The sequence below is a fragment of the Aythya marila genome (assembly GCF_965140915.1).
Source record: "Aythya marila genome assembly, chromosome: 24".
NCBI classification, from domain to species: Eukaryota; Metazoa; Chordata; class Aves; order Anseriformes; family Anatidae; genus Aythya; species Aythya marila.
Window position 1 is genome coordinate 5317269 of NC_139065.1, and position 135047 is coordinate 5452315.

Here is a 135047-nt window from a genome sequence, read left to right on the forward strand (position 1 = left end):
CATCTCCCATTTCTACTGGGAAGCACTGGTCAGAGCCCATTGCCTTTGCTGGCCCTGGGGATGCTCCCCAAAAGCAGGTTTACCTTGAATCCCCCTGTGGGCTCCTCAAGGCTTTGCCCGGTCGGTCGGCACACCCCAAAACAGCTGCTCCCCCCTCCCGCAGCCCCCAGGACCCCAACCACGTGCATGACACAGGGATTCCCCCAACCCCACACCACCAGCCCCCTGCTCCCTGGGCCCTTTCCCAGCTAATCCCAAAGGCAGCCCCTTCCCCGCAGGATGCTGCATGCTCAGGACCGAGCCCCAGTCCTGCAGCACCCCAAAGCCTCAGGGTCGGGGTACCCCTACCTGGGGCTGCTGGGGATGTGGCTGGGTCTGGGGGGGATGAGAAGGGCTCGGGGGCTCACCCCAGGTTTGGGGTTTGGGGTCTGTAACCCCCAGAGTTTTGGGGTTTGGGGTCTGTAACCCCCAGAGTTGCCTCCGGATCGGCGCATGCAAACGAGGACCCAGACCCGGAGCACGCTTACAGAGCTCGGTTATTTTCTCTTGCTGCTTTAGTTGTTGTATCCACGGTAATACGATCACAATATATATATATATTATATATATACCTCTTAAATTACACAAATAATGTACAAAAAACCGGGGTGCATTGCTGAGACAGGTGGTCGGTTAGGTTTTTTTCTGACTTTTTTTTTTTTTTTTCTTGTTTCCCATTCGTGTACCTGGCAAGGGCTGGCGCTGCCCGGCGCTGCGCTCCCTGCTCCTGGGGGAGCGCCTGGTCCCTGGGGCCAAAAAATTCGCCAGCCGATGGAACGGGCAGGCGAGGAGAGGGGGAAATACGCAGGGAAAGCATCGGCATCGATGCTGCTGAGGGTGGTGGGTGGAAAAAATCAAATGATCGGAGAAGAGGGGAGGGGTGAGAGTGCTGTGCGGGGGCACCCATGGGTGCTGAGGGGGCTCTGGCCCATGCTGATGCTGCTCCCAGAGCCCAGGTGCAGGAATGGGGTAAGCCTGGAGGGTGTCCCCCTGCACCTGCTCCCATCCCTCCTGTGCAAGACCTCAAAAAGGGGTCAGAGGGGATGGTCCCCAGCGGGTCCCCGCGACCCCGGGCTGGCTGCGGGGTGCTGGCGGCAGCGTGGGGCTGCGGAGCGGTCCTGGGGAAGCAGCAGCGCTTTTAGGATCTGGTTGGCCCGGGATAAACACCCTTGTGGAGGCCGCTGCTGCTCCCTGCAGCACAGGCAGGGCATTGGCTTGGAGTGTGGTGGCAGCACCCGGCCACGAGGAGGAGGAGGAGGAGGAGGAAGCTGGAGAGATGCCACCAAGCTCCATGCTGGGGCTGGTCCCACCTCACTCGGTGACACTGGATGGGGACAGGCGGCTGCGGGGCAGGAGGGGACGTTGGTCCCCTTCCTTCAGGGATGGAGGAGGACTCGGGGAGAACACGGAACGGCCAAAAAATAAATGGAGCAAAACCCCATTCCCTCTCATTTTCAGGGGGGCGAATTAGGTTGGTCCCAGGAGCTTCAGCGCCGTGCATTTCGGAGCGCTTGCAGCCGGTCGGGAGGCGGCTCAGGATGTCAGTGTCTGTAAAAGCCACCAGCCAGGGGCTGTCACCGGCTGGGCTTGGAGATCTTGAGGTATCGGCTTTTCGCTCGGCAAATCAGCTAACGCAGCACGGACAACGTCATCTTTCGCTTCACGTTATCTTAGAAGAAGAAGAAAAGCGGCTATGCAAAATACTCTTCGGAGACAACTCTTAAAAAAATAAAAGCTTGGTCGGAAAATATGTCTGAATCTCTAACTGTGAGGGGCGACGGACCGGACGGCGAGATGGCTGGCTGGCTGGCGGAGAGATGAGACAACGGAGGGTGGATTTATCTGCGGACAGCGACGAGGAGCACACCACAAGACTTAGATTGCCTCCACGTAGTTGGCGGGGTAGAGACCTAGCTGCCCGTTGTCCAAGCGCCCCTTGCACCAGCCTTGCTCGTCTTCTTCTCCCAGCTTGGTCAGCTCGTCGCCTGAAGCGGGAGGCAGAGAGGTGAGAGCTCGTGGCAGGTGTTGGGGCCTCTCCTTCCCCAAATTTCTCCCCTGGGTGGGGCTGCTGGGGGTTCTGGGACTGATCCTGAGCAGGTTTGCAGGGCAGAAAGGTGCCCCATGAGACCTCATGTGCCCTGTCCCACCTCCCCTCCAGCCTTCCCCTCTCTGCCACCCCCACGTTTTGAAGAGCCGGGATAACCCCAACACATTTTGGGGTTGTCCTGGTTTCAGTTAGAACAGAATTAATTTTCTTCCTAGTAGCTGGTGAAATGCTGTGTTTTGGCTTAGGATGAGAAGAGTGCTGATAACACCCCGATGTTTTAATTGTTGCAGAGCAGTGCTTATACCAAGCCAAGGACACCTCAGACTCTTGCTCTGTCCTGCCAACAGGCAGGCTGGGGGTGCAGTAAGAGCTGGGAGGGGACAGACCCAGGACAGGTGACCCGAACTAGCCAAAGGGATATTCCATAGCATCTGGGGTCATGCTAAACAATACATAGGGGTGGCTAGCCGGGGGGAGGGGGCCGGACTGCTCGGGGTTAGGCTGGGCATCGGTCAGCGGGTGGTGAGCAATTGCATTGTGCATCACTTGTTTGTACATATTATTATTAGTAGTACTATTATCATCATTGTATTATTATTATTATTATTATTATTATTATTTTCCTGTCTTATTAAACTGTCTTTATCTCAACTCACAGGCTTCACTTTCCATTTCTCTCCCCCGTCCCAGAGAGGGAGGGGGGAGGGTGAGCGAACGGCTGCGTGGTGTTTAGCTGCCGGCCGGGTTAAACCACGACAGTCACTTTACACCAAAAAGCACAGCCGGGAGACCTGCATCTCGGGCAGACGCCCCGCGGGACAGCCCAGCACCCGTGAGGATCCTCACCTGCTTTGAAGCTGAGCTCGTCCTGCTCCTGCCCGTCGTAGTCGTACAGCGCCCGCACCCGCACGCCCTTCCCCGCCGAGTCCTCGTCGAAGGGGTTGGTGCCACCGTTGGCCTCGCTGGCGTTGAAGGAGTTGCTGCCCTCGTCGTCGGACCACTCGGCGCTGTAGGTCTGCCCGCGGTCGTGGCTGCTGACGCTGGGGGGGAAAGGAGAGGGGTTGGGGGGCGGGCGGGCACTGGGTGACACCGAAATCTGGGTGGGTGCTGCGGATTTCCTGAGCTTTTGGGGAAGGGGGCACGGCCAGCGAGACATGGGGGGGGATGGAGCAGAGCAGTGGCTGTCACCAGGGACACCCCACCTGCCTCGGGCATCCTGTTGGCACCAAGAATATTTGCACAAAGGAGTGCTTGTTGCATTTGTTGCATCCCTCTCCCCGACAGCCCTCACCTCCCGCGCTCGCCCGCCGATGCGCTGGTCTCCCCCGAGGTGATGTTGGTCAGGGTCACCCCCTCGCCCTTCTTCATCTTCTCCTTCCTCGCTATCGTGTGCGTCAGGTCCGGGTTCCACTCCTGGGAGCACAAAGCACTGGCGCTCAGCACCCTGCCGCCACGCGGGGGGCTGCTGGTGCCCATCCCGGGGGGGTTTCCGAGCCTCACCTCAAACTGGGGCCAGTTCATGGGCATGCCGGGGCCACTGGTGCTGCGGAACCACCGGAGGTCCTCCTGCGCGTCCGAGAGGCGGATGGTCTGCTCCAGCTCCCGGTAGACGTTGGCGTAGCTGCGGGGAGAGGCGAGGGGTAGGGGGCTGTGGGATGGACCCCCCTGGGGAGCCCCAGCAGTGGGGACGAGGTGGAGATGTCTGAAGTTGTGGCACCTCCGAGGGGACACCGGGGGACGCCTCTACGGCACCTCTTGGTGCCCACGGTGTTGGCCAGAGCCCCCTGGTGCTGCAGGGGATGGGTTTTCCTGGAAGCACCCAGGGCTTGGTTTGCTTTCTGGCCCTTACACGGGTGTTTTCTGCCCAGACAGCCGGGGGGGCGCCTACCTGCTGCTCTCGGCCAGGTTCAGGTGCCTCTTGATGTCCAGCAGCACTTCCTTGAGGAAGTTGAGCCTCTTCTCCTCGAACTGCTGGCACTGCTCGAAGACCTGCTCCATGCTCTCCATGTACTGCGGGGTGCACTTGTTCAGCTCGTCCAGCACCTTCTCGTACTTCTCCTGAGTCTGCAAGGCGCAGGGGGGTGCCCCGGTTACACCAGCACCCCGAGAGCCTCCGCAGGGCAAAATCAGCCTGGCGGGGGGAGAGATCTCACCCCAGCAAGAGGGGCAAATCTCTGCCCTGCTCGCGCACCCCAGCCACTCCTTGTGCAGATGCACAGGGACAGGAATAAGGGAATAAATGGCCATAAATGGGAATAAATGGGAATAAATGGGGAACAAATGGCCATTTCTGGTGCCTGATGCTGTGTGAGCCCGGAGCTGAGCTGCCCCGCGGCGCTGCTGGCTCGCACCTTCTGCACGTCTTGCTTGCACTTTTCCACTTTGTCCTGGAGCTTCTTCTGCTGCTCGGGGGTGTTGGACTGGTCCGCCTTGCTGTTGGCTTCCCGGGTCATGGCCAGCTTCTCCTCCTTGCAGGCCAGGTGGTAGGCTTTCTTGGCCGTCTCCAGCTGCAGAGAGAAGAGGGGGGGGACGTGAGGACAGCAGGGACCCGGGGGTCCCACGGGCCCCACGCCGTGCTTCTCCTCTCACCTCCTTGAGCTTTTTGGCCCAGGGCTTCTGCGCTTTCCGGAAGCCGTCCTCGGCCTCCTTGGCCTCCTTGAAGCCTCCCATGATCTGCTTGTGGTAGGCGTCCTTCTGCCAGTTCTTGACCTTCTCGAAGTCGTCGTTCAGCAGGCTGTTCTTCACCTCCTGGTGCAGCTCGCTCACCTTGTCCGCCTCCGTCATGATGGCCCCCCAGGCCCTCTCCAGGCTGCCGTACTGCGGGCCTGGGGGGCGGAGGGGACGGGTGAGCACCCCCTGCGGCCCCGACCCCCCTCCCGTGTCCCCCGGGGGTCCCGGCTCCCCGCGGTACCTTTCTCGATCAGCTGCCTCCACCGCTTGGACCAGTCGGTGAGCTGCTGGGCGTAGGACTTCTCGATCTTGGCCCTCTCGTGCACGCAGTTCATGAGGTCGTTGCAGAGCCGGTGCCCGTCATCGATGCGCTTCACCGTGCGCTTGTAGTTCCCCACCTGGCACGGGGACGGGGACGGGGACGGGGATGGGGATGAGGAGAGGGATGGGAATGAGAACAGAGACGGGGATGGGGAGAAGGATGGGGATGAGAACAGATGGGGACACGGAGAGGGACGGGGATGAGGAGAGCGATGGGGGCAGGGATGGGGATGAGAACCGATATGGGGATGGGGACAGGGACAGGCAGACGTGGGAGCAGTGCCCGGGGGTGCCCCAGGGGGTTGCAGTGATGGAGGTTTTGCTCCCAGCCACCTCCTCTCCCTCCCTGAGGGCCGGTGGGGCAGCACCTCCTGCAGCCCCCCCAAGGACACCGCGGCAGGGACGCCTGCGCAGGGCTGGGTTTGGGAAGGGAGGGCACTGCCCATGGAGGTGACGGCTAACGGGGACACCGCGGGGACAAGGGGGGTGGCCGGGGCTCACCTCCCAGAAGCTGTCGGTCGTTTCCTCGGTGGCCGCCGCCGACTCGTCGTAGGAACCCGACATGGCTCCCGGGGCGGCCTCGGCCGTCAGTGCGGGCGCTCGGTGGCTCTCGGGCAAGCAGCAGCCTCATGCACTGGGGGGAGCAGAGGGGTCGGGGGGGGGGCTCACAGCAGCCTCACAGAGCCGAGCAGAGACCCCCAACCCTACCCCATCCCACCCCACTGCATCCCCATCCCATCCCCATCCCCATGCCCTGCGGCACCACGGGGCGAGCACCCAGCTGCAGGGGATGGGGAGGGGGACAGAGCCGTTCCAGCTCCCCTCCTGTGCCCCCCACATCCCCCCCCAAGGTGCCATCCAAAACCCAGACCCGCTGCAGGCATCCGAGCCCTGCTCAAGCCCCAGGGTTTCTTATGCAACGTCTGGGCAGGCAGAGCTGCCGCAGAGCCACCGAAACCCTAAAACCTCTCTGCTGGGATGGAGAAACGAGGGGAGGAATGCAGGGGGGGCCCTTACCCGGTGGGGGCTCTGGCCCGGCCACTGCGCATCCCCGGGGGAGCCGCTGAGTGGGGGGAGTGCAGCCGGGAGAAATTCTCGTCCTGTTATTCCAGCCTAATCCGTCCTGATCTACAGAAAAACGGCATCCCCGTGGCGTCACGTGGGCCTGCTGCATGGCTTAACCCTTTGCCGCTCCACCCGGAGACGCATTTTTGGGGCTGGGGGATGCTGGTGGGGCTGGGGACTTGGCCAGCAAGGTGGCACCGCATGGGGACGGAGAGGGGACCGTGGGAGCCACGGGCATCACTGCGACCCCTCCTGTCCTGGCTCCAGACCCTGCTCCCGTGGGAAGCGCTGGGCTTGTCCCGCCTGGCATCTGCCACCAGGGTGGCCAAAAGCAGCCAAAACCACCCCAGTTTTCCCCTGCCCCATCCCCAAAGGGGCTGTGTGAGGGGGGATATGGCCATGGTGCCACACACCATCACAGCCAGGTCACATCCTGCCCCTGGGAGAGGGCGATGGCCGGGGGGGGCACACAGGGTGCCACCCAAGGGTGGGTGCCCGCTCCCCCCGGCTGCGTGCTGCCGGCCCCCAGCAGCTGTTGGGACGGGGCATGGAGGACGGGGTGCCGAAATGGTTACTGGAGCGCCGCGGCCGGGCTCGCTGTGCTGGAACTAACAGAGCCTCGCAGGGATTTAGTGATATAACCACGAATCCCACCAATCCCCGCGCCGCCCTCCCCAGACGGTTAAAAATAAACGCGTGACTGTCCCTCGCCCCGCCGCGGAGGCGCAGATGGAGGGGACCGCGGTGCCGCCGAGCGCCCCCAGCACCGGCCCCGTGCGCCCGGCGAGGCGCAGCAACACCCACGCAGCACCCGAGCACCCCTGGCACGGCCACCACCTTCCCCAGGGGTCGGGGTCCCCGACCTTCCTGCCCAGCAGCCGTGCCACCGCACCTCCACGGGGCCCCGGGGTGTTCGGGGCTGCTCTGGGTTCGTGTTTCTGCTTCTCCAGCTCTTAATTTTGTCGCAGAGGCTGCGCTGGCAGCGCGAGGGCATCCTCAGGGTGACAGGGGTGAGGGATGCCATGGAGGGAGCACAGCTCCGGCTGGGGGTCCTGTGGGACCCCCGGGCACACGAGGCAGTGGGGCTGAGGGGCACTGCGGGGTTTGGCTGCCGCAGCTCGCTCCTCGCTGTGATCGGGTCCGAGCTGCAGCCTGGGGGTTATTTTTGGCTCTGCATCACTGCTACAGCTCACGCTGCCGCCTTGTTGCCTCTCTCACTGCCACACACGCATGCAGCCATGCACATCCGTGTGCCCCCCACATCCCCAAACCCATACACTCCACACTGGCCCCGTGCCCACCACCCCATGCAGCCTCATGGCCCCCAGCCACCCCAAACCCACATCAAGGCAGCTGGCAGCGATGCCCAGTGGCCGAGCCACACCGTGGCGAGCTGCCAGCCCCAGCTGGGTGCTGCTGCACCCAGGGCGGTGCGGGTCTTCACTTCTCCCCCCCCAGGCAGCTGGAGAGGAGCTACAGAGGGTTCTGCACAGTGCAACGCTGAAATTTGTCTCAGCTCATGCCCACGCAGAGGCTGGCATGTCCTTGGGTTGATCCCACAGCTGCCGGTCCCCCTGCGTGTCTCCATCCTTTTTGGCACCCTGCTCGGTGCCGCAGCTCGCCAAGGGAGCCTGCTGGCATCACGGGGGGTCCCTGCCCCCCTGCGGGCACCGAGCTGGCAGAGAGGGGCCGGGGATGAGGGTGCTGCTCCCGTGCAGGCAGGAGGCTGCTGCAATGCAGAGGGCTGGCGCTGCCGGTGCCACGGGCACGGGATCCGGGCATCCCTGCACCGATGGGTGCTGTGCCCGGCTGGAGCCAGGCTGGACCTGCCCGTCCCGGGGCTGGGCTGGAGGCAGGCTGAGGCTGGAGGCAGGTTGGTTGCTCTGTCTCCAGTGCAGCCTCGCTGGGATGTGGCCCCAGCCCCACTGCAGCCAGAATGGGGCATATTTCGGGGAGGTGGCAACTGTCTGCGGGTGTCCCCATCCTGCCCACTTCTGGGGGGCCAGGAGGGGCTCTGCAGCCTCCTGGGGGTGGTTTTCCTGCTGCAGAGCCCTTTGCTAAAGCAGGATCAGAGTGATGCATGGTGAGGAGGGGAGCAGAGCCCAGCCCGTGTCCCTGTCCCCATCCTGCCCCAGGCTGGGGGTGACCTCGTGATAATGCAGAAGGAGCCGGGGCTGAGCCCTGGTGCGGGGCTGCGAGCGCTGACAGGGCTGGGAGGAGAGGCGGTGACTAATTCCTGGTGAAAATACCCAGGGAAGGGGGGAAGCCGCTCTGGCAGCTGCGCTTGGTCTGCAGGAATCAGAGCGCACGGGGAGGAGGGACGGCCCCCACGGGCAATAAAAGGGCTCGGTGGGGCTCTGACCCCACCTGGGGCTGGGCTGGGTGCAGCCTGGGCTGGGGTGGGACCAGCCCAATGGGGACATGGGAGCTGCTCTCCAGGTTTATTGGAGCTGCTCTCCAGGTTTGCTCGATTTTGGGAGCAGCCGAGGGCTGTGCTGGGCCCCAGAGCAGCGCCTGGTGGCGGGGACAGACCCGATCTCCCCCCCCACAACGTGGGCTCACGATACGGCCGGGTCCCCTTCACCAGCATTTCAGAGGAGCCCAGCAGCACCCGGGGTTCTCCAACACCAACCCCTGAGCCCAAACTGATGCCGTGCAAGGAGCTGCCTTGGTGCAAAACCCTCCTGCAAACCCCACGTCCCAGCTCCAGCGCAGAGCCCCAGCCCCACGGCCACGAGGGCGCGGGGACCCTCGCCTGCAGGAGCGCGTGAGCCGGGGCCGGGATGCGATCTGCTGCGTGCTGCTGCCTTGTGGCTGCTCGGTGGCTCCCAGCAGGGCCATCTCCAGCAGCAGAGAGCTCAGGCAATTGGAAACGAACCAATTGTCTGAGCTGCTTTTATTGCAATTAAACTCCGAGACCTGGCAAGCCCAGCAGCACCCTCCCAAGGAGCCGCAAAGCGAGATGGACGCCGTGTGTCCCCTTCCTTCTGCGAGCGTGCCAGGCCAAGGCTGCGTGCGAGGCTTTATCACCAGGGGCTCCGGCTGTGTTTTAGCAGCCCCAGCTCCGGTGCAGGGCTGCGGGGAGGTTATTTCCCTGCCCTGGTTGCAGCGTGGGGCTGGGCGTTGCTGTTTCAGTGGGTGCAGCACCAGATGCCAGCGCGACGCCTCGCCGCTATGCCTGCATGGGAACTGCTCACGGCGAGGACAAACCAGCACGGAGCAGCTGAGGGAGCACCGAGAGCAGAGTCCAACCACATGCAAACCCGCTGGGAGCCCTGGGAGCCCCATCCTGCCTGGCCCTGCAGCCCTGGGGCTGCTGCATCCACCGCAGGCGGGACCCAGCACCCTCCTGCTGTGCGCACGCGGGCGCCCAGTGCCGTGGCACCAGCACCCTGGTGCTGCTCCTGTGAGAATTTGGGTGTGAGATCCCCCCCGACATGATGTCGGGTCCTCGTGCAAAGCTGGTGCTCAGCCAGAGGAGTGGGTGGATGGTGTGCTGGAGGGTGAAGGGCTGATCGCTGCCCTCCTGGTGTCCCAGCACCACGCAGGGATCGATGCTCCTGTGGCACAAGGGATGGGCTGCTGGGCTCTGCCTGCAGCCAAAAAGGGGGCCGGTGATGGGAGAGGGGAGATGGGATGGGGGGAGCAGGGTACAGGGGGCAGCGGGGAGATGGGGGCTGCGGGATGGGGCCGTGTCCTCCTCCCAGCACTGTTTTGGGGTGCCTGCGGGTCCCCAACCCAGCGGGGCTGCTCCAGGGGCTGGGTGCTGCTGATTCATGCTGGCAGCTGGCTCCACACCCTGAGCAGAGCCCAGGGCTCGGGGCTGAGCAGCCTGGAGAGGCGTGAGCAAGCTGGGGAAGGGCTGGACGCGTGTCCGCCCCGCTAATTATCAAACTGAGCCAAAGCCTGGCAGGGGGGGAGGTGAACCTGGGCCCTTCCCGAGCAGTCGACTCGGTGGGAGCGGGCTGGGCACAGCTCACGGCAGGGCTGCGTCCTGGCAGGACGGCTCTGGGCAGGATTGGAGCCCTGGGGAGAGCAGCCAGGCGGAGGGGATTGGGGTCTCCAAGTGCCAGGGGCTTTTCCCTGGGGTTTTGGGCAGGGCGGTGCCATGGGGCTGGCTCGGCCCTGGCGCACGAGGTGGCTGTGAGGGCAGCACATCCCTGGGGACGAGGGGAAGGCAATGGTGGGAAACCTCCTCGGGGAGAGGCTCTCCCAAGGAACCCAGTGCAGGATGTGCCGGGGGCCGTGCCCTGCCCCAGCTGGAGGGGGGCGAGCACTGGGGGGGGTCCGGCTGCACCAGGGACTCGCTGCACCCAGCTGGGGCAGGGCTCGCAGCTTCCCAAAACCCAGAGGGTTTGCAAAGGAGGTTCCCCGACCCCGGGACGTTACACGAGCCCCGTGTCCCATGGGGGGACGCCCGTCCTGCTGGGCTGGGGGCTGCGCACGGGGGAGATGCTCCAGGGCAGCTTCGCCTTCTGCGTGCTCTGCAGAAACGTTCCCCTGCCTCCTCCTCCCCTCCCCGGAGTTATCCTGCTCGGCACGCAGGGCACCCATCAAAGTCTTCTAGGGATTTTTACGAGCCTCGTGCAGGTTTCTGGAAATATGCGTGGCATTTGCAGATAACGCCGAGTTTCTCCCCAGGGGAGCTCGCAGCCGGGCTCGGGGACCGCGGCTGTGCCAGGAATGTGGCCGGGCTCTGGGGGCTGTGGGGTGAGGGGAGCTGGAGCAGGATTATCAGCCCCACGCATATGCTCGGGCCTGGGGAAGGGAAGCTGCTCTGAGCCTCAGCTTGCGGGGTTTCGACTGCCTTCTGGCTCTGCAGCTTTTCTCAGCCCCCCTTCGTAGCTCGCTGCTGTAAACAAGGATGCTCTGAATCTCGAGGGGGGGATTTTTGCGGTCCCAGGAGCAGGGGTTGGGCAGAAATCCCAAAATGAGGTTTGCAGGTAATCCAAGAAGCAGCGAGCGATGGTGCTGCAGGGTTCGGTGGGTGCTGCTGGCCCCCTGCTTCTGCAGCGGGCAGGGGGGAGCCGGAGCATGGGGCTCGGGGGTCCCATCCCCATCCCCTCGGTGGGACAGGGCCGGGGCTGGCGGTGGCAGGAGGTGACCGGGGCCGAGCCTGGGGCTGTCGGGAGCAGGGCCGGGGGGGGGGGGGGCTGCATTCAGCTGCCTCTGGCGGGGGAAGGAGGCTTGGGGCCAGAGGGGGCTCAGCAAGGGGGAAGGAAATGGGGGGCTGTTGGGGGGAGGCTAAAGGGTTGTTTTTTTAGCAGTGGGGTGAGGCGCTCAGTTGGACAGGGGGGCAGCAGTGCCAGGAACAACCCAAATCCCTGCTGCTGCCTCCCCCCCTCCGTGTGCAGCTGGGGAAACTGAGGCACAAACCTGGCCGTGCCCCTGCCCCAGCACCCCCTGGACGCGCTCTGGGGCTGAAGGTCACCCGCGTGTCCCCCCCAGCTTGCAGAACGGACCAGGGGACACCACATCCCGCCTCGAGAGCAGGACACAACCCAGCCCCATCCCACCTGGTCCCTCGCAGCCCCCCCTCCGCACCCCCAGACCACACAAGGCACCTGGGCACCCCACGCCCCCGTTCCCACGGGACACCCCGCTGCCCCCTCTCCCTTCCCAGGCTCCCCGCAGCCAAACCCCCTCCAGGGGGGGGCTGCCGCTTACCTGGGCCGGGCAGGGGGGGGCTGCGAGGGTCCGGGGGGGTGTTTTTGGGGGGAGCTGGCTGGGACGGGCGCGCTGCGTTGCGCCGTGCCGCGCTCAGCACCAGCCGGGCAGCGGCGGCGTGCGGCCGCGGGAGCGCGCCCAGCCTGCAGCCTCCCGTTGTCAAGACAACCAGGGATGGAGCCGCTGCTTGCAAAGGTTGCCAAAATCATCCCGGGGGGGGGCAGTGGACACCCCCCCAGCATGAAAACACCTTGGGCTGTTGGCCACCCCCTTGCAGCGGGTAGCAGCAGGGTGGGCGCTCGCCGCGCCTTTCTGTGCGCCCCCGGCGTGCTGCAACGCTGCGGGAGCCTCCCGGGGGGCTGGGGGTGCTCAGCACCCGCTTTCTGGGGTGCCCTGCTGAGTGGGGTGGCCCTGGGGTGCTGTGGGAGGCTGTAGGAGGGTGCCACCAGCTTGTGCTGGGTGCTGTCACCGTGGGGCTCCGGTAGGGCCAGAGCCAGGCTCCTTTACCCCCTTAGGCTGCGCTGCGGTTTTGGGGGAGCGGAGTGGGGAGCCCAAGGGCATCCTCGTCCCACTGCCCCTTGGGGTCCTTGTGCCCCGTGCAGAGGGGGCAGGATGGGACGGAGCAGGGCGCTGCCTCCTCTCCTCCCCCTGGCCCTGCAGGGAGGGCTCCAGGGCTGAGCTCCCGCAGAAACAAAACCCCAAAACGCCTTCGGAGAGGCAGCCGGTGCTGCCCCCGCACCAACTGCGCCAGCTGGGAAGGGGCTGGCACCAGAGACAGGAACACGGGACGGGGCGAAGGGGGCTCTGTGCCCCACAGGGTGCTGCTCCGGGGTCCTGCCTCCTCCCAGACCCTACAGCTTGTGCCCGGGCTCTTATCACGGGGTGCCACGTCCCCGGGAGGCTGGGTGCCCACCATGGTTGGGGTGCCGAGGGGCTCTCCAGCTCCCCGCGCCTGCGTTTCCCCCCAGCTCGCGGGTGATGTCAGGGAAATTAAAAGCCAGCAGGAGATGAGCGGGTCGAGCCGAGTAACCGAAGCCGCCCGCAGGAGCTGCAGTAACGAGGCTGGCTGGGGCTGCGTCTGCCCGGATCGGGTTGCCCGCAGAATGCGACCCAGTCCCGTGAGGCTCAGCCCGGCTCAGCTTTCCCCTAACGAGCACTTCCATCCTTAATGAAGCTCCGTGGGGCTCGCCGTGCTCCTGCGTGCCAGCCGAGCGTGTCTCCCTGCCTCACAGCTGGCCAAAAAGGGCCTCAGAGTGTTGTAGGGCTGCAGCACCAGGAGAAGGCAGAGCCAGCCCCAGGAGAGCTGGTGATGGGGGCACCTCGGTGCCTGGGGGGGTTCCCACGTGCGCAGCCCCTCACCCGTTTTGGCTCCTTCACCAAAAACCACAACAAACTCCTCCTGGCGCTCGCCCTCCCGGCGGTTCCTATTTCCCACAACCTCTCCTTTCCCCCTCGATAAAACGAGTTTCCTCGTGGGAAGCGGCGGCCAATATTGGCAGGAAATGAGCCTTGATTTATCGGGCCGTTTGGCACTCTGGAGTTACGATTCTTCGAGCGCCGTGGTGAACCGAGGAGCAAATCATCCCTGGCCGTGCTGCCAGCAGCCTGCCCGGGCAGCCCCGGGGCGAGCGGGGTCCCTGTGGGGCCGGGGATGCCCTGCAGGCAGCACTGCGGCTCTGCAGGGGAGGAGAGAAATGTTTTTTTGGGGCGTGAATGCCAGCCTTTGCAGCACGAAGGGGGGATTTTCGAGCACTGCATCCTCCTGTCTGCCTCCCCTCGCGTCCCGAGCCCTTCCCTGCCCTTCCCACCGGGTGCAGGGGGCAGGAGGTGGTGTGGGTGCCCCCGTGCCCAGGGCTCGCCCCCGCCACAGATGTGCGGCTGGTCCCAGGAGCCCCCCGACTCGCTGGAAGAATGCGAGCGCAGGGCTATTTTGCATCTATAATTAGCGGCGGAGGATAATTGGCCCCTCTGCAGCAATTACACAGAAAAGCGAGCCATTGTGGAGAGCCCCGGCGCGGGGCAGGTGCTGCCAGAAACCCGGCTCGCAGGGACACAATCCCCTTTTTGTCTGCAGATACCCAGCCCCGAAGGCACCCTCCGAGCCCCATCCGGGGCAGGGGCCGTGTCGGGGACATAAAGGCTCCATTTTTCCTGGGAAAATGCCTCGCTGCGCCGAGCTGGGTGCGGGCAGCGGCCGGGGGGAGCTCAGCCATAAAGCCCATGGCGAGGTCGGGGTCGCTGCCTCCTTCCCCTGCTGCTCGGCCCCACGGGGAAGCTCCCTGCTCCAAGGCTCCCCCACAAAAGCACGGCAGGGCTCGCTGTTTGCCCTGCTGTTGCACAAATCCCGGCCCCGGTGGCTGCCCCGCCGGGGACAAAGTCTGTCCGTGGGGCAGAGCTGTCAGCGAGGTGTCCCCGCTCCTGCCGAGCAGCAGGGGAAGAGCCCAGCTCTGTCCCAGCGCCGCTCCCACCCTGGGGTGCCCACGCACCACCCGGCACGGCCGAGGAGGAGCAGCAGCACCGGGGGACGGGGGGGTCCCGGTGAGGTGCGGCCCTCAGGGAGCCAAAATCGGGCTGTGGCTGGCTGCGGCGCGTGACCCTGGTGCCGGCACCTTCCTCCTGTGCTGCTGCTCCCAGCACCATCCCTTCCTCGCCCTGCCTTCATGCACGTGATGAGGCGATGCCTGCTGGCTGCCCAGCCTCGTTTGCCCTGATCCTTTTAGGTAAACGCAGCCTGGCACCACGAGGAGAGGCAAAGCCCCAGGAGGGGATGGGGCCGGGCCTGGGGACACCACTGCAGGCACCCCGGGACGGGCTCAGCGCTGTCACCGGCAGCTGATCGATTCCCTTTGGTGTTTCTAATCTTCCCGAGCCTCTCCTCTCTCTTTTCCAGCTCTTGTCCCCAAGCGAGCGGAGGAGGGCATGGGGACACAGCCCGACGATGCCACCAGCAGGGCCGCTAACCAAAACCACCCCTGGGGTAAGGGCTGATTTCCTGGCTTCTCCTCACGCCTCTGCTGTGCGCTGCTGATCAGCTGCACGCGGCGGTGCGGGGTCACCGTGCCCCCCGAGCTCGGGGACGCCCCGTGCTGCAGCAGCCGCCTTGCCCCGAGTTTTATGGCTGAGGCTGAGGGATGTGGGAGCAGCTCGGGGGGGGCTGCGGGGGGAGGCGCAGCCCTAATCCGTTTAGTGAAGCACTCACTTGGCCATTTCTGAGGCAGGTGGAAGAACGGCGAGGAGGGGACGCAGGCAGCTCGGTGGGGCGAGCTCTCCCCAGTGGGTGCGAGGGGCCGGGAGATCGCTTCTCCCTGGGGGCTGCCGCAGTCACCGCAGCCTCCCCAGCTCTGCCCTGTGAGGTTTGGCCTTCCCCCTCCATCTCCTCGGGGTGTTCCTGTCCCTGCTCCCCCAAAGGGGCAGAAACAAGGAGATAAAATGGGTTCCTTCAAACCCAGCCTGCTCCCAGGGCCGAGGGCAGGAGCCCGCGTTTCTCCCCAGGCGGGTAGGGGGATGCCGAGCGCATACCGAGGAGGCAGGGGGGAGGCGAGCACAAGCGGTCGCTTGCTCAGCACTGACAGCCCTGACAATCGCAGGCTGTTCGGGGCGGCTTTTTGGCTCCCAGCCGTCTTCTGTGCATTCATGGGGAGCCGGAGGGACCCCGCTCCTGGTGCGGGCTGACCCGTGGGCTCCCGGCGGCACAGCGACTGAGCCACCCGCAGTGCCAGCCCCCAGCCTGGTGGGGTGAGCACGGCCATCCCTGGGGCCAGCAGCCCCCCAGGATCCCCCCACAGCCCCAGGATCTCCCCGCAACCCCCAAGATCCCCCCGCAGCCCCCCAGGTTCCCCCGGGGGCCAGCAGGGCCGTGTGGGCTATGGAGGTGATGCAGCTTTTGCGTAACGCACGGAGCAGGGCGTGCGAGGGTGGGGACGTGCAGCAGTGCTGGCCCCATGTCCTCTGAGCCCCAAGATGCTGCAGAGCCTCTGTCCGCCCCCCCAGCGAGACCCCCGCTGCCATTTCCCACCCGTCAGCAGCTCCCCAGGCGGTTCAGGAGGCTGAGCCCAGACCTGAGGCACCCTCATTGTGACCCAAAAAAGCTGGCAAGCCTGGACTTTGGGAGTGAACCCACAACAGAAAGCAAGCCCCTAATCCTAGAGAAGTTTCGAAATTGCTTAAAACAAGGGGCAGCAAGGTGCCATGCCAAAATATATCCCCCTCCCCTGCTTGGGGACCATGCAGGGGCTCCCGGGGTGGCAGCACCATTGCGGCACACAGGGACGTGCCAAACCCCAGCATCCCATCTGCATCCCGGGGCCACCACTGCCACCACCGCCCTCCGCGAGCCCCCTGCCACCGCCGCCAACCTCCCGGGGGCCGGGCGGGCTCCGTACCGCGCTGGGAGCCCCGGGGACGCGTGCCGGTACCTTGGGCGAGCGGCTGCGGGGAGCAGGGGAGGGCGCGGGGCGGCCGCGGGGCCGCGGAGGCCGGGGGGCAGCGGGGGCGGCCGGGGCGCTGGCGGGGAAGCCGTCAGCTCCGTCTCGCTCGGGCTGGATCTGCACATTGGGAGGAAGGTCACGGCAGATGGGGAGGAGGGGGGTAAAGATCAGCGCGGAGATTACCGAGGCATTTTTAGCCAGCCAATCGCCGCCACGGCTCCCGTAATGACTCCTTCGCAGCACAAGGTGACAACGCTACCGCAGGAGCGGCGAGGAATAAGCCCAGGAGGCTGCGGGGGGGTTCCCGGCCTCCCCACGGGCTGTGTCCCCCCACGCTCCTTCCTTCCCCTGAACCCTTTCGCTCTGCAGCCCTTTTTCCCCGCTCTCCTCTCCCTGTGCAGAGAGGGCAGCCCCGAGCCACCACATCTCCCCCTGGGGACCGTGGATATGGGAACCACGGGCAGCCCCCGGGCCACACGGGGTGGATGGGGAGCACCCCGCTGACACCTGGCCGTGGCATTTTTGGGGGCAAACAGGCGGCATTTAGGGCACGGGGCAGGGAGTGCCATGTGCTGGTGCTGCTGGGGAGCTCGCTGGGCTGGAGGAAGATGGAGTGGGAGCGGTGTCTGCAGCGCTGGGTGTGTGTCCTGCAGTCTCCCCACACCTGCACGTCCATCCTGCTCCCCCGGGATCCCAGCCAGGGGTTTACAGCCCGGCTCCAAAGGGCGCTGCCACCTCCTCCTCACCTCCAGCCCTTCCCCAAGGGCAGGGCTGGTGGCAGCAGGGGCTGCAGCCCACGAGAAGCACTGAGCCCCGATCACTGAGCCCCGCCATGAGTGTCCCCACGTAGTGTGTCCCCAAGGAAAGCAGACATGGTGGTGGTGGATCTGCTCCTCCTCACTGGGAGGCTGCCCCCGGGCACCTGCAGAAGGCTGCGGGAGCCTCCTGTGATGAATGTTTCAGCCTCAACAAACAGAGGCCATGCTTGCAGCCCTGCCCAAGCCCCCCCTGCCTGGCTCAGCCCCATGGGCGTCCTCCCGCTGGCCCCTCGTGCCGTGCCCCCACCAGCCTGGGGAGTAGGGGCAGGGGCGAGAGCGAGGCTGGCCTCAAACGCTAATCTGTGGAGGATGATCCCAGGCACCGGCACTGCAAATCCCATTGCTGCTGGGCACGTGTGGGAGCTGCCAGGGCTGCCCTGGTGCTGGCGGGGCTGAGGGCTGAGGGGCTGGGGGGTGAGGGGCTGGGGGGTGAGGGGCTCTGGGATAAGGGGCTGGGGGATGAGGGGCTGAGGGAATAGGGGCTGGGGGACGAGGCGATGAGGGGCGAGGCACTGGGGGACAAGGGGCTGGGGGGGACAAGGGGCTAAGGGGCAAGGGGCTGAGGGGCTGGGGGACGAGGAGATGAGAAATGAGGCGATGAGGGACAATGGGGCAGGTGGACGAGGGGCTGATGGACGAGGGGCTGAACGGTGAGGGGCTGGGGGACCAGGAGATGAGGGACGAGGGGGCTGATGGATGAGGGGCTGGGGGACAAGAGGCTGGGGGACAAGGGCTGAGGCGCTGTGGGGTGAGGCACTGAGGGGTGAGGCGCTGCCATGCACAGGGACAGCTCCTCCATGACGGAGGCAGGTGGCAGAGGAGGTGATGGAGGCCATCTCCGAGCACCTGGCCCGGCCCCAGGCTCTCCCCGTGCTTTTTTACTGTCGCCCCCAAATGTCTGACGGACACCTTGGGGGGGGGGGGACACCGTGCGGGGCAGCGACGCCCCAAGGGACATTTCCAATCAGGCACCGCGCGGGGCACCCCCATTCTGGGGGCCTTCCCATTGCACTCAGGCAGCGCCGCGGACACCTCCGCTCCCCCGGCCCTCGTTCCTCCAGGAGGGGGCCTTCGGGAGGCCGGAAGCGGCCGCTCCGCGCACGCGCCCTCCTCTTCCGGTCCGGGCCCCGCCGCCGCCGCCACGGTGAGGCCGCGCTCCGGACCCGCATCGGGCCCGCATCGGAGCCATCCCGGGGCGGCGCCGTGGGGCAGCCCCCGGGCGGTGCTGGGGGGACGAGGCCCGGCCCCGCCGGGGGGAAATCGCCGGGATGGGGCGCGCCCGGGGCCCGATTTGGCGGGATGGGAGGGCCGGGGGCGGGAGGCCGCGGGTAGGCCCCGGGGACGCGCTCCGGGAGGCCGAGGCGGGCCCCGAGGCCGGGGGTGCCGCGCCCGGGGGTGTTTGGGCCGCTCGGGGCCGCTCCGGTGGGGCCGGGGCGAGGTGGGCAGGCCAGGGCTGAGGGGGAGAGTCCGAGACCGGGAGGGGAACCGGGAACCGGCGGCTGCGGGGCGCGAGGGGGAGCAGCTGCGGTGTGAGGGGGGGCAGCGGCCTGCCAGCACCCCCCGCGGAGCTGGGAGAAGCGCTGCCCTGAGCACCAGCTCTGCCCCACCGGCCCTTGTCTCTCTTTCCCTCTGACAGCAGGTAGTTTACGTGTAGTCCTTAATGTGAAGCTACGTTTTAATGTTAGAAATCCATTTTAGAATTAAAAAGCCCAAGTTCGGGGTGCTGAGGAGCTTGCATGGTGAATTTTAGTTCAAAAAGGCATTTAAGAGACAACCTTTTTCTTTTTAAAAGTGTTAAGCTTTTCATACAAAGCACCACTGTGGTTATTGTATCACTTCTGGTAGACATTTGTCACCTGAACGTGTTTATTTTACACCATCAGTGTTTACTCCCTGCCTGTTTTGTGTTTAGATGTTGATGCCCAAGAAGAACCGGATCGCCATCTACGAGCTCCTTTTTAAGGAGGGCGTGATGGTGGCCAAGAAAGACGTCCACATGCCCAAGCACCCCGAGCTCGTTGACAAGAACGTGCCCAACCTCCACGTCATGAAAGCCATGCAGGTACGGAGGGGAGGGCGCAGCTGGCTGCGGGCACGTGAGGCTGGGGGTCGCTGTCTGTAAGTAAATATTGTCACTTGTTAGCAAATAAACGCTGTCAGACATCGCCTTGTGTTCACTGTGTCTTTCCTAGTGTGGTGGTTGTCCCATTTTCCTGATTATTGTTATTCCCTTTTTACTTACTGTGTTCTCCATGGATAGAGATGTTTTTTGTGATCCCCAGCTTTCTTTTTTTTGAAGCTCCGATGCTTTTATGTGTGGCACCCTTATGTTTTCTCACAGAACAGGAATAATGCCATCAGATTTATTTTTCATGTGTGAACTTTTGTCTGTTACTAGCTTTTTACCCCCAATAACTGGGAAATAACCGAGAACTCTTTCCCTAGTCTCTGAAATCCCGCGGTTATGTGAAAGAGCAGTTTGCGTGGAGGCATTTCTACTGGTACCTGACCAACGAGGGCATCCAGTACCTGCGCGATTACCTCCACCTTCCCCCGGAGATCGTCCCCGCAACCCTGCGCCGCAGCCGCCCGGAGACCGGCAGACCTCGGCCCAAAGGTAAATAAAAGCTGGCGGAGAGGTGGCTGTTAGGGGCAGGAGGGAGCAGGGAATGGGGTGATGGTGTGGGGAAGCAGCTGGGTTTTGCTGTTCTCGGCACAGACTGGTGTGAGTTGCCGTCATTTTGGGGTGTGGAAACATTGGTAGTTGGTTCCTAGGGGTGTAGGTTTTATTGCTTCTGTGTTTGGTGCTGGAGTGATGGGGTAACAACAGACTGGAGAGGGGCAAAGGGGGGTGTGATGGGACCAGGTGCTTGAGCGTGGGACGTGGCCCACTCTGCGAGCACCGGGTGGGATTGCTGAGGGCTCCGGCCGGGGATCCTGGAGGCAGGCAGTGCCCGTAGGTGCCGGAGGGCTGCTCAGGGCTCTGTACTCTGGGAAGAGCCCGCGGCTGGGGGCTGCAGGTCTGCAGCAGGAGCACAGCTCTGTGGTGCTTGTGAGTCCGGTGGGTGCAGAGAATCTGAACTCCGATGAATTGTCCTTCGGAGAGCTGCCTGGGGGCTGCTGGGCTTTTGGGACTGCAGGGGAAGGGACCAGACTTGGGCTCAGCAGTAGCAGGACTCAGTGACAGAAAGCAAAAGCAGCACATCAGTGCTGGGTGTGCTTCAGGTGGGGATTTGCCTGGTGCCTGAGCTCAGGCTGGCTGCCCGCTGCTCTGGCTGTGTGCAGTTCAGGTGCCGTTAGGTGAGCTGGGCTGTTAAAGCTGCCTCTGCTGTAAAAAAAAAAAAAGTTCCACCAGGTAAGTGGGACGTGCTGGTTTCATTCCGATTCTTCTCACGGGGTTTTCCAAATCCCCGAGCGAGGTGCCCACCCAAGCAGATGCGCTGCTCCTGCTGAAGCCCCAGGCCGCCAGCAGCTGCCTGTCGCAGGCTGCTCCCTGCCAAACGTCCGCTGAAGCCGCTTGCAGGTGCCTGAAGTGTGTGTCCAGGTGGTATCCCACTACTCCCAAACAGCAGTGTGACAAAGTTTGGGCTGCGGATCTGCCTGCGTTGCACACAGGACGCAGACGCTGCGCTTTTTCCACATGGAGGCTCTGTGCAGGCCTGAGAACAGCTCGGGAATCGTTCTGTTACCTTCTGGGGAGAGTGAGGCTGTACAGCAGGGCCGTAGGAAGAAACTTGGCTGTGTTGAAGCCGCCGCTCCCCTCGCTGGGTTCGGAGGTTGCTGTGTTCCACGCTCACAGCTGCAGCAGGAAGGATGTGCGCGTTGCTGGGGTGTTTGGCAATGCTCTGTGCAGGGCCTCCTGCGCGGCTTTCCCGGTTTCTCCTCAGGAACACCCCAGTGCAGAACGTGGACTGTAAAAATGCCGGGGGTCTTTGGGGAGGCCAAAACTTCCTGGAAATGTGGAGAAATAAGAGAGAGAAGAGAGAATCACCGCAGCCAGGGCTGGCAGAGCAGTGCCACCGAGTCTAGGGACAAGAAATCCACAGAGGCAGGAGGGAGAGGGGCTTCTGCCTTCCAGCTGTGGAGAGCAGGGTCACGGGGTGCCACGCTGCCCTCAGCTGAGGACTGAAAGGGGAGCCCTGCCCGACAGCACTTCTGGTGTGTGGTAGTTTGTGCTTCCTGCTCCTGAGCCATATCCTAGCCCCGTCAGCAGGGACGGGTGCTGTGCTGTGGGCTTGTGCTAGCAAGGATTTTCACCTGCGACTCTTGAAACTTGGTTTTTAGCCAAACAAAATCGCAGCATCGGCTTCAAAAGGGAGAATTGTGCTCAGACTGGGAGGGTTCCTTTGATCTCTCAGTAGCTTTGGATGTTAACAAATTTATTCTTCAGAAGCTGTGTTTATCCAGAGAGCTCAAGAAGCTGCGTTTCTGGTGTCAGGCTGGGGCTTCTTCAGTTCTAGGCTAAAATTTGCTCCAGGTTTGTACTGTGAGGAAGCTTCATGTTGCAGTGCCAGTGACCTTCAGTGCACACCTGAGCAGGGCTGGCTGGTAGAGCTGAGAATGGTTATGTCAACACTGATTCTCTGTTAATTACTCATTTCTCTGTTAATTACCCATTGTCTGCACAAACTGGGAGTGACCGAGGTGTGCAGGATGCAAGCCCTGCAGAACTCGACTGGCTTCTTGAACTTCTGGGGCCTTTTCTGGTGCTTTTGTGCACTTCTGCCAATTCTCAAGTGAGGCTTGGCACAGACGCTGGAGCGCTGAGTCTGGAGTAGGTTTTAGACTGCTGTCGAGCTGGTATTTGTAACTTGGGTCTGTTCCATGTGCTATTGAACCCTTAGAAATGAGGGATGGACAGATGGAAAGCTGAAAACAAAACCCCACAAGTCATTGGCATGGAGATGGGCATGGAGATATGTGGAAATGTGCTGTAACAGTTTAACACAGAGAAAAGAGGGATGTGGAAGCACTCGTAGGAAAGTTAACCGCTTTGCACACCAGCGGGTAGTGTTTGTGATCAAGTCTCTATTATAAAGAGCTGGTTTTTGTGTGGGATCTGTGGGAAGCTCTGAGACCTTGGCCTGGTGCAGGGGGAGAATGTTTTGTCTCTGCTCTGGGGAGCTCTGAGAGTCACCCAGAAACCAACATTTCCACCCCAGATTTTTCCTGCAAGCGTTCTGTCTGGTGTTAATCTCATGTTACACAGATAATCTGCTTTTAGATTTATTCATCTGCTCCATCGTGGGGGATCTGTGATACCGATAGTGTGGCTGTGTTTTAGCTCGGGATCAGGATGCCAGTTTGTGACTTAGCTGGGAACGAGCTCGTCAGATGTGACAGATCCCCCGTGCCTCTGATTTTTGTATGTAGCTGTGTCGGATGCCGTAATCCAGCTTTTACATCATTTATGAGTTCAGCCCAAGTGCACACTGGTGCCCTCTGGTAGATGTTACCCTTCAAGTGAAGTTTTCCTTGCTCCATTGCTGTTCCGTTTCCGTTTATATGCACTGAGGTGTCTAAGCTGTGAGATGCTGGCAGGTGTGATGCTTAACTGGAGAGATTTTTCCCCCCTTCAGATGATGTGGGGTCACACGTGAAGCGAGCTGTCCGTGCCCTCCCTAAGTGTCTGTTGCTGTTCTCACTCACAGGCCTGGAAGGGGAACGCCCCGCGCGCCTTACTCGGGGAGAAGCCGACAGGGATACGTACAGACGCAGCGCTGTGCCACGTGAGTCTGCTGCTCAGGTCGCTCTCACTCTTCGTGCAGCTTCCCTCTTTGGGAGAATTGTCTCGGGCATAGAGCTCCTTCTGAGAAGAGAAGGGGAAAATTGGACTGCTGGTGGAGCTCAGACATCTACACAGCAGAATTTGTCTGTGTCTGCTCATGGATACGATTAAATTCTGTTGGGATGGGCTGTGGGGTTCCTAGCAGTGGTGCTGTGCCGGGGAGTGGGTTCTGGGGGTTGTCGTTAACTCGTTCTTCTCTCTCTTCAGCTGGTGCTGACAAGAAGGCTGAGGCTGGTGCTGGAGCAGCCACTGAATTCCAGTTTGTAAGTGTGTTCAAGTTGGCTTTCTGTTTTGGGGGTTTTGAGTAGGAGGCACTGGATAGGTCAGATCTGTGTGCTCGTGATCAGGGGGTCAGGTATTGGGCTCTGACCCTCTCAGTGCATGTCAGAGTAAAGCAAGGTTGAGGAAAGCCAGCCGGCTCTGTCATGGTGTTGGTGGGTTTTGCAGAGTGTATTTGCTGCTGTCGCTTGATTAAAGTGGCGACTTCTAATGCACTTGTAACGCTCTTCCTTTTCTGTTGCAGAGAGGTGGATTCGGTCGTGGACGTGGTCAGCCTCCTCAGTAGAAGTTCCTGCTCATGTTTTGTGTATAATAAAATAGGTGAAAATGCCACCTGGCTTCCATCCGCGTGTTTTATTGGAGTGCCTGAGCCCGGAGCTCACATAGCAGGGGGTGACTCAGACACTTGGCGTGCCGTACCCATGCTGCGGTGCCTCCTGGTTAGAAAACAGGTTATGGGAGGGAAGTTCCTAGGTTTGGTGACTACTGAGGGAAGGTTTGCTAGTGTGTAAGGGTGATCCTTAGGGAGGAATGAGGAGCTCTGGCTCAGGGCAGCAGCAGGCAGTTTGTCTGCTCTGCCCAGGAAGAAATTCGTTCCTAGGAAATCCGCAGAGAGACGATTCCGTTTCATAGAGAGAAAATTCACCAAGTTCAGCTGGGTTGGCCCAAGGTCCTCTGTGAACTGAACACCAACAATGCGGGCAGGTCAGCGTTCCCTCTATCCTCGTTCTGAAATCACGGGGTTAATTAACCGAGGCTTAACGAGGGAGTTGTGCCAGCATCTGCTGGCTGGAGCTGAGCGGGGCTGGGACGGGTCCCCTGCAGTATGGGGCCGGCCAGTAGGTGTCAGCCGCAAACTGGTAATGGGATGGGGCTCGTGGGGAATGGTTTTCTGCAGCCTCATGGATAGGATGGTGTAGGGCAGCTTTAATGTCACAGAGGTGTGAGACAGCCCACCGGGAAAGGGATTGATCACAGCCCTAGTTTGGGGGGTGAGGGAAATGGTGGGCGTGTAATTAGCCTTTTATTGGGGGCTCTGAGGAGGTTGGAACTGTACGGGGAGACGAGGTGCTTCGAGTCTTTGTTGTAATTAACTGCTGAAGTTTGTAGGCTGTGATTTAGCGAAAAGATGACTGGATTTAGCCAGGATGCACTTCAGAGACGAATTCTTCATGCATACACATTAAAGGAGCTCCTTCAGCTTGACGGTGATGTCTGTGAGCTTCTAGGTTGTCCAGGTCCACCGGGGCTTTTCCAAGCTCCTGCTTTGTGTTGTGGTAATGTTGATGCGTGCTCCTGTGCATTTACAGTGGTGCTGCAATTTGGGAAGCGGTGTGCTCAGCAAAACGCCCAGCTTTCTGTGAAATTAAGCAACTATTTCAACTCACTTGGAGTACTTGAGCAGGCAGCAGTGGGTACGGAGAGCTGGATCTTTTATTCATTTTTTAAAAAGAGCCTTTGAAGGGAAGATCCATGTGAATGTGTATAATTTTGTTCTGGGGTGAAGAGCATTAGTCTAAAGGCTGTGCCCCAACAGAAATATTGCCTTTTGTGATATCTTCCCCATCTCCTGCCCTGCTTTATCCAGCTGGAGCTCTGACCGGAGCAGGGGGCAAACAGCTCCTGGCCTCACACTCAGAGCATGTCGGTGGTTGGGGGTCTCAGACCCTGCCTGCTGTTGTCTCCCCTCTCCACCCTGCCTCAGTGGGGTGCTGCCTGCCTTCTTTTATCCAAGAAAAACCCCAAATCACAGCAATCCAAACCCCAAACCCCTCTTTTTTTGCTGAGAGCAGCCCCCGACCTGGGGGCACCCCAAAGCACTCCCCTCCCTCCCGGCTCCCCCAAGGAGCCCCTATAGGGCTCCCCAGGGCCTGAGCTGCCGCCCGGGGAGCCGGGGCTGTGCAGCCCCCCCCAGCCCCAGGGGTCTCCTCCCGCCCCCCCCCCCCCCCGGCCCTGCCCTTTGTTCGCGGCCCCCCGCCCGCGCTCCGCCGCTGGCGTAAGCCGCCCTTGCGTAAGTCTGCTATTCACCGCCCGGCGTCTGCGCGCTTTGCGTAGGGCCGCTGTCAAAGCGGAGCCATGTGCGCCGGGGGCCGGCTCCTTGCCTCCGCTTTTTGCGTAACTGCCCGGGCTCCCCCATAGGGTTCAGGAGCCGCCGCCTTATTCTCGAAGGGCCGCGCCGCGCCGCTGGCGTAAAGGGCCGGTGGCGAGGCGGAGGCGTGGTGGCGGTGCCTGCGGAGGGGAGGGGGGAGAAGCGATTCTGGAAGCCGAGCTGCGCCGTCTGCGTAGCGGCCGCGCGGCGAAGCGCCAGGGGGCGGCCTCCGCCGCCCGCCTCCCCCGCCCGGCGGCTTTGCGCCGTTTGCGTAGCGTGCCCCAAGATGGCGTCGCGGTCGTCGTCGGAGGCGGCGGCGGTGGCCGGAGCGTTGGCGGCGGCTTTGGCGGGGCGGCTGCAAGCGACGGGAGGGATGAGGCGGCCGAAAGGCGGCAGCGAGTAGCGGCCGGCTCCCGGCCCGCGGGAGAAAGAGGCAGCGAGAGCGAGAGACTTCGCGGGGAGGCGGGTCCCTGGCCGTACTCGTCCCCCCCCCCCCCCCCATACCCCGGCCTTCCCCGCCCGCCCCTCACGGGAGCCCCGGCGGCTCCTTCCCGGCCCCTTCAGGGCCTCGCCGCGCCCCCGGCCGCCCCCCTCCAGCCCCCGGAGCGGAGGATGATGAAGCTCAAGTCCAACCAGACGCGCACCTACGACGGGGACGGCTACAAGAAGCGGGCGGCCTGCCTGTGCTTCCGCAGCGAGAGCGAGGAGGAGGTGAGGGGGGGGCGGCGGGCAGGGCCCGGGGGGGCTGGGCAGGGCCAAAGGGGGGGGCTGGGGGCACGGGGGGGGCTGGGGGAGAAGGGGCAGGGCAGGGGGAGAGGGGAGGGGGGTAGGGGGGGAGGTAGAGGGGGCAGGGGTATGGGGGCGAGGAGGGGCAGGGGTAAGGGGGTGGGGGGAGGAGGGGTAAGGGGGGAGCGGGCAGGGGTGTGGGGGTAGGGTTAGAGGGAAAAAAGGGATGGGCAGGGGGGGAGAAGGGGCAAGGGGGGGCAGAAGGGGCAGAGGGAGAGGGGTAGGGGCTGTGCATGCCCGAGGCTGGGGATGGGGCTGGGATCCAGCCCGCGAGGTGCAGCTGGATGCCTCGGAGCAGCCTGGAGCAGGACGCTGCCCTGCTGTCTGTCCCCTGTGGAGCAGCAGCAGGGACCTGTTGGAGGCGTTTGCACACCGGTGGGAAAGTTGGGGGTCCGCACGCCCCCTCTCTGCGTTACTAAACACAAGAAAGCTGCTCAGAACGAGAGCCTACACGCCTCGGGGTGGTGGAACAGCCTGGTAAGGAGTGTTGTGGCAAGGGATGGGGTTTGGCAGTTGACTGGACCAACCACGCTGGCAGAACTTCAGTCCAGCACATCACATGAGATAGGAGAGGAAACCTGACCTTGGCTTTATAAAAAGAAACTGGGATAAAAGGGGACTGATGGAGTGCCAGAAGTTGCTGTCCAGAGAGGCTTGGGAGGAAGTGGGAATTAAAGGTAAACTGGTTAGTTTGCGAGCAGCGGCGTTGCTAAGTGCTCCTATTGTCTGTGAACTTACCAAGAGGAACTTTGCTCAGATCTGCGTTTTGCACAATTCTTTTTTAACACGGTTTTGACGTGGGCTCGCAGTGCTGGGGACAAACCAGGCTGCAGGTCTTTTTTGCTTCTTACGGAGTCAGGCGTACCTCGTTTCATTTACTGCCTCCTGAGTGGCAGGACTAAAGGCTTTGTTCTCCTGATTATCCTATTTGTAGCTACAGGAAATCAGACGGGAATGCAGACGGTTCACTGGAGGAAAGTAAATTAGCATAGCGTTCAGTTATTAGTTAACGTGGCGAAGGAGGCTGAGCAGAACCTTTGTAGCTGTGCTGTCATGGTGAAGTGTCAACACTTCGACTCGAAATGATCTGAAATAAATAAATATATCCAGCGTGTTTTGGTGCAGCTTGCGTCGTAGCTGGTCCTTCCCCTGACTTTCAGGGAATTTGTGGTACTTTGAACTGACTCTAAAGAAGAACGTAATCGCATTGTGTAATGATACTGGGGCTTATCAGCACGCGTGGTTGAAGGCATCCGAGTTTTCTGATGCAACTTTACACAATTTGTGAGGCAAATGTGGCAATTCCTCTCAAGGATTAGGTGTTTGGCCATGTTTGATTACGCTCTGGTTAAGAATACAAATGTAATGTTAACAGCTACCTGATGCAATCGGCTGCTGCCTCACCATTGGTCTCTCTTCTACATCTCCTCGATCCGCAGAGTGCCGCGGACTGCAGCTTGCTTCGGGGCTGGGGGCTGCTGTGGGGCTGGCAACACGAAGGTTTGTTAATGGGAAAGTTTCACAATGCTGACCTGAGCTGGGTGAAGAAGTACAAGCAAACTCGTTCAGAGGCACGCTGACTTGGGACAGTTTCTCGCGGTGTAGTTTAAGCTGCTGTTTGTTTAAGGTTGAGATTTTTAAGGCTGTCTCTGTGTCAAAGTTGTGGCTGGCAACAGCATGCAGTGGATTCCGAGTCTCGTTTAAGCTGATGCAACCTCAGTCTTTAGTTTGTAGGACCTAGGGCAGAAAAATCCCTTTCCAGCAGAAGTCAGGAGCTGGCTGTCTCCCTGATCGTGCCTTGTCGTTTCCACAGGTCTGTTGTGGAGGCTGCAAACGCAGCCCTGGAAAACTTCCTACGTACCAGGGCCGCGTGGGCTCTCCCCGAGCGCCGTTCTCCAGCTTTAGGTTTGGCCACCCCGGGTGTTTGGCCCTTCCCGTGAGCGTGTTGGTGAGCTCAGGTAGCTGCTGCTCCCTGCGGTGACATGAAGGAGCACTGAGTGCCTCGTGAGTGGTGCTGTGCGGGGTGTCCTTAGTTGGAGCTGGAGTTGGCCTCCCGAGGACATCACGCGGTTGCTCAGCGCTGCTTTTGTTTTATTTATGGTGTCTGTGTATTTAACAGAGGGCTGAAGGTGCGTCGGGCGCTCTCGGCTCTGTGCCTGCTTCCATCGCTGGTCGCCAAGTGGAATTGTTCAAGAAATTCATTTAGGAAAGCTATTACCAACCCAATAGGTACCAGGGTGGCTCCTTGTGCAGATCTGCACTTCATCGTAGGCCAGGAGCAATGTAAATCATGCTTGTATCGATAATTTAAATCAGCAGGGAAGAAACCTTGATTTTATCATTTTTTCCTAATTATTTTTGGTGTAGTTCCCATTTGCTGATGTTTATTTAAAGTTCAATTAATTTGAGATAAGCGTGCTGCTCTGATCTCATTGCTGCTTGTGCTTTTTCAATAACTGGAAATGTGTCATCAGTCCACGTTCAATTACATACTTCAACTCTGAAAATATGCTTTTGCTCAGAAAGATTTCTTGTTTTTCATTTTCTCTTGGAAAATAATACTTTGGTGCTAGTGCTGTTATTCAGTATTGATTGCTTCTATTTAAATGGAAATTGAGATCCATTTGAAGGGTTTCTCCAGGCAGGGGGAAAAAAAAACAGAACCAAAATATGTTAGTTAAAGATCTCTTAAACGGATTTTAAATAAATAAATAAAGGCCCAAGGCCTTTTGATAAATAATTCAAACTTGCAGTGCTGAAGTGTGATTTGCTTGTAGGCTGGGCTGCTTCTGGTTACTGCTGCTTTTAAGAGCTTAAGAAACGGTAGCTCTTATCTCTTGCTTTTCTCCTTCCCTCCCCACTATGAATTTAAAACAAAAAAAAGTTTTTCTCTTTTTTATTTTTTGATCCCCTAATTAGTTCCTGAATTCAACAGTCTTGTCAATGAACAAGAAGAAATTAGAGAAATTCTGTTTACGCTTACAGAGGAGACTGCTTGTTTTTAGGTGTTTACCCCTTGGCTCTTCAGTTCACAGGCTTAATTTTCTGTAAAGCCTTGGCAATAAATGGAGGTTGTTAGAACAGCACGTCTTTCGTTAGGCATTATATTTGCAAAAAATAAAAGAGGCTTAGCATAAAAATTCCTTGCTTCTTTTTTAGTTAAGTGATTTATTTTTTCCGCACGCTGCTTGAGGATGCATGTTTTCTCTGTACTGGGTTGGGAAGCTTCCACTTCTGGACATGAAAGCAGCTCTGGAACATTTCTGGAAGACCAAACGTTGGGTGAAAAGCTGCCTTTGTTACATAGGCCTTTAAAAAGCAGCAAAGGGAGAATTTAAGAATGAAGCTCAAATGGGGTAAAAAAAAAAAACAACAAACAACAAACATTTCTTAATTGGGCTGCATGGAAAATCCGTATCTGTGGTGCTTGTTAAGCACTGAGGCATGGCAGAGGGGTCTCTGGGCAGGACAGGGAATCACCAGGATTGACTGAAAGGTGTGAGCAGGCTTCAGAGAAGCTGGCGGCAGCAGAGCCCCAGGACTTTCAGCTGTTCAGATGGGGAAACCTCCCCGCGTATCTGCTGCTTCTGGGAGAGCAGAGAAGGGGAGCGTGCAGCTCAGGAGCTCCCAAGGCCTCTGTTCCCTCTGGAATCACCTTTTATTGCTTGTGAGGTCAGCGCCTCCCAGTCCTGCTGTGAGGGTGTTATTTTTAAATAATACAAGCATCTTTCTGTGTAGACCAGCTGTTTCACTGAGGAAGGGTTCCAGCAAATTTCCTAATGCCGTACTATTACGAGGCAGATGGAAGCCTGCTTAGCGGCAGCATCTCTGGGTTACGTTTGAGCAGAACTGAAAGGAGCTGCTTGGCCTGAAGTCCTGCGCTGGTGGAGCTACAGGTTGCAGCACGCCTGCATTGTATCTGCTGAAAGGACAAGCCGCTCGTTAACAACTGGCATTTTTCAAAGACTTCTGGAGGAAATGCTTCAAGAAGAATAGCATCCAGGGCTGCTTGTCCTTTTTTTCACTCGTGAATGGAGTCTAATTTAAGATGAGAACTCCGCACTTTCACACGCCGTCTGCTCAGCGCTCTGGCTCTGCGGTTTTCCACGTGTGCCACACCAAAAGATACGGTTTGCAGCCCCGCACCGACCCGGACTGGGGGAAGTACTTGGCATGCAGACGAACCTTTCTTTCTTTTTGCTTCTCTTGGGTCAGCTTTAAACCCAGCTGGTGTGGCACAGCACTTCTCCAGCCTTAATGGCAGGCTGTGGTGCTGACCACGCGGTGCTCCTCTGCCATCCTTGGTGCGTTTGCTTCGATATAAAAATATTATTAGCTGCAGCCACTTGGAGTACTTTGCTGCCTGGAAGTAAAGGGAGCTCAGCATCATATGATCATCGAGTGCCAGTGCAGTACGGTCTCGGAGTCCCCGTTCCAATGGCTCAGCTTGACTCTTTACCTTCCCTTCAGCTACACAAAAGGTTTGTGGTTGAAACCAAATAAAGGTCTCCCTGTCTGTTGCTAACACATTGCCACATCCCCAGTAGGATATAGGCCAGTTTAGAAATAGTTCTCTTGTTTGTGCTTCTCCTGCCCCTCTCTGCTCTGCTGGTAGCTGGTTTTCTCCAAGGCCAAGAGTTTAAACTTCTGCAAAACCGAGCTTTCATCTAAAAAGGGGTTTCTGGCTTTTCACCAGGGAAGCCTCCACGAGCAGTCTGACGGGCAGCTCCGTGCTCTCTTGTACTTTACCAAAGTACAAAAGGATGAAAGTTGTTAAATTTTCACTTATCTTACTGGAAGCTCTGTAAGCTGTTGTGAAACTGGAGAACTGAGTCAGTCTTCGTTCTGTTGCAACTGAAGGAAAGGGGCAAACATGGAGAGGGTCCCCTCAACCCTCGTGTGTGCTGAGAAGGACCCAGGAGCAGCGGCTCTGGTGGCACTTGTCTCTTCTCCTGCCAGTTCCCTGAAATCCCTTTTGTCTCTGAGCCTCTTACTGTCTGACCAGAGGCTACAGCTTGTCCCTGCCTTTCTCTCCCCATTCCCGTGTGCCACCACCCCTCTGTTATGCTCAGGATCAGTCCTGGGCCGGGTTCATCACGCTGCCCCGGCTGCAGAGCCAGGTACGAGCGGCTGGGGCTGCTCCCGAAGGCTTCGTCTCTCCTGGGCTGGATGGTTGTGGGGTACAGGGGAACCTCTTGCCCTTCAGCAAAAGGAAAATAAATCATGTGCTTGGGTTTTATCATTACGCTGTGTTTTTTTTTTTTTTTTTTTGTTTTTTTTTTTTAAATCAGGAGACTCATCCTAATGCTGGGCTGCGTGCCTCCGCGGTGGGGTCTCCCGGAACAATTGGGATAGGACAAAAAGAGGAAACTCACAGGTCTACCTTGTAAATAATAAACATCAGCGTTCAGGTGCTGTGTATAACACCCCATAACAGGGAAGCAGGAGTCGGTTTCGTTAACCTGTAGCTCTTTTTCACTCCCACTGGGTGACTGCACAGGCCGCTCACGGTTCTTTCCCACGCGGTGCATGCGTGTGTCAGGGGCTGTGTCTGCAGCTCTCTGCTGGGCAGTGCCCAGTGCACACTGACTCCTTGTTCTCAGAAATTTCACGTTAACGTGTAAAATTCAGAGGGATACAATTACCTACTGGGTAGGCTTTTTTTTTTTTTAAAAAAAAAAAAAAAAAAAAAAAGAAAATTCAGATGGTTCATGTTATTTTTACTCTTACCCACTTGGGCAGTTACTTTTTCTTGTGTAAATAACGTAATTATGCTCTATGTAGAATTAATTACTTATATTTGAAAAGCTTCTCGAGAGTTTTTGTGGCTGTAGGTATTTTCTGTGCTGTGTTTTATGAATAGGGCTTGTTAAGCAAACCAGGCAGCGTACACACAGGCAGCTGCTGACGTGCAGCCATTTGGTCTGTGCAAAAAAAAACCAACTCCCTTCATTTTCCTTAGGAAAAAAAAGAAAAAAGACGGTGTAAAAGCTAGCATTCCTCTGGGAGAAGTCTGCCTGGAAGAGTTGTGCAAGAGCTATGTGGTGACCGGAGGGGTGTCAGCTGCACCAGGAGGTTATCGGGGGGCTCTGGCTGGGAGTGCCGCCTTATCAGCCCCGCGCTGCCGAGGCGAGCGGCACCGTGCAGGCATTTCGGGTGCTGGCTGCCCCTCGTCCCCCTGGACGTGTCGCAGAGGAGCTGTGTGGTGTAACTGGGATGCGGGGAAAGGACTCTGGGTTGTCTTGCTTCGGTAGGAGTTAGCGGGCACTCTACAGTTACAAGCGATGTGTAGTAACAGCAATGTGACCCGTGGCATTTTGAGGCCGGCATAGCAGTGCGGGGTGATTTATTATTGTTATTCTAAGGAGTAGCCTAAAAACCAATGGGATTTTCTTTATTTTTCATCTTGGTTATAACTCTGTAGGTATGATCCAAGCACTTGAAATGACCTGAACCTCTTCCAGTTCACCTCTGCCTCCTTTTTCTAGGCTCGGGCTTTCCTTTTGTCAAGATCTGTAGTGTGAACAATTTCCTCCTTGAGCTTTCTGTCATTAATTTGTTGCCTCCGTTTTCCTGATTGTAAGTCAAATCTCATCCTGCCACGGAGCAAGGTGTGGGTGCCTGTGGAAAAAAAACCTTTGCCTAAGAAAATGTGTACTGCTGAGGACCAGCAGAGCTCCTGCAGGAACGTGCTTTTCCCGTTAGGGTCAGGACGGGATTTTTCTGCGGTTTGAGGTATTTCAGTCCTGCTTGTGCTGGCTGGAAACATCGCCGTGTTTAAAGCTGGCTACAACCTGCTGCCCGCTGCGTGCTGGGTGCCGCGGGGCAATGTGCTGGCTTCGTGACGTGCCCCGAATAGCAAGAGGGTGGGAGAAGCCGTCCTGCAAACCTGGCGCTCCTCGGCACGCTCGTTTGGGCTGCCAGGAGCTTGGCAAAACGCGGGGTTTGTGGTAGCGTGAGCAGGGCTGTGTTTCTGCCAGCTAAATGGGAGGCAGGGGGCTTTGCGTGGCTTTGGGTGCCCCTCTCCTCCTCCTCTTTCTCCTCCTCCTCTTCCTCATGTGCTCGGTTTGTCAGCCTGGCGTTTGTAGCATTTCAAGGTGGTTTGATGCAGTCAGCCCCTGGCTCTGCCAGATACATGAGCATTAACTGCACTAAATACACCTGGGGATTGTGAGAGCACTCCCTAGCTTGGGGTAACGCATTGGAGGTGGTTGTGATGCTGGACACACAGAGCTGTACCGGCTGCAGCGTCCTGGCTGGGCAGGGGACGACTTGGAGTGTCGCTAGCAGAGCTCCGAACTGCGGTATGCGGAGCCTCCTGTTACATCGAAGCTTTCAGACAGGCAGATTGTACAGGTGAGAGCCACTGAAGTCAGCCTCCTTCCCTGCCGGTCCCACTGGAGTGTGGCACGGGCCTGGTGCCCTGATAGGGAACACTGAGGCGTGACGTGAGTCTGAAACGTCAGGGGCTTCGTGCTTGGGGCACAGCACGAGTACTGGGGGAAACAGGAAAGGAGACGCAGAGGCAGTTTGGGTAGCCAGGAGCTATGCGTTGTTTTCTGGCAGCAGAACGGGGCTGGGCCGCAGAGCACGTCTTTAACATCTTGTCTGCTGCCTCGTACCGGGCAGGGCTGCCAGGCTGAGGGTCCTGGGCTGCCATCAGCTGGGAGCCTCCTTTCCTGGAGGACGGGAGGGAAGACGGCTCATTGCTAATAACACTGGAGGCCAGCTTCTAATAACGTGGCAGCTCTTTCAGTCTTCACTGCAGTGCTCCTGTGCAGCCTCTTTCTAGGAATCGGGTTGCCTACAATGTCGCCACTGTTGTTTTATTGATGGGAGGTTGCTGTTGTTTAAATCGAGCATCGCAGGGAAGGAGCCGGGACTCCCTCTGTCCCTGTGCTGTTTGCGAGAGGGAATCCTCTGCCTTGCCTTGGTTGCCCGGCTTTTGCTTTCCACTCCTTCTGGAAGACAACGCGATGTGGAGAAAAGCAGCTGTCCGTAGTTAGGTTGTGGTAAGGTCAGCATCGTGTGCCGGGGGCTCGCGGCTTTATCCCGGTGTCAGTCTCGGTTCCCCTTTCCCATGGCTCTTCGGGCTCCGCACGGGGATCCGGCAGCTTTAGGTGCCTCGGCTGCTCCCCTGCCTCCTCCTGGGGAAAGCCCACGGTGGGTGTTGGTTCTCTTTGGAGGTTGTTGCCGTTAGGGCTACAGATCAGGAGCCCCTGCTGTAGGCTTCAAACTCTGTTTATTTTTCTGACCTCTCTCTTATTTCATTGATTGTGTCTGAGAGCTACTTCTGGGCTGCCGTGCGCCTTGCCAAGGAGGCTTGTGTTGCTCATTTCCCTACTTTGAAATGACATCATTGTCTTTCAAATCCTGGAAAACAGAACTTGGCTGGGTGTCGTGACACCTGCAAATGCTTTCCCACCAAGACTGGGCTCCAAAACCTGCCCCCGAGATCTCAGAGCCAAGAGTCTCAAAGCCAAGAGCCTCAACCCCCATCGTAAAGACAAGACGTAAACCTGCCTTTGCGTTTTGGCTTGAATGAAACCAAAAGTCTAGGCTGTATCTTCTCAAAGGTGCCAGTGGGTTGCTCTCCAAGTCTTCCTTGAGCAGTGAGGGGACCCTTGGTGCCTTCTGGAGGGTGAGGGAGAAGTGGGCGTGAATGCAGGACTCCAAAAAGGGGCAGCTTCGCGTTACTGCAGCTTCACACTGCTGCAGCTCTGGTGTTGGGGGTTGCGTTGCCCGAGGTGAGGGGCGCAGATGACTCGGCTGCACCTTACAGATTAAACTTGTGCAGTTCCAGTTCTGAGAAATCTGGTGTTTTCCTCCCTGCTTTTAAGCAGATGTCAGAGATGAGTGACATTCGCTCTTTTTTTATGACTGTTTTGATTAAAATCTCTTTGTTGCTCTATAGACAGGTGAATGATTTTATGTAATAACGAAATTCACCAGCAAAAATGGAGGTAGCAGGGATGTGAGGTAGCAGCAGGTACCCTTTAAAAGTTATTGGTTTTGTCTTGTAGAACTGTGTTGGAGTAGGCTCCGTCTAACTGAGCACTTGAACAACGTTCTTGTAGTGCCTTGTAAAGTGAAGGGGTAGCTGCCATTCTCCAGCTTGTCTTTTAGGTGGAAATTAGAGAAGGATTCCAACCTTTTTACAGCAGGAACACAAACCCGCATTGCTCTCCTGCAAGGAGACCCTGCTCTGCTGGTGTCCCCTCCTGGCCAGGTGTGTGGTGTCCCCCCAGCTATCGGGGCAGGAGGATCTGCTGAGGATTTCTTATCTTGGAGGCAGCGTTCAGGCTGGGCCTCCCACACACGAATGGCTTTCAGCAGCTCTCGTGTTCCTGGGTTTGGGGCTGGTTGTAAGATCTTACGACCCAAAGCTGCGGTTCAAGTGACCTTTCTACTGGGCGCCTTTGAATGTGTTGCAGGTCCTGGGACTCGGGACGTTTTTAGATGTGGGGGCTCGGAGTACGACAATGTCTCACCCTCCTGGTGAACCAGCTCCCTTTGTCTTGGGGGAGCTCATTGGGAGCAATATCCTGTTTAAAGCCGTTTTAAAAGAATGACCTTGTAGGGCATGTTTCCTGCTCTCTCTTGATGGGATTTCCTTTTTATTAAACAGGAAATAGTCTGATTACATAAAAGTGTGAGAATGACAGGTTTTTCCTTCCCAGCGAGGGTTGTTCATGCTAATTCTATTTAGAAAATGCTCAACTGCCAGACCAGCTGAAGTTAATTTACTTTGCCTAAAACTGTTGTTTACACCTCAAAGTTCCTACTGGTGCGTTGGTGAAGCATTGTCTCAGCCTGAACAATCCAGCAGCCTTTCCTTTAGAAGTCTTTGTACAGCCGTTCCCTCGGCAGATACTTTTTCTCACAAGTGGAAGGTGGCAGGAGTTCAACGCCGTGACCTGTGCTCTGCTGGTGCGCAGGGAGCTGCTTCTGCAGCTCTGCTTTTTTTCTTTTCCTTTTCCTTTGAGCTGGGACTCTGCACTGAAACCAGAAACTGCAACCGTGAGTCTTCCCTACCGAACAGGAAAGGGTCTGCTTGAAATGGCTGTGACTTTTAACTTTGTCCCCGGAATCACCTCCTGACCTGGAGTTAGGAATTTCAGCCCGAGCTCTTCCGTGAGTGGTGCTGGTGATGAGGCAGGGTGAAGTCAAAAAAGCACTGCAATGTGATGGGAACAGACACCGGGGGAAGGTGGCACAGGCCAACTGCACACCCTGAGCCTGCAGGGGCCATGGAATCGCAGAATATCCGAGTTGGAAGTGACCCACAGGGGTCACCAAGTCCAAGCCCTGTGTCCCCACAGCTGACAAAGCAGAGGTGGCTGCTGCTGGGCTCCTCGGAGCCCCAAAATCGCTGAGGATGAGTGAGGGCACGCTGCCTGCGTAGGCTGGTGATGGTCTGTGTGCACTGGGCGTCTGGGGAAAAGGAATTCTGCCTTCCCCTGGGGAAGGCCAGCGCCACGGGGTGTTCATACAACGTGGGTGCTGCTCCACCACATCACACGGCCTGCATGATGAGCAGAGCAGGGGCAGTGGTTAGGCAGCTCCATTAGGAAGCTGCAGGACGAAGGGAGCCCCTTGGGCTTAACTCATTTTGGCCTGCGTTCTGACTGCCTTAATCCGATAGACGGGTGGGGTAGTGCTCGGGGATCGGAAGGGGATTGCTTAGTAAATGATGCTGCTTCACGTCTTGCAGGGTGGAGGTGTGGGTTCTGACCAAAGAGGAGGCTTTGAGGCATTATAATTAGTAGGATCCACGGAAGGCTGCTGATTAGGGATGTTCTGACACCTGAGAGCCCCCAGTTGAGTTCCAGGCTTAGGAAAGGTTAGCCCAGCAGTTGCCAAACGTTTGTTGTGACCCCTCTTCAATTTCTGCCTTTAGCTTTGCTGCTCCTGGTTGGAGAGCCGCTGTCTGGAGCCTGCAGCTGATCCTGGTTCTCCTCAGCCCTGCCCCAACCCGTTGGCCACCCTCATCCCTGGGCCCCAAAAATGAAATAACTTTGTGGGGTGGTCAGCTGGCAGCTGAGAGTTTCCAGAGGAGAAAAGTCCTGCAAAACTCTGCAATCTCGAGCTTGTTTCTGCCTCAGACGTGTAATTCTGAATTCTGTAGGTAGATCTCTTCTTGATAATTAGTGCAAATCTTTTCCTATGCTACTGGTAAATCAACATTTACACAGTAAAGCCTGGGACTTTAGTGCCTCGCACAGTTTAACTTTGAAATGTCTGATTGAAACTGTTACAGCTGGCCTGTAACCTAATTGGACTGGTATGTTGGAAAGTTTCTGGAGCAAGTTCCTTTGGCTGGGAGCTTTGTGCCAGTGAAATGATGAAGTATAGCATGATGACTCTAATGAACAAGCTTTGTTTAGAGAGCTGAAAAACAGTATTAGTTTTGTTTTTAGTTTCCATCTCTGCTCACGGATATATTGCAAGTAAGTTTAATAAGCACAGTGCCTCGGGATTCTTTGGGAAAAGCTTCATCCAGTTGAGCGTGTTAGCTAGCTTTTTGTTTCCAAAGGACAGCGAGGAAGTTTAATAAGACAAAAAGAGAACCGTACCGAGCAGAATTACATTGGGATAAAGTGTTTCAAGAAATACCCCACAAAGAATGCTTATGAAAGATGACTGCTGTGAAAATGGTCGAATGCGGTTGAATCATTTTCCTGATGAAAAAACAGCCCGTCCACCTCTGCAGCCCTTTGGCAGGGCTTTTAGGTGGTTTTATTTAAACTTGTATTTTGCTTAAACACCCCCTTGGACAACCTCATCCAAAGCCCAAGTAACCAAGTGCTGGCCCCAGAGCTGACTGAGCTCCTCGGTGCCTGCTACAGAGGAAGGGGCAGGCGGGGAGGTTGAAACCCTTCCTAAAACAATTCCCTGTCAGGTTTTTAGTGGGCAGGTACCTGCCTGGTGCGTATCATTAATGTCACTGCAGAGGTAAGCGAGGCCAAAGGTCCTGATAAAGGTAAAACAAGGAACTTGTGCAGAGGGTGGAGGTGCTGAGCAGCTCCTGGGCAGCCTCGTACTGCACGGCACGTATCCCCAGCTGTCAGCCCGTGCAGTGACTGGGTACGGCAGCTCTTACAGCGTGCGTATTGTGGTGCTGTCTCACATAGCAAACTGTTGGTTTGGTATGCAGAGGCTTAATTTATTCTTCAATGCTCGAGAGCGACGAGAAGGTAATGGTTGAAATAATTCAGAGTGCTGGAGTGCCTCGTTGGCATTGAGCACGCAGCCTGCACAGCTGCCTGCAAGGGGGTAAAGAAATCGCCTTGGGAAGAGCGGAGCATTTCCAAGGACTGGCGTTGGGTTGGAGGTGTGAGAGGCTCAAAGACACCTCTCCTCCTGCAGCTGGGCTCTGAGAAGGAGCGTTGCTGTGAGCTCATCCATCAGCTGTGCTCTGCTCTCCGCAGGTGCTGCTGGTGAGCAGCAGTCGTCATCCGGACCGATGGATTGTCCCTGGGGGCGGCATGGAGCCCGAGGAGGAGCCCAACGTGGCCGCGGTGCGAGAGGTCTGTGAAGAGGTAAGGACCCGAGGAGAGCAGGGGCTCCTGCAGCTTCGCTGCTTGGTGTTGGATGGGGCACTGGGAGGGTTCCCAGCACTCCAGCTTGTTTTCACGAGGTGGAGAGAAATATAGGGTCACTGGTGACACCCACATTGTACGTGGGAGGGAAACCCTCAGTGTTGTAGACGGGAGGGAGTCCTAAATACAGACAGCATAGGAATGTAATTAAGGCTCTCATTTGGCATCGACTTCTCCTCACCTGAAAGTTTTAACTGATAATGGATAAAATGAAGCTCTAAACTTTTGATACATACGATGATGTTCTGTGTTTTGTTACCTTTCTGTGAGGTATGCTTTCCTAAAAGAACTTAAGAAAAAAAGCTTTGCTTTTGTGGAGCTAATAATGAGGTATAAAATAGAAACAAGCCCTTATGAGCCACTGAAGACACCCCAAGTATCATAGGAATGTCAATAAGTTTTGGTTTACTCTATATTTTGAGTTTTCTATGAATACCAGAAATTGATCGCAAAAGTTACCATAAGCAACAATTTCGGATGTGTTCATGGCTTTGTTTTTGAATTGGAGCTGTTTCAGAAATGGGGTCAAATAGCAGCACACGTTGAACTGTATGGAGAAGGTGTGTGCTTCTTGTAAAGCTGGAAGAACGTTTTTTTTTAAAGGATTTTCAAGTCAGCAAATGGTAGTTGATTACACTGGACATAAAATTGGTCTTTAGAACTGAATATTATCAAGTTGGAGGGATGCATGGGTTCAGAAACGATTAACTGGTTATGTATGGATGACCAAGTAGGTTCCTAGTTACATAAGGAAGGATTAAAATGCTTTCAAGAGGGTTATAAATCTTTGTGCTGTAGAACAGAAATAAAGAGCGAATTGATGGGAGTTGGAAGGAAGCTTCCCCAGTAGCTGCCCTATTTGTCTTGTCTGTCAAGTTCCCCCCGCAAAGTACTTGGCCATACCTGTTGTTTTCTAACAATGTTTGATATTTGGCCTTAATGTGGCAGCTCCTGAGCTGTGTGTTTCTCTTGGGATGCTTTTATAATCCAGCAGTTTATCAGAAAGCTATGAAGCGACACAGCGACTTTCTTTTTTTAGGTCTCTCTAGTCCTGTGGATTGCTGCTTGCAAATTGTGTTTCCAGCTTGTAGTACAGCGCTGGCTTTTTTAGTAACACAGTAATCAAGCCAAAGTGAGTTTAACCAGAACAACAGAAGTGTTTTAATTACGATATTTAATTTATTACAGCCTAATCGTTGTTAATAATTAAATTATTTGCTGCAGAAGTCCAAGGTTCATTCAGGAGATGCGTGGCTTCGCCTTTCACATCCCTAAAATAAATCTGTATCGACCCTCCCTTTCTCAGGCAGCGCAGAGCTTGGAAGAGTTGCTCTCTTTCCATGACAGCTCAGTGGCTGAAAGGAAGCCTTGGCACGGGCTCAATCTGCAGCGAAGAAACTGGTTTGGGCTGGCTGAGATAATCCCCTCTCACTCAGCTGGTGTTCCCTCGCTCACGTGGACTGGTGCCGAATGAGAATGTAATTCAAACTGTGGCAGCCTGGCAGGGTTGAGTCATTCCCAGCGCAGTGCCTCTCCGCTCGAATGCCGCTCGACCAGCAGTAAGCAGCTCCCGAGGCAGCAGGAGGACGCCCAGAGCCCCTCGCCTCGCGGCACCGAGCCCTGTTTGATGTGAGTGCAGGGTGGGAGGCTGAAACGCGGCCATCCAAACCTATAATACCAGCCTTCCAACAAGTGGCCTGCAGAAGAGCAGCCTGTCGTGTGTAAAATTACCCGAGCTCTGCTGCAGCTGATGATGATTAGGCTAGCTGGCACAGGTGGAAAACAGGGGCCAGCTTTTATTTGTGCCTTCCTCAAATGTGTTTGTGTCCCAGGACTCCGCTCGTGCTGCGTCCACCGAATTAGAATGTGCATCAGCCGCCTTCGGCTCGGCGAGCTGTTTACTGTAAAATGTTGCTGGGGAATGTGCGTGCAGGAGGGGAATGTTTGCTCTGCTGCAGCTGTGCTGCTGGAAAGCACTCGTGCACCCAGTTTCCCAGCTCGTGCTATCGATTTGGCAGGGCGGCGTTTTTAGGAGGCTGCTTGCTGGGCAACTGGTGTGCGTGCTAGCTGGAGCTCACTGGTGTGAATTAGGCTGTTAATCCCTGTTCGTCCTTTCACGTGAACGTAGGCTTTTTCGGGGAGGTTGCAGCAGAGGCTGCTTTCCCTGTAGGTTTGAGCTCTGAGCTCCTCTCCTGGGCCAGGTACGTCTGGCGGTCACGAGGAGGCCCCAGCTTAGCTGAGCAGATGGGTTCTGCTGCTTGTGTTGGGAGAGAGAAAATCCCGCGTCCCCTGTGCCTGTGAACACACAGGAACTTTTATCCTGAAAGAAGGTGGCTCTTGTGCTGACCAAAGCTATGGCAGAAGTTTGCAGACTTTCTTTCGCTGCCTTTGGTATGCCTTTTCCATTTTAATAAGAGCCAGTTGGAGGAGCTGGAAGGACTCATTACCCTTTCAGTTGCTTGTGGTCTTTGAAGATGACAATAGGCTGGCTTTTCTCAATTCATTCTTTCTGCATGGTATGCATTTTCTTTTTTAAAGCACGCTTCCCCCAAACTAAGAATTTTAACTTCTGCATTCACTCTTAATTCCACCGTGTGTGTGTTTGAGCCTGTACGTGTGATTGCTGCAGCGATCGGCACTTAGAGGAATCTGACTTTTTCCCTCCTTGCTTTTCAGAATTTTGATGTTGCTGTGCTGAAAATAAAACGTTAATTCTGAGTGAAACCTGTGATCCCTTTGGTTAGTCCTTGTCCTAGTTTGAGGCAGTCCTTATCTACAGTAAGCTGTGCCAGCAGATGTATTAAAGCAGACAGGTACCGACACTTGTCACGCTCACCATTGTCTGCATGAAATGCGAAGTGACTGAGGTCTTGAACATTCTTTCTAGGCAAAGCAGCAGTAGACAAGCAGGCTGGCTCTGAATGAGAGCAGTGTTTCAGGGTAAAACTGCTTATTTCTAACAAATTGTTGAAAAATGAGGTAGTCGGTCTTACAAGGCTGCGAACGCCAGGTATGTTGTAAGGTTCCCCTTCTAGAAAAATGATGTGGCCTTTTAAAACAATAGTACCAATGTAGTATAGTTGTCTTCATTCTTGGATTTTTTTGCTGTTGCATTCTCTCCCCAAAATTAATTTCATGTTGGGAGTAAGGGTTTTTTTTTATGGGTGTGAGCAACTGGTGAGGAACATGTTTTAGAAATAGATGCCTTAAATTAAACTTATTACGGAGCGACTTTGAAGAAAGCCTCCACATTCATCTGTTAAACCCAAAGGCATTTAATTTTGCACTTCCAGCATCTTTCACATCCTGACCTTTAAATACTTAGCAAATGTCAAGTTCTATAAAGCTACGAGCGTGTTAGTCATGCTTTCTTCATGGGAACCAAAAGCCAGATAAGTTGTGCCTCATCTGCGATCAAACAGGCAATTGATGCTGGTATCAGAACTAGGCCGTCATGCCAGCACTTTGATCTGGTCGCTAGACAGTAGTTTTCCTCTTAAATGTGTTTTATAAATAATCTGTTCCGTTTCATGTGTTTTGGGTGTGATGTAGGGTATGAATAATGACATCTTTCAGTGCTAGGGAAGAAGGAAAGATAGGAAGCCCCGTATCTTTATTTTTCTTGGAAATCTCACGTCAGGGACCATGAATGAATGAATGACTGAGGTGATTGCTTTAAACTCTTCGTAGATTTAGGAATGTTCAGTGCAAACAGACCGAGTTCACTACTGCCTGCTGCCTTGTGTGCTCGGACCTCAGAAAAATGAGTGCGACGTTTGGGAGCTCTTTGGTCTGTTAGGATGCCTCATAAATGCGAGAGTGTATTGGTCGTATTGCAGGAAAGGGTTAGGTGGGGAAGTATAGCCCTCTCTGAGGCACAAGGAAGAAATTTTGCCTACTTGCTGTAATTGGTGTCTTTGGGACTTGTCTAAGCTAGCAGTCCTGGCTGTGATTTACTGCCTTCAGTGCTGCAAGTGCTAGAGCAAAGATTTGGGTGTTTTACCACAGTCCTCCGGCCCAGCAGTAATCTATAGTAGATGCAGGCTTTGAGCCTAATAGAGCAAAGTAAAATAGCTGAAATTCCAACCCACATTTTCCTTAGCTCAGATGGAAGGAAATAAAAGCTGTCCCTAGGAACAGATGGTGTTGCTGCAGGCTGCTTTTTGCATCTGACCCGAACTTATTTTCAGCTTTGAAACCTGAACCTGCTGTTCTTGGATGTCTTCAGTAATTTTTCTTTATTAAAACAAGTTGTTCCACGAGCAGCAGAACTAGTAAAGCTTCATTTCCTCTAGATTTTTGTTCCTTGTCCTGAACGCCCAGCCCTCCCCTCGGGGCGTGCGGCAGGGGTTTGAAGTCGGGCGCTGTTTGGGGCGTCTGGGTGTTGCTGACACTCGCACGCTCTTGCTAAGCCTGCCTCTCCTTGCAGTTGGGGCTACGTTAGGACTGGAAGCTGATTCGGGTCCTCCGTGTGCTCAGAGAAGGGATTGTGAAGCTGGCTTCGTGAGCTCTGTCTCCTTTTAGGAGCGTGCCTCTTCCCGGGGATGCTGTTCCTCATTTTATTTGCTGTATTCTCACACCTCCAGGTGGAACAGCTGCTGGTGCTTTCCTGCCCCTCTGAGGACGTGTGTGGATCCTGAGGATGGCAGCACAGGCTCCATGTGCGCTACTTCCAGTGCTTGGTGGGGGAACGAGAGCCCAAATAAATTGTGCTGCTTCTGCCAGGCCTGTCAGGGCAGAGGATTCCCGATGCGTTTACTACTGAGGAGAAATTCCAGAGTCATCTGGTGCAAATTAAGACTTAGATCCGGCTCCAGTCCTGGATGAGCCTGTGACTGCACATCCAACTTTCCAAGAAAATGCTCCTTGTGCTGCAGCCAGGGAAGGTGCTGAGGGCTGGCCCCTAGAGAAGCGACAGGCAGCGTCCTCCAAGAGCAGTTGTGCTGGTCGTTATCTGGCTTGCTTTGGTGATAACAGCCACAGATATTTAACTCTGGTATCTTAGGCAACTTTGTTAGAAACTAGTGGGAGACCGAGTTCTGCTTCGTGTTCTCTTGTCCCCTTAAACAAAGCCATGGTTGTAGGGATTCGGGCTTGTGGTGTGCGGGTTAAGTGCTGTATCAGGAACTGCTGTAACTCAGCCCGGGTTGGATGTGTCCTCTAGGTTTTGAAAACTCACGGTACCAGTAAATTTGGGTTCTAGAGCCACTGGACTGGAGGATTTCATGGTTGATGTGCTCTGCAGCCTTTAAGGCTTTGGTGTTTCTCACTTCTGTCATAGCCAACCTGAAGTTCATTGGAATTGATCCATTTACGTTGCTGCTTGCTACTGCGTGTGGTAAATTCGTATCTGAAGGAAACTTGGGCACTTCTTTGAGTTATAATAATAATTCGGTGTGATTCTTCCTACAGCACATTTGTCTTGGAATCACTGTTCCTGCCTTTGTGGGTGAATACAGCTGGGCAGAATGGAGAAGGAGGATCTTGGTTTGCAGACAGCATTATTTTGCTCACCTCTTGGCTTAACTAGAACACCAGGCAGGGCTCCTCCTGCCTGTATTCGTTCAAGCATGCTTTTAGAGCTGGGAATAAGCTGCTTGGGATGCTGGTCGTGCAGTATTCCTGCTTCGTTTCCAGGCTGGGTAGTTGCCTGGAGATAAATTTGTCTCTAGTCAGGTAGGAGAGTTTGCTAAACCATCCCAACATCGACGGCTTTTGGTTCACTGCCTCTGCAGGTGAGGAACGAGAGCGGTAATTCATTAATATGAATCAATGTTAATCAATAACCTTCAGGAACAAGTAGAGAAAACTGGCTTAAGATCGTTATTTGCCTAAAATAGCTGATTACACTTCACTTTTATATTGAAGTATGCATGTTGAGAAGGTGGAAGCCTTGCGTTCCTCTTTGTTATTGCTAGCTAACTGATAGGACTGCTTATCTTTTTTTTTTTTTTTTTTTTTGAAAAAAAAAAAAAAGCCAGCATTTGAGATTGCTTAAGGAGTTCTGTTCTTTGAATGAAATTCTTTTGCAGCATTTGCTGTCCAGTTCACTTCTGCGAGAGATCAGTCCAGGTTAGCAGCGGCAGCTCTGCAGATGAGGTAAAATCGCTCGCCTGCAAAGGTCAGAACCAGTTATCTGCCCCTGGTGCGCGCACACGCGTGCGGTGACCTTCACGGAATTGCTCTTTGACTCCAGAAATAGCCCGGTGGTTAATAGGCAGTGGCCCACCTATGGGCTGAGCAGGACGTCAGAAGCACCGGTGAGAGGACGCATTTTGCATCCAAAAACAACAGAAAAGGTTCGGCTGAGAAGCTGCTTCCTAGAAGCAGAGGTCAGGCAGCGCCTTGCAGGGTGGAGTTGGGTTCTGTGGGTGCCGGTGGCAGTGGGAGCCCCGAAGCCCTTTCCTCTCTTGGGGCGGCCCTGCCACCAGCTATTGTTAGAAGCAAGAGCGATGTGCACTCCGGCAGCGTGGTTCTGCTGGCCGTGCTTATTTAACAGGAGCCTACGTAGCCTTTAATTAATGAAAGGTCTCCCTTTCTGAAAGCATGTGACTGTACAGCAGCTGCTGAGTAGCTGAACAAGCAGAACGCAGTATCTTGGCCGCTTAGGACAGAGAATTTGTATCAAGTGTGTAGCTCCCCTCACCCAAATAACTTTTTTAAAGAAAATAAAAAGCCTGATATGCTCAGGTCTGTATACCCAGGCTGCAGGAGCACTGTTTTCCTGAGCTGCTCAGGATGTGTTCCAGCTGCCGAAGATGGCAGTGAATTTACCTTCCAGACGTGGCTGGGTTGTGTGCCAGGTTGTGTGCGTTGCTTCAGACCAAGTAAGTCATGGAGCAAAATGCCATCTTCTCTGGAGCACTCGAGCTCCAACCATTTACAGCCGTACAAAGAAGGGAATGTAAATTATTGGGGAAAAAAGGAGGGGGCTGGGGGCAGGAGAGTGGGCTGGCATTTTGCATTCGTGCATGAGGCAGGCACCAGAGCAGAGAGGAGTGAAGCAGCAATTAAGGATAGGGACCGAGCCACAGCAGCGTGTGGATGTCTAAAAAGTGGCAGCAAATCAGGTGAGGAGGGAAGGTGCTTGGTAGTAGTCAGGAGACGCAGCTGCTGCTTAGATCTCTTCTTGATTTGTCTCTGTTGATTCAGAAGCCTTCCTTCAATGGGTAACTGAGTTTTGTGGTGTATCAAAATGCGTCGTGTTGCTGTGAGGGAGCTCACCTTACCGCTTTGCAAGTGTTTTATGTTTGCTTCTGTTTGCTCATGCGGATGGAGGATGCCCCGAAAATCCTCGAAGCTGTCGTGTTGCTTTGGTAGTGTAGGGGGATGTCTTATATGTGCTTCGAAGGCATTTTCTTAAGCTGCAATTTTGCATAGGTAGAACTGCTAAACACCAGAGCAAATTTTATCCACGCTTAGGCTAACCTTAGAGGAGATTGTGGTGGCCGTTCAGGTTATGTTAGTAACTTGTAAGAAGAAAAAAAACACACTTTTTTTTTCCTCCAGACTGAATCCAAAATAGTTCGAATACAGAAAAAGAGAAGAAGTGCTGTGAATGCCTGCGTGGTTAGAGCTCTCGATACATTTGTCGTTTCTCCTGTGACCATGTTGTTCTCAGACTAACTGAATTACAGTGTTTGCTTCCTGCCCTGAAGGAACTGCTCCTGCACAACAAATGAGGAAATCTGTCCTGAGCTGTTGCTAAAGCCTTTCTTTTCTCTTTGAACTCTCCATAGGCTGGAGTGAAAGGGACGTTAGGAAGATTAGTGGGAATTTTTGAGGTAAGTTTCAGACGTGGTTGGGGTTGTAAAGTTTTAATGTATAAAATCCTCTTGGAGGAAAAGGCACTGCCCAGCTCATTGTGAAGGAAACCAGATAACTGGTTTGGAGAAAAAATTCAAACCCCTTGCTTAAATAAAAACTGAGCTTTTCAGTGGCATTGATCATCTGCAGTTTCATTTGGAGTTACTAATAGTAATCCAGTGCACCAGCGAATATTTCCAGTGCCTTCATACCTTCCTTGCTGCCAAAAAAAAGCCACCCATCAGGGGGAATGGGGGAATCAGTGGCCCTCAGTTTTTCAGCACCTGCAGTAGGCAGCTACCAAACTGGCCTCTGCAATTTGGAGAGGGGTGTGCGCTGCTGTTAGCGCAGTGAGTGCTGGTCAGGTGCATCCTCAAGGGGCACCAGGCACCTTGAGCGCTCTTCACAGCGGTTATCTCATTATTTCAGTTGTGTAAAACAGATGAAAATATTCCCTGTACTTTTTTTTTTTTTTTTTTTTTTCCAGCTGAGGAACTTAGCTGTAACCATTCCCATCCACCAAATACTGTCTTGCAGATTAGGAGCTAGACTTTCTGGCTGCAACCCTATTAATATTTTCAGACCAGTCCTTTAAAATGCACCATTTTTAGTAGCTAAGAACTAATTATGCTGTGAGAGAAACCTCTCTTCAGGTGTGGCAGCACCAGAGCTGCCGTAGGCAGCACAAGCTGTAGTCGCTGTGCCCCATGTGCCATCACCTTTTCTCTTTCGGTAGCCTTGTCGTTATCCTGTCCACTTTGCCTTCCAGAATCGGGACAGGAAACACAGGACATATGTTTACGTACTTATTGTCACAGAAGTATTGGAAGACTGGGAGGACTCTGTCAATATTGGTAAGTCCCTCATGCTTGCTGGCATCAACGGGTTCGATGCAGACGAAACGCCAGCGCAGCGTCCCCCTGGGAGCTGCAGTCCTTGGAAGAGTGGTCGAGAAAAGCTGCAGTACCGTGCCCTCTGCTTGCTTGGGGAAAAAGTTGGGGTCAAATTGCTGCCTTCAGTCTGTGGCTCAGGAGAAGTCATTGCAGCTGTACAGCTGCCTCTACAGCAGCTTTGGGTTTAATTCTTGCACTGTAAGATCCTAGGCAAAGAGCATGAAGAGCATCCTTTCTAAAGCCAGAAGAAAATGTATGTGGGCAGTGTGGATCAATCATTCCCTGTTCTCTTTTAGAAATCTTTGCCTTTAAATCAGATTCCTAAATGCAAACGAACCTGTTGTTCCACGCAGGGTTTGCCAATAGCACTGCAGCACCTGTAGCTTCACTTACCTTGGGCTGAGTTCAGAAATGGTTTTACTGACAGAGTAAGAAATGAGCGCTGCCCACTGAGAGTGAAGCCACGTGGAAAGTGTTGGAAATTGGGTGGTAGTTGGTGCGTGTTGTCACGGGTTGTCCTGAAACGACTATCTGGCTTGAACAGGGATGGCAGAAGTGGGGAAAAAGAGTTTTTTTTATAAATTAGGAAATGCAATACCAGTGTGATGGGGTAGGGGATGTACTGCTCCAAACAGATACCTGCCACAGGGATAAAGGAGCCTTTGATGCGGTGTTTGGAGTGGGTGGCCCTCGAGATCACAGAACACAGAGAATTTCCTGGTGCCTTTTGAACTGCTGCTTTGTTACGGACTGAAATGATTCTTGCAGCACTAGCTTGTGTGACGATGATCGAAAGCTAATCAGCGTAGAGGAGATAACAGTTTTGTTGCATCTACTGATTTTTCTTTCTACCCGCAGGAAGGAAAAGGGAATGGTTTAAGATAGAAGATGCCATAAAAGTTCTGCAGTATCATAAACCGGTGCAGGCCTCGTATTTTGAAACCTTGAGGCAAGGTTGTTTGGCAAACAACGGCACTCCAGTCATGACCACGACGTACTCTGAGAGCTCTGTGTCTGACATCAGATGACTGAAGACGTCCCTGGGAGAGCAGTTTTGAAAACCAGACTGAAACATGGATTTCCCTCCCCCCTCCCCTTTTTCACATGCCTCCTCTATCAAACAAGGCATGGGCAGCAGTCTGTGGCAGAGCAAGTGTTAAGAGTGCTGCAATTTAGTGCAAGGTGGGATTTTTTTTGTTGGCTTTTTTGCTTTTTGGATATGTATTTTGTAAAATACATTTTGTGCATGAAGTGCCCCTTTCCCGTTACACCGCTTCCATGGCCTGGTGAGCGAGGCTGCCAATTTTGCCTCTGCCTTGTGTTCTGAAGTGTCCCATTCGTGTCATCCCAGCCATAGCCACTTTTTTTTTTAATTAAAAGACTTCAAATGTGAGATCAGCTCTTTAAGTCTTAGTCTGTACTGTAAGGTGCTGTTCAGACCTGTGTGGTGGTCACTTTCAGCGCATATGTATAAACTTTTTTTTAGGTGGAGAATCTAACGTTTTAATTTTGCGGGAATTTTTTTAATCCTGGTCTGCTTCTGAAAAGAAAAGTTCATAATTAATCTGTTTGCCTTTTTTTTTTTTTTTTTTTTTTTTTTTTTTTTTTTTTAAATACACGTTCTGTGACAGTGCTATTGGCTGGGCCAGTTTACTCCTCATTCAGTATCCCCCGATTTAGTGCAGTGACACTTGAAGTTGAGGGCAGAGTTTTGATCACCTGCAGACATCCCTGCTGCTCAGTTGCTTCTCCTACAGCTTCCGCCAATGTTTCTGCTTTTTACATCAGAGTGAAACAAAAGGAGTTGGGCTTTTAACACTCGGCCAAAAATACATAGCCTCAGAAACGCTACGACAGAAAATGAATTTAATTGTCTGTGGTAGGAATCAGGGATTCGGAGCGGGCTCAAAGTCTGACAAACTGGAGCGTCGATCACCAATGCTGTTCTGCTGATCCTGCTGCGTTCTGCTGATGTCTCTTCTTGTCCACATGCCTTATACCGTGCTGAACTGGATATTGTAACTTGTGCTAAAGCATCGGATTGTACTCACTGAGTGTTACTGCACGAACCCTTGGCTGGATAACCATGTGTATTCCTGAAAAAGGAGTCCTGGGGGGGAAAAATTCAGGTGTTCGGTCTCTCGTCCTGTGGTTCTGCAGCACTTGCAGTTGCACCGTGGAGCGTGCTCAGAATGTTTAAACTCTCCCTCCGTGAAAGGTACAGCTGACTCCCGAGCAGAAGTGCTAGTTGGAGAAGTACACCGTTCGATAGGATAGTTCCCCTGATGCATTGGCACACTTCACTTTTGTTTTGTTCTGTTTTTATTGATGTAAGTTTCATGCTGTCTTGATTTGCCAACAGTGTTGTCTAGTTGAGAAATAAAATGGGAAGGGTTGGGGCTGGGGGGTGGGTTGGGACAGGTACAAGTTTTGGGAGGGGCATTAATTAATCCCTGGCTTGGGACAAGAAGTAGTTGCTGGATTCAGTAACTTCTCCTTTGTCAGAGCATAGCCAAGATGTGAAATTAAATCTGCAGTACTCTTTTTTTTTTTTCCTTCTTTATTTAACAAAAAAATATTCTAATAAATACTCACTGTTCCAGAGTTTTTCTCTCTTCCCAAGAAGTGCTTAACATATGAAAATCTGATAGAAATATCCATGGAGCCTGGGACGAGGGGGAATGGTATCCTTGCTGGTTTGGCAAGAAGCTGTTCATTTTAAGATCCTATTCTGTTCCTGTTCTTGTTCTCCCTGCTTTCATCGGTGTGGAGTAGCCAGGCCAAAAGCAGTGCCAGTGATTGCTAACATGAAAAACCATGCAAAAGAAAAAGCTGAGAGGCATTATTCAAGAAGTAGCTTGAAATGGAGCGTCTGGAATCGAGCCTAAATTACACCAGTTCAGTTCACTTCAACTTAGAGACGAATGTACAATACTTCCTTGCTCTGTGCTGATCGGGCTGAACCAAACTTTCAAAAGGGCTTGAATATATCGTATCTGGAAGTGTACAAGAAATCCAAACAGTCCGCTGTCACCGAGCCGCGAGTGGTACCTAACACAGCCATCTACTGCCTTCGATTGAGTTTTTGTCTTTTCTGTACAGGTTAGGATGTTGGAAATGCTTTGCAACAAAACAGCTGGTACTCCTGAAAGAGTAACTGCAGTTTTAATATCAATAGCATGCACACTTTTTTGTTTTTAAACTAAAAAAAAAAAATGTTTTTACAGGGCTGTTAAACTGACAATTTAGGGTAGAATATTGTTAATGACTTGCTAATGGCTTATTTGTTTGGGTCGGAAAAATAAATTGTGCCAAGAAAGTGTTCTAATGTGGCATGAATTGATGCTGTTACCACAGTACCATCGAGTGACTGAGGTTATGCCTTCCTAACTGGAAATAGCTCCTGGGGTAGGAATAGTTTTTATTCAATAGGTGTGGAGTTCAGAACGGGCCTTAGTCCTGTTCCACCTAAATCTGCCTGCAGCACCCCAATTCCTGTCTTCCTCAGCATCTGAGGTTCTTCCGTAGCAACCGATAGCGCTGCACGCTAGGGCGATTTTACCCAAATTGTGCTAATTTTGGTTTGGGACCGACAAACAAACCTACCTTCATTAGTGACAGGAAGGCTCTCACAGAGTTCGTGGGCAGCTGCTAAAAAGCCAGCAGTGTGTAAGCTGTAGGGTCGGGCTCGGGCTTCCAGCAGTGCTGCTGCTGGGGGCGTTAGGGGAGCTCTTCCCTCGAGGCGTGCAGTGGCTGCACTCACCCCTTGAGACACGTTACGGTGTCTCAGCTCCTGTTCATGAATAATATTCTTTGGCTTTCAGCGTAGCATCGATCCTGCTTGGTCCTGGCGTTCCTGGGTGTTGTCTGAGCAGAGCAGAGAGGCGCTGATGCTTCCATTCAATGTCCTGCGAGTTCACAGCCCGCTCAGCAGGTCTCTGTGCCACTGCAGGTTGCGCGTGCTCGTCTTAGCTTTCTGAGCTCAGTCCTGAGGTAAATGCCAGCTCTCCTCGTGATGCACAGGCTGAAGCTCGGAGTGGCTTCTGTTAATTATCTCTTGGCACACCGGGGGACTGATGGAAACGAAGCTTCCAGTGTCCTCTGCAGCTGCTTAGGGGTAAAGTCATGAAGAAGTTTCCTTTTTCCCTCGCTGCTCCTTGTGCAGTGCATGTATCCACGCACATGTGAGGACGCTGCCTTTGGCACGTGGAGAAGGATAGTGGCTCCTGAAGTGCTCGATCCTGGATTTCTCTGTGCATTGAAGTGTAACCTTAGGTTGCAGAAAGCAGGGGGCAGAGGGAGGCGTGCTGCTTGCTGCAGAGAAGCTCTCGGGGCCGTTCCCACCCTTCAACAGTGATTCGTTTCCTCTCGTATTGTGGAGATTAAATCCTAGTACAGGGGACTTGCATCCTGCCATCTGGATTTTTAAACCTATTTGAGACCTTAATGGAGAAGGGAAGTGCATTTGGCACTTAGACACCCCTGCTTAGCGTGATTATCTTTTAAACCTCAAAATACAAACAGAAACCTGGATCTCCGTCCTTGGAAGCGTTTGACAGGCGAGCTTGGATTACTGCTGCAGCAGTAAAACATTAGCTGGTGGCTGAAACCGATGCTGGATAGCTGCTCTGCTGGCGTTTGTTCTCTTCGGTTGACTCCAGCACAGGAGCAGGAGAAAAAGGACAACACCTCCGGGCAAATAATGCCTGCAGTGAGCGCTGCTTGATTTTTTCCAGCAGCTCTTTGCCAACTCCCCACCTCCTCGCTGATTTTAACTGAGGCTTAAAACTCGAGAAGCAGGTGGACGTCCCTCTGAGGAAGTACCAAGTGTAATTAAACAGAGCGGAGCTGAAATCGTTTGTGCCCAGCTCTAGGAAATCTCTCAAATATGTTTTTGCTGTGGCGGAACAGGGATTTCTGCACGCTGGTTAACGTCAGATTGGAAATTGTGTGGCAGCAAACAGACAGTGCTGCTCGGGTTGTTACTTTAAGCTGGTTTTTGGGTTTCAAATTGGACTTGCCTTTGGAAAGCCCCGGCGGGAGGTACCTTTGAAAAGGAAAAAGCTTTGTTTTCAGTTAAAAGGAACACTATTTTCTCTTTGGTGATGGTTTTCCATGGTATTTAGTAGGTGTGCCACGCAGCTGCACGTGCTGACTGCTCAACTGGCTGCAAGAGGCTCGAGGCAACGATGACAAAACCAGGGAGCGAGGCTCAGAGGTAGCAGATCCTCGGAGATGCCTCAAAAAGAGTTACAGGAGGGTGTCCCTCCATTGTTCCTGAAACTGGCACTCCGTGCTGTTAAAGTGCTGGTCGCTTCACAAAGATGTCCTTTGGCTTCTTCACAAAGATGGATTGTTTGACTTCAGACAATAGTTCGCTGGAGATAGAGCAGCTGGGTGCTGTGAAACCCCCAGGGAGGCTCGCACCTCCTCTAGCCCTGCGATGTTTCTGCTTCCTACCAGCACTGCCCCAGGCTCTTTTGTTAGCCAGAGCTTGCGTAGAAAGCCCAGGCTGCTTTCCTCTAAAAAAAAAATGGTAATTTTCCCAATTCCCAATGCTTTGAATTTTAGGTGCTCCTTAGGACTGGCCCGGTGATGACTAACGCAGGACGTGGCAGCAGACTTTCTCACCAGCTGCTCTGCCATGAGCATCAGGTAGGGCAAGTACTGCTTGCTCGTGATTTCACTCTCAGAACAAGATGTTTAACCTCTGGGCAGTTTTACAGCTGAAATGTCTTGAGATGAATCCATCGAAGGCAGGGTGTCAGGATTAGGTTGCTTGCTGAGTGTGAGGCAGCTGGAAGAAGAGAAATCAGAAGCTGTGATGATGAACGGCCTTCTTTTCACGTAACGCTTTGAAACAGAGCTGAAGTAGGCTGCTGTTGTGGTGAACTCCAAGAACCAGTAATTAAAACCTAACAGACGGGGACAGGGTGGGCTTTAGTGCAGGGGCGCTTTGTAAGGAGTCATTTAAAAGCTGATGAAACCTCACAACTCTCAGCTAAAACCTCACAACCACTTTGCCATCGAACCGTGACACAGACAGGTGGGTGAGTGTTTGTGCTGCCTTTCTGCTCTTTAAGCACAAGATCGTTTGGGGTCTGTCTCCTTGCTCTTCCACTCGGGGGGCCACGGTTCCTTCCTAAACTGATTTGATCCCAGCTAAGCAGCACAGGCTGCAGGGTGGAAACGCCGAGCGGTGCCGGGGCAGTGCCAGCCTGTGTTGGTGTGCTGTAGGGGAAGGTAAGAGCTCTGCCTTGGGGGCTGGAGAGGAGCTGCTTTCTGAGCACTACCAGCAGCTTCACGCGAGGCAGCTGGACGTTGTGCTGCACAGCCTGGTTTGTGTCCACCGCGGTTCAGTTCAGTGTGGTCTTGAATGTGCCTTAAAGCAAGCTCTGTAAAGTGAAGAATTAAAAGGGATCGGAATCTGCTGGAGTCTTGCTTTTTCCCTTGTGCAGACACAAAGTATTCCGTGGCTGAAAATGTGGGCAGGGAATGTCAGGAATCCTCAGTTTCCTCCCCAGTTCGAGCAGGCGCTTCGGGCCCCTGCCTCGAGTTTTCCCTGCAGAAAATCGGTTCCCTGTTTTGCAACACGCTGGTTGCTTCAGAAGAGCAAAAACATTTGATGCTGCACTGATTGCGTGTTTCCCTCCCCCTGTTATAACAGCTTGAATCGACCACTTTCAAAAACTGTTTTTCCTTACCCAGATGTGTTTTAGGGCTTTCAGCCGGTGCGGTGTTTGTACCTGCGCAGCGCATCCCCTGGCAGGAGGCGAGGGTGATCCGGGGGCTCGTGGAAGGTGGGTTTGGATACTGAACTGGTGCGCAGGCTGCGGCTGGTGTGGATCCTCAGCAGAGGCGTGGATGACGAGCCTCTGGTCTCTTTTACCCAGACTTAAGCCACTGGGTGAGGTTGCTGCGGGTGCCTGGTCACGGTGACCAGGCACGGCTCCGAACTCGGCTGCTGCGGGAGCTGCCAGGCACCGCGGGAGGCACAACTGCTTCCCCATCCCCACGCCGAGCTGACGGTCCTAAAAATAACGGGGCTGACGGAGCTGATCGGGTTGCTGGGGCTGGCAGGGCGCTTGCAGGCTGCTCTCCCTGCAGCAGGGACCCGCGGGGTTCGCTCCCCATGCGGCGGCTTTTGGTGTGCTTGCTGACACCCCGCGCCTTGCAGGGGAGGGAGACGTGCAGAAACGGGATCAGTGGGGGATTGAACGGTGTTGGTTTGGGATTTGGGGTGTTACTCTGTGGCTAGAACAGATTGTGGGGTTCCTGGCCGGATCCTTACAGCACAGCACATCTCGAGGTGTTCGCTGTGCCAGCACGGTCCTGGCGTTCAGGGTGCTCGCTGGTGTCACAGCTGGGTGGGCTCGGAAGGGAGAAGGTCTGAAGGACCCTTTCCTTCTAACGGTACCTAAAAACTCCGATCAGTCACCAGCTGCTGTGCTCCCACCGCTAACTGGCTTTTCTCTCCTGGCTCTGTCCTTGCTGCTCAATAGGATGGCATCATCTAGTGGTTACATCAGGGCTTCGGGATACGGTGGCCTCACTACCGCTGTGCTCAGCCGGGCTCACACGGCAAGGTTTGTGGTGTGAACATACACAGGGCTGTGTGTGTGCCTCCCTTTTCTCCGTGCTGAAGTGAATCTGAATGCATTTGGGGCTGCAGTGGGGGAAGGCGTGTGGCCACACATAGGATTTTGTCGGTAATTCGCCACGAGGTCTGTACGTAATTAATGAGAGGTGTAGATGGGTGGAAAGGAGCACTTAATTGGACTGAAGATGTATTTTAGGGGATTTGTATGATCTCTTTTTGGTGCTAGTTGCTAGGGGTTTTATTTCTTTTTGTTTCGTTTTGCTTTGTTGTTGGGAAAGTGAGAATTTCCAAGTTATGCCTGAGAAATCAGCTCCGGAGTTGCTTCAGGAGTGAAGCTCGGGAGCTCCAAGCGTGCTCGCTGAACTTCTCGTGTGCCCTGGTTTGTGGTTTTTGGAGCCATCACCTCGCATTTCCCACTCAATCTTCTCACGAGCTCTGCACCACCACGTCCCGGCGGTACCCCGGGGTGAGGGAGCCGCATCCCCGAGCTGCTGGGAGCCTGGGGACGGGACGGATAACGGGGACACGTTGCTGTACGGACTGCACGGGGCGGGTGCCAGTGGGGCTGAGCATCACTCGTAGCCCTTTCATTCCTCACCTAACCGAGATCCCTCCCAGGTTGGTGCTGCGGGGCTTTGGCCGCCCATTGCTCTCCTGTGTCTCTTCGTGGGCTCACCGGCGTGGCCGAGGGGAGGACTTGGTGAGCCCAGCCCAGGTCCCGACCTCCCCCCACGGCCGGTTACAGCTGGGGAGGGTTTTACATGTTGTGGCCACGTCTCCAAGTCGTTTGGGGACTGGGGTGGCCGCGCAATTGTGGCAGCAGCACGCGGTCAGAAATGGTCTGGGTTTTCCACTGATGGTCTTGGGATGTGTCTGTGCTGCTGTGTGGCTGTCACGTTTGGGTGGGGACGTCAAATGAGTTGGGAGGAGGAGAAGGCGATGATGTAGAGAGCAAAGTTACAAGAATTAGAGGCCTGAGGTGTGCAGTGCATCCAAAGTTCAATACTCTGTTCTCCGGGAACTCTGGCTGGATTTCCACGTGTAATTCCCATCACCTGTTTTGTTTTTCTGCCCGCAGACTTTGTTTCTCACTCCTGTGTGTTGTGTTTCTGATCCGGTAAAGTTAATGTTTTTGCAAGTTAAAATGGTTTGCAAAAAACCACTTTACAACTGCAAGGGCACTTTGGAAACCCAGCACTTCAGCTGATGGCTTTTCTCTTTCTTACCAACTTGGCGTTGTTCTTACTTAGGACGCACTTATTCCGAGTGAAGCTCTTTAGCAGAAAACACGTTTGGTTCTCTCTGAGGGTCCCATCTTGGTTTGAGCCCATGGATAACGCAGTTTTGGCTCGGTCTTGGCTGCCGAGCTCAGCACAAACCCGCAGCATTTTGACCCGTGGTACCTCCAGAGCGAGCAGGGGGCTCTCTTTCCAGTCCTCATTCAGCCGTGGCATCGTTACAACCCCTGTCCCACTTCTGAGGTGAAGCCCGGTGCATTTTGAGCCTGATTTGAGCCGATGGAAGTTGCCGTGGTCCTCGTGCAGCTGCGCTGATGGTGCCCATCTCGGCTGGGTGCACCCAAGAGCTCGGCTCCGTCCCTCCTGCAGCCGCCGTCCTCCGAGCCGTGGCCGAGGGGAGCCCGTTGCTGTCCTGGGAAGAAAAAGGAAAAAAAAAATGTTTAAACGAACAAACGGAGGGAGTTTGACACGAGCGCAGGCTGTAACCTGGTGCCACCCAATAAACGCCGATATTTCGCACTGCTGCTGCCTGGTCTCTTCGTCCCGGCGCCGTTAACCTCCGTGGTAACGCGGTGGGTTTGGGGTTTGGGCAGCGAGGAAAAAAGGGGGGAAAAAGCCCTTCCTTGGGTGCCTTGGGACGGCCGCAGGCTGCAGAAGGACGTTTTGGAGGCTCACCACAGACGGGAGAGCCCTCCTCAACCTGGGATGGGTGCGGAGGGGATTGTGCTGGAGAACCGGGGTGAAGGGTAGGGCTCGGCACGGTCCCGTTTGGGTGTTTCCAGTCCTGAACTGCAGAGCAACAATTCTCTGAGCTCTCCGAAGCTGCTTACCCTGCTTCGTGTCCAGTCCTCGCCCTCCGTGTGGGAGCAGCCCCTTGCTTCGTGCTGAGGCTGGGTGCTGGTGGCACAGGGAGCACCGGCAGCCCCCCGAACCCGCCCTGCTGCTGCTCGTCCTCCTCGGGCTCGTGGATCCTGCGTAGCACCTCGTGTCCACGATGGGCATCAAGGTCCTGGCTGGGATGGGGCTGCGTTTTAGGGAAGAAATCCCCCCTCAGCTGCTTTTCCAGCCCTGCACTGTGCCCGGCACCGTGGGAAGAGGTGGTACACAGCTCCTCAAAGGGAGGTGGAAATGAGCCACTCGCAAACGCTGTTCATTTCCAAAATATCAAAATTAATTTCCAAATATCAAACCCAGCGGCTGCTGCAGCGCCCTGGGGGCTCCCTGGCACCCCTGGGGCCAAGGCCACCCAAAGCAAGCTGACCTGGACCCCTTCTCACACCTACCCTAAATGCTTGTGCCCTACACGTGTGCGCAGCCACCCCACCACAGGGGGGGTCCTCGGGCAGCGTTCCCCAGTCCTGGGGGTCAGGTTTGTGGTATTTTTGGCTCCCAGGACACGCGATGCCTTCCCCAGTGGGAAGATGCTCAGGGAGCTGCTGCATGGGGCCAGAGCAGGGTCTGCGAGCCCTCAAACGTCCCCGTTTCTCCCCAGCTTGGGGGCTGCTCCCTGAGGGTGCAGCAGCTTCCCCTTGGGGCAGGAAAACCCAATTTGTGCTGCCCAGGGCTGTGCTGGGTCCTTTCACCTGACCCGGATGGGGTTTGGTTCCTCTTGGGATGTGAAACCAAACCGGGGCTGGGATCCCCCCAACCCCAGGACCCCCCCGAGGCTGTTTTGGGAAGGGCGCACGGGGCTGGATGGGGCCAGGAGGGATTTGGGGCAGGGTGGGTGCATGGGGTGGGCTCCATGGGGGTTTTGGGGTGGTGGTGACCCCAGTGCTCAGCTTCCCACCCAAATCCCTTCCCTCCAGGGGCTTTGGGACCCCCTGGGGACGCAGCAGGGCCACGGGGGATGCTGTGGACACCGGGATCGCCCCCAGCGCTGGGCTCTGTAGGGCCAAGGGGGCACAGGGACGAGCCCCCACGCCCCCTCCCCAGTGCAGCAAACCCCTTGGTGCCCCCCCACCCGCACCCAGCCCCGTGAGGGTGCCCCAGGGGAGGTGTCAGCACCCGGGGGCTGTCCCAGTGCCTCGGGGCTCCCCCTGCCCCCCCCCGACCTATTTACGGGGCCATCTGCTCCCGGCACAAAGCGGATTTGGAGCACGGCGGGATCAGGGCCTGGGGTCTGCGGGGGGCAACACCACAGCGGCACGGGCTGTCCGGCTGTCTGTCCGTCCCTCTGTCCATCCCTCTGTCTGTCCCCCTGTCCGTCCCTCTGTCCGTCCGGCCCCCAGCCCCCTGCAGCCGCTGCCCCCCCCCAGCCCGTGTCCGTCCTCCCCCCGCAGCCCTTCCCCTTTCGCCCCTTTCCCCACATTTCCATTTCATTTCCTTTTAAGATTTTTCCGCCTCCTTTCATTTCCTTTTTATTCCCTTTTCAATTGTTTCCTTTTTATTTCCCCCCCTTTTTTTTTAATTTTTCCCCTTATGCCCTTTTTTATTCCTTTCCCTTTTTTTCCTTTCCCTTATTGCCTTTTTATTTCCCCTTTCCTTATTTTTTCCTTTTTTATTTCCTTTCCCTTATTCCCTCTTTAGCCCCTTTCCCTTTTTTCCCTTTTTCCCCTTTTTTCTTTTTTCCCTTTTTACCCCTTTTTTCCCTTTTTTTCCTTTTTTCCCTTTTTTCCCTTTTTTCCTTTTTTCCCCTTTTCCCCTTTTTCCTTTTTTCCCTTTTTTTTTCCTTTTTTTCCTTTTTTCCCTTTTTCCCCTTTTTTCTTTTTTCCCTTTTTACCCCTTTTTCCCCTTTTTTTCCTTTTTTCCCTTTTTTTCCCTTTTTCCGTTTTTTCCCTTTTTTCCATTTTTTTCTCTTTTTTCCATTTTTTTTCCTTTTTTTCCATTTTCTTTCAATTTTTTCCATTTTCTTCCCCCCCTTTCTTGCTTTTTTCCCCTTTTCTCCCCTTTTTTATTCCCCCCTCTCCCCCCAATTCCCTTTCATTTCCCCTTTTTCTCCCTTTTCCCCCCCTCCCCCGCCCCCCCCGTGCCCGGTCTCTGCCGCCCCCTACCGGCCCCGCGCCCCCAGCCCCCACCCCCTCCCCAAGCCCCGCCCACCCAAGCCCCGCCCCCCAAACCCAAACCCCGCCCCCAACAGAAGCCCCGCCCCCTCCGTCACGCGCCGCGCGGGTTCCGGGTGCGGGCGGCGCGCGCAGGTGGGGAGGGCGGGGCCGGGCCGCGCGCGGGGGGGCGCGGGAGGGGCGGGGGGGGCGATGGGGGGGGGGCGATGAATGGGGAGGGGGCACGGGGGGGCTGAGGGGGGGGGCAGTGCACGGGGGGGGCACAGGGGGTGCACGGGGGGTACGGGGGGGTGCGGTGCACAGGGGGGTGCTGAGCACGGGGGGGGGCAGTGCACGAGGGGGGTGCACGGGGGGGCTCTGTGCAATGCCCCGGGGGGGTGCGGTGCACGGGGGGGGGGGGTGCAAGGATTTGGGGGGGGTGCGGAGCATTGGGGGGTGCGGTTCGGGGGGGGGAGCAGTGCATGGGGGGGTGCAATGTGCATGGGGTGCAAGGCACGGGGGGGTGCAGCGATCCGGGGGGGGGGTGCAATGCACGGAGGGGGCAGTGCTGGGGGCACGGTGCACGGGGGGGGGGGCTCTGTAATGCACTCCCCACTTTGGGGGGGATTTGGGGTGGTGCGGGGGGGGGTGCACACCCCTGGGTGCTGCGGGCCCCCCCCCACTGCTCACCCCCCCCCAATTCCTCCCGCAGGGCCCCACCTGGGGAGCTCCCCCCCCCACCCAACCCAGGCAGGCAGCTGGGTGCTGGCACCCTTGGGTGCCCCCGACCCCCTTAATCCCCCCCCCCCACCCCCCCATGCCGGCAGCAGCCCCCCCCGCGCCCCCAGCCCGGCCATGAGCAGCAACACCACAGCTCCCAGTGCTCCCAGTACGGGGGACTCACTGGTGGGCTCCGTGCTGGGCCCCTTCGTCTTCCTCACCCTCCTGGGTGCCGTGGTGGCCGCGGTGAGTACGGGGAGGGGGTCCCTGGGGGGGGGGGGGGGCGATCCTAGGGGGGGTCCCATCCCCGTGCACCCCCCCTTTTACACCCCCGTCCCACCCCGCAGGTGATGTACGTGCAGAAGAAGCGGAGGTGAGCGCGGGCTTGGCCCCAAATTGGGGTTGTGGGGTTGGAAGGGGGGGGTGTGGGGGGGGCACACCCTGACCCCCCCCCCCAGCACCCCGACCCCGCTCAGCCCCCGTCCCCACCCCAGGTCGGAGCGGCTGCGGCACCGCCTGCTGCCCATGTACAGCTACGACCCCGCCGAGGAGCTGCACGAGGCCGAGCAGGAGCTGCTGGTGGAGGCCGACGACCCCCGGGTGAGCGTTTTGGGGCCAAAAAAGGCCTTTTTGTGATCAAAAATGGCCTTTTTGGCGCCAAAAATCGCCTTTTTGGGGCAAAAAAGGCCTTTTTGGGGCCCAAAACAGCCTTTTTGGGGGGTTTTGGCCATTTCCTTCCCTCCAAGTCCACAGCCGGCAGTGCTCACTTTTTTTTTTTGGGGGGGGTCCCCGTCTGTTGCAGGTGGTGCCCGGCTGGGGGGGCCGCGGGCAGTGGAAGGCCTGAGGCTGCCGCCCCCCCCCCCGGGGTCGGGGGCACCGGAGGACGGCGGCGGGGGCACAGCAGGGGCGATGCCAGCGGGGAGCCTCCCACCTTCATGCACCTTTTTTTTGGGATGGTTTTCGTTGAAAACGTTCCCCCCCCACCCCCCCCCAAAAAAAAGCCCCTTAAATGCACTGGGAATGGGATGTGGGGGCACAGCCAGGGGGGCAGGACACCCCCAGGGGCAAATAAACGGGTTTCTTTGCAATAAACGCGCTGGTGCTGCTTTCCCAGGGCAAATCCCACTCGTTTTTACCCCCCCCCCCCCAAAGATGCCGACCCCATTGAACTCACCCCCCCGCCCCCCAGGGGCTGACCCGGAGCACCGAACGTCCATAAAATGTTTTTATTCAAGTAACTGCAAATAGGAACCCAAAAGGTCGTCAACGGCGGACCGAAAAATAAAAATTAAAAATAATAACACCCCCCCCACCACCAGTTCTCTCCCTGCCGGGAGCGCCCCAAAACCCACCACCGACCCCAATCCCGCTGTGGGGTCACGGCGGGGGGGGGGACCCCAAATCCCTGCCCCTGCACCCTGCAGGCTCTGTCCCTGGGAGCAGCAGAGCGACCTGAACCTCAACATGAACAGTAGAAAAACTAAAAAAAAAAAAAATTAAAACAACAACAAAAAAAGAGACTAAACTGGGGAGAACCCCCTCCTCCAGCGACACCCCAAAAAAAAAAAAAAAAAGGAAAAACCCCAAAAACCAAGCGGGGGAGGCCCCGGCAGCCCCGAATGCGGCGCAGCAGCAGCAGCACGTCTGTGAGCCGAGAGTGGAACTTAAATATCCAGAGGTAGTTGTGAACGAGAGGAGAACCGCAAAAAAAAACAAAAAACAAAAAAAAACGCCAAAAAAAGGACAAAAAAAATTAAAAACTCAACCAGAACCTATCAGGAAAAGGCCACCCGGGGCCGGGGAGAGGGGGCAATAGGGGCAGCCCCCCCCCACCCCCCGGCATCGCTGCGGAGCCGCTCTCCCGCGCACAGTGCAATCGCCTGGGGGGGGATTTGGGGTGGGGGGGCGCAGCCCGGGCCAGATCTGGGGGTGTTTTGGGGTTTTTTGTATTTTTTCTTTTTTTTTTTTTTTTTTTTTTTGCCTTTGCTGCCTCCCCCCCGCCCCATCCCTGCAGAGGACCCTGGGCAAAGCCGGTGCTGGGGGACGGCCGGCACCTGCTTTGGGGGGGTGAAATCGCTAAATTTGGGAGGGGGGGGGGACAGCAAAGGCTGCGGGTTTCCAGCCCCATTGGCACCCCAGTTAGTGGGGCCACCCTGAAACGTGGCGCTGGGGGGAGGGCTGAGCCCCCCAACCCCTTTTTCCCAGGCTGTGGGGCTGAGCCCCCCCCGGCCAGCGCTGCCAGTGGCTGGGGGGGCAGCGGGGAGGAGGAAGAAGCCGGGGGGGTGCCACGTTGGGGTTTTTCCCCCCCGTCCCTCTCCCTCGGGTCCCGGGCCGGCAATGGGGGGGTCCCGCGGGGCGATGAGGTAGCGCCGGTTCGGGGGGGGGGTCACTGCTCCTCCTCGGACGACTCCTGGGAAATGTTCACCTCCTCCTCGTCCTGCTGCTGCAAGGCAAAGGGGGGAGGTCGGCACCGCGGGGGGGGCACCGGGTGGGGTCCCTTTACAGGTGGGGAAACCGAGGCAGCGGCGCTCCCCTGCGTTTGGGGCCAGCCCTCACTCCCCGTGTGCACGAGGAGGAAACTTGGAGGAAACCCCGAGTAGGCTTGCACGAGGAGCAGGGTGTTGCACGCCCGCTGCAGTGCTGGGGGGTGCCCCGTGGCCAGCAGTGGGATCGGGATGGGATGGGACGGGATGATGGGATGAGATAAAATGGGACAGGATGGGACGGGATGGGATGGGATGGGATGGGTTGGAATGAGAGAGTGGGATGGGAGAGGATGGACTGGAATGGGATGGGACGGGATGGGACAGGACAGGATGGAAAGGGAAAGGATGGGACAGAATGGGATGGGAGAGGACGGATGGAATGGGATGGGATGGAATAGGACAGGATGGACTGGAATGGGATGGGAGGGGACGGGGGGGCCGTGCAGCACGGCCGCCAGCAGCACGGCCCCGCACGCGGCGGTGACTCAGGGCTGAGCGTGAGCGTGACTCAGCGCCGGCCCCCGCTTCCTCCGGCTTCATTCATAAAAACGCGGCCGGCGGCTGCCAGGGCTGGACGCGGCGTCCCCGGGCACGGCCCTGCCGGCGTGGGACGGGGTCACTGCAACCGTGTCCCGTCCCCCCCCCCCCCTAAAATCCCGGTGCTGCGATGCCAGGGGATGCAGGACAGGCGGGGATGTGCCCAGGTTTTGCAAGCAATGCCCCCCCCCCAGCCCTAATTTCCCCCGGTTTGGGTTTTTGCAGCCCATCACGCTCCGCCCCTCGCCCTCAGCACCTCCCCCAGGAGAAATTAAGAGGGAAAAGGGGCAAAACCCCACAGCTCGTGGGTAGTGCTGCGGCCCGGGGTGGGGACGGGCAGGAAAATTGCTCCCAGCTCCCGGGGCGATGAGCGTGGGTGGCAGCGGGGTGGGGGAAAGGGGGAGAGGGGAAAAAAAGGAGGAAAAAACAAAATAGGAACGTGCTGGGCGCTCACGCTGCAGGAATGCCACACACGGGTCTGGGGTCTGTCCCGTGCCAACCCTGTCCCCGTGCCAACCCCGTCCCCATGCCATGCCCTGTCCCCTTTTTGCTTGCTGCTCTGCGCCCCCCCAGCCCCACAGCTCCATGTTTAAGGGACGCTGGGGGTCCTGCGCCGTGAGCGGGGTGGTTTTGTTGTGCCCCCCCCCCCCGGTGCCCAGCATCCTGCCAGGATTGGGCCCGTGAGGAAGAGGAGGAAGGGAAAAGCTCACTCACCGATTTTTTGGGTCGGCCTCGAGGTTTTCTCCCTGGTGTGACTGCAGCTTTCTGAGCACACAGAGTTGGGGAGGGGGGGGGGGGGGAGAGAGGAAAAAACAGAAATTTGGGTCAGGCTGGGGCCGGGACGGTGCCACCCCCACTGCTGGGGCTTCCTCCCATCCTTCCTCCCTCGGCTGCCAAATTCATCACCCCAGTGGCATCCCCCGGGGCCGGCCCCAGGTACTGTGGGGGCTGCAGCCGAGCCCCCCCCCGGCCCCGGTCCCGGCCCCGTGACTCACGGCGCGGTGCAGGAAATGAGTCGTGTTTTCAGAACAGGTTGGTGGCAGCGCGCACGCCCCGGCTCTTCCTCCCCTCCCTCCCCGGGTGCCAGCGCCGGCAGCCGCCCCCTCCCCAGGGATGCAGATCTGCCCCAAATTGTCACTGATCGAGCCCGAAACGGTGCCGTGGGCGCTGCCGGCTACCTACCCTGCCTTTTGGGGTGGCCTTGTTTTTACTGCCCTTCGGCCGGCCGCGGGGTCTCTTGGGGGTCGGGGCTTCGCTGGGCTCCTGCTGGATGGAGAGCAGAGGGGGGGGACGCTGCGGATGGGGGTCCCCAGAGCAATTCCCCACGCTGCCGGGGTCGTGCCGGGCACAGCGGGGGGCTGCCGAGCCCCCCGGGGTGCTCCCGGCTCGAGCATCCCCTCCCTGCTCTGGGGCACGGCCACATCCTGCGGGGTGCTGGGAGCACTGGGACCAGTTCAGGCTCCAGTTGGGGTCCTTCAGGTCCTGCTGGTGCCCTTCAGCCAGCCGTGGTGGCCGTGACCCATCCAGCCCCGGTGTTAATCCCCCGGCTTAGCGGGACGCTCCCCACCAGCTCACAATCCGGCTGCTCTGCAGCCTCACTCCTCCTCATCCTCACCCCCCCCACGGTTTTCTCCCCATTTCCCCGCTGGCCGTGCGTGGTTTGACCCCTATAATCCCACCGGGGGGGGGGGGAGGGGACCCCAAAAATCAGCTCGGCAGCTGGGTGGTGAAATGCTGGGGAATCAGCAGATTTTGGTTGTGTGTGTGTGTGGGGGGAGGACACGCACAAAGCCCACCAACCCCAGGGAGCTGCATGGGGTGGGGGGGGGGGCTCTGGCACCACAAAGGCTCCGGCAGCATCTTATCCCTCTGAGCAGCTTGTGCTAATAGGGCTTTAATTAGCCCGGCTGTAAAGGCAGGTTTGTTCGGTGGCAGCCTGGGGAGGAGCAACGGGAGGCCCCGGAGCCTTCCCCCTGCGCCTGCGGGGGTTTTAGGGGGGGGGTGGCACAGAGGGGGCTTGGCTGGGGCCTTCCCCGGGATTTGGGGTACCCAAGCATCCACCCGGTGCAGGGGGCGTTACCGGGGCTGAGCATCCCCACCCCGCAGGTGCCTGCGCCCCCCCCATCCCCACAGCCACCACCCTCCCCTCCTCGGGAACCTCCCCCCCCACCCCGAGCCCCCGCTGCCACCTCCCGGGGACGCCTCCTGCGTACCTGCGGCTTCTTCCTGGGCCGCCCCCGGCCCCTCTTCTCCGAGGCGTCCTTCTCCCCCTTGGAGGCCAGGGCCTGGCTGGACTTGGCGCCGGCTTCGCTCATCGTCCTTGGCGGCTGCGGCGGCGAGGAGGAGGAGGAGGAGGAGGAGGAGGAGGAGGAGGAAGAGCAGAAGGGAGGAAGGCCGGTCAGCGCTCGCCCGCGCCGCGACCCGACGCCGCTCCCCGGCGGGAGGCGGGCGGTGGGGGCCGCGGAAGTGACTCACGGGGCTGCGAGGGACGAGCGGAGCCGACGGAGCCTCCCCGGGGGTCACAGCCCCGCCGCTGCCCGCAGGGGGGCTCGGGGCGGGCAGGGGGCTCGCCCCCGCCGTGGGGTCGGGGTGGCCGGTGGGGGGGTGAGGGATGGAGTGTCCCCGGTTTGGAGCTGCTGGAAGCCCCCCAGGAGTTAAATATCAGCCCGAACGTGCAGCTCTGACCCGTCCCGAGGGCTCGGCCGCGTCCTGCTCCTCTCCCTGCACGGAGAGGGGTCCCACCGGCAGCGGGGGGCTGCAGGGGCTCGGCAGGGTGAGGGGGGTGGGAAGCAGGAGCATCACCAGGGGCCGTGCCGGGAGGAGACCCCCCCACCTCTAAAGGAGTCCCCCACCACTAGTTGGTAACTCAAAATTTTGAGCTCCAAATTTCAGCCGCACCGTGGCACCCGCCCTGTGCCAAACCATCCCCGCTGCACGCAGGGACCCCGGCACCCATGGGTGCCTGACACCCACAGACCCCTGGCACCCACAGACCCCTGGCACCCACACGGGCACTGGGGGGGCTGCAGGAGCCCCTCGCCACGCCATGCACTGATGCAGGGGGTGAAGCCTCCGGGTGCTCCCCGCTCTCCCACCCCCAGGGCCCCCCTTTGGGTGCTTCTCTGGGAGCCTGTGGGTGCCCAGCCCCTCCCTGGGGACCCGTCCCGGATCACCCCCGCTCCCTGCCCATCCCCGGGGCTGGCTTTGAGGCACAGCCCCAAAATCCTAGTGGGGTGCAGCCTCGTTGCCTTCCCTTCCCAGGCTGGGAGCAATGGGATCGGGGCTGCAGGGCAGGGGCCCAGCCTCACCCCGCGGCACAGAAACCCCGCTGAGTTAGCCAGGTGCCCCCGCTGCCCCAGGAGGTTTTTGGGGAGCGGTGGCTCTGCCAGCCCTTCCCACGGGGCCCGACCCATGGAGCAAACCCCCCCCGAGCAGCTCCCCTTCCGCCAGGAGGAGGAGAGCGGCTCCAGATTTAATCGGGAGCCCTTGAAATCCCAGACACGCTGCCGGCACCGGCAAGTTGGAACAGGACGAGGGGTGGTGGCACGGCCCCGGGGGCCCGCAGGGATCCCCTGGGGGGTCCGGGGGTGCTGGGGGAGCTGGGCTGGGTCTCGCTCACCCCCAGCGTTTGGGGCACACCAGGAAGGGCCCTGCCAAGCTCCCGCATCCCTGCGGCTCCCACCTGGGCACCGCTGCGCCCAGACTGGGGGCTGCACCCCGCTCCTGCCACCCTGGCTGGATTTAGGGACACCGAGGGACACCAGGCTGTCCCCTCCCCGTGTGCGTGTCCTGGAGGGCTGCACGGCTTTCCTGCCTGACGGGGAAAATCCCGTGGAGGAGTGGGATCCATCTTCCCCTCTCCACCCTGGTGCTTCCCGGGGGCGTAGGGAAAACCTGCTCGGCCGGAGCTGTGGGGCCGCCGTGCTCCACACCCTGCTCCCAGCACAGGAGCCGGGAGGACGGGCTCGGGGCCGGGATCAGGCGGGTGCAGAACAGGGACCCTGGCAGGAACGGGGCCGAACCCATCCCCGTGGGGTCCGATCTGCGTCCCCGGAGGGCTGCAGACCCCAGGAGGCTTTTCCTGGCGGGTTTCGTGCAGCCAGAGGTGCCGGCCCTATAACGAGGCTTTAACCACCCTCAGCCTCTAGCAACTGCTTTCAGTTTGGGTAAACTTCAGCTAGGGGGCACGGCGCTGCTGCCTCCCCGCTGCTGGGGCTGCAGGAGGGACCCACGGGGCACCCCGATCCCCATGGGGACCCCGACCCCACAGCAGTGTCTGGAGGTGCTGTGGGGCAGCATGAGGAGCCCCCACCACGCCGAGACCTTCCAGGCCCCTCTGAAAGTGACTCACGAGTGCAAAGCAACAACAACAAAAACCACACACAGATTTTTTTTTAAGGAGGGGGGGGGACAGAAACCGTGCGTGCTGTCATGTAAACACCCCGAAAATATTACTCACAGCATCCCTGAGCACTTCAAGGAGCACTTAAAAAAAATATATATATATATATATAAGGTTTAGGGAAGAAAATACTGGTGGGCTGAGCAGGGGCTGAGAAGTATTTATCTTTTTTTTCTTTTTTCCCCCTCTTTTTAGTCGATCTTTGGCAGAGGGAACGCAGCCCCCCAGCCGTGCCGTACCCTCTCCTGGGGGTCCCTCAGCTGCCCTGCTCGGGGGTCCTGGCCCCATCGGGCAACCCCTGGCCAGAGCCTGGTGGCCACGACGCTGTGTGAGCGATGCGGGTGGGAGATGGAGCTGCCCAGGGTGCCACCCATGGGTGCCGCCCGTGTCCCCGTCCCCATCGCTGCCGTCCCCGTCCCCACCTCGGGGCTCGGCCCCGCGCGTCGGAGCGGGATCGGAGGCAGCAGCTGGGTTGCCATGGAGGGAAGGAAGCAGCTGAGGGAGAGAGGGAAAAAAAAAAACAACAAAAAAACACAAAAAAAAAACCTTTTCATGGCGGGGGGAACCGCGAGCAGGGGGCTGCCGGGCTCCTGGAGGCTGGCGGGGAGAAATCCCGGCGGAGGGCACGCGTCCTCCTTGGGGTCGGGGGGTGCTGGGGGGGGGGGGAAAACCCCTTCCTCGGCCGTCCCCGTGGGTCGGGAGCCACCGTGGGAGGGTGCTGCTGGCAGCCACCTCTTGCACAAGCCGCGCTCGGCTTGCAAAAGCCACAACCTGCCCCCCCCCCCCCGTGCAAACAGCCCCATAAATCCCCCGCGCCCGCCACCCACTCCCAGATTAAACAACCCAACCCGAAAAGAGGGGGGGGGAAAGAGAACCGAGGTGGTGGCGGCGGTGCCTCAGATCTGCCCCCCCCCACCCCAAAAAATCTCCTCACGCCCAGGAAACCCAGCCCGGGGCCGGGGGAGGCACAAGCTGGGGAGCCTCGGGGATGGGGGCTTAGGGCCGAGGCTCCTCCGGTTGGGGGGCTTCAAAGCAGAGCCCCCCCCTCTCCCCTTCCCCTTCCCCTTGCTATTAAGGGCAGACCACCCCCCTTCCTTCCTGGGCATGCATAATAAAAGGAAGTGATAAAAGAAAGGAAGGAGGGAGGTGGGGGAGAAAGAAAAGAGGCAGGAAGGGCAACAGCGCAGCTTTGTGAAGCCCCCCCCCTCCCGCGGGCTGCAATAAAACCCCGGGCACAGCAGCGCCATTTCGGGCCCCCCCCCCTGCAGGCACGGGCTGGGGGGGGTGCTTTTAGGGGCAGGGGGCGATTGGAGGAGTAGGGGGCGGTTTTAGGGGTAGGGGGTGGTTTTAAGGGGGGGTTGAGCCCCCTCACTGCAACTTTGCAGCGACCTGCCCGAGTGTGTGCCCCCCCCCAGCTCCCCCCCCCCAACGGGGCCTTGCCCGGCCCCACGCACCTTGCGGCGACCCCACAAAATTTGCAGCGCCCCCCCCCCCCATCCACGCCGACCCCACAGCATCCGCCGGGGCTCCACGTGCTCTCGGCGCCCACCCCACAAAATTCGCAGCCCCCCCCCCCCCCCCACGTGCTTTGCACCGACCCCACGTGCTTCGCGGCGACCCCAGGCGGTTTGCACCGACCCCACACAACCCGCCAGGACCCCGCACGATTTGCACCGAGCCCCCCCAGTTTGCACCGACCCCACACAATTTGCACCGAGCCCCCCCCCCAGTTTGCACGGCCCCGGCCCCACGCGCGCTGCAGGCCCCACGCACTTTGCAAGGTCCCGGCCCCACGCACCTTGCACCGACCCCATAACCACAGGGAGGGGACCCGGGGGGGGTCCCGGCCCCACCGAACCGACCCGGGGCTGCAGCCGGAGCCCCCCCCAGGGCGTTGGGGGCCGTTGGAGCCCCCAAACCCCATAAATCGGAGGAAAAGTCCCCGCAGCCCGGCCCCCCCCCAGCCCATCCCGGCCCCGCCAGGTGCATCGCCCTATTAATCCCAGTAATTAATAACAACCGAAGGGGCACCCGCGAGCCCTTGCAAACACGGAGCGAGCCTCGGGCCCCCCCAGCACCCCCCTGAACCCCCCAAACCCCCCCCCCGGAGCAGAAAGGAAAGAGGAAGGCCGGCACTCACAGTCAGCTTGGTCTCGGAGCTGGGTGCTTGGGGATTATTATTTTTTTTTTTTGGTGGCTTTTTTTTTTTTTTTTTAAATTATTATTTTTTTTTCCTCCCTCTCCCGGCGTGGCTGTGTTGTGAGCGAACGAAACCCCCCCTCCTGGCTGCTGCTGCTCGCAAATGCGGATCTGAAAGGAGAAGGCAAAGAGAGAGAGAGAGAGGAGAGAGAGGCTGCGACTCGCACACGCATCCACAGCACGGCCAGGCCCCCCCCACCCCCTTATATTTATATAAATAATAATAATAAAATTAAAAAAAAAAAAAAAAAGAAAAAGCGCTCCAGGAGGAAGGAAGCTGGGTCCAAATCATTTCACGGGGAGCCAGGGGGGAAAAAAAAAAAAAATAGGGAAGGGGAGGGAAAGAGGGAAAAAAAAAATAAATAATAATATTATTAATAATAATAATAAAAAGGAGCGAACTCCGAGCCTTACTGGAGGGGATCCAGGTGCTAAAAATAGCAAAATCACACTGGAAATTAAATAAGGGCAGCCGGGCAGAGGGGAGCTCCCAGCCCTTGCGGAGCGCCGGGAGGAGGAGCCGCCTGCATCACGGCCGGGGGGGGCGGGCGGCGGCGGGGCCGGGGCCGATGGGGCCGTTCAAAGGGCTGCGGTGGGGCCGAGCCCCCTCCCCGGGTCCTGCTGACCCCCCCCAGGGCCGTGCTGACCCCCCCCCGGGCGGTGGTGGCTCCCCCCGAGCAGCCGGGATGGATGGAGACCCCCCCCCCCCAAAGATCCCCAGTTTGTGGGGTGCCCAGTGCCCAGTTTTGGGGTCCCGGTTTAAGGGCGTGTGTCCCGTGGGGGGGGGGGGCACACTCTGCTTTGCGCCCCCAGGGCGGTTTTGGGGGGTTTTGGAGTGGCGCCGAGGGGTTTTGGTGGCGCTTTGGGGTTGAGCGTCGGGGCTCTCCGCTGGGTGAAGCGCGGTGCTTTTATTTGCTGTTAACCCCCCCCTCCCCCCCATTAAAAAAAAAAAAAAAAAAAATCCTCTGATCCCCTTCTGGAGGCACCCGGCAGCAGGTGCTCCGTCCCCAGGGAGGGTTGGAAGCGCCGTGTTTCAGATTTCAGCGCGGAAATGTTGTAAGAAGAGGATTGGGGGCGGAGGGGTGAACGTGGCTGGGCTGGGGGGGCTGGCGAGGGGCCCCGAGGTCCGGGCAGGTTTTGGGGCTTGGTTCTGCCCGGGGGGGGCTTTGTTCTGAATCCGTGCTGTCTGCTTTGGGGTGCCTTAGGTCAGTGTGGAACGGGAGCCACATCAGCTCTCCAGGTCTGCCAGGACCCTAAAAAACAGCCCCTGGCTGTGCTGGGGGCAGTCTTCCACAGCGTGCCAAGCATCTGGGGGCTCGTGGTGTTTTTTTTGGGTAATGCAAGGAAATGCAGAGCTCTCAGCCATGAGGGTCTGCCGAATTCCCCCAAACTCCTGCAGAAACTCCAATTGTGAATTTCGTGGGAAGTCTGACTTGGGTGCTTTGAGCCCCCCTGCCTCGAAGGGTTGAAATCTGGTGTTAGGAGCTGAACTTTAGACTGTGTGGTGCTGAGTTCAAGTTTCAGGCAGGTTTTTGTTTAAAAAAAGCATCCTTAACAAAGTGAAGCCCAGCAGTGTTGGTGTCTGCGTGCGCAAAACTTCGGCGGGGAAGGTTTGCGACATGGCAAGAACCAAATCCAGCTGCGCAAGGCTCGTGGCACCTCTTGCTAAATGCTGCTTGGATTTAAACCCCCCTGCAAACTCCCTCGGCGGCTCCTGTCTGAAACACAACCAAAGCCGTGTCCCTTTCTGAAAAATGAATGCAAAGGAGGGGAAAAAAGCCCTGCGAGGAGCCGACCCTTTTCCAAATGCCTGCCAGCGGAGGCATTGCCCCGTTTGCAGCGCTGCATTTTGGGGCTGAGCCCGGCTGCAGCTCCCTGAGATGGCGACCGCGCTGCGTCCCCTCCATCCGAGGGCCTTGCATCCAGGTAAGGTGCTGCTTGCAAGCCCCAAACATTATTTTTTTTTTGGCTAAAATCAGCATTCCCCTTTAGCAGGCGGCCCCAGCCAAGCACCGTGTGCTGCGGTGCCTTCGGCTGCCCCAAACCTGCCCATGGGCGTGCTCGGGCTTCCCCTCTTTGCTGCGAGCCCGGCGAGGAATTTGGTTTCTGTCCCTGGCTGAGGACTGCTGTTATTAATATCCCTCGTTATTTCTTCTGCGCCGGCGGTGAGTGGCTGTAACCGGAGAGCAGCGCCGGGGGGGCGCGAACAACCGGGGCTGTCGGTTCTCGGTCACCGAAACTTTTGGCAATTTCTTGCTCACCCCTGGGGAGGGCTCTGGGAGCTGCCTTCGCGGTGGCTTTGCACCCAGGGGCTGCACTGCGTGGGTCACTCCATGTTCGAAGCAAAGCTGCAGCCGTCTCCAAAAAATCCCCAGCCAGGTGCGCCCCGCAGCCGGGAGCGGTGCTGGGATGGGAAGCTGCGTGCAGCGGGGGGAAATCGGGAAGTGGGTTTTTCTGGGGGGAAAAGGGGGACTTTTTTTGTTGTTCTGAGCAAGTTTGGGAGTACAGAGGGTGGCTTGCTGGGGGGAGGGTTGTGGAAGGAAGGGAAGTGGCCTGGCAGCGCACCACGGAGAGGTCTGCGCACGCGGTGACCCGCGGGGGGGACGCGGGGCAGTGCCCGCTGCCCTGAGCTCCCCGTGCTGAAAGGAGGGGGGCAGAGCGCTGGGGGGGCTGCTCCGAGCTGGGCAGAGCCGCACCTGGCTGTTGCCATCCTGCTGCTTGTTTTCACTTTTGTTTCTGCAGCTTTCCCGGCTGAAAGCCAGAAGAGACGCTGCCGCCGAGGCGGGGTTTGGGAGCGGGACCGGCGAGGTTTGTGTTCTGCAGTTTGCAAAAACATTGCAAAATGCAAAAATTCTGCAATTCAACGTTCAAAAATCTGCAAAAAAAGCACTCAACAATTCTGCAGTGAGCCCAGAAAGCAAAAACAGCTGGAAACGGTGCTACCAGAAGTGGGGTTTTTCTTCCCCCCTCCTGGGTGAGCGCTGTGCGGGGGCTCCACGTGCGCCGTGCCGGGCTGTTGGTGCTGGGGTGAGTAACCCCAAATAACCCAGGTGAGCCAACCGAGCTGGGAGACCCCTTGGGACACGGGTGGGGGTGTCCCCAGCCTGGTCCTTGTCACCCCGTCACGGGTTTGCTGGGGACGGGATGGGCACTGTGGGAGGGGATGGGGCCTTTGTTTCCCCTCCGGGCTTTGTTCCCTGTTGATCGTGATCCCCCATGTGGCCGAGCGGCCCCGTACCCACTGAGGCCGGCTGTAATTTGTTCAACCCTCTCCTTCCTCCTCACCCTCCGGGGCAGGTTTATCCCTGTGTTCCTGAAGCCTCATTCCGGGGACAAATTCCTGCAGCACCCGATAAATGATAGGCTCAGTGCTTCTGCTTTTGAGAGTCCTGAGTGTGCAGGATGCGGGGACGTCTGCACCATGCGGGGCAGGCAGGGGACACGTGTGCATTGCTGATTATCCCGATTTTTCTAGCCAATATTTCCAGAGAAATAATCATTACCTGCTTCTTCACTGCTCTGATCGCCTGCTATCGCCCTGCCTCGGGGGGGGACGCGGGAGGCACAGTGTCCCCTTGTCCCATGGCCACCCTGTCCCAGCAAGTGCCACCGAGCCCCACAAAGCCGTGCTGGGGATTTGGGTGCCTAATTCCCCCTAATTTCCCTGGGAAAAGGGAATCCAGATCCTCTAAGGCAGCTCTGGAAAAATATCCCAGCCCAGGTCGCTGGGTAATTGGAAGGCAACCGGAATAATTATTTGTCACCTCAAAAGCCCTCTTGAACAAGTTTAATTAATCCTCGTGGTCCTGGGCCTTGTGGAGATGGGTGTGATTGTCCTCATTGCACCCAAACGTGTGGATCAGAGGGTCCGGGATTTTGGGGGGCTGTGTCCAGCACCAAAGGGCTCCTCTCGCCTGCAGTGGTGCCCGGCTGCGGGGTGTGGGATGCTGTGGGGTCCTTCATGGGGTGGGGGGCTCAGCATCGCTGCTCGCTGGGACTTTGCTGGCTGGGGGGGGTCCTCTGCTGCACCCCGAGCACCGAGCATCCCCCTGCACCGTCCTGTTCTGGTGCTACGAGAGGCAGCACCCCTCCTGTGCCTGCGGGGACCTCGCGTTTCCAGCTGGTTTTACCCCAAAGCTGCTCGAGCAGCGGTGGCTGCACAAAGAAAGGCCAGGGTAATTAACAACCTTCATTAATTCTTGCTCAGGGTGATAAGGTGAGCATCACGCCAGCCCTGACCTTCTCAAGGCACTGCGGGGCCTGAACTCTTCCTCCCCATGGAGCTCCTGTCCCAGGAGGGCATTGCCGGGGCACAGCGTCCTCACCCTCCTGGGGCAACTTCTCCATGTCCTGAAGAGCTCCCAGCAGATGAGGAGAAACATTTCTCCTCCCTCCACAAAGCAGAGGAGCTTGCCCAGGCCATTTGGGGGAGCACCAGGACCGGAGACCCCCAAATCTGATACCCAAGGGAAACCTTCCCCTGCCTGCACCATAGAAAGGCATCGCCGCCACCTCGGAGCTTCCTCGCGAATCCCTGCTGCAATATTTATGACCGGCTGCAATCAATAATTAACCCCTGGGAGGGAAAGGGCCTGAGCGCTGGGGTGAAGGGTGCTGTGGGTGTGCTCGAGGTCTATGCCCAGCCCAGGATGGGGCAAGGTTGGAAGGGAAGGAAGGGAAAATCCCGAACCAGCCCTCCAGCGCCAAGGGGCTGGGCTGACGGAGAGCGCACGTGCCCTTTGTGCCTGGTAAGAAGGGGCCAAATCTGCCCGGGCTGAGCCAAGGCTGTCAGGTGCTGCCTTGTTTTGAAAGCTCTGTTGGGAAGCCACCCTGGGGACGGCTCGGTGAGGAGTCACGGGGTTCCCTGCAGCACTCGCTGCCTTTTTGTGCTTGCAACCAGCTGGCGATGGGGCTGGATCCCTGCCTCTGGGAGTGGGGTGGTGAGGAGAGGGTCTGCTCAGAGGGGTCCCTGCCCCCGGGCTGGGGGCTGCCTGCCCGCGTGGTCTGCACAGCCCCGTCAGTGTAAATGTGCACAGAACCCCCTAAAACATGGGTCGGGGCGAGGCACAGGAGCTGCGTGTTGTGGGACGGGCTGGTGGGGACAGAAAGTGGCTCCTGCTCACGTGGGGAGGTGCGGCTGTGGCCAGGGTGTGTGGGTGCACACCCCAAACTGCTGGCACCCCTGGGGACACATCCCAGGCTGGCACCCATGGGGACATTTCCCAGGCTGGCACCCATGCTTGGCTGCAGCCGGCTTCAGTTTAACCTGAGTGGCCCAGCGGGTGCCACCCCACTGTCCCCATCCCTCGGGATGGCGAGGGCACATTTTGGGTATTTCGGACAGGGCAGGGAGCTGCTCCAGCTCGGTGCGCTCGGACAACCGGAGAGCCCCCTCGGTGGAGCCATCCCGGGGGGGCTCCTGCACCCCGTTGGCTGCCCAGCGCCCCGCAGGCAGGTGCCCCACGCTCTTTGGCCACCGGCTGTGCCACCTTGGTGGCCTGGAGTCGGGGGGGGGCTGCTCCTTTCGGGCCCCTGGCGGGGCTGTGGGAAGCGCTGGGGCTGCGCCATGGCTGGGGGAGCCCCGCGGCGCACAATGGCCTTTTGTCCGCGCGCTGCCCGGGAACACGCCGCCATCCCAGCTTCCCAGTAACATGAAACCTCCTCCGGGCTGCCTGCTGAGCACAAAGCCCAGCTCTGGGCTGAGGGGGGGCTGCCCTGGCCCCTTCCCAGCTCGCCCCGCGCTTCGGCGCCGTGTCCCGAGCGTGCCGGGGCTCAGGTGTGCGTGCGGCCACCGGCCCAGCCGGGGTCCTGCCTCGCCTCGCTCCTGCCCCAAAGGGCTGGTGTAAATCAGGGAGCACCGGGAGCTGAGCCTCGTGCCACCCCCTGCCCACGGCAGCATCCTCGCAGGGACACGGCCCTCGGCCATCAGTGGGGGCCCCGGCACCTCCTTCACCCCCCAGCCCCTCATCTGCGGGCTGAGAGCTCCCCAACACCGCGCTCCGACCCTCCCCGGGGGCACCAGGGTTTGTGGTGGGTGAGGAAATACCTGCACCCCCCCCCCCTCCGGCCCCCAAATCCCTCTCCCCCCGCAGCCCCAGGGCTGGGGACTAACAAAGCCTTGTAAAAAAAAGCCAGGGAGGAAATGCTGTAAATCATTAACGGGGGAACGCAGGAGGAGAATGCGAGGGGTCATTAATTGAGGGCTTGCTGTCTGGCTCGCACGGGGGGGGGGGGGCTGCCGGCCTTATTTTTTTTTAATCAAGGTATTTTATTGCAAGTGGCACGGCCAAACTAAACAGGGCAGCAGAGAAGCCCGCAGGGGCCGGCAGCAGCATCTTAGGGGGGGATCAGGGGCAACGTGGGAGGTGCTGCAAGGGGTGGGGGCACGGGGGGCAAGGGGTGGGGGACCCTGGTGCAGGGGGCTGCAGGGGGCTGGAGGATGTGCTGGGTGGCACTCGGGGCAAGGGACAGGGGACTCATTTTTCCTGCTCTTCAGCAGGGCTGGCTCCTCCATCCCTGGGTTATCTCGAGTCCCCACAGGCACTGTGGGGTGCAGAAGGGCTCCCCCCTCCCCTGCTCCTCAGCCTGCCCCGAGTGGAAAAGCCACCTGGAGCTGTCCCCAGGGGCACCCAGATTTTGGGGCCAGCACCATAGGGAGCTCGGGGACAGGACACTCAGCCCAGGGCACGGGCTCGGGGCCACTTTTCCTTCCCTGTGGGTTTTTTCTCTCTGCATTCCCCTGGGTGAGGACATCCCCGGCGCTGTCCCCACCACGAGCACACCGATGGCTTCTCCTGGTGCACCCGTGACCCCGAGCCCACAGTGACCAAGGGGGACACGCTGGGGGGGGGGGGAGGCTGCTCCTTGCTGGGGCTCCCCGTGAGCATCCTGCCCAGCCAAATCCCTCGACGCTTTCCCTTTTACTCAGCTCCGGTTGGAAAAGCACCAGGGACCGGGGGACTTCCCTGGGTGCCCGTGACTCAGGTGCTGCTCACGCCTGACTCAGCCGCTGGCGGTGGCCCCGCTGCGGGGGCTCGGGGTGGGCACGGAGGCTGAAGGAGGAGGAGGAGGAGGAGGAGGCGATGCCGGAGGTGATGGAGCAGGGACGGAGCCGAGCTGGCTTCGGGTGTGAGCCGGAGCAGCCCCGCGTTTGGGTGCTGTGCCTCATGGACCCCTCTTTTGGGTGCCTTGGGGGGAGGTGGGTGGCGGTGGGTGGGGGGTTTGGCACCGGCTGGGACAATAAATGAGGCGAAATGCGGCGTGGCCGGGCGGGACGAGGCGTCCTGCACCAACCCAGCCGGTGCCCTCAGCACCAGAGGGCAGGATGCGGCCCCCCAAGGGCAGCTTTTTTTTTTTTTGGGGGGGGGGAGGCTGGGGGTGGCCGGATCCTGGCGACCCTGGCGGCGCCCCCGAGGCTGGGGCCGGTGGCACCGCGGATCCCTGCTGCCATCTAACGGGGACAGGAGACCCCGCAGCCGGGCTGGGGCTTTGTAGGGCGGAGGGGGGGGAAACTGAGGCACGCAGGGGGCTGGGGTGGGGGGGTGGGGGAGCCCAGGTGCCCCCTTTAAAAGCAGGGTGGGCAGGAGCTGGCCCTGCCCCACAGCCTGCCCTATGGGGCTCTGTGGGGTCGGGGTGAGGCTCAGCACCCTGCGGGGGGAGCGGGATGGTGCTGGGCTGGGGGGGAGCTGCTGGGGGCGGGGGGGGGGTTTTGGCTGGGTCCCCTTGGCCCCAGCTCCCCCCAGGCACAGGGAAGGATTGGGGGGGGGGTGGTGGCGATGCTGCGGTGCCTGGGGCTGAGCCATGTGGGTGGCCTGATTTTTTTTGCCTTTTTGCCCCCCCCCCCCTTGGAGCGTGTCCCCCCCTAGCAGGGGACACCCCAGGCACGTGGCGTGTCCCTGACCCCGTCCCAAGGGAGACGTGACACCCAGCGGGGCCAGGGGATTAGGGCCGGCTATAACGGGGCCGGGTGGGCACTGCCTGTTCCCAGCTCCAGTTACACGGCGCCGCTGGGCACCTCCAGGGGGGGGCTCAGCTTTCAACCAGCACAGACACACGAGCAGGGGGACGAGGGGTGAGAGGTGAGGGGCTGGGGGGGGGCTCTGCAAGGCTGCAAGCTGCAGTGGGGCTGAGCATCGCACCCCTCTGTGCCCCCAAACTGGGGAGCGGGTCACGGGGGGGTCCCCACGCTGTTGTGGTCCCCTCCATCCATCACCCGAGCGGCTCGCTGGGGGTGTGCGAGGCTGTCAGCCGCCTTCCCCGCCGGCTCGGGGGCCTGATTAATTGCTCGCTTAGCAACTGCTAATCAGGATGGAGGTGCTGGAGCCCGACGAGGCGTCCCCTCGGAGGGGAGCGTCACGACGGCGCGGGCTGGGGGGCGGCTCGGCGTGACTTGGAGCAGGGCGAGGGAAGAGATTTTTTTCCTGCCCCGATGCCCCCAGAGCCCCTCTCTGGGGGAGAAACGAGCCCAAAACAATGTGGCCGTGGGCCGGCAGCTGGATGCTGTCCTTAAATAAAAGCACAGATTCGGTGGGTACCTGGAGGTCCCTGCTGCGCGGCAGCCTTGGGTAGAGCGCGTGCAGCCCGTGGGCTGGGAGCGGGGGATTTTCCCCAGGGATTTTGGGAAGGCTCCTGGTGGGAGTGCTGGAGGAGCTGGCTCGTGTCCCCGCTGCCTGTGGGTGACCCTTGTGGGGGATATCCGTGCCCCCACGCTGTGTGGCAGGGCAGGAGGAGCTGCTCCCCATCCCCAGAGCAGCTGGGTGCCAGGCAGCGGGCAACCCCAAATCCCTTCCTCCCTTTCTCACAAGGCTGGATCCGGCCCGCTGCACGGCTGCAGTGAGGGCGGCAGCCACAGGAAGGCACTGGTGGCTTTTGCTGGAAATTTGGGGCCGCGAGATGCCGGGTCCAGCTCTGGGACCGATGTGCTGGTGCGGGGAGCGCGGCTGCGGGATGCGGTGTGCAGCCCCTTGGGGGGCAGCACCTGGGGGTTGGAGGTGTCGGGGGGGTTTTTGGTAGCGATGCCCGCTCTGAGGGGGCTCTGTGCTGGGTCCCACCAGGCTGGGTGCTGGCACCAGGTCCCTGGGGGTAGGGAGCCCAGCCTGGGCTGGCAGCGCTCCTGCAGAAGCCACCCGAAACCACCTTGGGACCCGGCCAAGGCTGAATCGATCCCGGGCGCGCAGATTTCCCCGGATCCATTTTCACCGCTCAGCAGAGACCCAAGCGCTGTGCCGAGCCCCCTCCCCTGCTGTTCACCAGCCCCCTCCTCTCTCCCCACCACCAAAACGCCTCACAGCAGGGCCCAGCACCCAGCATCACCCCCCAGGGGTGGAGGGGGGGCTTTTCTGGACCCTGCTACAACCAATGCATTGGGGAATCCCCCCCAGGCCCCCTTATTGGGGTGCAAAGAGCTGCAGTGCCTCAGCTGGGGGGCTGGAGGGTGAGGGCTGGCTGACGGAGGCAGGCTTTGTGTTCAGGCTTTTATTTTTTTATTATTTTTTATTATTATTAATTGGCTTACGATGTGAGGAACCGTGAAATCTGGGCCATGTTTTATTATAGCTCATATCATGCTGGACAAGATGGGATTAATTAAACGCGTGCTGCTGCTCGAGCGTGGGTTTGTCCCCGGGCGGCGGTGGTTAACGCGCCCTGGGCCACCGACTGGGGGGGTGAGGGGGGGCTCTGCTTCTCGTCCTGTCCCTGTGTGCCCTGGTGTACCTGGTGGTGTCCCCTCCCTGCCCCTCGGGCTGGCACTGCTGGGCACATCTGGGTGCCAGGATGTCTTGGGGCACCCCCCCGAGCAAGGGCTTGAATTATTGCCTGGGGATGGATTGGGTTCGAAGGGTGATTTTTATTTGCATGTTCATTTTCAGAGCCACGTTGGAACAGTCTGTCTGTAGGAAGCTCTTCTCTCCGCCTTGAAAGCATCCTCGGCTGATGGTGCTGTCCCTAAACTTAGAGGCGCAGCGCTGATGAGCTCCCTGCGAGGGCTGCAAATTCAGCAAAGCACCACGGAAAGAAGGAAAAGGCTGCTGGGGGGAGCCGCTGCTGCCTGAAAGCTGGAGGGATGCTGAGCTGTGAGCGGGTCCTGGGCTGGGGCAGGGGGCCCACGCTGCCCCAAAATGTTCCTTGGAGGTGGATTCCTCCACGGCTGCCTGCTTTGGGGGATGCACCTGGCCAGGCTGCTCCGTCCCCGGGACCTGGTGGTGCTGCCAGGGCTGGGAAAGTGAAAAAGCCAGCAGTGATGACAGTAAAACTGGGAAGCTGCCCATGTGGGAGGAAGGAGGGCAGTCGTGGCCAGGCCCCTGCCCTGCTCGCCCCTGTGGAGCATCACCAAATTCCCCCAGCCCCAGGCCAGCATCCTGCCCCGTGCTGTCCCCAGCCGCACTGGGGTGACCCCGGGACACCTCGCATTGCCTCAGAGAAACTGCAGTTTTTTTATTATAAAAATACAATAGTGTATTTAAATTAAAAGCATGTTTAACTATTAACACAGCACACGGCAGCACCTAACAGATGGCTTTTCAGGCGCAGCTGAGGGGCTGCCCAGTGGGGACCCGTGCTGGGGTTTCGTTGCGCATCCCTTTCCGTGTAGTGCTCGCCTGTCCCCATGCATCTTCCACCCCGTTGTGCCCCCACAGCAACTTCCCCACTGAAGCCACCCTTAGGGCTGTGCCATCCCCTCTGGGTCCCGCTAGGAAAGTCCCGTGGGGCTGGGACTGATGCTCGTTGTTAAATAATGCTCGTGGAGGCACTACAGCGATTCTCCAAGCCCTGGGGGACGGATGCCTCTGCTTTCCTTCAATGTTGTGCAGCTGAACGGGGCTGGGGCTCCCTGGTGAGCTGTGCGAGCCCCCTTGTGCCTCCTCCAAAAGCAGATTTCTTGCACGGGGTGGGACACGCTGCCCGATACCTCCCCAGTGCAGCCCCTCTCCTTGCAGCACCCGGTTGACGAGCGATGTAATTACTCCTGCAAAAGCAAATCCGTGCGAGCCCTGCCTGCTTGGTCGCGCTCCAAGGAAGGCAGTGTTTCCTTGCAAAGTACGGGGCCATGAATATTTCATGCCTGAGGAGGATATTTCTTTCAGGAGGATGTCGCATGAATTATGGAGGAGCTGGGAGGAGCAGGCGGGCGCTATTTTGGCAGGGCCAGCTCCCACAGAGGGGCTCGGTGCTGCCGTGGTGCTGACCTGGTGCCGGGGGTCCCAAGTGGCAGAGGGGGGCTCGGGGCAAGGCTGCCCTCATTGGGAGGTGCAGCCCTGTCCTGCTGTAGGGCTCTTTGCTTCCAAGCAGAGCAGGTTGGTGCCTGCGTAGTGAACGGGGAAGCTCTGCACGTGGCTGGGTTTGGGAAGAGCATCACAGCCGATGGCTTGGGGATCCCTGGGAGAGGCACCACGGCTCCCCGGGTAGCTGGAGGGGAGAAGCACGGCAGTCACAGCCATTCCCTGCTCCACGCAGCCTTCCTGGCTCTTCCCCATCTCCTGTGTGTCCTCACGACTGGCTGCGGGCTCAGGATGCTGCTGCTCAGCACCGGCTCCCCCCAGCACCCTGCACCTCTCCCAGCGCGATGTGCTGCTCCCGCTCTGCCCCATCCCCACGGGTGTCCTGCTGCCTGTCTGCTCTGGCAGGGCTGAGGGGAATTAACTCTGCACCACCAGAGGCTTTCGTGTTCGTTAAAATGTAAAGATTTTCCTCTAATTGTCCTGTTGGTGCAGGGGAAGTGTGTGCTGTCTGGCCGTCACAGTTAATTTTACCACCAAATGTACTCTCTCCTTCTTCTGGCTCCTTTTTTTTTTTTTTTTTTTAAAGAGAGATTCCAGCTGCCCACAGGAACTGTAGGTGGAAAAAACCCTCCTGCATCCACGTGGAAGCCCAAGCAGAGCTGAGCTCCCCATTTTTTGGGAACCTCCCCAGGCCTGGGGAACGGTGCTGGCCTCCTGGGATGTGGCATACTGGGTCCGCAGATGCCCAGTGCCAAGCCGGGCTCTTGCTGCCAGATGAAACTCCTAAAAATAAGATGGGAATAAAAGCCCCCGCTCGCTGCCACCGGCTCCGCTTTAACTGCAGATTAAAGTGGTTTCTGCTTTGTGCAATGGCCCAAAATAGGCGGCAGCGCTAATGACATTAGTGCTGCTGGCTTGTTAGGCAGCTCTGCGGCTTGGGTCCTGCTCCGTGTCCCTCTGGGGCTTGATCCTTGCTGGCCTTGTGCCTTCAGAGCAGGACGGCAGCTTCGGCTCCCAGCTACAGCCAGGAGGGAAGAGAGGGGCCGGGAGCGGCGTCTTCCAGGCTCGGTCGCTCCCTGACTACCTGAGCACGGGTGTGATGAGTTTGTGTCACCTCTGCAGCTCCAGGAGTAGCTCCTGCTCCAGCACCAGCATAGAAAAGGTGCTAATGGTGCATAACGAGAAATTCCCAAGGTCATTTGTGCCGTGGCTTTTCTTGTTTTTCTATCATTTAGACCCAAAATTTGGAGGAACCGCCTACCCAAACCAGCCCCAGCCACATCACTGGGTCTGAGCTGAGCGAACGCTCGCCTTCTGACAAAGAGTCCTCCAAAACCAATAAACCCACCAAAACTATTTGTTTTATTTTATTTATTTTATTTTATTTTTAAGGACTCTTTAAGGGGTGTTAGCACGGGGTGAGGGCCGGCCGGGTGTCAGCGGGGAGGCAGCGGCAGCGTGCTGCGGGCGCTTGCTGTCGCTCAGCGTTAGCTGGGGAAGCGTCAAAGCCACCACTGCTGCGTGGCCCCGTGCTCACGGCGCAGAAAACGTCGTTCCTCTAAAAAAATCCCTTCTTTCTTTTCCCTTCTGGCTTTCTAAGGAGGGTGGGAGCAACCTGGGGAGGCAGGGGGGTGAGAGCTGGGTCCGTTTGCCATTTTTCTTTGCATTTGGGAACTTCTTCAGCCTGTGATACTGTTAGGAAGGGGGGTAAAAAAAATAAATCAATGTGTTTTGTCTTAGTGTTAGCCTGGGCAGACAAGAACAGACCTGGAGCCTTATTTGGAGCATCCCAGCCTGTCTCATGTTGGTGTTGGGTAAAATAACCCAGTGCCTTTTGTGCCACCAAGCACTCAGCTCACACAGGTTGGCAGCTGGGTTTTGAGGGATCCCCAGCACCCTGGGCAGCATCTCCTCTTGTCCTTGCCTGTGAGCCATCGTTGTGGCTGGGATGGGACCAATTCACCCAATTCGGCTTCCTTCCTGCTCTCCTGGGCACGTGTGTGGGGTTCAAGCTGTGCTCCCAGACCCCATTCCCCTTCCCAGTGCAGCTGTGCCAGGGCAGCAGCCACAAGAGGGAAGCAAAACATCACTCAAAGACTGGAGCCAGCTGAAAGCTGCTGGGTGGGGGTGGAAAAGGGGCATTTATGGGGGTCATGGCTTTGGTCCCCGGGCAGTGCTCGGTGTGCCGGGCATGGCCTGGCTGGGCACACCGCGTGGGCGCAGGTTTTGGGGTGAGCGGGGAGTTTTGGGGGGCGGCTGATGGCAGAGACAAACTGTTGCAAAGCGTGTGATGAAACCTCAGCACAATCCCTGCCCTGCACGCTGGATTCGTGGGCTCATTCCTATCGGGAAGTCAGCTTTGTTCCTTCACTGAGCCAAACTCGGTGTTGCTGGAGCCTCTGGTGCCTGCCGGTGGTGCAGACCCTGCGATGCCCGCGGGTGTTTTTGCTGCTGTCTGAGCCCAGAGGTGCACCGAGCTGTGCCGGCCTCTGCCCAGCACCTCGGGGTGCTCAGTGGGGTGCAGGGTGGCTCTGCTGGGTGCTGCTGGCTCTCGTTTTGTTGGCTCTCCTGCCATTAGGTGGGAGTGTTGCAGAAGAAAAGAGCGCGGGCGCTTCCATCTCTGGGTTGGGAGAGCAGCTCCAGCACCGCTGTGCCGCGAAACCCAGGCACCATTCCTTTGTCCTCCTTCGCTATGGGGACAAAGAGGCACAAGGAGGGATTTTTTTTAGGCTGAATGTATGCAGGAGAGAGGAATAAACCCCAAGAAGTGGCTCTAGCATTGCAGCTGGAGGGGGTTTGGCCAGGGATGGGCATCGCTGCCAAGCAGCGGAGCTTGCTGTGGCCCTCGGCTGCTCACATAGGAGCAGGTTTGGGATCCCCAGGCTCACCCCGTCCCATCGGTGCTGGCACGGGGGGCTTGGGGAGAAGCCCATGAGCCTAGGGAGGTCCCCTCCTCAGTGGTCTCCAGCAAAGAGGCAGGCTGGGGCCTCAAGCAGCATTTTCCTGGGGGTCCTGCATCGGCTGGGCAGGACGCGGGCTCCAGGGTGCTGGAAAACTGCTGGAGGGGGCTTGGAGCCCCCCAAAATGGGGAGGTTGTTGGGCTGGGGGGGCTGCCAGGGGGCTGGCACAGCCGCAGCAGCCTTCCTCGCGAGGAGGAGGGGTTGTCGCTCACAGCCTGCAGACGAATCATCCCTCTTTCATTGCTAATTCCTCCCCGCAAGCCCGGATGGGCTGCCTTTTTTCTCCCCCCACCCCTCCCATTTCTTTAAAATGCAACTCTTTCCATCAAAATCTGGTTAGTCATGAAGCGTATAATGAGTTTTATATATATTTAAAATGGTCTGACATTCGGCATCCCATTATCCCCACTCCTCGAGAGAAACATGGACTCGATGTGTGAGTGTTGATCCAATAAGAGCGCAGTCAGTACCATTTTCGCTCTCTGAAATATCCATATCTATTACCCATATTCATGTGCTGTTTGTGTGTAGGAGTCTCTTTCTTGTGGAAAGAAATCCAAGGCTGTTTCTTTTTTATTTTTTTTTTCCTCGGGCCTATAATTTATGTATTTTTTGGGCACGCTGAATTATTTTGCTTGTTTTTGTTTTGCAATTTTTTTTTCCCCTCCTTTCTTCAGTAAATCACAGCTCAGCCTCTAATTACCCAGCACAGGAAAGCTTCAACGTCTCTTTTGCGAGTGGTTTTTGTGCCTTCAGCTGGCAAACAGCCGCGAGGGGCTGCGGGGGTGAGCCCGGGGTGCCCTGCTGGGCACAGGCCCCGTGGTTGCTGAAATCCATCCCGAGAGCCTGCGAACTTCCAGCGGAGACTCTTCCGGCTCTCTGTCCTCGCTTTGAGGTTCATCGCAGCCTGACGTCAGTGAAAACCTTCCTTTTGCTGAAAAAAAAAAAATCAACAAAAAAACAACAAAGCAAAAACCCAACAATCACCGCCCCAGGGAGCAGGACAAAAGTGTCAGCGTGTTCTTCTGTGTTTCTTTCCCTCTGAAATCTTTCTCCTCCTCCTCTTCTTTTCTCACAGATCGGACTTTGGCTTCCTCCTGCGTCACCGGCACCGCCGGGGAGCCCTTGACCTGCCTGCAGCCCTCCCTCTCTGCTCCTCCCGGCCGCGTTTCCCCCAGGGACCATCGGTGACACCCAAAAAGCATCCCCGGCTCCCCGTCCCATCCTGCAAACCCATTTTTCTATAAATCCACAGGAAAACAGCTCTTGCTGGGACTTCTGCTTTTTAATTGTGGAGGTATTACAGCTAATTGCGGTTCTATTAATATTCCACTTTGAATTAAAGATTTATTCTCCCCACCCTCCCAACCAGCGGGGAATGAAGCCCAAGGCAGCGCTGGGAGCACACAGCCCACAGACAGAAGGGGCCGGGCGCGCTGCCCGTGCCTGCGCCTCCTTGGCCTGAGTGACCCACGGAGAGGAAGGAGGAGGAGGTGGCTCGGCCATAAATTATTCAGGCACTTCTGCAGAGCCGAGCCGGTGAGTCCAGTCCATAAGATGCGGTTTCGTGTTTTCTCCTGTCTTGGAAAAATAAAATAAAGCTCGCAAGCAGCGCGTCTCCCCGGTTGCGCCCGGTGATGCTGGCGGTGGACGCGGTGACCTTCCCGGCTGGAGGGGAGCCAGGCTGGCTGCTGCTCGGGCAGGGGCTGTCCTCCTGCTCCGCTGCCTGCAGGCTGCTGGGGAGAAGGGGAAGCTTCGGCTGCTGGCCCCAATCCTGCCCCGAGCTCTTGGGGCTGGGGATGTGCTCCTGTCCCTGCTGTGCCGTGGGGTCAGCGCGTGCCAGAGCCCTGGAGGGTCAGGGTAAGGGTGCTGGTGCTGGCGGAGGTGCTGGAGCTCTTTGCAGCCCCTGGATGGAGGTGAGTGCGGAGCTGGGGCTGGGGGGTGTTCCTCCAACCCTGCTTCCAGGACGGGAGAGGCAGCGACTTGTTTAATTCCTCCTGCTTTGAGGCTGATGGAGCCGTATTGATCCCGCAGAGGATGGTTCTGCATCCATTTGCTGGCAGTATTGACCTCTCCCGAAGTATCTGATCATCTTTGGAAGGACCCTGACCCGAGGACACGCACTGACTGCGGCAGCGACTTTTGGGGGATGAGCAGAGCTGCTTTTGGGATGGCCCCAGGCACACATGGGGTAACCCCACACATGTGCTGCTCTCCCATTATCCCTGGGCTGTCCCCCGCCTGCCCCCGGTGCTCGCACCCTCCCCGCTCGCTGTGCCCTTTCCTATCGAGCTGGGAATCTCAGCAGCATCGGGCTGAGCCGGGGTTTCTAAATGTTAATTGTAATTTGACATTCGTGATGGTGACACGAGCGCTGATGATATTTTGGCTCCTGGCTGAGGGCGGGGAGGAGATGGTGAGAGATGGAGATGTGCGGTCTGTGAGGCTCGGGGAAAAGAGGGGAGATGCTGCTGGCTGCAGGAGCATCCCCCGGACCTCACCTCCTGGCTCCCCAGTGCTGGGGGGGCTGGATATGAATATTTTCCATCGGAGCTTTTCCACAGGTGGAGGAGGAGCTGTCAGTCCCATGGGAAGCTGCTGCTCCTCACTGCTTTTTTGGTGACTTCATTTGATACAGTGGCTTTTCCCCCACAGTAGCACAGGTGGAGGAAAGGAGGGAAGTGCCCAAAGTCCTGCCTCACCCCGTGGCTCCAAAGTCCCTGTTTGTGCCAGATCGTGGTGGCTGCACCAGGGCGATGAGCTCCAAGCACCCCCAGATGCTGGAGCAGCTCAGGTGATGCAGAAGCCCAGGTTCCTGTGTAATTTAGCTCAGAGACCTTCCCCCAGCAATTCCTCGGGACCTGGGCAAAGCAGAGCAGCTTGGCCGCGTGTCCCTGTGCCTGGGGCCGTGCTGGGGCACAGCCTTGTCCCATGCAGTAGGACTCCAATCCTTCTTTGAGAAGCCCTCGTTTCACCTCGAAGGCAGAGCACGTGTCTCTGAAATCCCCCTGTGGTGGAGGCTTCGCCCAACCGGGAGCTGTGAGGATAAAGCTGACCTCGGGGCACCTCCGAGAGCTCCTTTTGGTGAGGGGATTTGTGCCCAGCTTATCCCACGGGGGCTGTAGCCCCCTCAGCCCTGGCTTTGTGCATGCCCAGGGTCTGCCCCAAGGCTCTTCCGTGCTGGGGCAGGTTGGGGGCTCCTGGCCTCCCCCAGGGCTTGGTGAACCTGGGCACTGATGGGTACAGACCCTGCTCCTGCCCGTGCATCTCTGCCCATGAATCAGGCCAAATAACCCCTGGGTGCATCCTTGCCCTGGCAGTTGGGGTGGAAAATCCTCACTGCTCCACCTCTGCACACCCAAACAGCCCTGGGGCAGACGCATCCTGCATCAGCCTGTTTTTTCTCAGCCTCTTCTTGAGAACCTTTTGGAGATAGCTCACAGACCCCAAGGACAGAAAGCCACTGTCCTGGAGCCCTTCTTGGGGTTGGGACGTTGCTGCTGGGGGGGCACAGCACAGCTCCATCCCCATCAGCTGCAGCACAAGCAAGACGCAGGGGTCGTTTTGCCTGGGTTTCTGGGGATGGCATCAGTACTGGTGCAGATGAGGGCTGAACACCGTGTGTGCACACATGGGGGGGTTGGAGGGGCCCGTGTGCCTCCCAGGGCTGCCCTCCCCAGCACCAGAGCAGAATGACAATGCCGACTGCTCCAGCTCTCGCTGTAAATGAAATCACTGCAACAGCCCGATCGCTCTGCAGGAGACAGCGCTCTGGGCACGATCCCGTGAGCATCCGAGTCCACGGGAATATTGCCACTTATTTTAATGGCAGGAGGGCGGCTGGCCAGCTTTTCAGGAGAGTGCATCTCGCTGGAGAGCACGTAGCTCCTCCAAAGGCCTGGCCAGGGCGCTGCGCCGGGAGCCAGGCAGCCCTGAGAGCTTCTGGAAAAGCAGCTCCTCTCCAGCATCCCCAGCAGGGTCTGGGCGACAGCGCCGAGCCCTGAGCTGCTGCATCCTGTCCCCCTGGGAACAGCTTACCCCGCACCAGCGTTGGTGTTTTACCATTCCGAGCAGGCAACACAAATCAACCCCTAGTGAAGAAGAGGCTGGGAATGCACCTTGGGGGGGCTGCGCTTTGGGTCTGGGTGGTCGGAGGGGCAGGAGGAGCTGCAGAGGGCTGTGCCCCCAGGTGAGCCCCCCCAGGTGCAGGGAATGGGGTCCCTGCGGGGTCTGGGTGCTCGCAGCCCCTGCATGCAGGCAGGTGAGCGCTGCAGGCACTGCGGTGCGCGGTTATCTCGCACTCGTTACTGTGATGGATCGGAGCAGTTAATGTGTCAATGGGCATTACTAGGGGGCCGTGTTTTCTCTGGATTAATGAATCGACGGGCCGTGATGGGCTCCTCACAGCCGCCGGGGCCCGGTGGGTTGTTTGGTGGCAAAAAAGGCGATGCCAGAGCATCCCGGGGAGTGTGCACGGTGTGGGGTGTCTGTGTGGGGTGTCTGGGAAGGGACAGCTTGGGACGATGTAGTTCTGGTGGGAGCCTCCTCCCCTGTCCCTGCTCCCTCAGCAGGGAGGGGAAATTTGGGGGCAGCTGTTGGGCATGCAGAGGGAGCTGGGGTGGGCGCTGGGACCCTTCTGGTGCTCACACCTCGCACTGCGCTGCCCGGGTGAGGGTCCTGCAGGGCTCGGCGAGGCTGCTCCCTTTGTACCCACGGGTGTCACGGTTCCCCTGCTTCTGCAAAGGCTGAAATCAGAGAATGTGACCCGTGGGAAGCACGGCGGGGTCCGGGAGGCCTGTCAGTGCTGCTCTTATGTTCCCGGCTGCGATGATGGCTGCAGGTGATGGGCAGGGGCAGGAGAGGACAAGGATGAGCAAAATGTGCCTTGATGCTCGGTGCCAGGGAGGGTCCTGGGGACAGCAAGGCACCGAGGGGCCACCTCCATCGCCCTCCTTCTGCCCAGCACTGCCTGAACCCTTCGTGCCCTGCGCTGCCGGGGGCTGGGGACGGGGGGGGTGCAGCCGCTCCCCCCACCCAGAACGGGGGGCAGCAGCGGGGACCCCCCATCACCACCTCGGGGCGCTGCGCTGGTGCTTTAAAAGGCTGGCAAACCCCGCAGCGGGCTTCCCAGCGCCTCTTCATGCAAAACTTCCCCGGCCCCAGCCCTCCTCCTCCTCCTCTTCCTCCTCCTCCTTCTCATCTTCCTCCTCCTCCTCCTCCTCCTCCTCGGCGCGGCTGCGGAGCGCGGCGGGTCCCGCCCGGCTGCGGCTCGCTCGGGCCGGGGCCGGGGCTGCGGGCGGGGGGGGGGCCGCGGCTTGTCCCCGGTAAGGGCTGTCCCCGCCGCATGCCGCAGGGCCCCCCCGGGCTGCCCGCGCCCCCCCGGGGCCGGAGGCAGCGGCCGCGGGCGGAGCCGGGCTCGGAGCCGCCGCCAACTTCGTGCGCTGCCCGCGGGTAAGTGCGGGGGGGAGGGGGGGCGCGGCGCATCCCCGGGACACCCGGTGCCCACCCCCCCCCAAAATAAAAACCTTCCCAGAAAGGGGTTGGGGGTTCCCCCTCCTCCTTTTTCCTGCAGCCTCCCCGCTCTCTGCTCCGGCAATATTTTTTTTTTCCTTATTTTATTAAGGGGGGGCTGCGACAGCGTGGTCTGCAGCAGGGAGCCCCCACCTTCACCCCCCCCCCACCCTCGAGGCACAGCCTGTCCCCACCGGCAGGACCCCGGCTCCCTCCTCCCCGACTAATTGCATTATTAATAGTTGTGGGGCTGCGGAGCGCTGCCCCTCGCCTGTATCCCTGGGGGGGGGACACCCCAGGGTCCTGTCCCCCAGCGTGGCACCGCTGCAGGCTGGGAATGGGCTTGGGGCACGGGGGGGGGCGCAGGCGGGTGCTGCCCCCGCCTCACTGCAGCGGGCACGGCTGGGGCTGCAGAGCCCCTGCAGGGCAGGGGAGAGAGCCCGGCTCGCTGGGGACAGGTGCCAGCCTGGGGTTTTATTTTTTGGGGGGGTTGCACATCCCCCCCCCAATATGCTGGAGCAGCCCCGTCTCCGGGCAGGGAGCCGCTGTGCGCACACGCGCTGCTGGGTTTGTTTTCCTCTCTCGAGCTCTCCGGCTCCTCGGTGCTTTTTGGGTGCTTGCGGGAGCCAAAGTTGGCAGCCGTGGGGGGAAAAAAAAACGGAGAACTCTCCCATCGCCTCGTCCGGCCACGCTTCTCCTCCTCCTCCTCTCGGTGTGATGAGTTTGCCGTGCTCTGCCAGCCGGCGTCTTCTGCCGTGGGCTGCTTCGGGCTGGGGGAAGAGCCCGCTGCCTTCAGCAAAATCCGTGATGGAGAGGCTGCGGAGGGAGGCACCGCGCCGCCGGGTGACCTGGGGCTGGGTGGGAGATGCCCGAAATTCGGCTGGGGTGGCCGGAGGAGCTGCTGGAGCTGGCTGCTCGCCCACGGCACGGCCAGGGGAGGAAGGGAACTGAACCGATCTGTTGAATGCAGCGAGGAGCTCGGGCAAATGCCAAGAGAAGTGCCAAAAGAAAAGGCTCGCTTCCTCCCCTCCCTTCGCTTCGTGGGAGCGGGGATTTTTCCGTGCCAGCACGGCGGGTGCAGGGGGGGACGCGCTGGGGCTGCCGTGCGGAGCGGCTCCATGTGGGCAGCAGGTCCCCATGGGCAGCAGGGACAGGGGACACGGGTGAGTCCGTGTTAGGGACCACAGCAGGTGCTGTGCTGGCGCTCAGCTGCACCCCAGGGTGTCGGGCAGGGCTTTCAAGGTGGGTTTTACACTGGGATCTGGAGCTTAGGTGCAGCTCCACCCTGACCCCGCAACCCGGGGACCAGCGTCACCCTTCGGAGGAGCCTGCTGGCTCCCCAAAAAACAGGGTGTCACGTGCTTCAACTTTGGCATCAGGCAGGAGGAGGATGGATTTGTCAGCTCAGCCACCCCCTTCCAGCTCTTCCCAGAACGGCAACGGCTTTGAAGATGTGGCAGGTCCTAATTATAACACACCCGAACCCGCTCCCGCTGCCCGCCCCAGCTTCGCGCCCGCCGCGGGCACGGTCCCTTCCTCTCGGGCTTCACATCTCACGGTGGGGCTTCCTCGATGGGGTGGCCTGATTTCTCAGGCCCCTGTGCTGGCGATGGCCCTGCAAAAAGCCTGGCTGAAAATGGGGGTCTCTTCCCCCCCTGGGGGCTTTCTGGGCTGGGTGCTGTCAGCCCGGGAGCTCAGGGTGCCGGTCCGACGGGGAGCAGGAAAGGCGCACGGCGCTGCGGGCACCGGCACTCAGCCTGCGCTCCCCTTCCAAGCCAGCGCCGTCCCAGTTTGCAGAAGGTGATCAAAAATTAATTGTGGGATTTGGCTGCGTGTGGCGGGAGCGGGGATGAGCACCAGTTCCTTCCTCCCACCGCCGCCTCCCCTCGCCCTGCTGGAGCTGTTTGTGGGGCTGCGCCAGGAGCCCCGCGCTGCCTCCCCGCCGCCTCTCGCCAGGTGAGACGCTGCCCTCGACACTTCCTCCGTGGCAGAATCCTCCTCGCCTTCCCCTCGCCGTGTGAGCCCATATTTCAAACTGAGGGATTAGCCGTGGCCTGCTTTGCAAAAGGGGAGGGAGGGGGAAGGAGAGAGCTTGCCTGCAGTTAAGGATATGTATATATAGCACGATAAATATTCCCCGAGTGATCTGCGCCCAGTGGGAGCCTTTTTCCTCAGACTGCAGCAGCCCCTGGGCCCGGCTCTGGGGCAGCGTGGAGGTGGTGGCACCCGGCGTGGGGCTGGCTTTGGGGTCCCCATGGTCGTGGGGCTGCGAGCGCTTCGTGGTGCGTGCGAGAGCCACGGGGAGCAGCGGCTTTTCTGCAAAACACCCGAGTGTGGCAGCAGATCCCAGCGTTTGCAGGAACTCGTTGCAGAGAGGTAGAGCTGGGGTTGTGCAAGCGTTGCAATATCGGTCCGTGCAACCATCGGGTGGTTGCCGAAGGGGGCTGCGTCCCCGGGTGCGCCGGGTGTGTTTTGATGTTAAAATCCAGGGTCTGTGCTCTCCGCTGCCTGCTGAGCCGTGGCCTTGCTTTTCCTCTGCCCGGATGCTGGGGAACTCGACCTGAATACTGAAGGTTTTGCCTGTTGAGGGAGAACTTAACCTGGCCTCCCCTCCCTTGCCACGTCTGAATTCTGCTGTGCTTCACGTAGCCTCTGCAGCCAAAAAACAGCAGGAGCCAAAGCGAAGCTCCCCGCAATAGCTTGCGAGTGAGGAAGAGCTCGCGTGCACTAACTGGGGTATTGTGCCGCGCGCTGGCTGTCCCTGCCTGCCGAAGGATGAGCAGGTGGGCAAAGAAATGGCCTTGATTTTCCAAGAGGAGCCGGCGGCAGCACGTGTGGGGTGCGGGCAGGGACATCTCCGCGGGGCCGGGGCGTGCGGTGGGCGCTGGGGGCAGCCCGGTGGGTGTCGGGAGCGGGGTCTGCTCGGAGAGGTGGGCGCGGGGTGCGGCGGTGCCCTGTGCTGAGCCCCCAGCTCCTGCCAGCCCTGCCTGGGAGCCGAATTTCTGGCCTCTCGGCTTTGCCACTGCTGGCAGCGATGGAGCCGCGGTGATTAGTGCTTAGCCGGCACTTGGCCTGGTGGCACGTGAGATGTGAACTTGCTCGCCTGCAGCAGCCGGGGCTCCGTGGAGCTAATGGCAGTGAAATAACTGGGTTTTGACTGGGAGTCCTGCAGGGAGCCAGGCGGTGGCGAGAAATCAGCCGTTTCTTTCTCTCCTTATTTGTTTCTTTGCCCTTTGAAGGAGCTTTTTCCTCGCTGCAAAATCCTTGTGTTGAGCCAGCTACTTTTGCTCCCGGGGGGACTGGAGGCTCCAGCAGAGGTGAGGAGCCCCCGGTTCCAACCTGCCCAGGGGGCTCCCTCCGAGCCCTGCAGCCGCGATGGGCACAGCATCCTGGGCTGGGCTTCTGCCTCTGAGGCTGCTCTCCTGGGAGCAATGCGGGGTCCTTCCTGGTCTGTTTGTCCCTGGAGCTGTGGCAGCGCCAGGCTGGGGAAGGGAAATTTTGCCAAAATTCCCTGTGATGCGTGCAAGGAGGATGCAGCACATCACCCGGAGACACACCAGCCTTGGTCCTGGGAGGAGCAGAGCCCTGGGTAAGGTCGGTCTGTCTGGATCTGGAGCTGTGTGTCCAGCAGCACCCCAGCACTGCAGCTGCGTCCCAGCTCCCGTGGACATCTCAGGGCTCTGCAGGACTCAGCGAGCCCGAGCTGTGCCTCACTGCAGCCCTGGCCAGCACCAAGCTCCCGAAGAAGCACAGGAGGAGCTGCGGGAAGGAGCTGTGAGAAGAGAAGCCCGCTCGTGGCCAGGGAAGGCTGCACCAGGATGGATCCGGGGGGTTTCAATCAGCCTGGGATTTCTCCCAGCCAGCCGATCCCGTGGTGTGGGCATTGGTGGTGAGGATGGCGATGCCACAGGGCTGGCTGGTGGCTCAATGGCACAGCCACTGCTAGAGGGGAGCAGGATGCCACCATGTGGGATTTACTGCGTGGCCCAAGGGTGGTGGGGACCCACAGGGCAGGGGCCAAGCGCTTCCTCCATGGCTCTCCCTGTCCTGCCGTGGTTTGGGGCTCAGCGAGATGTGGCTGCAGTCCCAGCGCCTGCTTCTGCAGCTCCTGATGCTTGTTGGATTTGTCTGACTCAGGCAGGGCAATAATCCCTGGGATTTCCTGCCAGGTCTGGAAATATGCTCACTTGGATCAGTCCTTGCACCTCTTGCCAGAGCTCGGATCTGACCACTGCAGGGCCAGGATGAGGGTGAGAGAGGTTCACTGCTCTCCAACAAAGCACTTGTTGGAGGCGGGAGGCAGCAGCTTTGCTCCTTCCTTTGGCGCTCTGATAATACCAAGCTCGGTCTGTTTGGGATGCATACCTGCACCCCGCTGCTTGCAAATGTGCATGGTTTTGTTCCCCCACGGTGCGTGCTGCCGTGCAGGCTCTGTGCAGGCAGGAGCAGGAGCTGGGCTCCCTCACCTCGCTGCTCACAGCGTGCGCACGGGGTGCTCCCCGCTCCATGGAGAGCTTGGTGCTGGTGCACGTCTCCCTCCAGGGATCTGGCCTTACAGGGATGAGGGGAAGACCCCCTGGGGATGCAGCTCACCCTTCTTGCCCTGAGCTTTAAGGCTCCTGCCTGCTCACCCATCACTGGTCCCGTGCCCATCAGCACCACCCCGGGCTGGGTGCGTTCCTGTTGTGGGTTGGGACCGGGAATGGGGCTGTGTGTGGGAGCTGCTGTGTGGGGCCATGGGGAGGAGTGGTGGGGAAGGGGCTCTCCTGCCCCTTCTGAAGAGTGCTCGGGCTGCACACAGCATGGGTTTGTAGGGTAATTCAGGCTGCATCTCCCTAATGGTTCGGCGAGGGATTCAAACCAGCTCTCCCCTCCCCTCCCCATTATTTGTGCTTTTTTCTTGCCTGCCATGATATTTTTACCTTCAGTTCGTTCAGATTATATGATCAAAGGAGGCACAAAGGGGAGAGAACAGAGAGGAAAAAGCTTAAAAGAAGAAAGGAAGAGGCTGTGGGCTCTGGGGGATCCGCTGCGGGCTGGGGCGAGGAGGCTTTTCCTCGGCGCGTGCCACGTGGAGCTCCATTGCGCCGGCCCCCGGTTGGGAAGAAACCTGGTTCCTGGGGCGAGGGTGTGAGAAATGACCTGATTGCAGCCTGCCCCAGCACGGGGCTGCACGGGGGGGCTGCGGCATTAAAACCACCCTTGGGTGTCCCCATCCCCTGCATCTTCGTAGCAGAACCCGACCCGCTTCCAGGGTGCAGCAGGAGCCGCTTTCCCCTGCCCCACTCCCAGTGCCGATGCACAGGACGGTGCTTGCAAAGCCCTGGGGGAGGTGGCACTGTCCCCACAGGGCCAGGGTCCCTCTCCTTGACCCCAGTTCCTGCAGGGATGTGCTCGTGGGGCTGTCCTGGTGGGAGATGGCTTTGCAGGCGGCGGTGGGGCGGCTTTCGTGCCGCAGCACTCCCTGCCTGCTGCCTTTGGAAACAAAGAGCTCGGCACCGGGTAATTCGCCTTGCTTAAAAGCCCCGGCTGTCAGAAACGCTTTGGAGATGGGCCTTCAAGTGGCTCCGACGGGCAGGGATGTGCATAATTTATGGAGGTGAGTTGAGGCAAAGGCCCTCCCAGCTGGGGTGAGGAGCTCCGAGCGGCTCCTCCACGGGTGTAAAGGGGCCTGGCTCCAGCAGCAGCCCCCCCATGGGGCCGGCTGAGGATCTGGCCAGGCGGGCGCAGGCTCGGCTGCTGGGCTCGGTGCTCAAGCTGAGAGGAATTGAGGCTGCTTCTCGGGTCTCGCTGTTCCAGCCCATCCTGCTTGGGGAATGCATTTGCCGGCTTCGCTCTCCTCTGCTTTTCGGTGCCTTGCATTAATCATGCGCTGCCCTCGCAGCATCCTCGCAGCTTGGAGGCAGCAGCCAGGCTGCAAGGGAGGGGAAACTGAGGCAGGGGCTGCGCTGCTGGGTCAGGGGCACATCCAGGGCTGGGGGGCAAAGGAATGCAGGTGTGGGTGTGTGCACAGCCTGACAAAAGGTGCTGTCACCAAAAAAATATCTCCAAGGAGCCTGGGGCGGGTCTGAACCATCACCCGCTCCCCAGCCTGAGGAATTGTCCGTGGTACCGCTGTGCTGGTGGGATCGTGCTGAGCCATCTGGGAGCAGGACTGGGGATCCTGCACGTGTCCAGGTCACCTTTGTGCCTCCAAGGAGCAGGAGCCGGATCCAGCAGCAAGCCCTGGGCTCCCTGAGCCGGGATCGCAGCACTTTTGCGGCTAATTGCTGCATGAGGCACAGCCTGGGGGCATCGCTCAGGCACCATTCCCTGTGCCTTCACCACCAGCTTCCCCGTGAGCCCTTGGCTCCCTCCATCCCCCCCCAGGGGCACCAGCTCGGGGCCGAGCACCTTCGCACGCAGCCGCTCTCCTCTGCCCATCCCGGCTGCTTTTAATTTGCGCTGAGCCTCAGCTCTCCTGCCCGGGGGAAGGCAGAAAGCCAAACTCTCCCCGCAGCTTGGGCGGGTGCTGTCGATACTCCCCGCTGGAGGCTGTCGATACCTGATGCTCGCAAAGAAGCAGTGGCCGATGCAGAGCTCAGCAGCCCGAATGGAGAGCGGTGCGAGCCGCGGTGCTTAGGGGTGCATTTTGGATACATAATTCCTGGTTTCTTCGGTACCTGGCTGGGTCTGATTTTGCTTAACACCCAGCTCGGCTCTGCGCCTGCGTGGCTGGCAGCGTGGTGCTCAGGGTGTGCAGGCAGGCAATGGCAATGGCCTCATGGCAGGGAATGGAGGAGAAATTTGGGAATCAGCCCCTGGCTGCCCCATCCCTTGGATTGTGCTTGTTTGGTATCCCCAGTCTTGACCCCAGTTGTGCAGGGGATGCAGGTGGGCTGCTAACGGCAGCAGCTTGCTTGTGGCTGGGGCCATCAATGGGGACACGAGGGGGCTGTGGTCCTTGGGGTGCAGCAGGGGGTGCTCAGGGAAGGAGGGTCACTAAAGAGAAAATTCCCCCCCCGGATCAGCTCAGGGTCTCCATGCAGCGTAGCTTTCAGGGGGCTGCTTGGTTCCCGTGCCTGGCTGTGAACCTGGGGCAGGAGGGATGCTCTAGGGTTGCTGGGACCAGGGCTGTGTGTGCATTGGGGTTTGGCCCTCTCTGAGCACTGCCCTGGGGTCTGCCCCACCCTGATAGCTCCCCAAAGGGGGTTTGGGATGGGACGGGTCCTGGGGCTTCCCTCCAACCCGTGCCAAGCTGGCCCTGCTGCTGGGGCTGAGCGCGGCAGGGGCCCTGCGCCGGATGCGCTGTTGGGGCTGAGTCAAAGCAGCTGGCGTGACTCACAAATCCAGCAAATCCCAAACCTTTTCTTCCGGGCTCCCTGCTGAAACCTTGGAATGGCTGACATCTTCTCCATGCTCCTGTTTAATTTCCCCCCTCTTTCTCTCCTCCTGCTCCCCCTTCTCCCTCCCAAGGGCTCTGCAAGAAGGACCCGAACCTCTGCTTGGGCCACCCCTGCTGCCTCTCCTCCCCGGCGTAGCGATGCCGGTCCTGGCACCCACCTGCAGCCCGGCTGCTCGCCGCACCCTGGGGGCTGCCGGCACCCATGGGAGCCGCTGACGGAGCCGCCGGAGCCATGCCACCCAGCCGTGCCCGCCTCGCCGCCTGACCGCCGCCGGGATTCGGGCCGCGCGCTCTGCCCCAGCACGGCTTCGGCGATGAGCGGGGGTCGTTTTTGCGTGGAGCGTCTCTCCTTCTGCCTCCTCCTGAGTGCCTGGAGCTGGGGCTGGGCGCCCGGGGGTGCCGCCAAGCCCAAAGGCCAGGGCTACCCGCACATGAACTCCATCCGCATCGACGGGGACATCACGCTCGGGGGGCTCTTCCCCGTGCACGGCCGGGGCGCGGAGGGCAAAGCCTGCGGGGAGCTGAAGAAGGAGAAGGGCATCCACCGCCTGGAGGCCATGCTCTTCGCCCTGGACCGCATCAACAACGACCCCGACCTGCTCCCCAACATCACCCTGGGCGCCCGCATCCTGGACACGTGCTCGCGGGACACGCACGCCCTGGAGCAGTCGCTGACCTTCGTGCAAGCCCTCATCGAGAAGGACAGCACCGAGGTGCGCTGCGTCAACGGCGGCCCCCCCATCATCACCAAGCCCGAGCGGGTGGTTGGCGTCATCGGCGCCTCGGGCAGCTCTGTCTCCATCATGGTGGCCAACATCCTGCGGCTCTTCAAGGTACAGCTCCCCCCGAGGCTCCCTGGACACCTCCACCAGGGCTGAACCCATGAAAAAACGTGGTGGTTTCGCCAGGTTTTTGCATGCTTACCTCTTCCTCCACAGCTGGGGGCAGGCAGGAGCGCGAGTGTCTTTAAAAGCATTTTCCTGCCTCCCCCAGGTCCCCAGGGATCCCCTCCTCCGTCCCCCTCTGGTGACGATGCTGCAGCAGCAGGCTTTGTCTTCTCCCCCGGCTTCGTGGCCAGGTGGGATGCTGACGCTCCTGGCATTCCTGCTGGGAGCCTTGCGGGGGGACGGACGGGCAGTCAGCTCAGGACAGGGTGCAGGATGAGACCACAGGGCTGGAAGGGACCCGGGGGGCTCCATCCCAGCTGCCTGCACCCTGCTGGGTTCAGCCCGGGCTGCTCAGGGCTTGGTCCCAGTGGATGCTGAGAACCCCCCAGGGATGGAGAGGGCTCAGCCTCCCTGGGGAGCTCCCTGGTCCTCTCCTGGGGTGTCACCTGAGGGGACCAGAGGTAAGGTGACACCTTAGCCAAATTGCTGGGGAGCCGCATTTATTGCTGGGATGGGAGCTGCATTTATTGCTGGCAGCTGCAGGGTGCCAGGAGGGGACGGTGGCAACCGCTCTGTGCCTAGGGACAAACTGGGGACACCACTGGCTTTGCCCCTGGCCCTGGGTGTGCAGAGGGGAGCAGGGTGCCTGTGGCCGTGGTGCTGGCTGCGGGCTGGCTCTCCCATTGCTCTCCTCCGCTCCAGCTGCAGGAAAACCAAGGAGTTTATAATTACATCCCGCTCGCTGTGCATTTATTTATCCGCAGCAATGTCCTGGGGCTAGAGCGAATGTTTGAACAAGAGCCCCCTCAGCAGCAAAAGGCAGAGAGAAATGCAAACAGGCTGCGCGCCCGGCAGCGGTGGAAGCCCCGAGCTGGCGCTACGCACGCTGCCTCCCCCTCCCGAGCCTCGAAACCCTCCCTTCCTCGGGGGCTGGCTGCCTTCCTCCCGTTCCCCCTCCTCATCCTCCCTCCCGCCCGCCCGGCGTACGGAGCGCTGCGCCCTCCTGGGAGGGCTGGAGGCTGTTAGCAGAGACTGAAAAACAGATCGCTGATGGAGTTTGATTTTTCTGGGTCCCTTTTAAAAAAAAAAACGTGTTAATGTTCCAGGCGACGAGCGAGAGGGCTATTCAATAATTAAAATAATATAAATTAGAGAGAGCGGGAGGAACTTAAAAGCTATTTGCCGAGACAAAAAAAGATTGAATGCTCACTTCAGGGAGGGAGGCAGTGAGGAAGGAGGCAGGAGAGTGACAGCTGGAGGAGCGGGGGGAGCTGTTTTGGGGGTGGGCTGGGCTATTTTTTTTCCCTTTCTCCTCCAATTTTGCTGCTTGGACAAAGCATCTGTGACCATGCAGGGGGATGTTGCCGAGCCCCGATGCACCCTGGCACTGGTGGTGGCCCAGTGGGGACATGTCTCAAGCCTCGGTGTCCCCAGTGTGGGGACCTGGCCCTCAGCTCAACTGGGAGCCCTGGGACTCGCTGTCCCCACCTCCCTGCCAGGCGCTGGTGGCCCCAGCACGGGGACATCGCTCCCGCGGGATGTCAGGTCCAGCCCTGCCCCGCGCTGCCTGCCCGCCGTCGCTCTTTGTTATTCAAATAGTGGGTTTATGGCACGGACATGCTTAAAATGAAAATCAGGCAACTTCCATTTCACGCTGCTGCTGACCTTTAAGCGCGGGCGGCTCCGCTCAGAGGTTCAGCAAAGCGTTTGCCTCCCCGGGCACGGCTGTGCTCACAGTTTTGCCTTTTCCTGTCCCCTCGAGGGACGATGCTCGCTCCTGGGCTGGAGCCAGAGATTTGGCTCCTGCATCAGCCCCGGGACTGCAAAGTGCTGGGGCACCCTTTGTGCAGGGTACAGCCGAGATGGGGGCACGGAGGGAGCATCGGGGGTGCCCCTGGGTGCAGGATGAGGCTCGTGGGTCTGGGGGCTGAGCAGCTCCCCCTCTGCCTGCCCCAGGATCTCTGTGCACACCTGCACCCACGCTGTGTCTGCTTCGTGCTGTGGTTCAGGCTCCCCTTGCCCTGCTGGGAGGGTTGTGGCAGTGGTGCTGCAGAGCCCTGGGTGGGTTGGGGTCTCAGCAGCCCCTGCCCTCCTCCAGCTGGCCCCTGCCTGGGGGTGCTGTGCTCTCCTCGCCCCGTGCTGTGCTCCCTTCCCGTGCGCCCCGCTCTGCTCCATCCCCTCCCCGCCAGCCCAAACCCACTGGCAGGGAGGGCTCGGCACATCCCTGGCAGGGGTTTCGTCGCTCCCATGCTACATAAATAAATAACGTGTCCTTCGTTAGCTGCCATTGCCTAATTAAAGCTGTACATCAGCGGAACAACTTGCAGATGCGGCATCCTCTGTCCAAGCTGGTTTCATCACTCCTCGCAGCTCTGCATGCAGAAAAACCTCCCCTCAAATCCCTGCTCTCGCCTCCTTGCGATAGCATCTGTCTGTCGTCACTGCCAGAGCTTTCTGGCACGCTCCAGCTCCTTCCCACCCCTGTCTGCTGGCTCTCCAGCCTCAGCACTACCCACTTTCTCCTGAATGACCACCGCGACGATGGTGTAAAAGAACCCAGGTCCGTCCCCTGCAAATACGACTCCCCAAAAGCTGCATCAGGGCCCGGGCTGTGCTTTTCAATCCCGTCCTGAGCGAGCTGGGGCACAAGGAGCACCCGTGCGCTCCGCTGGGGCGAGGAGCATCCCGGGTGAGCGGAGGCGCTGGGCACACACCCGACACTTAGAGGCGCTCGTTTCCTTCTCTGCAGCGAGTTGTCGAGCTCCTTTTAGCACCAGGGTGTTGTACAGCATGATTAATCCACCTAATGGAGGACGCTGGCCCGTCGCATGCAGCGGGAGCCGTGCGTGCCCGTGTGCCTGCACGCACAGGGGGTTTTGCTGGCCGGGGGTGCGGAGCAGGATCCGGCCCCCAGCGCCGAGCCCTGGAGTGGTGGAAGGGAGGTGGCGGAGTGAGCGTTGCCCTGCGCACCACGCGGCGCTGCTTAGCGGGTAAATAACCTTCATGAAGACGGGGAGGTGGAAATCGGCTGGGGGACGCTCTGATTAATCACCCGCTCTGTTGCTGCCAGTTCATTTCCTCGTTCTGCTCCGGGTTTATTAAAACGAATTGCAGCCTCTCCGGCTCCCCCGGGCTGCCCTGGCCACGGCAGCTCCCCCGGCACCGCTGGGCGAGGAGGAGGAGGAGGGCGGCAGGGCCGGTGAGGAGCCCAATGAAGGGCAGCAACCTCAGCTCCCTGCACCCTGAGCTTTGCTCTTGGCTAGGTTGGGAGCTTGTTTTTTTTGGGAAAAAAATAGGATGCAGCCAAGCAGCTGGCTCGGTTTATCAGGTTGTGGCAAAGGGGTGGGCAAGACGGGGAGCTTCTCTCTCCCTGCCCCAAGCTGTCCCCCCTCGAATGTGGCTGTCGCTTGTCACCCCGGAGCAGCTGGGGCTGGGAACTGGAGGAATTTGTTATCAGCTCCATGACAGGGTGCTGTTTGGGATGCTGGAGTGATTTGCCTGCCCTGGCCCCTGTTTTCAGCTGGGGAAACCAACAGTGACAAGGTCTGAGCTGGCTCCGCACAGCCCCCTCGTTCCCCCAGCCCCTGCGGTGCTTTGTGCTCTCCCTAATTAAAAGCTGCTGTCCAAATGGCTCAATGATGGAAATTCTAATTAAATCAATTCCATCTTGTCGGTGAACCAGAGGTTGGCATAAGATACGCATGAAATTAATAATTATGGTTAGGGAATTAGCTGCTCCTGACCCCGTCTGTGGTGCAGGGGCACTGGTGCAAGGAGCACTGGGGTCGGAGCTCTGCATCCCTGCAAACCCCGGCTGGGGGCCGTGCTCAAGTTGCTGCCTTTGTCTGAAGCTTTCCAATCTGGAGCAGATTATGATCCTCTGCTGTTAGACAAAATGCTGCTGTTAGACAAAACGCTGCGCTATCGTCAGCCGGTGCTGATGAAATGGGTTTTGAGCCCAGGTGCTTTTGCGGTGGAGGCGTCGGGGGAGAGTTTGAGGTTGACCACACTGGTGCACCGAGGGCAAATCTGACCCAGGGGCTTGGGGGGCAGGACTGTACCCCTAACCACGGCTTCCGCCTGCTCTCCTACCCTGGGGGAGCTTTTCTCAAGGCTGGGGGTGTTTCTGAATGATGTTGACCCTATTTTTGTTCAAAATAAAGGAAAAGGGAGGTTTTTCCCTCTGTCCCAGGGTTACTCCTTGGTCTTGATGCGGTAAGGTAGTCCTGGGGTGCAGCAGAGCTGATCCTGCTGATTTCCCCACCAGCACTGTGGTATTTAGCCTGGTCTGGCAATGACCCAGGCAAGGAGCTGAGAGCAGCGTGGTGCCTCTGCGAGTTTGTTCAGGGCTTGTGCCGGTGCCCAAATGTGCAGCCAAGGTGCATTGCCAGCTCCCCCCACCCGCATCCTTCTTTCTAAGAACCTTGAATTCCCTGCCCGCATTTTGCTTTCATGGACCTGAAAGGACTTTTGTCTTTTATCTGAGAAAATAGCTGGTGCCGGGAGTTGGGCTATTGTAAACCAGGAGATCAAAAAGGCAGAGGGGGAAAAAGGCAGAAGAAATCTATCAAATGGTCATTTGGGAACCGGTATTTTATTTTCACTTCCATCCAAGGTAGTGTAGCGAGGGAGAAAAGCTCTTTCAGTTTGTTTATTAAAATACGGCTTCCAGTTCATAACCTGGAGATCAACAGGTACTGCCTAGGCTCTGCTTCCCTGCAGGGGCTGGACCAGGCTTTGTGTCCCGGCGTTAATCCCAGCCCTGGGCCTCAGCTGGAGCCCATCGGCACTTCCATGGTACTTCCATGGGACACGGTGTCCCAGGGGAATATCTGGGAAGCATCCCTCCTCTGCAACCTGCTGCGGAGGTGTGGATCTATTAAAACCACAGAGAAAAACTCATTGGGTTTGATGGCCTGTGGAAAGCCAGCTTGGCACCATTTCTGCCCCGAGTCTCACATGGCACCGCTGCTTTGCGCACCCACCTGGCCCCATTGCACGGGCACGCTGCACACCAGCCTCCTCGTGCAGTGCCTCCACCCCAAGCCTCCCTGCCCATCCTCCCGGCACTGCTGCGAGCCTGGCAGGGAAAAGGAAAGGAGAGAAGGAGCAGAGCATCCCCCCGCTCCCTCCCCAGGATGAATGATTGCTAGACGAGTGCCTTGCCTGCTGAGCAGAATTTTAATCGGGCCTCATGCACTGGCTCCTGGTCACAGATACCCAACGAGCAGATCACAGCCCCTTGGAAAAGAGCACAAAGCAGATTGTCACAGAGAATAATCCTATTTGTGCCTTGATAAAGATTCCTTCCTTTCCCTCTCCCACTTGTTCTCCTTCTCTCCATTTTTTCATCTCATATTTTGCTGTAGGTGGAGGGGTGGCTGCTCCTTTCCAGGGGCCGTTTAGCATTCAGGTGGAGTCGTGGGTTTATAACACCGGTATCACGTTTAATGGAGAGAGTGAGGGACTGGAGTGGAAAAGGGGAAAATAACAGGAAAGCAGAGGAGAAACTGCAGCATGGCCTGGGAGCATGAGTGGAGTAGGATGGGGCAGCTGGGAGGGCTGGGCAGGTCCAGGGGGCAGCTTTGGGGTGAGCCCCCACGCTTGGGTGCTGGGATCTGGGTCAGGGGCTGCTCCCCACCATCGGGACGGGGCTGTGCTGGTATCTAACCAGGGAGGTGGTGGTTGGAAGCACCATCATTAGAAGGCAGGTGCCAGCATTTCAGGCTCCCAGTGAGGTGGCTTGGTCTTACAAACCTGCACTAGGATGCCTACGCACCACAAACCTCTCCACACCCCCTGGTTCTCCCCTCTGCTGCTGCAAATTAGCTAACTGCTTAATGCAGGAGTGGCAACTGGTGAGGCCAAACTCAGCCTGAGCTGGTTTAAGGCATCTGGCATGACCCAGCTGCCTGCTGAGCCCGGGGGATCCCGGGGCCTCATTGCAGCTCCCCATGGCTCCAGCTGTGTTTGTTCTCCTGCAAGCTGCGATTGCTGAATTGTTCCTAAACTGGGAGAGGGGGAAAGGCCCCCCACAGCTGGGGACTGCTGCTCTGCATCCCCTTACCCTGCAGCACGGAGCAGTTTGGGGTCAGTGTTGCTTTGGGCTTTTCCTCCTCTGTTTGCGCTGTGCCTGTAGCCACGGCCAGGTTGCACCATGGCAGCTGGCTGAGCTCCAGCCCCTGCCATTATATCGCTGCTAAATTCAAAACCACGTCCCTGTTTTGGGCAGGGTTTGGCAAGCCCTCGTGCTGTGCCAAAGCAGAGGCACATTGCAGAGGTGCGTGGTGCCCGACAGGGTGTAGGATGTGGAGGTGATGGATGGGCTGGCTCTCGTTTTGGTACATCTTCAGTAGGGAACTTCAGGCTGGTGCGGAGAACCTGGGCTTGATAATTTAATAAACCTTTTCCATCTTTAAGATAAATTAACATCTGTGGTGTGTTTTGGAGATGTAAAGTGCTGTGTAAGTGCTAAGCATTGCATGATCCTCCGGTGCTAAATCACTCTAATGTACTGCGCGAGGTGCAGGAGCTCTGATTAATTTAAAAGGCTTATTTATGGCTTGGCTGGACAGGGTCTGGCAGGGTGCGCTCCTGTCGGTCCCTCATGGGGCAGGAGGCCAGAATATCGTAGCTGTGGAGTTCAGGGCAGGAACAAGGCTTTCTCTAGGGCCTCTGCCATGCTGGAGGCCCTGCTGGGTGTCACTGAGGGGTCCCTCAGCCTCTCCACTGCCTCCTCCTGGGGCCAAACCAGGCATCACAGCCGGGGTTTGGCGGCTGCAGGTCCCAGACAGAGCTGGTCCCTTCTCCTGGGCGCCTTGTCATCCTGTGGCCTCTGCTTTCCTATGGCCATACCCAGGATCTGGGCGTGAGCAGGCCTCACACCATTCCTTCACCTCTGTTTTGGCACACGGGGGCTGGTTTCTTCTGGACGCTTCCCAATTCCTTGATTTCCACTCCCTGCGTCCTCCCAAGTGGGACTTCGGGAGCACGGGCAAGGTGAGGGCAGTGCAGCCGGGTGCAGCTGGCCTTTTTCTCCTGACTCTGATCTTTCTTCGTCCCAGATCCCCCAGATCAGCTATGCATCAACCGCCCCGGACCTGAGTGACAACAGCCGCTACGACTTCTTCTCCCGCGTTGTCCCGTCCGACACCTACCAGGCCCAAGCCATGGTGGACATCGTCAAAGCCCTCAAGTGGAACTACGTCTCCACCTTGGCCTCCGAGGGCAGCTACGGGGAGAGTGGCGTGGAGGCCTTCATCCAGAAGTCCAGGGAGGACGGTGAGCAGATTGCCCCCCTGTGATGGGGGCTTGGCGTGGGTTTTGGGGCAGGAAAGGCAATTGGGTGACCAGTTGGGTCACCACCTGGGTGACATGCAGCTTGTTGTGGGGTGGTGGGATGTGTCTGGTCGGGCGTTGTGACCTGAGCTGAGGAATGGCTGCGGTGCAGGAGTAGGGATGGGAGCCCCGCTTTAGGGCATGATCCTGGGGCTCTGGGGGCTCAGAGCTTTGGGGCTGCTCTGCTGGTTGTTTAGTTGCAAGGACACTGTGGTGGCTGGTTCCTAGGCTGGGTGTGTGTCCTGTGCAGCACCACTGCGTGTCCCGGGGTGCTGCTCTTGTCGCCTCCCGAGGTCCAGCAGTGGGGACGTCACCAAGTGGGGATGGGAGCAGCCATCTGTGGGGCGGGCTGGCTGACTGCTGCCAGCTCCTCTCAGAAAGCATCTTGAAATCCCATTCCCTGCGCACAAGGAGACCTCAAATCTGCTGGGTCGGCGGCTGCCAAGCGCGAGCTGATCCAGCCCCCTCCTTCCGCACGGAGCTGGGCGCCTTCCAGAAGAAAAGACTTTTACAAATACTCCCAGGTTTTAACAGAAAATAAAGTTGGCACCAGCGCATGCTTCACCCAATTTTAGTGGAATTATCCCTGAGGGCAGGTGCTTTAACTTGTCTATAGGCTTTGGACAGGCGGAAAGTCCGTGCTCAGCAAAACTCTTTTGCGAGGATTTGTCGGGAGCCAGAAAGTGTTTTGCTGACAGGAGCGCAGGGATGCTTAGGAGGGATTAGCAGCCTCGGGAGCAGTGGAATAGCTTGTGGGTACCAGCTGGTGGCCAAGTACCCACGCAGGACCATCTGAGAGGGACGAGGACCCCCAGGCACTGCTGCTGTGGGTGCTGTTGCATTGGGCGTCAGCCCAGGCAATGGCTCCGTGCACCCTTTCAGGGGGTCAGGAGCTGCCCCGAGACCCCACAAAGGGGCTGTTGGGGCTGCTCCTCGCCCCAGCTTCGCTTTGCCTCTGCGGCATAGTGTGTGCAGGGCAAGCCGGGAGCTGAAGAGTGTTTTCTGATGCAGTTAAAACCCTGCAGAGTACAGGCTGCTGCCTATTACTGGCTTAACTGTGTCTGAATGGCACATTAAGTTCTGGCAAAATCGGTGGGACACCAGCCTATCTGGAGCTAGTCAAACTGTGTTATGGCCTTATAAATGGATAAAGGGAATAAAAACTTCTAGGTGACGAGCTCCTAATCAAAGCCCTATAAATAGGAACAGCGTTAATTCTGTCTCTCGCGCGCGCCGTGGCACTGGGAACCGGCTGTGCTTTTAATATGCAGAGAAGCCCATCTGGGGATTCAACCTGGAATCTGCTCTTCAGGATTTTAACTTGAAAAGCAGAAAAATCTTCACGGGCCTACGGCTGCAGGAGGAGCGCGTGGGGGTGTTTCGGAGTCGATGGCTGCGATGACTTGAGGCTGTCTGCACAGCTGCGTGCGGCTCGGGGCGTGCTGTGCATGTCCCCTGGGCTGGGGATGCGGGTGCGAGCAGTGCTGGGGGGCACATGCTGTGCCACAGCTGTGGCTGAGCACACAAAATCCAGGTGCAATGGGGATACACGGGGCTGCAGGTGTGCAGCTTGGGCACGCATGGTACCCGGAGTACTGGGGCGGCAGACTGGGGGAAGGATGCTGGTGGGGGTGGGAAGGATGCTCGTGGGGGGGAATTATGCTTGGCTGCAAGCGAAGGGCTGTGTTTATGGCTCTGTTAACAGCTTAACCAGTAACCCTACTGGGGTTTGTAAATGCTAACAGCAGCCCCATCTGGCTCATGATGATAACGAGATTTGTCTGATGACGGAAATAAAGGGAAAGAGGCTTTTTGTGTGAATGAGGGGTGTTTTGCATGGGTTTTCCACCCGAAAAGGAGTTTCCTTGCCTGCCCTGGGCTGGCGGGTCCTGCTGGGCTGCCCATGTCCCATGACAGGGGAAGGGCTGCTGGGACCAGTGGGTGACATGGGGAGATGACAGCAGCGTCGGGTTCAGTTGCCATGTTATTCTGTCTAGCCCTGGTGTGCCCTAATTTTGGAGAAAACAGAGCATAACATGGCCACCCTGTCCTGGTCAGTGCTTCCCTGTGGGGTCAGGGTGTGGGGCTGGATGTGGCCAGGGGATTGGGCCCGGTTCAACCCCTCCATTATGCACCAGTAAGGAGCAGGTGTTGTGACTGGTGGTCCCTCTGCAGCACAAGCGCTTCTGGTTTGAGATACCTGTGGTTACCGTGAATTCCTATCACCAGATGGTTAATGATATGATGGCATAATTGCAGTGTAAATGAGTGTACATGGAGTTGAAATGCACGCGTATTAATCTGGGACTGAGGCAGTCCTGTAATTTGTATATCCGCATAACCCAACGATTATGTGCATTAGTGATAATTTAGTTATCAAAAAGCATAATTCCACTGTAATTGCAGCAGAACGGCAGCGTGAGTGCAGCCCGTGCGTTATCAGCAGTAACGCTGCTCCCCTGCTCACTTGTGTACAGGAGCTGTCGTGCATCAAACGTGGCAGCCACGTGGGGCCTGGAGACGCTGCCGGCACGTGGGCGCCTGCGTGGGGTCTGAGCTACTCCAGGGGCATCTCCCGGCATGGGGTCCTCAGGGTTTTCAGGGTTTCCTGGCTCCTGCACCCACAGAGGGCAGCTCTGCAGCTGTCAGTAATGAGAGGATGGGGACGAGAACGTGCTGTGTGTGTATATGGATGCCTTTTTTAATTTGAAAATCCCCCCAGCCTTGTGCTCTGTGCAAGGTTTGAGGAAGAGCCTTGCTGTGCCTGCTTTGCCTCTCCATGTTCCCTCATAAATTTGGATGGCCCTGCTGTCACCAAATGGCTTTACACCAGCACAGAGCCACTGGGAGCTGGCGAAGGATCCGTCCCTTTCTTTTATAGCCTGTTCGTGTATGCCTGGCTCTCATTTCCACTCCTCCAGCAGCATAAAGGACCCGGCAATTTATTTCTGCTTCAAGGTGCCTCCGGACTGTCAAGGCGATGCAGAAGGGCTGCTGCTCGAGGATCTGGCCTCTGCTTGTTGTTTGTCAAGCCGCAGAGCTCTCTGGGCATGCTGGCACGGGGTCTGGATGCCGCAGGGCACGGGTGGGCACAGGGACGGTGCTGCAGGCTGGGCGCGTGTCTCCCTGCGTGCCGGCGCGCTCGCTCTCCCCCATAACATCGCTCCGCTTCATTTCTCATGCCAAGCCTGAGTGTTCGGAGTCGGGTTTTATTTCCATCAGGCAATAATGCTCATTGCTGTAGTTAGCAGTTAGCATTCAAGCTGTTTGCTTTCTGATGCATTATCAACTTGACCTTCAGTTTCAATTTTTAGCAAAGCTTCGTGCTAAAGCGGCTTCTGCTGCAGCGCAAAGCGTTTCTGCTCCAGGCACGAACTCACCCCTCTCCGCCGGTGGGCAGGGAAGAAGTTCGCCCTGGGGCAGGTTATTCTGCTGAGTGACCCACGGGGGCTGTCTTGCAGCCAAGGGCTCCTGAGCCAGCCTGACCCAGGAGGGCCATTAGGTTTTATGTATTGCAATTACTTTGCTGGCCCCTGGCAATTGCTGCTGGTTGCACCGACGGCAGGACGGTCATTATTCATGGGAGCAAAGGTTTTTTGGGCGTTATCACTGCCAAAATGTTATGTCTGCAAAAACGTGTGTTTTCATTGGACACTTTGAAACACTTTAAGTGCATTCTCCCCCAAAGCACCCTGCAAATATGGGGGGGTATTATTTGTATGTGCAGCTTGGCACCAAGGTGCGGGGCAGGGCCAGCAGCGGGTGTCCCAAGCTCCTCTCCTAGAGCATCTCACCGCCCCTGGGCGTCCCCTGGGGGAAGGGACAGACCTGTCCACGGTCCCCTGGCTCTGCGTGTGCTGACACCTCTGCTGTCACTGAGCTCTTGGAGATGAAGCATTAGATTTATGTTTATGTAATTTAGCTGGTGTGCACAGCGTGTTATGCCATGCGTCGTAATGCGCTGCGCTCTGCTTTGTGAAGAGGGCAATATTTCTAGGCAAACGCACGACTCCTTAGTCATGTGTCTGGATCAATTTTACACTGTCATTTCCCCCCTCTATTGTTTTATCCTTCGCTGAGTTTTCTATATTTTTAGTTAAGAGCCTGATATGTATTTGCGATGCATTTGTTCATTACCATGTGACATTCATGGCTGTCTTTCTGCTTTTAGCCGGGCTCATTACTTTTGCTCGATGCATCAGAATGTCACCCCCAAAGGGGGATCTGACGATCGCAGCCCCGCGCACGAAGTTTGGGTGATGCTGAACGTGGGCTTCAGCTGCTCCCGAGTCTTAAGGTATGAGGCAGCACCGAGTGCCACGTTTCAAAGGATTCGATGTGCAAGCGTGGTGGTGGCTGCCCTGGGGAGCAGATGCCACCGGTCCTGCAGATGCCACCTCCGTGGGATGGACGGGAGCACAGCTGCTGGTTATTTCTCAGGGCTGCTTGCAGGGAGAAGTTTTTTTGGCACGCCACCACCTCCAGCAAAGAGCGCAGGAATTAAAGCGGGTGACCTTCAGCCCTGTGACGAAAGGAGGTGTGATTAGCAGTAATGCAGAGCCGGGCGAGGAGGGCTGCCCGGCTCCCTTTCATCTCGGAGGATTGCTGTTCTTCTGCAGTCAGCACTCAATTACTGCGTCTCACCGGAGGGCTGCTATTTGCTGCTGGCGTCTCCACTCCCCAGCCAAATCCTCCGCTCAGCACCCGGCACGGAGCTGGAAATTTTTTCGTGGCACGGTGCCTGCTCCAGGGCTGGATCTGCAGCCTGGGCTTCGGGTGAACCCGTTCCTGCTCTGAGGCTGGTGGCTTTTCTGTCCTCTCTGGGGCTCAAGCTGAGCATCTACCTCCACAGCGTGGCTCAGGAAAGATCCCTGGCATCCTGAGACCAGAACCAGCCTGGTTATACCCATCCCTTGCTCATGTGGGTCTGGCTGCAGCCACCTTTCCTATCCCAGCATTTTCCTTGTGCTGTGTGTGGGATGGGGACAGGGAGCGTCCACGAGCCCCCCACCGGTGGGGGCACGCTCAGCGAGGGACAGGTCTGCTCACTGGGGCTCTGGTGCCATCGCTGCTTTGGGTCTCCAGACTCCTTCAGGCTCCGCAGAGGCTGAAGTCATATTTCCTGGGCTGCTTTTCTATTTATTCCACCCTCTCTGCCTCTTTTCGCTACAGTCAATACCGTGTGCTATAATGCAGCCAGGAGGGAGGCAGGCAGGATGCCAGGCTCTCCTCTGGCTCCAAACAGCCTCGTGCCTCAGTTTCCCCACCTAAAATAACCTTCTCTGCCCTCGGGCTCTTTGCTGCTGCGTGCAAAGGACCCCACAGGCTGGGACTGGGGAAAGCCAGGGCCAGACTGGGAGCACTGGGCACGGCTGGGAAAACACCTCCCTGCAGATCCAGGGCTTGGGGAGTGTTTGCTGCCTGAAATCTGCCTGTAAATACCACTGACACCACCTCTTAACTCCACTCCTTGTTTTCATGGCCCACAGGAAGCCCTTTGTGTGCTGGAAGAGGAGAGCGAGGCAGGACGGAGAGGTTGGGGTCAGGGCGGGCGCACGGCTCTGGCTCGGAGCCTGACTCTGGGGTTTGGCAGCAGCCCACGCTGGTGGCTGGTCCCTAACATTTCTGGGGCACGCTGGGTCCTGTCCTGTCCACGATGCGGTGACACACGGCAGGACGATGGCCCCAGGGGGGCCGCGAGGGGTGAAGCAGAGCACGTTTCTCTTCTCCATGTTTTGGGCTTGGGTTAGGAGGGAGCAGATAAATGGTTATGGTACATGAGGTAAATGAAGGGAAGAGCGCTGCTTTTGGGGCCGATCTGTCACTTCCAGGCCCAGCTCGTGGGGTTGTGCGATGGGTGAGGGTCTCTGCAGAGTGATGCTTGCAGTAGGCTGGGGGAAGATGGTGAAATCTGGTTCTAAAGCCCTAAAATCCCTGAGTCTGCTGGCTCTTCCCAGCTCCAGGCTGGAGCAGGGTGAGGGGGAAGGAGGCGCAGCGTTGGGGGGGCTGCAAGAGCAGGGGGTGTTTGGCAGAAACTCCTTCCCATGGGCACAGTCTGTGGGGTTGGTACCTAAGGGAGAAACCTGGATTCCAAACACAGAGCAGAAATTTAGTTGTCTCGCTGCCCAGAGGAGTTGAACCTCGCGGTGCCATTGCACCACAGCACTGCCTCCCAGGGCTCCCAATCGGAGCAGAGCGAAGCCTTGCCTTTTTTCCCCCCTTTCTTTTTCCCCTGTTGCAAATTTATTAATTACTGATTTAGCCTGGCAATGCAGGCAGTTGAAAAGCAGGCGCAAATTGCTCAGATTCATAATGTCTGATGAGATTTCAAAGCACTAAAGAGCAGCAATTGAACCCGTTCCAGGGATGAGGCTGGCAGCGAGTGCCAGGAGCCTCCAGTGACGGAGGCTCGATGCGATGTGACGTGTGCCGGGAACCCGGGCTGTGCGAGGAGGACCAGCCACCGACCGTGTGGGACAGGGCTCCAAAAATGTGGGGCTTGGGGGGCTGCCACTGCTCCCTGCTTTGTGTTCCCAGGAGGGATGTGGTTCGATGCCCGTCTCGCAGTGAAGTGCTGGAGTCGTTGCTGAGATCTTGCTGCTCTCGAGGACGCACTGGGGTTGGTTTGGGGCGACAGAAATAGGATGGTGTCCCCAGGTTCCCCCAGAAAGTGAGCTGGTAGCGGGGGTGCTACGACAACAGTGGGACTGGGAGCTGTGGGGCTGCCTCCAAGCACGGGTGATCCGAGCATCGCTCTCATTAGGGCTCTGCCACCACGAAGGAGGGATTAGAGCTGCCTGTAATGAGGAGCAGGGTGCCTTGCTGATGCTGCCCTGCTCGGCTGACTTGTGCACGGGAATTTGTCCCCATCACCCTCCTGTCCCCAGCCCTGCCTGTCTGCAGGTACCCACAAGCCAGGGGAGATGTCCCCAAAGTGCAAAGCCTCCCGTGGCCGCAGCATTGAGGGTGGATGGACGCGTGGACAGCGCCTGCTCTCGCCCTGTGCTCCCCGGTTAGACCAAAGCCATCCCCGCTGCCAGGAGCTTTGCCTCCACGAGGGCATGGAGATGTGCCCCTAATGACTTCTCCTCTAATGAGTCAGGTCCTCGGGGCTTTGAAGTGGCATGGATAATGAGTCCTAGGGCAGGGAAGTGCAGCCACTGACTCGCCAATTAACGACTCTGGGCTTGGAAACCTCATTTAAACGGCCTCATTTGCGAAGGGGAGGCTGGGGAGCGCACAGCGTGGGGTGGGCATGTGCTGGGGTGCGGCTGGGTCAGGGGTGGGTGCTCCCCGCTGCTCCGTGCAATGTTTTGGGTGTAGGCACAGGGACCTGCCGGGTGTTCCCAGTGGCAATTGGGCTTACTGGGAGCGGGAGCAGCCAGAGGTGCCCGGACTTGGCTTCCTGCCCCTGCTTGGCTGTGGGTTTGCAGCATCCCCGCGTGTCCCCGTGCCAAGCCAGCGTGGGGCTGCTGCAGCCTCCTGCCAAGCTTACAAAACGCCGCCGCAGCTGGGCTGTGCACGGCCCCATCCCCTCCTCGGGCTGCACAGGGAGCAATTCCCAGCTGGGTGGGGGGCCGTGCGCGTCCCTGTTTGCAGCGTGGCTGCATCAGCCCCCACTGCTCCAACCCGAGGTGTTTGCACAGTGCTCCGCAGCCGCCAGCTCTGCAGGGAGCCCGGGCAAAGCGCTCCCTGATTGATGGTGTATGTTAGCGACAGCAAAAGCTTATTATCTACCTGCAATCAAGAGGGCACTTGAGCGCTGCGCTTCCCAGAGCAGCTGCGCTCCCACCGAGCCCATAATGGTGGAGATTAAACCCTGACCTGTGTTTGACAACACGCGTTAACCCTGCCGCAGCGAGGAGAGTCCCCGGGCGAGCGGCTGGCGGCGGCGTGGGGACGCCGGGAGGGGACATGAGCGGGGGGGACACGGCCACGTGCTTGGGGACCGCGTGGGCTGCGCTCTGCTCGGGGAGGGCTTTGCCCACAGGGCTGCTTTGCACGGCTGGGCTGGGCGCACGGGGCTGCTGCACGTTTGTTGCAGTTTTGCTCCCGGGGACGAAGAGAGACCCCTGGGCGTTCGGCTCCTGGTGTTCAGATGGGTGGCCCCACAGCCAGCCTGTCGCTTGTGCCCTTTTTGGGGCTGTTTCTTGCTGCGGGAGCTCTGCACCCCTCGGTGCTTCCCATCAGCAGGATGCCATCTAGTGCTTGAGCATCCTTAAACCCGGTGCCTGCCTCTGAGTATCTCCAGGCTGTGGGGTGCTTCCCCGGTCTTCCTGCGCCTCTCCGGCTCTCTCCCAAAGCTGGGGGAGAAAAGGAGCTCAGCTCCTGCCTCCTCCCTGGCCCCGGGGTCCCGGAGCGATGCTGTGCCATCCTGGCGGAGGAGGGAGAGCGGCCGCTGCCTCCCAGTCCCCACCTCGTCTCTTTAATTTCTTGCTCTAAAGGAGTGTTCTGACTAAAGGCAGTGTTGTGGAGGTAGCGGGAGCATCGCCTGGCAAATCCCCCTCCCTGCCGCAGTGCCGGGGGCCATGAATAATGCAGGTGCTAAAAGCTGGGGCTGCTGGAGGTGAGCGGGGTGCCACTGAGCTGCTCCCTCCGCCTGCTCCACTGGACTTCTCCCAGACCATTAATTAGGAAGCAAAACTATATTTATTAATTGGTGTTGCCAGCATTTGCATGGGGGCAGGAGGAGGGCTCCCAGACCCTCTGGGGCTTTCACCTGGGCTGCTTTTTGTGTTGCTATTTTTAAGTAAGGAGAGCCCCAATTAGCTTTAGTAAACTGGAGGAGCTGCAGACACCAGTGTCCATCCTTAGGGCAGTTTTCCTGCTGCATCCAGCCGGCTCGCTGGGCTTCCCTCCTCGCTTTTCCCTCTTGCTGGCCTGGCTGCATCCCGCTCGCATGCTCCGTGCTCTCCAGCCGCTGCGGTAATAAGGTCCTCATTACGCCCTAATTGGCCGTATCCTTTTTTTTTGTTACATTCCTCGTTAGTTTGATTTAACAGAGCTGCTGCGTAACTCAGCCACTTCTGAATTGCTATCGATTTAGTCTCCTTTCTTATTTATTTATGGGCCCATCTCTTGCGCCACCTCCTCATCCCATGCGTACAAGCAGCGAGCCCTTGGCCAGCGCTCACCTGGTGGCAGCGTTTGTCTGAGCAGTGTGGATGCTCAGAGCTGCTGCCTGGGGAAAAAAGGGCAATAAATGCGTGGGGGCGACCCCACGCTGCTGCTGCGCTGGCAAAGTCCCAAAGCTGGCTTTGTTCGGGCCCTGCTGGGAAGGGAGCGGGGCTGCAGATTCTGGGCACGCGCCACAGCACCCCATGGCCCTGTGCTGCTCCTGTGTGTGCTCAGATGGAGGAACAGGCAGCTTGCCTGTGGGATGCTCGTTACTGGGAACCTCGTTACTGAGGGCCTTGTTACTGGAGGCCTCGTTACTGGGAGCCTCATGGTGTTGGCACACGGTGGCACGGTGCCACACTGTCCCCAGCGCTGTCACGTGCATGCGCCTGCCTGCCTGCCTGCGCCAGGGCTCCTGGAAGGCTCTGGTGTTTGCAAACTGCTGCTTTGGTTGAATTTTTTCCTCTTATTGCTATGGAAACTGTAATTAAGCCGCACTGGCTGTGTAGCCCGAGCCACTGTCTCAGCCTGGCCCCGCGTGCCCCAGGCAGGGATGTGCCCGTCCCGCCGGCACCGCCTGCTGCTGCCCCCCGCGCCGGGCCGAGCTGTCTGTCCGGCAGTCTGTTCATCCAGCTCCCTCCTCTCCATCCATCTGGCTCCCCAGATGGGAAACAAACATCAGATTGGCCCGGTTTCTTACCGGAGGGGAAAAAAATAAAATAAAATAAAAAGTCTCCGTGGTTTGGCTGCGTTGGGAGGCAGCCCCTCTCTCGGTCTTTGGGCTACAAGGGGCAAACGACCCCATTTTGCCCCAGCCCTGCTGGAGGGAGTGAAGCCTCCTCTCCAGGAGGCCTCTGGCTCGTGGCCTCTCCCTGTGCTCCTCCTGCTCCTCTCCAGTGCCGTAATTGTAATCGGGGGACTCTCAGCCCGCCTGTTAATTGCTCTGACCTTTGCTTAAGCCGGGATCTTTTAGTGGCAGGTGAGGCATCAGCCGTGTCATTTACTATGCAAATTGAGACCATCAATTACATCCAGAAGGTCCTGCAATGTTTAATTTTCTCTCTCATCTCTTTCTTTATTGGCATCTGCAAAAACGTTGGAGCAGGAGGGCCCTGGCTTTGCTGAGCTGGAGGCTGGGAGCCCGGCAGCCGTGCGCAGGGACTCGTCCAGCTGCCAGCTTCCCTCTGTCTCTTTTAATTTTAATTAGCTGCTTTTTCAAAAATCCCATGGCTGCCTTGGGGATCAGCCTGGGAGGCTTCTCCCCAGCCTGGCAGAAAGCACCTGGGGGTCCCTGGGCATGCACCTGGGGAAGGAGAGGAGTGGGGCTGGGGAGCTTGGCTGCAGGGGAGGAAATAAAACTCCCTGCGGGGCTGTGCTGCTGCTGTCCCGGGGCTGAGGGACTCCTCCAGGGCTGTGGCACATCCACGATTCTCCCCAAGGGTCGTTTCATCCAGTATTTGCCCGTTGCACAAGCAGAGCCCTTTGCACAACCCAGCCCTGGGTGCTGGGAAGGGGAGGGTCCCATGGGGGGGACTGTGCCCCCCGTGCCCCCCATGCTCCCCCCAGGCTTGGTGCAGCCATTGCAGGACGTGCTCCAAGCGTGGGGTGGCTCTGGGGGGGACCCGGGGAGCGTCAGCATCCCCTGGTGCGACTGGGTGAAGGCAAAGGGGCGGGGGGCACGGGGTGGGAGCTGGGGTCTCAGTGCCGGGTGCTCTGTGCCTCAGGGGGTGTGTGCGTGGCCCAGTCCGTCAAGATCCCGCGGGAGCCCAAGCCGGGAGAGTTCGACAAGATCATCCGCCGCCTCCTGGAGACCTCCCACGCGCGGGCCGTCATCATCTTCGCTAACGAAGACGACATCAGGTGCGGAGGGGCCGGCCGGGCCGCGAGGGGAGGCTGGGGGAGACGCGCTGCAGGGTGCCCGACACGGGCTGTGTGCGTGTCGCTGACCGGGACGTGGGACACGGGCTGCTGGTGGCTGGCATGGGTGCTGTGTTGGGAGCACCCGGCTGGGGCTGCAGCGTGGCACAGACCTGTCCGCAGCGGGGACCACCAGAGCTGACTTCGAACTGGCCACCTGGGGGGTCTCTGCCATGGGACACCAGCAAGACAGAGCGCAAAGGGGGAAAAATCTGCTTTCTGTTGGCTTTGGCAGCCCCTGCTGTCACACCCCGGGTGCTTCACGCTGCTCAGGGGCTGGGCCAGAGCTAGCGGGGTGCCTCCTCCAGGCGCTGGCTCTGCTGTGCCGTGCAGCCTCAGCCCCTCAGTGCAGACCTGGGGGGGCCTTTTGGGGACCCCTCCCCACACACCCGTGCTGCCCACTGGGTCTGCAGCCACTCCTGGAGGCGATGAGCAGCTCCACAAGTGCAGCAACATCTTGCAGCTCCTGTTGTTTGTGGAGCAGAATGATTCAGATGGAGATACCCTTGATTTCCTAAGTATCTAATTTATTAATCAGCAAACATTATGTAAATGTGGGTAAACTGCGATTTTAAATCAGTTTACATCAGATGTGCAAATGCTGCGAGTTTTTTTTTTTTCCTTCCTTAATAGAAATGTCTGCAAACGTGACATTTACACGGCTGTGTATTGAGAAACGGGGGATTTACCTTGCTGTGTAAATGGCAAGCCCCATTAACTGGCGTTTGTAAGCATTTACCCATCCAAACAGGATAATATCCCATGAAGATTGCTTTCTATACACCAGCTTGCACGGGGGTGAGCGTGGGTTTAGCCCAGGCACGACCGCGATGCCCACCCTGATGCCAGCTCCACCTGCAGAGCCCCGACCCCGACTGCTTGCCCTGACCCTGCAGGGCTGAGCCACGGAGCAGGATGGGCCCGGGATGTTTTGCTGAAATCCGTGCCCTGCTCCGTGGTGGGATGTGTCAGGAGCTTGGGGCAGCCCTGGGTGAGCGTGGAGCAGCCCGTGTGGCTCCCTGCAGGCTTGCTGGGCCTGCAGCCCCCAGGAACGACGGCCTCTTCCCATCTCATCACCTCTGCTCTGTGTGCGTTTTTTTTTTTTTTTTTTTTTTTTTCTTTTTCCTTATTACGTGCTTTGAGCACCATCTGGACTTGAAGGGATCAGCTCCCAATGTCGGGGGTGACTCACAAACCCATAAACCTGTCTCCTTGCTGCAACTGGAGATGAAACCACCCTGGGGACCTGCACACGAACCCGAGGGGACGGCAAGCCCCAGGGAAAAGCAAGCGGATGGTCGGATCCGGGAGAGGTCCCCTCTGCCTCCTGGGACATCCTGAGCTGGCTGGCACCAGCGGAGCGTGCAAACGCGTGCAGCCGAGTGCCTGGCTGCCACGAGAGGTGCTCAGTGGGACAGGCACCATCTCCAGCTCCCCACCACTGCTCGGCTGCACGACCGGCACCAGTTCTGCCCAGTTCGGCTCTCGCCAGGGCACTGGCAGTGCTGGCTGCCTCTCCGCCGCTGTTTTCCACGCTGCCTGGAGCTGAGAGCACACAAACTCTCCAGTGCCGCTGCTTTTCCTGCCTGCTGCAGCATAACCTGATTTCTTTTTTCCTAATGTTGGGTAATTAAGGGAGAAATTCAATTACCAGTCAGCAAATATGCAAATAGAGTGGGAGAAGCAGCCTCTGTGCCTAGGCTGGGGAGGACGGAGGGTGCGGGAGCTGAGCAGCGTGCTTTGCTCTCGTACCCTGCGTGTGGTGCCTGGGGGATGCCAACGGCACCGAGCCCTGCTCCCACCCCATGCTGTTTTGGGGACACGGGCACAAAGCTGGTGTCCCGACCCCGTGCTGCCGCTCAGCGCCTGCTGCTTCTCTCCACAGGAGGGTGCTGGAGGCAGCCAAAAGGGCGAACCAGACAGGACACTTCATCTGGATGGGCTCGGACAGCTGGGGCTCCAAAATCGCCCCGGTGCTGCACCTGGAGGAGGTGGCCGAGGGCTCCGTCACCATCCTGCCCAAGCGGGTCTCTGTCAAAGGTAAGTGACTGTGCTGGGGGGTTCACTCAGCTCCCCCCGGGTTGGCTATCCCTCCCCGTGGCATCCCTTAACCACAAGGTTTTGGCTATCACAGGCTCAGCATTTTCCGGGGGGTTGTCCCCAGGGGGTTTCAACCTGGGGTGCCGACAGCCTGCAGCCACCCTTGCTGGGTGGGGAGCTCGGGCACAAACCCACCACAATCCCTCTATTCCCAAAACCCAGTTGCCCATGGGCCCCTTCCTTCCCCTCTGCCCTTTTGGGCCACGCTGAGCATCTCCCCGCCAGCCCAGAGGCTCACCCCCCTCCGTCCCCTCTTCCCCTGGGCAGGTTTCGACCGCTACTTCTCCAGCAGGACGCTGGACAACAACCGCCGAAACATCTGGTTTGCTGAGTTTTGGGAGGAAAACTTCCACTGCAAGCTGAGCCGGCACGCGCTGAAGAAGGGCAGCAGCATCAAGAAGTGCACCAGTAAGGAGCGCGGGGATGCTGTGGGCACGCATGGCTGCACCACGCCGGCTCGGCGGGGGCGTGAAGGCGATGGCTGAGAGCCCAGGGCAGGCGTTAGAGATGTTTTGGTTGCTTTCCCCTTATGGCCTTTCAGCTCAGCCGTGTCCTCGCTGCTCGGGAGCTGCCAGCCCAGCTCAGGGCAGCTGCGTGGCAATTGATGCTCTGTGCGTGGTGGTTTCGGGTGTGAACGTGGGTTTTGGACTAAGCAAGAAAGCCAGGAGGGAACGATGCTCCAGAAATGCTCTTGTCCGTCCCTGTGTGCTGTCTGTGATTTAGGAGACGTGGAGTGTGCTGGGTTTGTGTGTGTGAGGCACGGTCCCTGCTCAGAGCTCCCAAGGCTGCTCCCTCTCTCACACGTTTCTTGTACAGCTCCCTTCCCTTGGCCCTGTTACCTGCAGGCACAAAGCCACCCAGATTTGGGCTGGATTCTGCATTATTTAGCAGCGTTTGGATAACTGCCTCTCTCTCATCTCATGCTTGGCAGAAGCACCGTTGTCCTGTGAAAGTCACGGAGCCGCTGGTGCCTCCTCATTCCTTTGCAAACAGCTCCGGTCTAACCCCGTCGGGCTGAGGTGTCCTTGTTCCTCTCCGGGCAGGGAATGGGGCATCCTTGGGTGCTCCAGCCCCAGCAGAGCCCAGCGCAAGCCTCCTGGCCTCCTCCTTAAAACCCGTCGGGTCTTTTTAGCCACTTCCAGCTAAAGCAGGCTTGTCGGGATTAACGCAGTAAACAAGGCGAGCCGGGGATCTGTCTGGCTGACAGCGCTGCTGCTGAGGTGCTGCTTGGAGGCTCGAGGAGGTGACATGTTTGCTGAGAGATGGGAGCGATTTGCTGCCTGCCTGGCACCGGCTGAAGACCGATAACGCCACGGCGGCTGGCAGGCTGCGAGGCAGCGGGACGTGGGGATGTTTGCACGTCCCCCCCTGCCCCCTCAGGAGGGACTTGGGCACAAGCTGTGCGTGGACGTCGATGGGTGGATGGGCCTGGCTGTGCCTGGGAAGTTCAACTGGGAAGGGGCTGATTTTTTAATCCCCTTTCACCGCTGTGGACTGGCGGGATGGTGCTTGTACATCCTCACCCTTGAAGGCAACCCCCAAACGATCTGACCTGGGGGCGTCTCGTGGGTTTGGCAAGGGGTTTCGCACACCGCAGGAGCTTTGTGCCTGTTGCACAGGGTTCAGCAAGCCATAAGGGCAGCGAGAAAACTTGCCCGTGCCCAAACTCTCGGGTATCTGAGAGCCCCCTGCTTGTCCCTGATTGCATCAGGAAATCCCCAGCTCCGGGAGATGCATGAGGAGGTCCTGCAAAGCACTGATGTCTTCATCTTCATAGCAATGTAGTGCTAAAGCGAGCAATATTTCAAGCCTAAGGTATTAGTGGAGGCAGCTGAAACCATGACATGGCAAATGTCCTAGGAGCTGTCTTCAAATTATCGGAATTTGTCAGGAAATAAATTATCTCCTGAACATTTGCTTGGCAGATTAACAGAGAGGGGAAATAATGCAGGACCTGGAGTAAGTGGCCTGCCTGCATGGTGCCATGCGTGCTGGCTTTGCGAGATTTATGCAAATGCCCCACATAGGGTGGTTTTGTAGGAGTTATATGGGTTTTCTCCATGAGCTTCCCGTTTGGGTAGAACACAAAATGCACTGGGAAATGCCAGCTCTTAGTGCTTTGCATCCCAACACAGGAACCCAAAAGCTCCCTCACCAAACAGGACAGTGCATCGCTCTGGGTCACGCCTGGGAGAGCTGGAAGGTGAAGAGAGTGTGCGTGTGGGGGGGTACACGGTTTTGGGGTGATTCCTGCTGGCCCTAAGACCAGCCCTGCAGCATTTGTGTACTCCTGTCCCAGTGTCACCCTGCTGGGAGCAGGATCAGCCCGGGAGCTGTCTCCCAGCTGCTCCTGCAGGGGGATCTCCCCAGACCCCCACTGAGCTCCCCCATGGGGCCATGTCCCCGGTCTGCTGAGGGCTGCGTCCCCCAGCCGTGACCCACAGTGGTGCCCGCAGGGTGCTCCTGGTCCCTACAGGCCAAACTTTGTCCGGAAAGCTAATTAATTGCCTTCGTTTAGTGGGGCTGGATGGTAGCTGTGCTTTGAAGCAGGGCTGGAGATTCCAGGCTGCTGGTGGATGCGGCACAGCAATGCGGGTGGAGGGGAGAGGGCTTTGGTTTGATTTTCCTTCTGTGCTTGCAGTTCCTCGTATTCTTTTCCTTGGTTTGCTCCTCTCCAGACTCTGCCCAATATTTTTTTTTTTTTTTTTTTGTGGGACTGGCAGTTCTCCAGCACAGTCTGTCCCAGCTGGGCCAACAGGGGAGGATTTGCCCCATTTACGTGTTCGTTAAGATGAAGAAAGGCTGCTGGTGGGTAGGGCTGGGCAGAGATGGGGGATGCCTCTGTGTTCCTTAAAACCCACAGCTTCTCCAAACCGGCACCTCCAGCTTCGGTGCAGAGGTGCCCAGGGGCTGGTGGGGCTCTGGGGGCAACTGAGAGGCAACATCACCCTAATTTTCCCCAGAGCAGAACTGGGAGTGGTTTTGATTCACTCCTGCTGAAAGCCAGTGCTGGCCATGGGATTGGAGTTGCTGCTGATCCTGTCTCACCCCGCTGGAGCAGATAGCCACTGCCGTCCTCAGAGGGATGCCTGTGAAGGCTCCTCGTGTGCTTGAGAATTAATTACCAGCCCTGCAGAACGATGCACGACCCTGCTATTATAATCAGCGGGGTCACATCCCTTTTGCAGCCCTAATCTACTGAGAGTTTCACGGAGATTTATTGTCTCCGCATTGGGAACGTGCCGTCACGAGCCTCAGCATCCTGCTCCACCCCGTCCCCTCTCCACGCCAGCCTAATTCCTGCTGCCGTGGGTGGGCTCCTGGGGGCAGCGGCAGGGCTGGGATGCCCCCAGGGGCTCAGCGCCTGTGTGCAGTCTGTAACACCCTTTTTTTAACGGGTAATTATCTTGACAAGACAGAGTGGCTTGTCTGCGCGCCGAGATGAATGTGGGGAAGGGCCCCAAGTTGAGGGAGAAGATTAATAGCCCCTGTCAATAACGTGGAAGAAAGGATAACTTGACGGGTTTCGCATGAGTAATCTCCACGTAGTCCAAAAGCATTTTTATAACTTTGAAGGATGGGCTATAAATTCCCCTCCTTGATATCATCTTTTCTTGTTGGTCAGTTCGCTATCAATTTGCTTTAGTGTGCTGTCGGCTGCGCCTCTGCGTCCGGCCCGGGGACTTGGGGGATGCTGTCCTGCCCGCTTGGAGGAGCCAGGATTAATTCTGGATGCCCTCAGATAGCTTTCGAGGATGCTCGTGCCTCTTTTGGAGGAGGCTCAAGCTTTTGGGGAAGCTCTTCAATCTGCTGCCACTGAAGGAGAGTGCCCTGCGGGCACCCATCCATGCCACAGAGGTTTTGGCTCCCTGAAGCAGCATCACCCCATGGCAGATACTTTCTTGGCTGTAATTAACAGCGTGCTACATTAATCGGTGTCTTTTGCTAAATGATGAACACGTTTCCAGCCCCATTAAGGGTGGTTACGACAGGAGAGACAGGCAGCTGTTGCTGGTAATTATCGTGTCCTTGCAGCATCCTGCAAATGGGACCAGCCGGGGCTGTGGGGTCTGCGGGGAGCCAGGCTGGTGGGGGGGACACGAGGGGCACAGAGTGGTGGGGGCTTCGGGAACCTGACAGGGGACGTGCAGCTGGTGTTGGGGATTGCCTGGATGGTCCCTTGGTGCTGCTGGTAGAGCCCAGTGGGTGGAAGCACCCAGCGAGATGAACGAGGGCAGCGGTGGGGTGAGGGTGGGATGGGAATCACTGCCCAGCTGGGCGCCAGCCCTGGGAGCTGCTGAGCGTGTCCCAGTAACGTGGGGTGTCCCGTGGCACTGGGAAGTGACATCCTGAGGGCTGTCACCTCCAAGCCATGTTTTGCCAGCACCCACGTGCTCAGAACCAAGCTGCAGGGAGGAGGTGGGGATGTTTGCCCCGTGGGTGTTTCCTGGCTGCGCACTGCACCCCTCCTGCCCCATGAGCCCAGCTCAAGTACCCAAAACACCCCTCGAGGTGTGCCCAGAGGGGCTGGGGGAGAACCTCAGCTGAGAACCTCAGCATCCCCAGCAGCACCTCCCAGCCCCTCTGGCCCGGGGACGCTGGCAGCAGGATTTCAGCTGGAGGCCAGGCTTGAGGCTGAGCCCTGCAGTGCAAACGCAGCCGCTGCCTTGGGCTGGCACCAGGAATTACAGCTGCAGTGTGGGTTTTGGGGTGGTTTGGGGAAGAGTTTGGGGTGGTTTGAGACACATTTCTGCCCTGCTGCTCCTCCTTGGAGGATGGCTGGGTGGTGTAAGCTTCCCACTGGGAAAGAGGCTGCCTGATGGGTTTGTCATTTTGGGGATGGGGTTGGAGTCTCCAGCTGCTTCAGCCCTGGGGATGAGAGGGTTTGTTTGCAAGGGTTTGGCTGCAGCGGGGTGGCGGCAGCCCTGCTCTCGGTGTGTTCGCAGACAGGGAGCGGATCGGCCAGGACTCCTCGTACGAGCAGGAGGGCAAGGTGCAGTTCGTCATCGACGCCGTCTACGCCATGGGGCACGCTCTGCACAACATGCACAAGAACCTGTGTCCTGGCAAGGTGGGGCTGTGCCCCAGGATGGACCCGGTGGACGGCGTGGAGCTGCTCAAGTACATCCGCAACGTCAACTTCTCAGGTCTGTCCGTACCCGGGGCTGGGGGGAGTCACTCCTGCTGGGCTGGGTGTCCGGGGCTGTCCCCCACCGTGGGCACCCAGGCAGCAGCACCCACAATTTACTGCTGTAGCAGCAGGTCCTGCCTGCTCCCCGTGCTGCCGCCTGGCAGTGTGGCTGGCAGAAGTCCCTCGGCATCACACTGCTGTGCCCTTGTCTGTCCTCAGATCTCTGGAAACGCATCTTTTCCTCTGCTCTATCTCTTTAATAAACATTCTCTGTCTTGTCCTCCTTATTACTTCTATTTATCTCCTCTCTGTGATCTCCTCTGCAGTGTCTCTTTTATTTATTTTTCCCTCCTGCTTGATTTTTCTCTTCCCTCCTTTTATTAGTATTTATCTGTTGATTTAACATTAAAGCTGCTTTTCCCCCTTTCTTAAAAAAAGCAGTGCAACGGCCGGTGTACCAGCACTGCACGTGGCCTCGCAGTGAGCTGTGGCTCCTGCTGGGGGCCGGTGGGTCGATCCCCACAGGGTGTCCCCCGTGCCAGCTCAGGTGTGGGCTTAGTTTTGTTTTCCATAATTCCTTCCTCCACCCCGTGCTCATGCTGGCACCGTTCTGGCAGCTTGCTGAAGCTGGCAGCAGTCCCAGCAGCGAGAAGCCCCACGCCGAGGGGGAATGTTGGGCCCTTGGGTGCTGTCACCCAGGGCACACCGTGGTGCTGGGTGCTCTGGGTACTGAGCCCTGCGTCACTTGCAGGCATTGCTGGGACTCCGGTGACCTTCAATGAGAATGGAGACGCGCCGGGGCGTTACGACATCTACCAGTACCAGATCAGGAACTCCACTCCTGAGTACAAAGTCATCGGGCAATGGACCGACCACCTCCACCTGAAGGTATGGCTGGGGCTGGCTGCGTCCCGTCCCCGGGGAGGGAATGTCCCATGGTATTTCCCGTGCACCCATCCTGTAGGAAACTCACCTGAGACTCAAGGATGCTATTTTAGGCAGCCAGACCTGGGGGTGCCAGGGGCACACGTGTGTGGTTCAGCCACGGTGACGTGCCACCCGCGCATGTGGCCATGCCCTGCTGGCACGGGGCCTCTGGGTGTCCGACACCACAGCTCTGATAAGAGAAGGAGAAGCAAAAGCAGAGCAGAGGGGCTGTGCTTTGGGTGTCTGATGTTGAATCCCCTGCGTTTCCCAAAAGGCTGACGGGGAGCTTCTGCACTCCCCTCTCTCCATGCTGGGTAGGGCTGGGGGTGTACTGATGGGGCGAGGGGATGCATCCACGCCTGGCTTGAGCATCAGTGGGGTCGGTGCCGTCTCACCCCGCAGGTGGAGAACATGCTGTGGCCCGGGGGCGGGAGCCAGCTGCCCAGCTCCATCTGCAGCCTGCCCTGCAAGCCAGGCGAGAGGAAGAAGCTGGTGAAGGGCATCCCCTGCTGCTGGCACTGCGAGCGCTGCGACGGCTACCAGTACCAGCTGGACGAGTTCCACTGCAAGAGGTGCCACTTCAACGAACGCCCCAACGAGAACCACACCAGCTGCACACCCATCCCCATCATCAAGCTGGAGTGGAGCTCGCCCTGGGCCGTGGTGCCCGTCTTCATCGCCATCGTGGGCATCATCGCCACCCTCTTCGTGGTGGTCACCTTCGTGCGCTACAACGATACGCCCATCGTCAAGGCGTCGGGGCGGGAGCTCAGCTACGTCCTGTTGACGGGCATCTTCCTCTGCTATGCCACCACCTTCCTCATGATCGCCGAGCCCGACCTGAGCACCTGCTCCTTGCGCCGCATCTTCCTCGGGCTCGGCATGAGCATCAGCTACGCCGCCCTGCTCACCAAGACCAACCGCATCTACCGCATCTTCGAGCAGGGCAAGAAGTCGGTGAGTGCTCCCCGGTTCATCAGCCCCGCTTCCCAGCTGGTCATCACCTTCAGCCTCATCTCGCTGCAGCTCGTGGGTGTCTGCATCTGGTTCATCGTGGACCCGTCCCACTCTGTCATTGACTACGAGGACCAGCGGACTACAAACCCCCACTTTGCTCGGGGCATCCTCAAATGTGACATTTCGGACCTCTCCCTCATCTGTTTGCTTGGGTACAGCATGCTTCTCATGGTCACCTGCACTGTGTATGCTATTAAGACCCGCGGGGTCCCGGAGACCTTTAACGAAGCCAAACCCATTGGGTTCACCATGTACACTACTTGCATTGTGTGGTTAGCCTTCATCCCTATATTTTTTGGGACGTCGCAGTCGGCAGAAAAGGTAAGGAGGGGAGCGGTTTGGCTGGTGGCCCCATGGGCTGCCAGGAAGGGGGCTGCGAGGGGCTGGCGTGTCCTGAGCCAGGAGGGGTGCTGCTCTGCGGCCCTGCCACTTGGAAATTGTGGTGAGAAGCATTGATTTGAAACCTCTTGCTCCACGAGGGAGCAGAGGCCCCTGCCTCCAACCGTCCACTCTTGCCTTTCCTTTTCCAGATTTTTTTTTCTGTGTGTGTGTCTTTCCTCCCTCTCCCCTCCCTGTCTTTCCTGGTTCATTTCCTCTCTCCCTCCCATTTTCTGTGTCCTGTTGTCCCTACTGCCCCTCCCTGAGCAGGGCTGGTAGAAGTGAGCTGCTGCTGGGTGGAAGGGATATGTTTCTGGGGCAGCTGGGGCCCACGTGGCCATATCCAGGACCCCAGCGTCATTGGCACCATGGACAAGAAACCCTGAGGAGTACCCAGCCAGCTGCTTGCCCTTGTGCCACACGGAGAGATGGAGATGCTCTTGGAAATCCCAGAGAGCTGGGGGCAAGGGAAAGGGAGGAGCAGGCTCCTGAGCTATTCCCCTCTTTCCTTGGGGCACCTGGCAGCCTTCTCACTCAATTTGCTGCAATTTTAATTAATACCTGAGTATGGCAACACAGCACCCACAACGAATTCCTCGGTGTGGCTGCAGCACAGAAGGTGAGGGGACCTGCAGCGGGGCGCAGCAAAGATCTGTCCTGGGGGGTTGTGCTGTCCCTGGGGGCTTTGGGGAGCCCGTGCTCCTCGGGACCTGCTGCAGCTCTGAGTCCTGCTTGTGTAGACGAGCACAGGATGGACAATCCCAGCAGTGGATCTGTGCTGGGAACCCACCAGTCTGTCTGCCTCCCTCCCTGTCCCCAGCTGCCCGTGCTGGGCGCAGAGCGTGCTGCCGGTGCCAGTACCCATGGGAGCAGGGCCAGCCCGGATGAAACGTGTGCTCAAGTGAGAATGAGTGAGAACAAAGGGAAAAAATCTCATGAATGAGACCAAAATCGCCTTTGCCTGCCAGACAAAATGAGAATCGAGAATCGCATTTATGTTAAACGCGAGCAGCTCGTGCCTGCCAGCCTGGCACTGCCTGTGACACACAAACCTTGGTGCTGCTATTCCTGAAAATCCCTGGCATTGACATCCTCAGGGTGACCACCACTCGGATTCCCCCTCTGGACCCATTGCAACTGGGGTAATTCCCCCTCGAGTGTGTCCGCATCGATGCCGAGCTGCTGAAGCTGTGGATTTTGGAAACCCCTATTGTAAGAGGGTTGGCTTGCTGGCAAAGACCAGATGGCCTTTTGGTGTGGACATCAGAGCTTCACTCGTCCTGGAGAGCTGCTTCTGCTCAGAGCATCAAACTCTGAGAGCCTGAGTCTGTACACAAACCTTGAACCTTGTCTCAACCAAAAAATCTCTGCCAAGCCAGCCTGCTCTAGCCAGAAGTGTGAAGGAGAATTAAAGGAAATAAATGGAGCCTTTTGCAGCATTTCCATTTTGATGAGATGGCAGGGGAGATACTAACAAGAAAGCAGGTTTTTTAAGAAATTATTGCAAAACAAAAGCTCCCTTAAAGCCACCTTAATGTGCTTGGCATACTGTGGGTAATAAAGATGGAAATGATAATGATTGTAGATTATGCGCAAGGTTGCTCACCTCTTCACTGCAGCTTGTCATGGGATAATTTAGGGCTGCCGAAAGCTGGCTGTCAAGTAGCAATTCGACAATAGGCTGTGCCTCACTTCGGGGGCTTGTAATGTGCAGGGCTTCTCTGTTATTAGGCTGCTAACAAGCTGATTAGAGGCGGAAAAAGTGATGTTCCCAGCTCCCCTTGGACACAGCGCTCTTTCTCAGTGTTTGCTGCTGCTGTGGCGGCCACTGAGCAGTCCCAGGAGGGGCTGGCAGCGTTTTGGCTTGGCACAAGGACGTCCTGCTGGGGGGTGCCAGCTTGGAGCATCCCCAGGACAGGCCACAGAGATGGACGAGCCCAGAGGGGCAGCTGGAGGAATCGGGTGTTTGCTTGCTGCCGGCCTTGATGCTTTAGCTGCTGGTTCATGGTCTTGGGGAGAAAAAGGTGAAAAAGGTGGTGTTGTGCAGCCTGTGCAGAGGCTCTGGCTTAGAGCACATTGTTGGGATGAGAATTAGGGGTGTTGGCACTGGCACGGCCCTGCAGCAGTGCTGGCATTGCCCGGGGTGCTCAGTAGGGCTCAGCAGGAGCCCCCTCCTCTGCCCTGGTCCTGCAGGGACTTGGGCCCCACGGGGGGCTCAGCACACCCAGGGGACAAGCTGGGAGCTCTGCCTGGGGCCCTGTTGTCCTCACAGAGCATGGCAGGCGTTTGCTTGAGGCTGGGGGATGGCACGGGGCAGCCCCGCAGCACCCAGCAGCGCCCAGCACCTCGGCACGACCCCCGTGGCCAAGGCTGCCTTGTGGTGTGGGGCAGCAGGATGAAACCCCCCATTTTTCTGGCGTTTCCCTTCACCTTGTGCCTACAACTTTGCATGGAGGTGGCATATTATTATAACAAGTCCCCCAAGCCTTTGCTCAAAAGAACCTCTTATCCCTGCCGATCCCGGCGGATTACAGAAATAGCAATAACCGAGGATCTAAAGAAAGAGACAATTTCCTGCACTGATAAGGCAGCAGCCGAACAGCGGTGTCATTGTCTGGTTCTCTGTTTATCACATTTGCTTTCAGCGAGGGAGAGAGGACAAATGAGAAGTGTCCAGAGGTTTGCTTAGTGCTGCTGGGGAAGGGACGAGGGGGTTTTCTCTTCCCCGGCACCCACCGAAAATGCAGGAGTCGGTGCTGCGAGCACGGCTTGCTCGGCTGCTTGCCCTGCTCGGTGCAGGAGCAGCATCCTGAGCCAGGAGCGGGCAGTGTCCTCTGCTCCTCACCATGCCATGGGGCATCAGATCCTGCTGAGGCGGAGATGTCGCGTCCTCTGTCACCGCAGCTCACGCTTCAGGGGGCTCCGGAGGCTGCTCGAGTGCCATTAACGGGGGCACAGCGGGGCCCTGGGCTGGAAGCTAATTATGGGAGTGGGAACTGAAACCATGAGAAACGGTCATTTTCTGGTATATCGAGAGGTTAACGGTGCTTCGTAGTCGTGTTTGGACTCCAGGCTAAAAATATTCCTCTGTGAGCCAAAAAGGGGCTTGCCAAAAAGTGCCCCTGATGTGGTGCAGAGCTGGCGGTGCTACCAAAAACAGGTGGTTTGGCGCCAGCTCCCAAAACAGGGCAGTTTCTGCCAAATGGCTCATCGGGCTGGAGGTAGCTGTGGTGGTCCTGGGAGACCCCAGATGTGCTGGGGGGGTCTGGGGGTCTTGGCAGAGGGAAGCCCCCAGCTGTGATGGGGATGTGGCCCCGGCAGGGAGCGTGCACAGGGATGTCAGGTGTGAGCTCAGCTGCTTCCCCTCTCCATTGAAATGCCTCTGAGCCTCGAGGCATGGGTGGGAGTCTGCAGAGGCAGAAAATAAGGGAACTGCGAAGCGAGGATCCTCCAAAAGGCATCTGCTGAGGAGCAGGAGTGTGGGGGGGAGGTGGGGGGCTGCTGAGCCTCGGCTGTGCCCCACAGCGGGGCTGGGGGCGTTGTGCCGAGCTTTGCTGGTCCCCAACTCAGGGCTTGGGGGACCTGGAGCTGGTGTCCCCGTGCTGCCCTCACTGCCAGTGAGCCTGGCCCTGGGTGCTTGCAGAAAAGTCTGGAGAGCTTCAGCCAAAAAAAGAATTCAGCCAAGAAGCAAAGGGTTGGGGGGAAGGAGAAAAAAGAGAGAGAAAGAGGAGATATTCTGGCACAAAGAGATGTTTTGACTTTTCCTGATGAAGTGACATTTTTCTTTCTAAAATCTGCCTAACTTGACTCTGTGTGCATATAGAGAGAAGGTGGAACAAACAAACCAGCGCATGTGACAGCAATAGGTTTTATTCTGGGGACAAACCAAACTTCTTGGCTGACTCAGACTGAGCTTTGTTGCTTTTTTCTTTTGGGTCAGGTCAGAACACTCCGAGGGCTGTGTGTTTGCTTTTGAAGGGGGAGAACAAAGTGAAACGTTTCTCTGCGTGGTTGCACCCAGGTCCTGCAGGCCCTGGGGTGGGACAAAGCCCAGGCCAGGAGCTGTGGCTTCCCTCCAGCTCTCACTCCCAGGACAGAGCTGCCTCCGTGCACCTTCTCCCTGCAGACCCTGGTTGCCCCTCTGTGCTCAGCTTCTGCCCTCGGTCACCTTTTTGCTCCACTGACTCCAGGAAAGGAGCCTGAGCTTAAATGCACGCAGCGGGGGAGCTGGGGGCACCAAATCCCACCCAAGGAATAACTCCAGAAGAAACCCCGGACACCAAGCAGCTATGGGATAACGTTCAGAAACTGCTTTCAGCCTCCTTGTTAGCAATCTGTGAATCCGCCCCGGCACCTGAGCGCAGCTGGAATAAAAAATAATGGTGTGTGCACAGGCACGAGGAGACCCCGAGCCCTCTCCCTGCCCTGCCACGTGCGCCACGAGCTGTGGGAGGGGATGCTGGAGAGGACAGGGCCTGGGGCTGGGAGCGGGGATGCTGGCGGAGAGAGGATGGGCGAGAGGTGGGGATGGGAGGAGGGAGGGGGTCCCTTCGCCTCCTGTTGCTGCCTGCTTCAGATGCCCCCGGCTTGCGAGGAGACTGCCAAGCGCTTTCCGTAGAAAAATGGATTATTCTACAGTCAGATTAATGGGCTTTCATTTCGCAAAACATCTGTCACTGTTAGTCCTGGACAGTGAGCGTGAAATTAGTTTTGACTGCAGAAAGGCAGCGTCGGTGTGTAATATGTGACTTACATGACAACGGTCCGGGAGCCAGCTGGGGAACGGGGATTACCTGTTGGAAGGGGATGGGGGTGCACGGGATGCTCCGTGGCCGTGGTGTCCTCGCTGTGCCCATCACCACGGCGTTGGAGCTCCTGCCCTGCAGCTGGCGGGGCGTGCTGGGGGTGCTGGGGAGCAGAGGGAAGGTCAAGAGAGAGCTTGGCCCCTGTCCCTGGGGATGTCTGTAAGCTGGGGGGCTGGCAGCTTGCTGGGGGGAGGCTCCTGCAGAGCAAGGGCTTGGTGCAGGGTGGCTGTGCCAGGGACCCAAAATGCGGGTCAGGCACCAGTGTGGTATTTCCCCATGTTTGCAGGTGTGGAAACAGCAAAAGCAGAGCAGCAGGCTCCACGTGTACTTTGCCTTGGCCCGTGCAACAATCTGAGCCTGATGTTTAAGATCCAATACTGCCCAAATGCCCAATCCTGCCTCCCCACTCCGTTTATTTAACCCCAAGGTCACACAGTCCCTGCTCCTCTCCTCCTTCCCCAGCTGATCATTTCCCCCCTCATCCTAGTGAGCTGAGTGTCCTTGTGTCTTGCAGATGTACATCCAGACCACGACGCTCACCATCTCGGTGAGTCTGAGTGCCTCAGTGTCCCTGGGCATGCTCTACATGCCCAAGGTGTACATCATCCTCTTCCACCCGGAGCAGAACGTCCCCAAGCGCAAGCGGAGCCTGAAGGCGGTGGTCACGGCGGCCACCATGTCCAACAAGTTCTCCCAGAAGGGAGGCTTCCGCCCCAACGGGGAGGCCAAATCAGAGCTGTGCGAAAATCTGGAAACACAAGGTAATGTGGCTCCTGGTGCGGGGAGCGGGTCCTGCCTGGAAGCCCAAAGGCCTGGCTGGCCGGCAGGCTGCAGCTGGGCTGTCCGGTGCTGCATGGGCTCAGGTGATGCTGGCAGCACGGGGAGGTGTCAGATGCCCCCTGCCATCCTCCAGCAGCGGGAAGGGCTGTGTCCAACGTCATGGGGGTCACTCTGCTTCCTGAGGAGGGTGGTGGGCTCTGGTTATCTGCAACGGGAGAGCAGCTGTCCTGTCCATTGGCAGGGCAGATTTCCCCTCTGTTAATATATTGGCACCCAAGAACCATATTTTTTCATCACCATAGCCATGTGGGTGAGACAGGATGTGTCGTGCCTACTCCCTCCATATGGGAAATGCTGATGGGTGGCTGGAATGGGAAATCACAGAATCATTAGGGTTGGAAAAGCCCTCTAAGATCATCTGGTCCAGCCAACCCCTACCACCACTGTCCCCACTGAGCCCTGTCCCCAAGCACCAGCCCCAACCTCTCCTTGAGCACCCCCAGGGACGGGGACTCGCCCACCTCCCTGGGCAACCCGTCCCAGTGCCTGACTGTGCTGCAGGCACTTCCTCTCTGCTGCACTCAGCAACTTTCTCCCACTCAGGACTTGTAGCAGGAGCCCCAGAGGCTCATACGTGCCGGGAGCAGGGAGAGCTGAGCCTCCTGTCTGCCGCATCTCCGGCTCGGATGTGTCTCGCATAGGGATTACGGGAGCTGGGTGTGCAGTGGCTTGCCAAGGCTGCAAGCTGGGCACAGCATCGCTGCCAGGGTGGGAGGCACGGAGGGTCTGTTCTTCACTCTGTCACTGGTGGGTCACGGATCCTGAAATAAACAGCAGAATAAATAATTCACGGGGCTTTGATATGGGCAGATTGGCTACAAAAACATTGCAGCTAACAAATAGCTCTGTCAGCTCTAATTTCGTATGGCCTATCTAATTGTTAGCTGGGAAACCCAGTCTGCAATCTCCAGCAAGGTTCATTTGTCAGCGAGGCACCGAGGTGGACACAGAGCACTGGGAGGGGGAGCTGCTGGTGTCTTCGCTCTCCCATGTGGATGGCAGAGCCCACTGGGCTTGTAAAGGATGCATTTGTGCTGCTCGTGGTGTCCTGACCTCTGTGTCTCGTCCCATGTCCTTGGCTGGAGGTGTCTGTGTGCCTGCTGAGCCCCGTGGTCTGTGGGGACCTGGTGGCAAGGTCTCTTCAGAGCATTGTGCCCAGCCAGAGCACCGAGAGGAGCCAGGGTGCTGCAAGCTGCTGCCACCTCCTCTCCCTGACCTGTGGCTGCCACTAAAAGCAAGTGACACGCTGCAGCCCAAGGGCAGCAGCACAGCCCTGCAGGGAGCAGAAGTTATTATCTGGCATTTTCCTGGCTCTGCCAGGCTCGTGAAGGACTGGGGCAAGAGGAGGTGTTGGGAGAGTGGAGCATCTGTGGGTTTGTCCAGCTTGAGGGAAGGGAATGGGAATATGAGGATGCATCCTGGGGCTTGTGGCACTTCCCGGGGTCTCTCTTCATGGCAATCTGTCTTTAGAGAGCCCCCAGGGGCTCAGCTTCTCTGGCACGGCTCAGGGTCCTCAGAGGGACTGTCCCCGGTGCCAAGGCTGGCCAGATCCACGAGCAAACACCAGGCCGTGTCCCCACCAGCATCTCCCTGGCCAGATGGGGGGCACGGGATGGGAGCCAGAAAGGACGGGCAGGTTTTGTCACCCATACATGCGAGACTTGTCTCTCTTTCCAGCGCTGGCTACCAAACAGACCTACGTCAGCTACAGCAACCACGCGATTTAACTCCAGGGATCGCAACCGCCTGGCACGGAGGGAGGCTGCGGCTGCCGCGAAGCGGGAGGGAGCTGAGCTGCATCCCTCGTGGCACGGCGCTGCAGGGGAGTGGGATGGGACAGGGAGGTGACAGCGGGGTCCTGCTCCTGGATGGGCTGGGGGCAGAGCTCCTGGGGATGATGATGTTCAACAGCAGCAAAAAAAAAAAACAAAACAACAAATAAATAATAAAAAGAAATCACCGACCACCGTGATGATGCATGCCTCCCCACGGAGGAAGAGGAACAGTTGAGCAGGGGGGGATGAAATGTGGGGAAGAGCTGATGGACTGCAGCAAGGCTTTGTTTATTTTTTTCTGTATCTTGGCAAAAAAAAAAAAGAAAAAACAAGAAAACAAAAAATGACCCAACATTTTCCCTTTTCTGGAATTTGTGAGATTGTTTGTGGTTGTGCAGCACCTTCTGGTTTCTTCCTTTTTTTTTTTTTTTAAATTTTTTATCCTTCATTTTCTTTTGTTCCTGTATTCCTCTGTCACTCTTCACTCTCCCTTATCCTACCAAATTCTATATGTTGCAAAAAGGAAAAATAAATAAAAAATACGTAAAATTTAAATAAAAAAGAGACAACGAAATAAAATAAAATAAAACCTAGACTGTGTTCAAAGTGCTGATTTCTATAGGTGGTTAATTAATGTACGTGATGATCATATGGATTGAAATATGTCTGCTTTATGTACTGACCAGTCAAAAAAAAAAAAAAAAAGAAAAAATACAAAGTTCAGTGCCTGGATGTTTATGAATTATTCGATGACTGTGTAGAGCATGATCATTTTTATACGAGGAGATTTCTAATAAAAGACCATGGTTTTGCACTCGGCGTTTGCTGTCTCTTGGTGCCTGTTCAGTCCAGCCCCCAGGAGGTGACTTGGTTTCGGACAGCGGGGAAGGTTCTGGTGGCTGAGCGCTCCCAGACAGGGCTCAGCACCCTTCCCCTCCACGTGGGTCCTCGCGAGGGGCCGGGACAAGGCCAGAAGGAGAGCTCAGCACCACGCTGGCACAGCGTGTCAGGGCTCGTGCTGTAGCTGGTGCTCAGTGCTTGGGGCAGAATTGGGCAGAAAGGGCTGAGTCCTTTGTGTTTGCTCTTCCCCGAGGTGTGGGTTGAGGCTGGAGGATGGCACAGTGCAAAGGAAGGGATTTCCTCTTCTTTTCTCCCTTTAGAGGCAGGGCCAGCTCCACCATCCTTATCAAGACTCACATGGGTTAATTAGGGAGTCACCAGCTAACAAGAGCAGCCCTGCCCTGCCTGCTTACCCCAGGCTCCAGCCTGCCTCTTGGGACAGCACAGCCCGATGCACAGGGTAGGTGGCTGTTCTGAGCCTTGCTTTTGCCTGTTTTGGGAGCTTTGGTGTGGTTGCTGATGGTGTCCATGTCCCTGTGCTGTGGAAAGACACTTGGAAAAGGGTGACTCTGCTTGTTTACTGCAGTGTAAGGAGAGGTAGGTCCAAGCTCCTCTTTTCACTTGAGGACAAATGAGAGGTGGGCAAAAGAGGCAGGAAAAGGTGCTGCTGGCCCAGAGAGTTGGGCTGGCTCTGTTTTTTTGAGCAGCTTGCTGGGTGCTCTGCAGCGACATTGGAGCTGTTTGTGGTGTCCCAACCTCTGAAGCAGCAAGGATTTCTTCCCATCTCTTTACGTGTGTTCCTACCAGTGCAAAATACCCATGTATTCCCTCTCTGAGCCCAGGAGAAGCTATCGCACTGTTTTGCATGTTTCTAGACCTATTTGTGTATTAACTGCAGCCCCACAGTCTGTGCCTCTGGCTGTGTGCCCCGGGGAGGGGAGGTCTTGGTGCCACTCCAAGTACTGCAGGGACCTTCAGCTATCAATCAGTGCAAGGGAACCAAGCCTGTCCCTGCTGATGCAGGGAGGACAGAGCAGGGCTTGAAGGCAGGAGTTAAAGAAGAAAAAGAAATATAATGAAACGCCTGAAACTTTCATAAGATCACACTTGTCAAAAGAGCTTCTCAGGAGGAAGAACTGCTCCATTCCCACTGCGTTCATCACTGTCGGATCAGATGTGAAATGCTGCCTGGTTCACAGGGCTCCCAGAAAACCCAAGTCGATGTCTCTGGTGTCATTCCTAGCTTTGTTACTGCTCTGCTGTTTTTACAAGCAGCCTTCCACCCCAAGCTCTTCCTGACAATGACTGGAAAGGCTGATTCCACTTTAATTACAGCATTCCTCTTCTTCCCCTTGCAGCTCCTATGAGGAGGGATGCTCTGAGCCCTCCAGAGAGGCTGTGGCCAGGGAATGACTGTGCTGCCACCCAGCAGATCCCCCAG

General features: G+C 58.1%; 6 protein-coding genes across 14 annotated transcripts; 4 read left to right on the forward strand and 2 right to left on the reverse strand.

Annotated features, from left to right (window-relative positions):
* Nucleotides 1-502: 502 nt before the first annotated feature.
* PACSIN1 (protein kinase C and casein kinase substrate in neurons 1) lies at nucleotides 503-16332 on the reverse strand. Of its 2 annotated transcripts, none has more exons than XM_082778573.1 (10): nucleotides 16225-16332; nucleotides 5579-5711; nucleotides 4998-5154; nucleotides 4676-4911; nucleotides 4438-4593; nucleotides 3975-4150; nucleotides 3587-3707; nucleotides 3378-3499; nucleotides 2933-3126; nucleotides 503-2024 (listed from the first exon to the last, which is right to left on the reverse strand). In XM_082778573.1, exons 2-10 carry the CDS (start codon nucleotides 5639-5641, stop codon nucleotides 1915-1917), a joined length of 1335 nt encoding a protein of 444 aa, XP_082634699.1. In that variant the 5' UTR covers nucleotides 5642-5711; nucleotides 16225-16332; the 3' UTR covers nucleotides 503-1914. The 2 variants fall into 2 exon arrangements, with proteins under 2 accessions (XP_082634699.1, XP_082634700.1); XM_082778574.1 differs by lacking the exon at nucleotides 16225-16332 and adding an exon at nucleotides 6095-6180.
* Nucleotides 16333-18083: 1751 nt separating this feature from the next.
* Nucleotides 18084-23454, forward strand: LOC309887102 (small ribosomal subunit protein eS10). Its single transcript, XM_082778564.1, has 6 exons — nucleotides 18084-18198; nucleotides 18967-19116; nucleotides 19500-19671; nucleotides 22706-22783; nucleotides 23050-23105; nucleotides 23366-23454. The coding sequence occupies exons 2-6, from the start codon at nucleotides 18967-18969 to the stop codon at nucleotides 23405-23407; spliced, it is 498 nt and encodes a 165-aa protein (XP_082634690.1). The 5' UTR covers nucleotides 18084-18198; the 3' UTR covers nucleotides 23408-23454.
* Nucleotides 23455-25477: 2023 nt separating this feature from the next.
* On the forward strand, nucleotides 25478-50621 carry NUDT3 (nudix hydrolase 3). Of its 3 annotated transcripts, none has more exons than XR_014319026.1 (6): nucleotides 25478-25921; nucleotides 38428-38538; nucleotides 46338-46382; nucleotides 47174-47258; nucleotides 48156-49627; nucleotides 49901-50621. XR_014319026.1 is itself a non-coding variant. In XM_082778563.1 (5 exons), the coding sequence occupies exons 1-5, from the start codon at nucleotides 25823-25825 to the stop codon at nucleotides 48323-48325; spliced, it is 510 nt and encodes a 169-aa protein (XP_082634689.1). In that variant the 5' UTR covers nucleotides 25478-25822; the 3' UTR covers nucleotides 48326-50621. The 3 variants fall into 3 exon arrangements, 1 of the variants encoding a protein (XP_082634689.1); XR_014319027.1 differs by having other exon boundaries at nucleotides 48156-48479; nucleotides 48929-50621; XM_082778563.1 differs by having other exon boundaries at nucleotides 48156-50621.
* A 9277-nt stretch (nucleotides 50622-59898) lies between these two features.
* Nucleotides 59899-60904, forward strand: SMIM29 (small integral membrane protein 29). The gene is made up of 4 exons (XM_082778575.1): nucleotides 59899-60082; nucleotides 60184-60209; nucleotides 60331-60436; nucleotides 60639-60904. Exons 1-4 carry the CDS (start codon nucleotides 59972-59974, stop codon nucleotides 60678-60680), a joined length of 285 nt encoding a protein of 94 aa, XP_082634701.1. The 5' UTR covers nucleotides 59899-59971; the 3' UTR covers nucleotides 60681-60904.
* A 94-nt stretch (nucleotides 60905-60998) lies between these two features.
* HMGA1 (high mobility group AT-hook 1) lies at nucleotides 60999-69954 on the reverse strand. 5 transcript variants are annotated; one of them, XM_082778686.1, is made up of 6 exons: nucleotides 69875-69954; nucleotides 69402-69571; nucleotides 65073-65186; nucleotides 64042-64122; nucleotides 63574-63624; nucleotides 60999-62279 (listed from the first exon to the last, which is right to left on the reverse strand). In XM_082778686.1, the coding sequence occupies exons 3-6, from the start codon at nucleotides 65172-65174 to the stop codon at nucleotides 62223-62225; spliced, it is 291 nt and encodes a 96-aa protein (XP_082634812.1). In that variant the 5' UTR covers nucleotides 65175-65186; nucleotides 69402-69571; nucleotides 69875-69954; the 3' UTR covers nucleotides 60999-62222. The 5 variants fall into 5 exon arrangements, with proteins under 5 accessions (XP_082634812.1, XP_082634811.1, XP_082634809.1 ...); XM_082778685.1 differs by having other exon boundaries at nucleotides 64042-64125; XM_082778683.1 differs by having other exon boundaries at nucleotides 64042-64152.
* Nucleotides 69955-96643: 26689 nt separating this feature from the next.
* Nucleotides 96644-132734, forward strand: GRM4 (glutamate metabotropic receptor 4). Of its 2 annotated transcripts, XM_082778582.1 has the most exons (10): nucleotides 96644-97367; nucleotides 104486-104702; nucleotides 115601-115736; nucleotides 117679-117833; nucleotides 118161-118301; nucleotides 122840-123040; nucleotides 123776-123912; nucleotides 124354-125289; nucleotides 130666-130912; nucleotides 132669-132734. In XM_082778582.1, the coding sequence occupies exons 1-10, from the start codon at nucleotides 96849-96851 to the stop codon at nucleotides 132716-132718; spliced, it is 2739 nt and encodes a 912-aa protein (XP_082634708.1). In that variant the 5' UTR covers nucleotides 96644-96848; the 3' UTR covers nucleotides 132719-132734. The 2 variants fall into 2 exon arrangements, with proteins under 2 accessions (XP_082634708.1, XP_082634709.1); XM_082778583.1 differs by lacking the exons at nucleotides 96644-97367; nucleotides 104486-104702; nucleotides 118161-118301.
* Nucleotides 132735-135047: the final 2313 nt, after the last annotated feature.

Bases quoted from the DNA above. Each gene is read 5' to 3' on its own strand.
- PACSIN1 (XM_082778573.1), bottom strand. From the start codon at position 5,641: ATGTCGGGTTCCTACGACGAGTCGGCGGCGGCCACCGAGGAAACGACC. The intron at 4,912-4,997 runs GTACCGCGGGGA...TCCGCCCCCCAG, and splicing joins GAGGCAGCTGATCGAGAAAG to GCCCGCAGTACGGCAGCCTG. The intron at 3,500-3,586 runs GTGAGGCTCGGA...TTGTGCTCCCAG, and splicing joins TGAACTGGCCCCAGTTTGAG to GAGTGGAACCCGGACCTGAC.
- LOC309887102 (XM_082778564.1), top strand. From the start codon at position 18,967: ATGTTGATGCCCAAGAAGAACCGGATCGCCATCTACGAGCTCCTTTTT. The intron at 19,117-19,499 runs GTACGGAGGGGA...CTCTTTCCCTAG, and splicing joins ACGTCATGAAAGCCATGCAG to TCTCTGAAATCCCGCGGTTA. The intron at 19,672-22,705 runs GTAAATAAAAGC...TCTCACTCACAG, and splicing joins CGGCAGACCTCGGCCCAAAG to GCCTGGAAGGGGAACGCCCC.
- NUDT3 (XM_082778563.1), top strand. From the start codon at position 25,823: ATGATGAAGCTCAAGTCCAACCAGACGCGCACCTACGACGGGGACGGC. The intron at 38,539-46,337 runs GTAAGGACCCGA...AACTCTCCATAG, and splicing joins TGCGAGAGGTCTGTGAAGAG to GCTGGAGTGAAAGGGACGTT. The intron at 46,383-47,173 runs GTAAGTTTCAGA...TTTGCCTTCCAG, and splicing joins GATTAGTGGGAATTTTTGAG to AATCGGGACAGGAAACACAG.
- SMIM29 (XM_082778575.1), top strand. From the start codon at position 59,972: ATGAGCAGCAACACCACAGCTCCCAGTGCTCCCAGTACGGGGGACTCA. The intron at 60,083-60,183 runs GTGAGTACGGGG...CCCACCCCGCAG, and splicing joins TGGGTGCCGTGGTGGCCGCG to GTGATGTACGTGCAGAAGAA. The intron at 60,437-60,638 runs GTGAGCGTTTTG...CGTCTGTTGCAG, and splicing joins TGGAGGCCGACGACCCCCGG to GTGGTGCCCGGCTGGGGGGG.
- HMGA1 (XM_082778683.1), bottom strand. From the start codon at position 65,174: ATGAGCGAAGCCGGCGCCAAGTCCAGCCAGGCCCTGGCCTCCAAGGGG. The intron at 64,153-65,072 runs GTACGCAGGAGG...CCCCATCCGCAG, and splicing joins GGCCCAGGAAGAAGCCGCAG to CGTCCCCCCCCTCTGCTCTC. The intron at 62,280-63,573 runs GTGAGTGAGCTT...TTTGCCTTGCAG, and splicing joins GAGGCCGACCCAAAAAATCG to CAGCAGGACGAGGAGGAGGT.
- GRM4 (XM_082778582.1), top strand. From the start codon at position 96,849: ATGAGCGGGGGTCGTTTTTGCGTGGAGCGTCTCTCCTTCTGCCTCCTC. The intron at 117,834-118,160 runs GTAAGTGACTGT...TCCCCTGGGCAG, and splicing joins CAAGCGGGTCTCTGTCAAAG to GTTTCGACCGCTACTTCTCC. The intron at 123,913-124,353 runs GTATGGCTGGGG...CTCACCCCGCAG, and splicing joins CCGACCACCTCCACCTGAAG to GTGGAGAACATGCTGTGGCC.